At 39.3% G+C, this 144,179-nt stretch overlaps 1 pseudogene across 1 annotated transcript; it reads right to left on the bottom strand.

Moving 5' to 3' along the window:
* Positions 1–89,764: 89,764 nt before the first annotated feature.
* On the bottom strand, positions 89,765–136,498 carry LOC311618716 (peptidyl-prolyl cis-trans isomerase A-like; annotated as a pseudogene). The gene is made up of 2 exons: positions 136,405–136,498; positions 89,765–90,287 (listed from the first exon to the last, which is right to left on the bottom strand). The product of its transcript is annotated as a peptidyl-prolyl cis-trans isomerase A-like (transcript).
* Positions 136,499–144,179: the final 7,681 nt, after the last annotated feature.

The raw sequence follows: 144,179 nt of genomic DNA, 5'->3' as shown, positions 1-144,179 counted from the left end.
GGCTTTCTACAACATGTGAAGTCCTTTCTTATTTATTTTTGTCAATTTAATTTGGAGTGTAGATGTAAATAATTCTCCTTCCTGCTTGGTTGAAATTTGGGGCAATGGAGGGAGCAGGAATATGCAAGTGTAGATCCGAGCAACACAATGAGCTAGGGTCCAATGGTCGGGCATTATTTAATTTTCAAATGTCATCACAAGGGGTTGACAGATGAAATAGCAAGTCTTTTATTTGTATGAAAAAAGCCAACTTTTTAATTTAAAAACCACTGTAAAACTTGGGTATTTTTTCTTATCTTATAGATTTAAAGTGTGATCAATGTCAAGGGATTACATTGCTTAAACTTTAGAAATAAATTGTAATGTCTAGTTAACTAGGTTGGCCATTTGTTGGTTTTGTTTTCAACTTGTTGTTTCTTTTGTGTGAGTTAATTTCTTTGTGTCTTATTCTTCTTATCTTACTTTTATTTTCTCATTAATCAAGTCTAACTGTAGTTGTGGAGAGAATGTTAGACTCTTTGTACATATGTGTATTTTTACATGCAATGGACATGTGTTATTTCTGCCTGAGCAGCACTTTTTTTTTTTTTTTTTTTGGCCTTTCTTCTGAGAACAGAGCTCTCCTCTTTATTTTGGAAACTTCCCCCCCTCTATTACTGTTGGGCTGTCAATCACATGTCCCCCAAAACCTCCATCCATGTCATTGTCTTGGACCTGAGCTGTACCACAGACTCAAACCAGAACTTCTGCAGAAGACATCAAGAAAAAGGAGCTCTTTATTTGCTGAAGTTTCTGGCTGGAAGGAGTAGGGAGACTTAGAGCTTTCAGTAGCCATCTTTGCACCACATGAGGAGAGCTTGCCCAAGAATGAGGCCAACACAAGGAATCCCCAGATAGGGAGAGACAGATGAGTCCTGACATTGGAGCTTCTGATCCATCTCTAACTAATGCTAGTCACATTGCAGGATTCTCAGTCCCTCCAGCAATTAGATTTCTATTTGTGCTTAAGCTAGTGAGGGAAACCCATACGCTGTCACCGTCTTCTGTCACAGATTAACCAAGATATGAGGTAGGTTGCTGAGTGGCCTGTGATTAGTTCTAGTATTTCCAGTCATATGGGGATATCCATTTTCACAGCCACACATATAAGACCAACTCCAGAAATTTGCCTAAGCTTCAGAGATCTCTATAAGTCCATAGAAATATTTAAAAAGGATATGATGCTTCTAAAAGTGTAATTACCATCTTTTAAAAAGACCATTTTGATGCAAAATGTGTTACTTGCTGCTCCAATGTTTCTGAGTAAGGGAAAGCTATGGCAATTTATGGATTCTACCTATAAAAATGACAATTCCATAGAGTTCAACCCTATGGAATAGAAAATTCAGATAGACTCTAAAGCCCTGTCTCCACTCACTACAGTACTTTGTATTGTTGCCTTTATGAGCACCAGTTTCCTGTCATTGAAAAGAGAGGGATAACTGCACAGCTGACCTTCACACTCACAACTGTGAAAGCTGATAAAGCCCCTGTAAACCTTTGTTAACTATCGGACTCAAATGTTTTCTAGCATTCCTGATGGGAGGGTCTAACCCCCTGATGTGTTACAGTTCATTAGGACGATCCTTCCTGTGATGCTTAGGCACATTTCTGCAATTGGTGGTTTATCTGAGGCTATAAAGCCCTGAATTATGACAAATAATCTCCCTATCTAGGTGTAATTCAAAAGGTTCCTCAGTCTAGCTGGCTTCTGATGGGTTGGTAGGAACTGATCAATATAAGATTTAAATTTTTTTTCTTTTTTTCTTTTACTTTGGGATGGATTCCAATTTGTGAGAAACCCCAGGAGAGGACCCTGTTAACGTGGATATCCTTAGAAGTCAGGGAGGCACTGATGGAGTAAGAAGGAAACTAGTATTTACTGAGTACTTTCTGTTGTGTTTGCCGGGACAGTTAACCTCACAATCACCTCAGAGGGTGGGCGTTCTCACTTTAACAGCTGGATTAGCCAATGCTAAGTGGCTCCATCAACACCCAAACAGGCCACAGAGGCAGGGTCCCAACCCAAGAAGGCCAAGATGCCATGGCTCAGTTCCCCAAGTTGGTATTTGAAAAGCAGAGATCACCATCTTCAGTCACAAATTAACTAAGACACGAGGTAGATTGCTGAATGGCCTGGGATTGGTTCTAGAATTTCCAGTTATATGGGGATATCCATTTTTCATATTAGAAATCTCCATAAATCAATAGAAGCTTTTAAAGGGGTATGATGCTTCTAAACGTGAATTACCATCTTTTAAAAAAGCCATTTTGATGCAATAGCCTTACCCACTAAAATGGACACACAGTAAATCTAAGTTTCATAATTAGGACTACATAATACATAAATCAATAATTAGGATATAAAGTACCCTGGAATATAAAAATGGTGGAAACATGGAAAACAGTGCTTTAAAGAGACATAATGAGTCCCATTTGGGAGAAAGAAAAACAGACAATAAATCAGTTGAATAAATACAGACTAAAATCTGGATAGAATTATCTCAAATGAGTTAATAGGTTAATTCAAAATAATATTTTAGGCTTCCAGCCACGGGCTCACAGATTCACTAAGTCTGTCCTCAGCGTCAGTTTTCTGAATCTGTTCTGTATTTATTTTAGTGGAAACGAGTGAAGAATTAAGACATAACTAAATTACTTTTCCATGATGCATATGTTGCACTGGTGCCATAAAAACACAGTTTCCTCAAAGTTTAATTTATCAATTGGAGTGTAAGATTAAAATAAAGATACTGCCTAGACATTTACAAATATACACATATGTACACAGATATACATTTACCTCTAATGAAGCTCTCCCTGGTATGATGGGCAGAGAACAAACTATGTCACCAGGAACAGGATTTGTTTTATAAAATGATTTCTAAGATAAGTAGTTGCTGGAGGATATTCTGTTGGCATTCTATGATATTTCAAATTCAGACTTAGTGGACTTAGAATCTGTTTTTTTAATTGTATAAATCAATTTTAGCAATATTTATAAACAGTAAAAGTATGCCAAGATATGAGCATTAAAGACTGTCACATTACTTGAAAATATTCAGAAGTATATACAATATACGGTTTCAGATAAACATAAGTAGCCTTATGCTTGGCCCTGAAAAGAAGAGAAATCTTTATCCAAAGAAGAAAGATTCCTAGACATTTTTATAAGTTACCTAATATTAACATCATAACCCTATTCTAAGCACTTCTTTCTTTCTTTCTTTCTTTTTCTTTCTTTCTTTCTTTCTTTCTTTCTTTCTTTCTTTCTTTCTTTCTTTCTTTCTTTCTTTCTTTCTTTTTTTCTTTCTTTCTATCTTCCTTCCTTCCTTCCTTCCTTCCTTCCTTCCTTCCTTCCTTCCTTCCTTCCTTCCTTCCTTTCTTCCCTTCCCTTCCCTTCCCTTCCCTTCCCTTCCCTTCCTTTCCCTTCCCTTCCCTTCCCTTTCATTTTCCCTCCCTCCCTCCCTCCCTCCCTCCCTCCCTCCCTCCCTCCCTCCCTCCCTCCCTCTTTCCCTTCCTCCTTCTTCTCCCCCTTCCTCTCTCCCTCCCTTCCTTCCTTTTGTTAATCCTCATCCAAGGATATTTTTTCCATTGATTTTCAGAGAGAGTGGAAGTGGGGGAGATAGATAGATAGATAGATAGATAGATAGATAGATAGATAGATAGATAGAGAAACATTGATGTGAGAGAGTCACATCAATTGGTTGCCTCTGACAGGAGCCCTGACCAGGGCCAAGGATGGAGCCTGCAACCAAGGTACATGCCCTGGACCAGAATAGAAACAGGGAGCCTTCAGTCCGAGGGCAGATGCTTTATCCACTGAGCCAAAGAGGCTAGAGCTGCTTTTTCTTATTAATTGGATAACCAGACTGGAAAAGACACTTGCAACCTACATAGCAAAGAGTACTATCCAGAATATACAAAATATTCTTAAAAATTGGTAAGAAAAAATTAACTACATAACAGGAAAACAATGGCAATAGATATGAAAGAACCAAACAGGAAAGCTCAGCCACACCAGCATTTAGAGAGATGCAAGATAAAACAACAGTTTATATTTATTCTATTGGCTGACAGAGGTGTGGGAAAACAGGACTGTGTATACACCCCTGGTGAATTGTGAATTAGTGTCACCTCTTTAAAGAGAAACAACAATATAGGGTAAAGTGAAGGTGCTGGCAAACTCCACTTCTGGGTGTCTATTTTAGAAAAACTGTCACACAAATGTTCAAGATGGAATAATCATTGCAACACTGTATAGAGTAGTAAAAGTAGAAACAATTTACACCTTCTTTTTTAGTGCAATGGATAAAGAAACTGTGACTTGATTGCAGAATAAGATGGTATATAATATATATAGAATTAGATGTACATAAAAATGGAAAATATAATTGAGTGTAAAAGCAAGTTATAAAATGAGCTAAATAGTATGAAAACATTTATATAGTTTTTAAAATAAAGAAGTAATAATATATATATTATTATATATTAGAGAGTGCATATATTATATATATATATATATATATATATATATATATATATATATATATATATATAGTATATGCATGCTTATACAGATGAGGTACAAAAACAAGTGTGGATGGTACATACCACTTTCAGATCAGAAGTTACCTCTGGGAGGAGAGAATTGAGTGAGGGAGTAGAAGGTCATTGTTTAATTTACGATATTTAATTATTCTCATACTAAAATGTTTGAAGCAAGTATTGCAAAATGATATACTTGTTATGATGGGTCAATAGTTTGGAATATTTTATAATGAAACAATTAAAAGGTAACTTGACTTCAAGTTTAATGTGCTACAATATATTGCTTCACCTCTTCTCTTCAGCTTCCCCATTCTAGTTGCCATCCCAAAGTAAACTGTGAGCACATCTCATTTCAATACGGTTACATAGTAAGTGGGTCAAGCTGTGTTCCAGTCACTGGGGCTCCCTTAGAAAGCTGCTGACCTGTCCACATGTGTCAAATGCAAAGAGAGTTCCAGAAGGTTACTGGAAATGACATGTCTGCAGCTAGTGTGTGGGGGAGACCTCAGTCTGAGGAAGCTATCAGAGAGGGAAGCATGTGAGAACACCCACGTGAGGTGAAGGTGCTTGACCTCAGGTTTTGCACGCTTTATGGGGCCAGGAGGTTGATGTAGGCACAGTGCACCCCAGCCCAGGCTGGAGAGGTAAGTAAGTCTATCCAGTATCATATAGCACTTCACTGAGATCAGCGAGTATCGCCTTCATAAAAAATTGCACTGGAGCCAAAACCGGTTTGGCTCAGTGGATAGAGCATCAGCCTGCGGACTGTACGGTCCTGGCTTCGATTCCAGTCAAGGGCACGTACTTTCATTGCGGGCACATCCCCAATGGAGATGTGCAAGAGGCAGCTGATCAATGATTCTCTCTCATCCATCGATGTTTTTAACTCTCTATCCCTCTCTCTTCCTCTCTGTAAAAAAATCAATAAAATATATTTTAAAAAAAAATTCACTGGAGTGCAGACAGAGTCCTGGAGAACTATGTGCTAAGCTTGAAAGACGAGAGATATCTGTGGTGGGGAATAGAGCTGGAGCTGTATTTTTGTGGAAACTCTGCCCACTGCTCCCAACTTCACAGTTTCCTCCTCTGTCAGGAAGCACACAAGTGGGCTGGCATACTGGTTCTTCCCAGCAGTTGCGCTGGTGGAGGCTCGAAGAAGCATACTCAGTCCTGGTGAAGAAGGGGTGGCTAAGTTGACATTTCTTGGGTTGATAGCCAGAGGCAATGCCAGTTATTACCTCTAAATCGATGTGCATGGTGCCATCAACGTATGAGATTTCCATAAATGCTGATCCTCTCCTTGTTCTGATTTCATAAGGCCAGAAGTTGGTACCTCACAACAAGGAAGAGAGAAATAGGATGGAAATTGGCCAATGGACTGTATTCTCAAACTACATTTGACATATAAAAAAGTTAAAAACCTGCCGAAACTGGTTTGGCTCAGTGGATAGAGTGTCGGCCTGCAGACTGAAGGATCCCAGGTTCGATTCCGGTCAAGGGCATGTACCTTGGTTGGGGGCACATCCCCAGTGGGGGGTGTGCAAGAGGCAGCTGATAGATGTTTCTCTATAATAGATGTTTCTAACTCTCTATCCCTCTCTCTTCCTCTCTGTAAAAAATCAATAAAATATATGTTTTAAAAAAGTTAAAAACCTGAATTTGATTGGCTCAGGTGTTTATGAAAGAATGGAGGGAACTAAATTTGGGAAATTATTAAAGCTATGTCATTTCTTCCAACCACCCTCCAAAAAATCTAGTATTTTTTTTTTTCAGGCAAAACTTTTCATTTGCTGTCTATCCACTTCAGTCTTTAGTTCTTTGCAGAACTGGCTCCACTATTCATATCTCTTCTTTTAAGCTGAAGCATGGTGTTCCTTTTCAACTGCATATCAAAAGGTAAACAAGTATAGAAACGTCTCCTTTGAAGATTCTGCATGAGTCTGTTGCTGGTTAAATTTCCCTTTGCAGAAATCAAACACGGTTTCCTGTTGCATGTTTACCAAAACCCTTTTTCTCTGTAAAGTACAAAATGCAGTGCGGCAATTTTCCCATTTGTTAATTTTTTTCCCCATTGAACTCATTCCTTCCCTTTAAATATCTTCTTTCGTGTAGTCCACCTCATTTAGCGGTAAATACAGAGGATTACAAACATTCTTGTTAGATATAAAACATTCCAGGAAATTTAATTTCTTTAGTCATGGATTTCAGCTGTAATGATACTTTGCATTTGTATAACATCTCCGCTATGAGAAACCCAAACCCCCTATTCATTATCTGGAGACAAGCGTTATTATCATAATTCTGCATCCTGTGTAACTGAGTCACAGGAAATGAACCAGAAATAAATCATACCTGGAGTGCAACTTGCAAAAGAATGTAACCAAAAAGAGGGATGATGGCATTGTGCCTCGAAACTTTCACACTGGCAGACAATACGGTGGGGTTATCTTTTGGGGAGTAGGGGGGTCTCAGTGGATGGGTCTGGGGGCGGGGGGGGGGGAAGGGCAGTGAGGAATGCTTAGGGCTGTTGCTGGTGCTGGATAATGTTCCCCCAAAGCCTTTCCCTGACCCTTCTAAGATGCACTGAACCCCCAGTCTCTGCAGGCAGCCCTGGTCCACATTTCCTAGGCCTAGGAGCGCTCCTGGGCACCGAGCCCAGGCACAGTTGCTTCTGAGGGCCTGGCTCCCAGGTCCATGCGAACCAGGTTGAATTGCTCACGGTTTTTGGATTCTGGTTCCAACACGACTCAGGTTCCCTCAACATGCCCAGAATCCATAGCGGTCTAAGTCTTCACCCCCGGGGATGTTTCTCTGCTCGAACCTGCTTCCCCAAACAGAGCTGATGTCTTTGATTAAAAGAATCTACGAGGAAGTCATAGTAGGAAAGGTTCTCCTGTGTGGTTGAAGTGAGCCCTGAGCTTTTCAGTCTCTTTAAAAACCCCTCCCCTGCTGAGAGCTGAGAGCAGGGCTTCCATGCCACAGTCCCAGAGACACCTGTGAATTCTGGTACTAGGAAAACTGCCAGAATTTATAGGCATGGCAAAACAGAGAGGGTCAAATGATTTTCCTCCTCCCAACTTATAAGTGAGCCTTTGTATCCAGGCAGTTTTCTGTTGCTTCCATTTCTATTTCTTCTGTCATTGTGGAAATCATTCAAGGAATCCTGTTCTCCTAAGAAATGTACACTCACCAACTCCCGAAACTGAAATAATTAATCATCACAAGCAGAGAGAATGCTACGTAGCCAGTAAAATATATAATTGAGGAACTGCTGGAGAAAAACTAGTTATTTGGAACACGAAAAAAACCTTAGATACTCAAGTAAGCCTCTTCATCAAAAAGAATGTAACTTCCTTGGTGCATTCAGAGGGAGACTCGGACACAGTTCAGCAGTGGATTGGTGTACCATGAATTTAGAGGGAATTACTGGAATTTTGATTTTCTGTAATTAACAATGGTGTTGGCTAGGGAAGCTTTGGGAAAAAAAAAAAAAAAAAAAAAAAAAAAAGCAAGCAAAAAAGAACCAGAGAAAGGAACACAGTTGTATATGGAACACAGTACAAGCAACTCTCATGAGAACCTCAAGAAAGGAAACATACCATGTCTGTCTCCAAAAGGGGAAAAAATGTCATTGGCCCAGCAAGCATTGATGAGAACAATAAGAACTTCCTGGTGCCAAGACTCAGAACAAACATGTGAAAGGGTTGGAAGGGACATTACCATACTGAGCCTTTCACAGGAAAATGCTAAATAAACGGAGGGATTCATGTCAATATTTGTATAAGGAAACATGCCTCAGTCTGATTCTGAGGCATGCCATGGGGGGTAAGGGGGGTGGAGAGAAATCGTGAGGAACTTTGCATGGTATTCATATTCACAATAACAACACAAATAATAGACTGGGAGCTGGGTGTGGCCATTCTCATGGTAATGAAATGTGTCTCAATAGCATCATTGTGAGCATTGGGATAAGCGCCTTGCGGTTCTGGTCAAAGGGAGGGGTGGCCACTGGCCGCTGGCTGCTGGCTTGTGGCCCCATGCGCCTTTGTGTGCTTCAGCTGGAATGTTTTTGGGTCCTGGGGCACGGGCAGGGCACACTAAATTAGGAAAGATTGCTGCTGCTTTATTCAGCGACAGCACGATTGATTCCTAAACAGCACTGCTACTTGCTTTGCGTCTTATATTTTTAGCAAAAGCCGGGTGCGTGGACCCACATAAAGGGCAGCGGTGGCTCCAGTGAACCCAGGAGGGAGAAAATTACAAACATGATTGAAATGGAATGGGATGGATGGTGGCTTTCAAGGAGCCTCCCACCTGCTTTCTCTGAACCTCCTGCTGGGGGAAGTTGGTGGCACTCTTTTCAGCCTTGCTGGTCCTTCCCTCTTCTCTGTTTCAAACCATCCTTTAAAAAATAGGCATTTGGGTCTGGAAGGGAAAATGCAAAATGCAATCATCCACATCTTCAGTGTCAAGTTTTGAGAGGTTTCTGTTCTACTGGAAATCTAAAAAGGAAAGCAGAGAAATCCAGTGGGGTGGGGGGAGGTTTCTCCTTTCTCTTTAGCTGTAACAAAGAAAAAAAGAGAGAGAGAGAGAGAGAGAGAGAGAGAGAGAGAGAGAGAGAGAGAGAGAGAGAGAGAGATTTCTATTTTAACACTTTAGTGCATAATGGCATAAGAATAATGTCATCATTTTCTGCCATTTATTCAGATGTGAAGGAACTCAGCGAATAATAATAGCTACTGTCAAATGTATTTATATTTAAAAGGTCTTTATGTAAGGAAAAAAAAATTTTTTTTTGTCAGGACTGATTTTTCTTTGAGAGAATCCCACCATCTCCTAGCAACCAACCTGGCCATCTTTTTGAATAGATGCCGCATTTACAGTGGGTGCATAACCTTCATGGGGAGGCATTTGCAAATTTAGCAGTCGGGACTCATGTGCATTCAAAGCAAGTTGTTAAACTGATCCCAGAGCCGGACTGTGATAGAAGTCTCAGGGGGTCTCTTCTCTTGGCAAAACTGCACACATGTGATGTGCACCAGTTCCCTCCCTCTGCTGTCCAAGCCTTGGATGTTCTGCAAATGAAAAATGGCCCCTTAATAACCTGTTCACAGAACTTTTATCTATATCAAAAGGAGAAAAACAAGCTAACCTGAGGAAATACAAAGGTTTTGCTTTGCAAATTACTCTACTAATGGAAAGATTATCTCTCAAGAAAGCAAACCTCTAGCAGTTCATTTATTTAAAAATTTTTTTTTTTTGTAAAGGGAATAATGGAAACATTTGGAATTCAATCATCTCTTTTTTTTTGCTACTGCGCTTTGATTATTTGTAAAATATTAATGTCATTTTCTTTCCTCCTAAATCTTACAATAGGGACTTCCCAAATATTCTGCAAACATTGGCTAAAGCTCCTAATCTCTCTCTGAGATAAATATTGTAATAACCAGATTATAAATGAATCATCTGAGACACAAAATTCATAGACTGAGAAGAGATAGAGAAGGGAACAGAATTGGTTTCCTGTGATTTCTAGTTCCATTAGGTTAAGTTTTACAGCAGAATGTGTATTATCATTAAAATGAAAAACAATGTTTGCCTTATGTAAATATGTATTAGCTCTACTAGAGGCTCAGTGCACGACATTCATGCACTGGGGAGAGCGGGAGGGTCCCTCAGCCCTGCATGAGCCCTCTTACAGTCCAGGACTCCTAGGGGGATGTGTGACTGCCAGGTTAGGCCTGCTCCCTGCTTATAGTCGGACATCCTCTGAGGGGCCCTTAGTGCTGCCACAGAGGCAGGAGAGGCTCCTGCCACTGCCACTGCACTCACCTGCTGTGAGTCTGGCTTCTGGCTGAGCAGTGCTCCCACTGTGGGAGCGCACTGACCACCAGGGGACAGCTCTTGCGTTGAGTGTCTGCTCCCTCATGGTCTGTACGCATCATAGTGACCAGTCGTCCCGCTTTTCAGTCAATTTGCATATTAGCTTTCTATTATATAGGATAAGAATGAAGCTAGATTTGAAAGAACATTTAAGTAACTAAAAAGAATTGTTTTAAATGCACCTTTTGGAAACATTTCTGTACATGAAGTATTTGTATTGCAAAAGAAAGAAGCACAAAGATATCCATCACTCTTGGGGGCCTTGTGAAAGGAGAAGCTCCTTTGTTCTTGCTCCAGCCAAGGTCACTTTCCTTTTCATTTAACTTGCCTTCCATGTCACCATGCATATTAAATATTTCTCTGTCTTCTCCCAAAGAACCTTGTTTCCCTTACTAAGATATTTTCAGGAATCTGTAAGAACAGTCCTTGAAATTTCTCAAGTGCTTTGCCTCTTCAAATGGGGCTTTTCCTTTATCTCACTGTTCTTCAGCATGACGTTGTAGAGGTATAGATTATGTATTTTTAACACCACATTTTATACATGAGGAGACTGAGCTTTGAAGAGATGACCTGAGAGGCTCAAGTGTGTAAAATTAGTAACAGGCTGTATTCCAGTTCAAGAGCGTGGTTTCTGAAGAAATCACTTACTCTTCCCACTAGCTCAAACTATTTCACAAAGAAAAAGCTGGAAAGTTATTTCCTGAGGCAGGCATTAGGTGAACAATAGCACCAAGTGCATATTAGGACTGGATTTGTCAAGGAATCCTGAGCTAGGCCTTTCGGGGTCTCTAGAATGTCAGGGAGAAGGAACAGGTCAATTGCTCTCCCTTCCATATGCCACTCACGTGAAGAGGCTGGCGGAGGTCTGCTCCAGTTGGAGAAGTCTGGATTGCCTCATCCCAGCTTCCTGTGGATCCTAGAGGTGGTCCTATGTCAATCAGGTCTCTATCGTCTTGCCAGCTGTGTTTGCATCATCTGCAGGCTCAGAAGTGCCTGATCTCAGATCTCACCACAAACCAACTGAGCCAGAATCTCTGGGGTGTTGCCCAGAGATCTGTTCTCACCAGCCTTCTAAGCGATTATCTTATGTACTTTTAGAGTTTAGGCGCCACTGCTCCAGACTCCTGCCCATCGGATGTCTGACTAGAGGGAGCCCTCACACCCAATGTCTGAGATCTTAACCCTAAGGAGTGTCCATCCTGTCTTCGGGTCCAAGATTCCCACATCTCTATACAGCTCCTTTTCTAGAAGAATTTGTTTTTATGTTTACTTAAAACAGATTACCTCCTCTTAACTTTCTAAACTGTTTGTTTTATTCCCCCTCATCTATTTTTTTAAATCTTTGTGAAGTTTCTAAGTACCTGTTGAAAGTTAACCTGTTCTCAGGTTTCTAAAAGATATTTTAACCTTTCCAAAAAGAGGTGGAAAGAGAAAGGTGGTGGAATAACAAAGATTTACATAAAATAAATGAGAAAAGGAAATGTTTTGAAATATATGTTCGATATTGATATTGATTTGTTCTCGGAATGTCTGCTGAGTTCTTGTACAGGACACAAATGGATGGTCTATATGAAGCTATCATAACCGCAGCACAGACTTTGGCTGCCTTCCTGTAAATCGGAGGCAGTGGATCAATTCAGTTAAGAATCCAGTTAATTCAGAGAGAATAATATGGTTGGTTGTTTGTGATTGTTAGGCTAACCTTCCCACTCACCCACTTCAGTGCATGAAACATTTTCTTTTAATGAACAATTTTGATATTCTAGAGTTGTTAATATTATGTCATTCTAAAATCACTTATTCACAATCGTAGCATAGGAAAAGTGGATTTGTGGTCACTTACCAGCCTAGCTTTATGTATGCTTAAGAATGACACCAGTGATTCCAATATTTAGAAGACATTATATTTTATTCATCTGAGCCTGTGTTTAATCTTAAACACACATGTATACACAGTCATATAAACTGCCCTTTTTTTTTAGCAAATGTGTCATAACGCTTTGTTTCCAACTATAGAGGAAAATAAGACATCTATCACGTTGTTTTTCTCCCACTTAAAAGCTTTTCCATTAGACATTTGCACAGGGTGAAACCAGATGAAGAGCTGAGCCACAAGGAAGGCAGCTCCACAGAGCTGAAAATCCAGTTAAGATTTCTACAGAAGTGGCTGCTCCATAAAGTTTCTGATTCTGTCCAGAAACCCTCCACTCAGATAATAAAAACTGGGTTGAGGGACAATTGGAACACACTTTTTTTTTTTTTTTTAAAGAGTCAAAAGCATATAATTGAAGATTGAACTTGAGCTATAGCTTAACGTATTGTTTCTGCGTTGTTCTATTTTAATAGCTCCATATGGAGACAATAAAGCGACAAGACAAATAGTCTGTTGTTAGTTTCAGTGCTTCTCTCTGATCCCCATTTATTCTCTCTTGTCAGGTTACCATTCCCATCCCCAAAATTTTCTCTCAACTTGAACAAATAATTTTTCATTTATATCTAACTGGTAGTCTGATTCAAAATAGCAAAACTACCACTAAAACCTTTTTCTTAGATAGCGTTTCTTTATTAAGAGAAGAGGAAATATTGATTCTACTGGGTTAGGAAGAAATCTCATTTACTTACCTTTAAGTGATACTTTTTATTTATTCCTTCTCAGGAGTTGTTTCCATTTTATTAGTTTCCAGACAAGTATCTTTTGTTAGCTTTATGTGACGTTTGTGGGCGGTTTTCTGCACATTTTAAAGAATGTTTTATTGTGATTCTCAGGTTATTGTGAGACTCTTTAAAAAAAGAAATAATTTAAAACACATAAGAGAAACACATTCATTGTAGTAACTGATCTAGTTATGACACTCCCTTGTCATCATCAAGGCAGTTTATAATTTTTACTTTTCTTCGTTAACTTGCTATGCCAAATTGCTAAACTCTCAGTTTCTGTTCCTGAGAAGATAATGCTAGATATGAAGAAAACCATTCTGGAGTGAACAAGAATTAAAACACATTAAACATGTCAACCATCCGAAGATCATGTCAAGGGTCACTGCCGTCCCATGTAATTGTGAAGTTCTCGAGTCGAACAGTTTAGAAAGAAAGTAAAAAGTTAACTCTCCAATGCTATACACAACTCTCCTTCACCTCTGGACACGAGGTTCCCCATTTCAACTTCACTAGTAGAATTCCTGAGGCAGAGACACGGCAGTTTCTTTGGTAGCCTTTGTCCTAATTGTCTTCCTTGGTGGCTTTTACACTGTAACAAAGATATCACTGTCACTATCAGGATTTAAAGCTTTTTCTAGTGTAAAGCAGGATGGTTCCTTTGTTATTCTTTATGGTTTCCATATAATTAAAAGCCATAATTTTGGGTACTACCCTAAGAATTACACAACTTGTGCCATACCCTTTTCCTGAGCTCGATAGAACCACTTGTGAATTTTTTACTTTCTCTCCTATCTATATCTAAATCAACCCAAAATCTTCTCTACTCACACTTCTAGGTGATTTTTTAATCTTTTCACTCATCCCCATCCCTATTCTCCCTGCCTTTGGCTAAAACTATGAAACTATCACCTCTTTCTTTATCTCAGGGGACTCACCTGACTGTCTTACAGGCCCAGAACTCTTTCGTTGCCTCCCCTTTGGTCTAAGGATAAATTTCAAGCCCTGTAGCAGGTGTGAATGGCCCTCTATGTGTGGTTCAAACCTCCTCTCTACCTGCCAAGCTCAAGTTTGCTCTTCCCATGGATCACCATAGCACCCAGCTCTCCTCCATTGTAACAACTAGCTCTTTGTATTATCCCTGCTCACCTACCTATAGACCCCACCACATTCTGTAAGGAAAGAAAGAAAGCTTTATTGCTTTATTTACAGTTATATTCCCAGGGTCAAGCTTGTCACCCAGTCCATAGTAAATCTCAGAAAACTTCTAGTGATTGTTAGAAAAAAATGGTTATTGTAGGCTGAGGGTGAGGAGGGTGGCTTCAAGCATGACATTCTATCATCATTTACTAAGCTTAAATGATATTTGCCTGAACAAGCATAATATTTTTTAACCGGGTTCCCTGTCCTGATATTCCACTTTCCTATTATTATTAATTTCTTGGGACACTATGCTGTAAGGATGTAGGTTTGGCATTATTCCTTTCTCCAGAAGAAAACTCATATAGAATCATATCCACACTGAATCAAAGCATCATTGAAACATGGGGAAAACAGAGCCCCGCATATCACATGACTGAAGCTACAATCTTCCTTGAATTTACAATTTATGTGACTCAATAATGTTTCTTACTTAATAAAACTCCTCTCCCAGACCTTGAGGTAGTGGGATGTTGGGGGTGTCAGTGAAAAGATTTCTGGAGGAAGTTATGGCCAAGTTGAATGGTGAAGGAAGAGCAGAAGTTAGCCCCTCATGGTGTTTGGGGGGGTCAGAGAGTTGATGCCCCCTGCAGATGGAATATTATGTGTGACGGTATGAAGTATGATGTGCTCTAGACACCAAAGGGCATTAATGTAAGGAGGTAATGCTGAGAGATGAGGATAGAGAGAACAACAAAGAGGTTATAAAGGGCCTTGTAAGCCACTTTAAAGAGTTTTAGACTATGTTTGAATAACAAGGAGCAGCTGAGGAATTTTAAGCTTAGAGAGCAAAGTCATATTTGTGTTTTACAAAGATAATTCTAAAATTGAATGAAAATGGGCAAGAAGAGAGGTTGGGAAAGCAATTAGGACACTTAGAATTCTGGAGTAAAGAAGTAGTGAGCATAAGCAGGATAATGGGTAGAGTTGAGAGACACTTAAGGAACAGAATAGATATGACTTTGGATGTTGTTTGGATGGTGGGGGTAGAGAAAGAAATAACAAAGAATCAATGTGCTGCCATAGTAAGGGCAACTGAGTTAATATTATATTATTTACTGAGATCTAATAGGTTCCATATTGGGATTTATTGAATTGTAAGAGCTAATAGGCCATCCAAATAGAGATGTTCATTGGGAAGTTGGCTTCATAATGGTTTGAAGTTTGGGTACTCTTTGACTGGAGATTTGGATTTGATAGTCATTGGTAGAGACAGAGCTATTAAAATTCTTGGGATAATTACTGTATTTTCCGGTGTATAAGACGACCTTTGAAACGGAAAAAAAGTTAACCGAAAATCGGGGGTCATTCATTAAAAATTTAATTAAAAAAAAGAACTGGTGTTGCCTTGGAAGTGGGGGGTAGTCTTATACAGAGAATATAGGCCTAAACCTATGTTTTATCTGTAAAATTAGGGAGTCGTCTTATACACCGGAAAATACGGTAGACAAACCAGTGAGAGGATGTGGAATGAGAAAAGACTTTAGGACAGAAACTTGAAAGATTCCAATGTTCAAGAGGCTAGAAGAAGAGTTACTGCAAAGGAGACTAAGAAGGAACAGTCAAAGATAGAAGGAAAACCAGGAGTATTTTTTCTTTTGTGGGGGCGAGGGAGTGGAATGGGTATGAAAGCCTTTGGAAGAGGAAATGGCCAACTACACCAGTGATGCCAAAGGACAGAACAGAGTTTTTGTAAAAACGATTGCAGCAGAGAAATCAAGGTGAAAGGCAGAGTTCACTGGACCAAAGACTAAATAGAAGATGAGAAAGATGACTAGAAAAATATAGACAATAGCTATAGGAAGTTTGTGGAAAAAAAAAAAAAATAGGAGCTTCTGGGGAAAGGGGAGATTTTGAGGTTAGGTCTACTTCTCTTTTCTCTCTCTTTCAACGTGAAAGAGTTACATTTTTTAAAAAGTAGCTGGCATGGCCCAGATTTGGTGGTAGTGTTGATAATGGTAGATAGAGGGCAAAACTACGGTTGTATATCACACAAAAGTGCCTGGAGAGGGGGCACCTTGGGAGTAAGATTCAGCAAGGAGGAAGTGATGCCTTTTCATAATTCTCTTTTCACAAGATGCCTCAGGTGCTAGTGGAGCCATGGTGAAGGGGTATGGCCTTTAGACATTGATTGAATGAGCTCTTGAAGTCATGGAAAGAAATAAAGTCCCTCGGAAGTGGCACCCATCTTACAAAGAAACCGGACAAGAGAGGAAAGGATGGGTGCAGCTGTATGTCCATAGCCTGGCTCAGTGGTGAGAAGTTGGGACAGTTAACCTTCACTTTCATTCATTTTCTCTGTGAAAAAAAGAAGAACAGTTATCTATTGAGAGGATGGATGAGAGGAAGTTTTTGGGAAGTTGGAAAGTTGGAAACAGCCTCTGTGGTGAATTAGTGAGGGGGCCACATTCTTGCTGTGCTGTTCAATGTCAGCGATTCCTTACACAACTTTACCATGAAACATGGCATTGGCAGGAAGACTGTTGTTCCTTAAATGGAACATGTTTGAAATGTTTGCCGAACCTGTTCACCGAGTTGGTTGTATACGGTTGAATTGTCACAAATACATTGATGTTTCTATCTGCCTTCTTATCTCTGCTTTATAAGCTTAAATACCACCGGGCAGCGGCTCTAAGTCAGCTCTCTTCCTGTTTACCTCTGCGGTATACTACTGTTGTTCTGAGTTACTCTAAGGAGATACAATGAGTCTCGGGAAAATACCAGGAAACTGGGAATTTAAAAACAAGCAGATCTGGAGACATGAGCACTCTCTAAATGATGGATCCTGAGAAAGTGAGAATGCTGACTAGGGGTTTGAGAAAGGGCTGAGGGAGCCTCAAGGGATATTGTATTGAAATGGCCTGGCCCATGCCTGGTAACTAAAACTTGACAGTTTGATGTCCTCAAATACCTCCTGGCCTCAGGTTATGAGTAGTCAATTTTTTTTTTTTAAAGATGATGGCAAATGTGTGGGCAGACAATCCTCGATCAAGCTTCCAACTCCTCATTAATTTGTAATAGGGTCCATTGTTGTCACTAAATATAAAACAATCTACCTGCACTCAGAAAGGAATTGGCTCAGTACACTGTGTGACCACAGGGCATTTGTCTGTTCCACTTCCCCTGGCTGTCTCTTCCTTTAAAACCTTCTCACTGACATGCGTAAAGTCAGTGTACAGCAAGCAAAACTCCCACCTCTCCCGAGCAGTCCGTGGAAGTTCGTGGTTTAGGCTTAGTTGTTCCTTTTATTTCATGGCCCATCTTGTTCCTCCGGCTACCTCTTCACCATTTAGAATACACACACGTAGTCATGGGTTCCAAGCTGTTCCTGTATCCGGAACAATATATTCTTAAGCACTACATGTATCCAAGATTTGTCTCGATGTGGTCCATTTATTTTAATTTGGGACTGTCAGCGGGAGAAAAAAAAGAAGTAATTAAACTTGTGACTGGCACGGAAAAACATTTTAAGTCCAGACGCTGCAGCCTGATCCCCACTAGTTTCACTATATTTCTTCTACTTGTCAGATCAAAGTCTCAGCTCCTAAAACTCAGCCATGCTTTGATTAATCACTTCATACAATGAATTTGCAAATTATAGTTCTGCGTGATTTATGTCATTTTTAGATTCATTCGGGCTTTTTTTTTGGGTGGGGGTGTTATTCTATTCGCTGAGCCAATCAGCCTTCACCTTGGAAAGAGCACGTTTTAAAAATTGCATTTCAGTGCTTTGTGCTTAGCAAAGAGTTATATATAAGGGGTTTCCAGTCATGGATTGCATCTAAAGTAGAATGTGGAAAAACCTGTTATGCTATTCGGAAATCAGATTTGAAAAAAAAAAAAAAGAAAAAGATTTTCTTTCTACTATCGCCTCACCCTCTTTCCCACAAATGTCTCAATTTTTCTTCTTTACCTGAATAATTCATCTGGGCAATATAGGACATTGTTTGCAGGCTTCTCTCCCCCCGCTTCCCCTCCTTTCTTCCAATTTCCTGTTGAGATAAATAAGGTTACCTTTATTTGACATTACGACCCACTTTTCCTCTCCAAAATTAAAATTGGGCATTGATTTGGACAACTTGCAGTCCTTGTTGAAATAAAAGATATTTTAATTTTTTTCTTCTATCCACCTACCATCCTTAGTTATTTATCTATTATTTATTTATTTATTTATTTATTTATTTATTTATTTATTTATTTATTTTTACGATGATTGTTTGGAATGTCTCTCAGACAAAGTTCACCATAGCCTATGGGTATCCTTTTGAACACAAGACAGAAAAAGGCTCCTGCTGCTTCCTCAGCCCAGAGCCTTAATTGAAACTGGAAAAAAAAAAAAAAAAAAATCCTGTCTGTCACCTGAATCCTTGCCCTTGGGAATGTGGCTTCAGGTGGGGGCTGGCAGCCTCTTGGCCCCTGTGCCCTGCAAATACTAGCTTCATCGGGGCTGGGCTCATATCCCAAAGAGCCTGGGTCGTGGTTTTTAGAGAGGTGGGGGGTTTTATGGAGCGGGCAGCTGCACTGAAAACTGGTGACGAGGTAAAACTGGAATGGGAACAAAAAACCTACATCCTGAAAATAAAGATCTTTTAAGAGATTGTCAACTGTTAGGCAAGCAGGTTCAGCTCACATTTACAACCTGCAAAGGTACATAGATATAAACAGAACAAACCAAGGAGCTTGGGTCTCAAAATAAACATGTAGTCATGCATTCATTTAAGGAAATACTCATAACTGTGATATCAAGATCATAAATATTAATATTTTCCCTTTTTGCTCAAAATTATATGCATGACAGAATTGTTATCCGTGAGGCCAAAAGAGAATAATATTGCTGAGAATATTAAATAAAATATTTGTTATTATGAAAGGGATATTAACCATAATACAGCTGGTATAGAAAATAGTGGGACAATCACCTATAATTCCATCTCCCTTATAAAATTACTTCTAGTTTTTTGAGTCCCTTTCTTTCCAGGCACTTCTTAAATGCAGATGAACTTTTACCTCTGATCATAATTTAAATATGTTTTTATGTATTATTTATTTTTTTATTAGATCATAAACATTTTTATATTACTTTAATCTGCATGCTATTTCTCTAAGTAAATACACCATAATTTACCTGACCATTTCACTATTTGGAGGTATTTAATTTTTAATTTTTTTTATTTTGTTGCTAGAATGACAACTTGGGGCATGCAAGTATTTTAGGTTAATTTTTTAAGCTAGATTCTCATCAGTGCAATTCCTAGGTCAAAGTACTTGGTATAGCTACTGCCAAATTATTTCCTTGTTAGAGTTTCATTAATTTATAATGCCAAGGACAATATATCAAACACCAATCTTACCACATTTTGACTGATGTTTCATTATTGTAACTTTAAAAACTGATTTACTTATTTACTGGTGAAATACTTTTCTTTAGTCTTTATGTCTGGTTATTAGTGAGGGTATAGCTGTTTCCTATGTAACTTACTAGTTGTGGGTCTACCCTCTTGAATTATCTACTCATGATCTTTCTCATTTAGCTATCCACTTCCAGATGTCTCTCATTCAACACTTCTCTTCCCACCTCGAATGATTAATTCTCAACCCTCATCTTACTGACATATTTGATTATTCCCCTTTCTTGCAACATTTTCTTCATTTGGCTTCTCTCACACCACCCTCTCTTGTTTTCTCCTCTTATTGGCACCTTCTCTGTCTCTTTTTTGGGCGTCAATTCCTCTATTGCACCTTGAAACTTCGGGGTTTCTTTGTTCTGCACACTCTTCTCACTTGCCACCTTCTTGCCAGATGAGCTCATCCATCCCCATGGCTATAAATACAATTCATGCATAGATGACTTATATATTCAGCCAAATCTCTTCTCTGACTCATATTTCTAATTACCTACAATATGTCTCTAAACATCTCAAAGTTAATATATCTGAGGCTGAACTCCTAATTTTCCCCATCTTCGCAATGGCATTCCTACCAACTTCGTTGCTCCAAGTGAGAACTTTTGGTGTCCTCTTTTATCCCTTCTTTTCCTTTCTGCTCAGCAAGCCCTATAACCCTGCCTCTGAATTTGTCTATTTCCTTCCATCTTCACCGATACCTCCATAGTTCAGGCCATTGTCTTTTTAGCTAGTCACCTTTCTGCTCCTCATTTCATCTGTCACTATGAAGATAGAAAGCTGTTTTGAAAAAAAAATTAGGTTTCCCCTGATTATTATCATTTAAGAGCTTTCCCTTGCACTAGTCATAAAATCTAAATTTCTTGATTTGTCCCATGAGACTAGGCATAACTTAGCCCACCTAATATGGCAACTTTCTTTCTTGCTTCTTTTCCTCTTATTGTCCAGCCATATCTATCTTCTTGCCCTTCCTCAGGCATGTCAAGCATGGTCCTGAATCAGGAACTTAGTTGTTCCTGGATTATGCGTTCCCTGAGTCTTCACCTGGATCTTAGTTTTGCCTTAATGCTACTTTCCCAGAGAGAAGTTTCCACATTTCCTTATCTAAAATATTTCTTCATCTTTTTAATTTCTGTAATAACATTTGTTTCCTTGGTAACCTTATCACAGTTTGTACTATTAGTCATTTCACTGGCTTTTTAATTGTTTCCCCCTCTGAACTGTAAGCTCCATGGGGCAAGGGCCATGTCTATGTTATCTTTTTTTTTTTTTTAATAATGTATTTTTAGTGATTTTAAAAAGAAAGGAAGGGAGATGGAGAGAGAGATAGAAACATCAATGAGAAAGAAACATCGATCAGCTACCTCCTGTACACAACCTGGCCATTTGCCCAGTCCGGGAAAGGAACCAGTGATCTCTTGGTTCAGGGGTTGAGGCTCAACCACTGAGCAACACCAGATGAGCTATGTTATTTTTTGATAGTAGGGAGGCACTTAGAGGCTGGGGTGGTTGGACTAGGGTTTGGGAAGATCATTTGGCAGAGCCTGGAGAATGGATTCAAGGAGTAAAAACTTGGAAACCAAGGGACTCAATCTGATAGCTATTGAAATCTTGAGGCTAGAGATGATGGGAGTCCACACTAAGGAGATAAGATATCTAATATACTAACTACAATGTGGGTGCAAACACCAAAAGAATCCATTCAAGTGGCCTCTACAAAACCCTGCTTTGTAAAAACAGATGCAGTAGATGGATAGAGACAGAAGATGGATTACTTAAGGTTGCAGAGAGAATGTGAGAGAGCCGAGGCAAGCAGGCGTTGAAGATGCTTTCGGGTGCTTGCTATGAAAGAAAGGAGAGAGAAGGTGGTAAGAAGAGAGGAGTGTAGGACTGTAGGAAGGATTTCAAGTGTAAAGGAAGCAGCTCGAGAATATGTTCTTATTCTGTAGGGGGCACAGATGGACAGAGAGGGACAGGTTGGACACAGAGGAAAGAATAGGCCCATAACAAGCAAGCCAATTCATTTGAATGATGTCACCCAGATGCAGAAGAAGGTGTTGGTCTTGAATGGGACAATGGAAACACTTCTTTTTCTTTGCAACTGGAGCAATGAGGTGATGGCGGATGCAGAAATAGCTAAGTTGGCAGTATTGTCATTGGCATTGTCCTTATTCTTCTAGTTTTGGTGAAAGCTCCTTGCGGATGGGATGTCTTTCATTGGCATCTTCCCAGATGGCCACCTCATTTCTGAGCACAGAGAAGTCCATACATCGTAGGTGACTCTGGAATGTGGGGTTTTAATCCTGTAAAGCATATTCACACTGACTTGTTCAAACTCTACAAACCACTGACAAGCCACATGCATCACATCTTGAAGCAAAGAGCCAGCCTCCCAGATCGCGATTTGTCAGGCCATTCTGGAGCCGTTGTTCTCAGCATTCCACAGCTGGACGGCATTATGTGCTTCACTGTCTCAAAACATTTCTCCAACCCGCCGGGCCTTCTTTTCAGTAGAAATAGGCTTGCCCTCCTTTTGGCTCGTTTGTTGAAGTAGGAAGAGCAATAGCCTATGATGGAGACAGGCGGCTTCATTTTTCTTACACCGATGATGATGATGGGTGACCATGCCCACCAAGACATTGCTACATCATCTCTACACATTCCTTTCAGATCTGTGAGCACAGAGAACATGCAAGAAAGCTGGGAGGACCGTGATGCAGCAGGAAAGCTTCCCGTGTCTTCATAGTGAACTGTACAAATAAGTCCTGGTTCTAAAAAGGTAGTCAGGCCACAGTGTGTTACTGTGAGTGAATGTGACCGACTGTGGCAGCATGCTACCCTCAAAGCTCTGGGGCTCTTAATCCTGATGGTTCTTAGCTACCTCTCATTTGACACTTGTTAACGTGGAAGAAAAAAAAATAGAGTGAGGCTCCTCTGTCTCTCAGTGCTTCCTTTGCTCTAACTTCCTGTTCAAAAGGAAGATTTTGTTCCCAATGTGAAAGTCATTTTCTCTACATCCCATCCACTGAATTGTGTAGTGGCCTCTCCTTAATCCTGATGGGGTATTATTACTGGCTGAATAGGCACAGGCAAGGCATGGCAGCTTCAGGAAGAAAGGTTCTTTAAGTGATGAATTGCAGCAAAATATATGAGTGTGTGTGTGTGTGTGTGTGTGTGTGTGTGTGCACGTGCTCTCGCACTGAAGCATTCAATGTGCAGAGATCATGCACATCTGCTGATACTCCAGCTTTTTTTTTTTTTTTTTTTTGAGGGGGCAACTTGCCTCCTGAGGTCTGAAGCATCAACAAATCTCAGAATTTATAGCAAGTGGAATTAAATAAGAAGTTTGAGAATGCAGTGGTGATTCATGCATGCTAATTGGCTTACATTTATAACTTGCATAAATATATTCAAAGTTGTTTGGAAAAGTAATCCAATGACATAGATTCTGCCTCTAGACCTTTGAAAATATCTGCATTTTTTTTACTTAACTTTTGACACTAATGTGACACCAATAATTGAGTAGGAATAGATGAAAGTGGCCCATAAGCCTAAAGCACAGCAGGGAAATATTTCATCAAGAGTCTTGTCTTGGTGAATACCACCTCTGCCTATTTGTGAGTCAGGCCCCTTGATTGGGGCAGATAGCATTTCTTCATTCTCAGAATTAGACTGGATCTTTCAGCAAGTGATCCGACTGGTGTCTGAATGACTGTTGCTTTCCACACCAGTGGCCAACCGGCGAGTTGGAACATTCCCTTTAACATCTATTATACTTTATGGATATTATTTATATTAATAAAAGAATCATATGATAATTAGACTAGGAGACCTTCTGGAGACCTTCTGCATGAAGCCATGTTGGCAAGGCAGAGGCAGAGGCGATTAGGGGTGATCAGGCCAGCGGGGGAGAAGGGGAGTTTGGGGCGATCAGTTCAGCAGTGGTGGGCAGTTATGGGTGGTCAGACTGGAAAGGGGGGGCAGTTGGGGTTGATCAGGCCAGCAGGCAGAGTGATTAGGGGCGATCAGGCAGGCAGGCAGGTGAGTGGTTAGGAGCCAGTGGTCTTGGATTGTCTGACTGCTGGCCTGATCAAAGGGTTGCTGATTGGAGAGAGTACAGGCTGGGCTGAGGGACACCCCCCTTCATGCACAAATTTTGTGCACTAAGCTACTAGTAAGAATTAAAGGTAACCTAACGATAGTGATTGTTAACATTTTGCTTATTTCCCTCCACTATTTTAATGAAAAATAAACAACATGGGAAATGTATCATGTAGGGTTTTACCTTTTCTTCACATCATATTGCACCATAGGCATATCTCCTATTCATGAAGAAAACTCTAATGCCTCATGCAACTGTAGTCCACTGAACCAATGTACCAATAATGCAGCAATAATGTACCAGTAATGTATCTATTTACTCCCCTGATGTTTGCCATGATCAATGTTTTCATTTACTACTGTAAATAATATAGTTATAGATGTGCTTGTGACTGAATGTGCCCATCTCTATTCTCTTAAGATAAATTCTGAGAAGTGAAATCTAGTTTAGTGTTTTAATGCATACTCATTAAATACTTCTAGGAAGGATGTACCAAATTATAGACCTAATATGCTTCTTTTGCTAAAGAAGAATATCATCATTGTTATTATCAAAAATTTTAAAACCTTTTGTTAATTTGATAGGAACTAAATGATGCTCCATTGTTTGAAACTATAGTCTAAGCTTACAAGTGAGAGAAATCATTTATCATCATCCTCTTGAACATTTTCTGTGATTCAATGAATTTATTTATGCTCATTGTTCTTTTTTTTTTTTTTTAAAGATAAAATGATACTATATATTTCCCTTGATCTAGCTCAGTCTTTCTCAACCTTGGTTGCACATTAGAATTGCCTGTGGGGTTTTTAATAAAGATACTAATGCTAGACTCCTCCCCAATGTTTCCGATTTAATTGGCCCAAGTTGGGGTACTAAGATTGGCATTTTTTAAACTCCCCAGGTAACTCTGTAGCCAGAGTTAAAGTCCACTGATCTAGACTCTTCTAATAATAACCTGCTATCTTGTTATACTTTTTTGTTTACTTTTTTAAAATTTACAGATTTTAAGTCCAAGCATGGACTCCAGAGATCTTAATGTATATTCTCAGAAGCCAGACTTTTAGGTTAAAAAGCTGCCTCTGTCCTTTATGAGCAATGTCATCTTGAGCAAGTTATGTTATTTCTCATAGCCTCAGTTTTCTCTGCTGTAAAGTGGGTTAATTTCTGGTATATACCATCCTTTGTTAGAAATATTAAATTGGTTGGTATTTGTAAAGTACATGCAACAGTATTTATTACATTGCAAACAAAAGTATAAGCCTTTTTCATTCATCGTTTTTCATGGTTTTATTCTGTGAAAATATTTTTCTATCCTGAGATCTGATGAATACTGATGTATGTTCTCTCCTAAGCTTTTTGGTTTTATTTTTCTCTTTCTCGTTGCCTCTGAGGTCTCAATTTCACCGAGTCCTGGGATGAAGTTGATATAGAAGGAAAAAACAAATCCATCAGGCTCTGACGGGCAAATGTACAATTTCCCTTAATCCGCATTCCACCTTAGCCACTTTTTTTTTCCTGATTTTAGAGTACCAGTAAAATTTGTTTTCTGATATTATCTCTTAAATTTCAACACCCATGTAAAATGACTTTAATGTGTACTTTGCTGTATTTTGAAAGCATGTCCTCTGCTTGCCTTGGGCCTCATCAATCCATGTTCGTCTACACACCCCTCTAGATCTCAAAGAAAGACCAACTGTCAAGAGGCTGCAAATTGCTTTCCAAATACCTAATGATGACAGGTTCAACATACCTCTGCAGAAATCAAAGGGAAACAATATTATTGCAGTCACATGAGTGGATGCAAAATAACTGAGAGCCATTATTACAAAGTATTTTACTTCCATAGCATCCGGAAAAGATGCTTAATGATATGAAGATTGGAAATTTGATTAAGGGATTTTGAAATGAGCCATAATAACATTATGAAAAAGCACATCTTGGTAGCTTTTGTCCTCTCACTTATCAACACCGTCTGCACATGCATTCATTCCTTCCTTTAATTCCCCCATATGTTGAATGCCAACCTCCATTGTTTGAATTCATAAATTAGACTGTGCAATAAATTAAATGAAAGGAGTTGAATAGCTGCAGAAAACATTAACATTTTTACGAATTTCACTTTGGGGAAGAGTATAAACATCTTCTTTGTCTTTAACTTGTCAATTTTCCATTAGCTCTGTAGGAGCAGCTTGTGGAGCATAACTTGCTTTCAGGAGTGATAGCATCAGCAAACACCAGAGAAGGGGGTTGAGATGTGCTCAGCTGTAACTACGACGCCAGGATATGGGAGTTTCGGTTGATGTGTCTGAGTCAACCTCAGTTCTGTGGTCCCTGTCTTTATTTCCCAAGATGCTACAATGGTGCCTGAGGCTATTAAAATGCGTGCTATCTTAAAAGTACCAAGGACTCAATCCAGTTTAACAAGTCTGGTTAGTTGCATTGCTTCTATCTTTTAAAATAGAATCATCAAAGACTTCTATAATGGGTATGTTTGGTTTTGTTTGCTTGTTTGCTTGTTTTCGCCAGGAATCTCCAAAATCAAGAAATAATGTGCTCTTTAAAATTTTGTGGACCTTATATTTTTAGAGATGGGATTCTTAAAATCACAGTTGCTCATATGTGCAAAGCTACTGAGAGATCTAATGCTGGACTTTAAGCCTACTGCTCACGTAGTTAAAAATCTGGCATAGAGAAATGTTTGCTGAATGACTGAAAAGTTATTTGCTGTATTAAACTATGGTAAATGTATCATCTGGGTCATTGACTTATGTGCCATTGATTTATTAGTAGTAAGCCTAATAGCCCATATAAATGAAAAATATTGGACTACACTGTCCTCTATTATATGTTGAGTCAGATTTCTCCCAGTCATCATAATAGAACTACTGTAAATTGCATTAATACCTGGAGGCCGCTGGGGTACCCTTTTAAAGCAAGGAGGCTGTGTTGATTAAATTTCCGCTCCCACAGCTTTTGAAAGTCTTTAACTCCCTCCCAAGGAGTAACCCGAGCCTTAGGAAAACCTAGCTGTCCGGATTCTCTTTTTCAGGGCAACAGGCTCACGATGGGGGTAGGGTGGGAGAAGAACAGTTATTTTTCACTGACTCCAGCCCCTGCAGGAAGAGACCTGCTCCCGCGGTCACGTTTCTCTTGTTTACTGGCTGCGGTCGTTTCTGTTGCGTAGTTCTTTTGTTTTCTGTGGGTGTAATCTCTGTTGCACATGGAGTTCAGACAATGCAGATGACCCTGTCTTCGTTGCTCAGAGTTCTCTGTTAAGATATTGTCGTCCCTCACTTGGCTGGAGTCCCATTTTAGTAGGAGAGAGAAAAAACAGAAACAATGGAGACAAATTTAGACACTGATGGGAAAAGAAATCCAGTTCACTGTCCACCCAGCCCTCCGAAGCTACACCCACCAGGCAATTTCCTGTAAGTTCTCAGGGATTCCTTGCCAGGCACAAGTGCCCCTGAAACTCAAGGCAGACTCAGATGATTAACTTGTGGCTCACCCGGTCCACGTGAAGTACACATCCCAGGCATCCCTATCGTAAAAAACAAAACAAAACGAAAACTACCAGCAATACAAACACAGAAATCACGTATTCTAAACAGATGCAAGATTAATTTCTGTTAAGATCTAGATGGTTATCAACTTTTATTTTCCCAACGACTCGAGGCCAGTATTAAACCTTGCACCAGATGCTTCTTAAAGCTGTCCATATTCAATAGCCTTTGTCCTCTGATGGTGGGAAAAGTGGGTGTTTCTAGACTCATTTTCACTCCCTTTCCCATTCTGAATGAACACTTTTGTCTCATATATTTGTGAGTTCTCAGGACCCCCTAATTCTAGATAATGTAAATTTACCCAGTGATGTGAACAGATATTTATCAGCATGTAAGATAGATGACTGATCTCAAAGGTACCCGAACTGCATGCTATTTATGATGGGATATATGTGTCTACTGTGGTGGCCTAGATAATAAATGCAATAAGCAATGACTGCAATCTCCTCTTGGGTGATCTTATTAATGAACTGTGAAACTAGACACATGCAGTCATAAAGATATAATACCATTTCACATTAGAATAGTGTCTGGTTTGAAGTCATCTATCACATTGCTGGGATGTCTCATTTGGGTAGGCCATTGTGTGTCTTCTACTTTTTAATATCTTTAGTAATTTGTACATATTTCAGTGGGAAATTCAACTGGTAGATACATATCATCAGCATTAGCACAATTATCCATTTCTAAAATTTCAGGCAGAATTAAAATCTCATAGATTTTATATAGTTATACTAGAAATAGTTATTTGAGCATCTTTATACCAATATAACATATTTTACTTAATTTATATGGCTGCAACTTATTGAACACAGCATTCTAGGCCTGTAGAATTTTCTCCTCACCCTGGTTCCTAGTGGAGTCATTTCCCTACCATTACTTCTCTCCTTAGATCTCCACTTCTTAAACATAGAAGAAGGGCAGAGTGGGAGGCAGAGGGGACAGAAGTAATAGCAATCAATTGTCCATAATCAAAGGAGGAAATTAGAAGACCAAAATCTCAGACATCCTTTGTAGCAGAAATGAGCGCATTTTGCTTGAAAGGTATTGGAAATCCAGTGATGTGAAGAGACTGCATCATGAAAATTAGAAATTTTAACCTTTGTCTCTCTCTCTGTTTCTCTCTCCTTCCATTCTCTGTGCAGCATTTATTGGTTCTTGTCCAACATAATCTTGCCAGGACAGCTCAGAGCTGTCTTTGCTCAGTGATGCCTGACATCTACAATAGCCCAGCTGACCTGTATCTCTTCACCCTCACACCCCTAACAACTTGCCATCTCATTTCCAATCTCTGTGGGCTGCATTTTTGTTTGCTCCTCTTCATCTTTTTAATCTTTCTTCTTTCTGGGTTGTAATCAACCCTTTTAGTAGCAACTGTACCATTTACTGCCAAATTTTTAGGATGTAAATTCAGAATAAGATTGTGCTACCACATATGTGACAAAGTTATGCTATGGAGGTAAGTCATGAGGCAATGTAGAAAGGGGTCAAAATGAGTTAGGAATTTATACTGCATTTTTTTTGGTATTACTTAATATTGCAGCTTAAGATTTTAAAAAGGTAATAATGATTTTATATTAACACTTTATTGTATGTTCTTTTGAAATGCTGCACCTTTCTATTTATTTGGTACAGCGAATATATGGTGAGATCATTGTTCCTTTTTCCTCATGACAGGATGTATACAAGCTACACACAAAGCTTATCTCTGTCTCCTGACTAAGTTATCTCCTTAATCACAAGATTCCATAATCACAGGAAAAGACAGAACAGCCCAAAAAGGAGAATCTAGAACAGGGTTTCTCAACTGTGGGTACTATTGACATCTTTGGATAATTGTTTGTTGGGGTTGTGCATTATAGGGTATTTAGCATCATCCCTCATCTCTACCTATTAGATGCAAGTGAAACTCAACTCCCAGCAATACTTTGGATATGACAATCAAGAAGGTCTCCAGGCATTTCCAAGTGTACCTTGGGTAACAACATTGCTCCTATTTGAGACTCACCTACTAGGTTAGACCATAAAGCAATAATTGCCTCCTCGCTGCTCATGAACATTCGTTAGTTCTGCCTTAGAGCATCTGAACTATAGCTCCCTTATCCTGTACCTCTCATCCCAAGAGCTTTACACACCTCATTGTTTCAATTGTTCTGCTGAAATGTTACCCCTGTGGAGGGCTCTTTCCTTATACATTTTCTTTCTTTCTTTCTTTTTTTTTTAATATATTTTATTGATTTTTCACAGAGAGGAAGAGAGAAGGATAGAGAGTTAGAAACGTCAATGAGAGAGAATCATCGACCAGCTGCCTCTTGCACTCCCCCTACTGGGGATGTGCCCGCAACCAAGGTACATGCCCTTGACCGGAATCGAACCTGGGACCTTTCAGTCCGCAGGCCAAACAGGTGCCGGCTCCTTATACATTTTCTTAAATAATGAACCCCACCCCAGCCAGTTCTGCTATGTCTCTCTTAGCTTACTATATTTTTATTTCTAGCATTCATATACATTGAGTGGCCAGATTATTATGACCTCTGAATGCATAATAATCTGCCACTTAGTATATAATAAAAAAGCTAATATGCAAATTGTCCCCTCTACCAGGATTTCATCCAGCAGGCAGGCCGGCCAACCACCCATGTCCCCTCCCCCTGGCCAGGGCAGCAGGACCCCACCTGTGCACAAATTCATGCATCGGGGCTCTAATATATATATTAGAGCATTCAGAGATCATAATATATATATTAGAGCATTCAGAGATCATAATAATCTGGCCACTCAGTGTATTTTTATTTATTTGTTTTCTGTTGGCCTCACCCAATAGAACTCCTTGAGAACTAAAATTTTAACTTGTTCACAAATGTATTCTATGCAATACCTGAAATGTAGAATGCCAGCATACATGTATTTGTTGAATGAATGAATGAATGTGTGAATGAATGAACAAATGAATGACCAACAGAATAACTGAGCCATCCTGGCCCAGGAAAGGCAACTGCTTTTTGGAGAGAAGTACATGAGAGAATTTGTTTGCTCATGTTCAAGACTGGAGCCCTCACAAATCTTTCAGTTTCTGTTCCTTAATAATTGGTTAAACTCCTGAATTCATCTCACCATAGAAGATTTATCAGAAAATAATAGGTTCCCACATTCAAGTTGAAAAGGTATTTGGTATTTAATCTTTCTTTCCCATGGAAAAGAACATTATGAGACTATTGTTGTTCCCTTTTCCTTTTCTAAATTATTCTAAATCATTATCAAGATGGTGAAGGAAGTGATGCTAGGGATTAAACCAACAACTCCCTCCCAAGTCAAATTTTGGTTCTTTAATGAAAAGAAACAAAATATGTATACATGGAATATACATGAACTCATATATATAGCTTGTATTTGTATGCGCATATATGCACACATGTGTATATACACACGTGTGCGGAATATATGTATGTGCATATATGTATGTACATGTATACATAAAACATATATATACTGTAGGTATATGCTTTGTTTTAATTTTTTCTAACTGGGAAGAGAATGAAACAAGTTGTGGGAACAAGCTGGTACAAAATATGCTGGAACTCTCAGTGTTTACCTGCACCAAGAAGCTCCTTCTGATAAGGAGAAGAACTGTTTGGACCCTAGGGCATATGCACTTAGAATCTTGAAATGTACTGTTGCTAGGAAGGATTGTGCACTGGCTTGTGGATAAGGCTATTTCATGTCTCCTGGAAGCACTTGTCATCTCTGTGCCACCCTTCATGCTCTCTTTAAAGAAGGACTAGAGGCCCGGTGCACAAAATTCATGCACGGGTGTGTGTGTCCCTCAGCCCAGCCTGCACTCTCTCCAATCTGGGACATCCCTCTCACAATCCAGGACTGCTGGCTTCCAATTGCTCACCTGCCTTCCTTCCTTATTGCCCCTACTGCTTCTGCCTGCCAGCCTGATTACCCCCTCACCACTCTCCTTCCAGCCTGATTGAAACCTAACTGCTCCCCTGGCAGCCTGATTGTTCCTAACTGCCCTCCCCTTCAGGCTGGGTCCCCCCTAATTGCACTTCCTTGCAGTCCCAGTTGCCCCCAACTTCCCTCCTCTGCCGGCCACTCCTAACTGTCTTCCCCTGCAGGCTTGATTGCTCACAATTGCCCTCCCTTGCAAGCCTGGTCCCTCCCAACTGCCCTCCCCTGCTGGCCATCTTGTGGAGGCCATCTTGTGTCCACATGGGGGCAACCATCTTTGAGCACATGGGGTAGCATATGATGTGTTGGAGTGATGGTCAATTTTCATATTATTCTTTTTAGTAGATAGGATAGCTTTATTGTCAGGGCAAGGTCTATGGTCAGACTGCTTGGTGTCACATTCAGCCTCTGCCATCTTGGTAAACTCCACGCCTTAGTTTCTTTATCTGCAAAATGAAAATCTGTGGTTGTATTTACCTCCTAGGACTGTTGGATTATTAAAGACATCAAGTGCCCTGGAACTGTGTCTGGCATAAGGAAAGTTCCTAAAAGTGATGAACTTTATTATCATTTAATGTACTTGAATTCTGGGTTAAATAAATTCTGTAAATACTGGCTAGAAATATTTTCTGTTTCAACTGTGCTCAATGTTGGCTTATTCTAAGTGAAATGAAAAAAATGGACAGTTTTTTCCACTTAAAAGTAACAGTATAATTCTCACTTATGTAAGTACTATTTGTTCATTATAGAAAAAAAAAAAAAAATATAGAGGAAAAACATGATTTGTAAATCGTCAACATTTATGTATTTTTTCCTGTGTGTGTTCTGTTTTTTGTGTGTAGACAGAAGGAAACTAACTTATATTTCCTTTTTAACAAATAAATTCATTGTTTCTTCTCCTTATTAATTAATTATAGAGATTTTGTAAACATAAACACACACACACACACACACACACACACACACACAGGAATAAAAAATAAGTCACTGTTGTCCCATCATCCAGGAGTCACCATACAAAGTTAATATGTTACAGTTCTCTTAAAAGAACTATAACATTTTCCCCACACATAAGTTTTTATTTGTTTTGAAATCTGATTTTTATATTGGGATCTTTTTTATCTGCCAAGGAAATAAGAAAATGAAATGGATAAAACTCAGAGAACTGCTCTAAAATTACTTTTGAAAGGACCCATATATGGAGTCAACATTTAGTGATCTGGGAAGAACTCAGCCTTGGAAATGAGACTGCACTGGGGTCTGATGCTTCATTGCTCATGAGCTTTATGGTTTCCAGCATTTAGCCTCTCTGTGCTGCACTTTTCCTAATAGTCAGAGATAATAATCAATTAATTGTATGATTGCAGACAAAGTGAGACATAACATAACCTTGGCTTATATGAATTCCTTCACATCCCACTCCATCCAGGGACATTTGAGGGCACACCTGGCACCAAATTCCAATCTGCTTATATTTGTCAGCAGAGAAATTTCTAGTCTTATACCATCCTGCTTATGTATGTGTGTTTTTTTTGTTGTTGTTGAAATGGGGGTTTTAAAAGACATTTTTCAAGTGTTATAGTTAAAATTCTCAATCTGGAGGATTCCCATAAATGCATTCTGCCTATATTAGAGCTCAGGGCACTGCATTAAGGCTATAGCCCCAGGTGGGAAGGTGTAGGAGGTTGGGTAATTTCTAGTCTCCTCTATAATGACAATGGCAGACTGAGCTCACTATTATAGCTACTGATCTGAAACCAAGATGAACTTTTTGTTCACCACCATGGTTGGCCAGCTCCATGCCCTTTATCAAATTTTCTACATCAGGATCCTTCATATGAAAAACATGATTCTTTTGCTAAAACAGTTCAGAAGCAACAGCTGTAAATAATATTATTGTTCTAAAGAATTTCAAAAACTTAAAAGCATTTCTTATGGGTTCTGTTAATAATGTTCGGAGATATTGTTTTCTTCTGAGTCCTTAGATGATGTTCCAATATACTGTCTGCCTGGTATTTTTTTATATACTCCATTCGAGCTCACTTCCCTGCCTTCCTATTTTAATAATGTGTGTGTGTGTGTGTGTGTGTGTGTGTGTGTGTGTGTGATATTTCTTTTTAAAGTATGGATGCCCTTAACAATATGTGGTGTTTTCAAACATTATATGTGGTTTGTTCTTAGATTTCTCCTACTTAGGTATTGTTAAAAGGAAGTTTGGACAAAAATATGAGACACATGTTTTTAAAAAAGTTATATAGTGTGGGGAAAAGTTAATAACTTAATGCTAAGTGAAAAAAGCATGATAACATTCTATAAAATATCATCTCAATCCTTTAAAATTTAATGCCCTCACACACATATGTAAATACCCACTAAGTTTGCTAGTTGAGTGCAACGAATTAATCATGTCACTGTAGGGTGGGACTTATACAGTTTCAGGTGTTGTTCCATAAACCACTCAATGTTTTCCAAATTTTCTGTGATGGACCTTCAGAACTGTTGGGAAAGAAGATAATTTTACAGAGATTTTTTTTTACCTTCCCAAATGATTAAATCATTCCTACATTTCTCAGAAAGTGTATCTACTTTATCATCAGAACATTTTTTTCATAACACATAGGTTGTTTTTCATATGTATGCTTAATTTCTTTGCTATATTAGAAATAACCTGAAGTAGGAATTGAATCTTCTATTATTATTGAATTGCCTCTATCTACAATGCTCAAAAATGTAGTTGGGTAATCTACTCAACTATGTCAGAGTGAAGACAAAGATGTTCAAGTAATAATAGCTCTTTCTTCTCCTCATCAAACTTATTGATCTTTCACAATTACATTTTAAAAAACACGAATTCTAAAACAGACTCAGGCAAAGCTGTTATTGGATTGTTAGTGTGTAATGAATGTGCTAAAAGTTTTAAGATGCCCCAATTTTTCCATTAGGATGCCCAATTATGGACGATTCTGATGTTTCATGTGTACTTGACTCAGAGAATTTTATTTCTGTGTTGTAGTTACTTAACCAGTAATTCAACCAACTTTGATATATACCTATGGTATCATTAAGTAAATGCCAAAATTTCCATTTACCTGAAAATATGTTACTTCCCCCCTACACTTCCCCCTCAGGGTTCTGTCTTGCTGCCATAACTTTCTACCAAATTAAGCCAACATTTGTGGGGTTAAACTAATTGTCTGTAGTGTACTTCCATTAAAATACAAGTATGGTACATGAGCAAGAAACCATTAATACAATAGAGTCTACTGATACCTTAGAGTTAGCATCCATGTCAGATTAGTTCATCAACCAGCAAGAGCAGCATTCTGCAAGAATAGGACAGAGAACAGATATTTTAAGGAAAGAACTAAAGAGATCTAGGGCATAAGAAGAGTCCTATAGTACAGACTTGGAGGGAGAACACTAGCTAGTGAGGGTTAGCATAGGACTCTGGTTGGTTAGAAATTTAAAAAGGATTTGGCTACAGACCCTACAGAGAGTCTGCTAGATGAGAAGTACTGTGGATCCTATAGATGCATATAGATTGGCCCACATATTTGTCTTACTTATAGAGCATGCTGTTTTTCAATTCCATGTGGCTACAGATGCTCTCTCCATTGGAACAGTACTGGCCCAAAGTGGAAAGTATTGGGGACAAAGATATGTGGTCAGTGCTCTCCTCAAGCGTGAGAAATGCAGTGTTAATAGCAGTACCCGGAGTCTCTGAGTACTATTGTTTGCCCTGTTAGAGAGCAGAAATGCTTCTGACTCCTCCTTACACACACACACACACACACACACACACACACACACACACGGAAAAATTCTTCCTGGTAGAAGGGGAGGGAAGTCAAGTTGCTAATGAGAATCTAGCAGTAATATTAACAATACTCATCAGATAGTCAAATTAGATTACACGAACAAGCTGAAACCTCAGATGAACTCCCAAGGAAAGGCGTTCACATGGTTGAGAGAAGCCAAAAGTTCTTGTGAGAGCAACTCGTCAGGGTGAAGTTGGAGGAGGTTAGGTTAGGGGTGTCGAACTCAATCAGAGAAGGGGCCAAAATCTAAAATCCAGCCTAAATCGCGGGCCGAATGGTTTACTGAACAGTCATAAACTGACAATGTCATAAACTGACAGCGGAGTGCAGTGATGACAGCGCGGTGCGGGCCACATTGCAAGGCCTGGCGGGCTGGATTTGGCCCGCGGGCCTTGTGTTTGACACATGTGGGTTAGGTGGTTCCCCAGTTGATTGAAGCCACACAGCTAGCTTTAAACACTGAGTGACTCTGAGGAAGAGCCAGGGAAAGAAAAAGGATTTTGAGTAGAATATAATATTTTGAAACATACTAACTTAAATGTCCAGCTGAAGGGCCAATGAAAGGCATAGCTTTCATTCTCAAATGTGACCTCGTAGAAAAGATGCATCTGGGAAGACAATGATGACATGATAATTAGCCAGCTGGTGCTCCAACGTGTGCCTTTCAGGGAGCCATATACGCCCTGCCATTTTCCTCACTCTGTGTGGCTAAGTCAGATTCAGCATTTTAGCTGTTGCTAAGGGGTCGGACATGTTGTCTGGCAAAAGAACAGGTCCTCTGCCAAGTAACTAGATCTCGCTCTTGCTAAAGGAAGAACATTGTTCACTAAAATAGTTTGTCTTTTGATGCCAAAAGGAAATCAAATTGTAATCACGGGCTGAGAACGGACTGAAGTCATCAAGGCTGTCTTGCTTCAGATTTGGCAACCTCACATGTTCCCAGGCTTACTTAATATAATTTACTTTTACAACAGGGAGAGGCTTTATTGCATTGGAAATTTGTTTTAATAATGCCTAAGTGAACTACTGATGGAATGGCCAGCATCTCAATCCATGCTCCCTTGCCTCTCAAGGACATAGAGAAACAGATAAAGAGGAATTTAGGTTTTTGGTAGAGCAACTCAAAAAAGCAGGAATGCATCAGAGTGAGTTGTTAAGCATTACATAACCATATTGTAATATCTCATATGTGCTAATGTATGTTTAGTTTTCTGAGTTTTGTTGGTGGTGGGATATAAGAGCAAGGAATGAGAGGGCATAAACCTTTCTTTGTCACTCCATGAATTCCTCCTCCTGCCTTAAGGATCCAATTTGAATTAAAGCTAATTAGTGATTCTTAAATGCATCCTCTATAAGATTTTTTTTAAAAATGTGTGTTGTCTCATTTAACCAGGACACCACAGTTTTGAAGTTATATTTGCCCTGCTTTAGAAATGTAAAATCAAGGCTCAGAGTAGTTAAGTAAAAATCTACCCCGTAACAGAGCCAGTTAAGTTGTATAGAAAGCTAGAACCCAACCCTAATGCTATGTTCCCTGTGTTGTGCTTGATATAAGAGTCAAGGAAGGGGGGGAATTGAGTGAAGAAAGTTTATATTCACTGCCGAGCTTGCCGTGAGAGCTGTTGTGCCCAGAAAGGCCATGTCTGTGTTAGTAAAGGAAGTGAAGAACTGAGGAAATGTGTTCAGTTGTTCAGTGCTCCACAATGTGTTGCCCTGGGTTGCTCTCAAGGAGCACAGGGTGTTGTGCTGGCCTCCATTCTTGTCCCATTTTCTTTTGTCTTTATAGTCAAGGTCACATGTATAGCATTAAAAGCAATGATTTGAACCCAACAATACAGGGCGATGTAAGTTGGTTTACCTTGAATAAGCAAGGTTTTGGAATATGCAAATTTAGAAACCTCCCTTGAACTTTGTAATGAAATTCCCAGACCTGGTGGGAATCAGTGAATGTAAAAAGCAGGAAGGAAAGGAATTTCTTCTCACTTCCAATGTACAGAAGGGAAAGCATTTTCCAGATTTGACGGCATAATCCAGTAATATCTGATTTATTCACAGTATTTATTGTTTTAGGAGAAAAAACATTCATTTTTATCAAACTGGAAAACAATGGAGAAGATTGTTTTTGCTTACATTTTTAGCATGTAAAAGAGACCTTTACATTATTTAATCTATTGTTATGGTCATCAAAGTTTACTCACACAAGTGATAAAAAATAGAAGAAGAAAAGTGATTTAATGCCCTAATTAGCTTATATGGAAGTCAGAGGGTAAGCTGTGAGGCTCGGGCTCACCAGCTCCAGTTTTATTTGTTTTTTAATTTAATTTGATTTCATTTAGCAGTGCACCACATTTTAGCAGCACAAGCCTGCTAAGCTAAAAAAAGACAGCAACAAAAAAGCCTAATGCTTTGAGGACTAATGGACCAGGATGTTTCATTATAACATCATAACAAGCTTTATATATGGAATCCGTTGGCATGGAGTCATGAATGTTAGAAGCGGCTACTATAAAACAAAATCCCTTACATAAGCATCTGATTGCCAAGCTGTCCTCTGCTCTTCACTCAGCAGCTTTGTAGTATTTTGGTTAACGGAGCCAATGTACTTTCTTCCACATAAAGGAAATTATGATTCCACTGGAGGCTCAAAGGGGAAAATTAAACTCATCAAAAATCTGATTCAAGTAGGCATTTTCTTTGAAAATGTGAAGCATGCTTTTGATTCATCCCGATCCCTTTGCCGAGGGTGCTACGGAGGGCAAGTTTGACTCTTATTTCCAAAGGAACCATTTATATTGTTTAATCCCAGCCTGCGAAAGAGAAGGGGTACGCTCCTCTAGGCAGAGGGAGGTAAGAAGGACATGAGAAACCCTAAACAGGAATTCTTTGCAGCTGCTCTCAAGTGGAATACAAAACAGTGCCGAAAACAAGGGACCTGAGGAAGCAAAGGTCAGCCTCGGAGGAGCAGAGGGGTGTGAGTCCGAGGCCCGTTTGCGGAACTGAAGCCACTCAATTTCCGTCAGAGGGACACCTCTGACCCTTCCCGCTGGAGGAGGTTGGACCAGGCAGCTGGCCTTTGATCAGCCGACAACATCCTCTGGGTGTGCGCCCCTGAGCCAGAACTGACAGCCACTTGTGGAAATGAAGATGAGTAATGTTCCCCTGGTGACAGAGACATTCTCTTCATGTCTTCTGCGAAAGTTTATGGGCAGCGATTGTATTTTATGATAATGAGAACAAAGTGCATCATGGCTAATGTCAGGAGTATTTTTTCCCCCAAGCGAAGGAATTGTTTTCCATCTTTCCATGTGTTGCATCCTCAGGAAAGACATTTGGGCACAGATGTCCCCAAAGAAAACCTTCCTTCAGATGAATTTTAATAATAGAAGATTATACCTGAAAGAACAACAGCTATTTATAGAAGCCCTATAACAGCTTTAACGTTGGACGAAGAGCGATCCAGGAAACTCTCCCGTGACAAGCAGATAGCGGCTAGGACTTTTTCCTTGAGATTATTAAATAAGCCGGAGCCCCAGAGTTAAACTGGTGGCTGTTTCCCATAATTCGGGTGGTGGTCGTGACACCGGTTTCATTGGCTAATGCCATCAATTATGAGCTGAGATGATTGCCAGTGTTCACATAAGCATCCCGGGGCATGGCCTGCATCTTGTAACGGTCACAATTCAAATGGTCGCCCCAGCACTTCCTTGGAATCATGATCTAATGCAAGAAACAATACAGTGCAAATAAATAGATTTCCTCCTCTTCAGCAGCCTGAGTTTCCCCCATTGTGTGCGTCTTCACTGGGCATTGAAAACTGGGAAATGTCTGGACAAAGGCTTTCTCTCCTTCCCAGGACGGTCGTCTCTTTCTCACCATTCTTTCTCAGACAAGTGCATATACTTTTCCTCTCCATTCAATCAAGACTATGACTAACCCCAGGGACACTCACCACCAAAGATTATACCACCAATTGTTGGGGTGGCGACGGAAGGTCAGGCAGGACTGGTGGGGACCTCTTGGAAACGTTAGCTTGTTTTATTTATAGAACGGGCCAGTTCATTTTTGCCTCTGCAACTGATTAAAAAAAAAAAAAAAGAGGAAAGCTGAGACCAAAATGTGGACTTTGCATATTGTTACCAGACCATTAAGAATCAGGAGTGTACAATAAACTCTCTTTTCTATTTTGCACGCAGGGGGAAGCTGGCCGCCCTCCTTCCTGAACTCGGAGGAGAGATGAGCTTTAAGGAATCCCTCCGCTAGGGTGTCCCCTGCAACCTGGTCACCGTGGGAGGAGGGAAGAGTATGTATTCCACTTCCCCCAAAGGGACACCTCTCACCACCCCGCAGACTCATGTCGGCTGCCGCCCCACGGACTGCCCTTGAACAAACGCAAGGAGAACGTTAATCCATTCATGGAATCAATAGATATTTATTATGTGCAGATCTCCGTGGAAGATGCAGGCCTGCGCCCACACACCGGGGGTTACATCACTGCCTCATTTAAACTACGCCAGGTCTCAGTGACTTCATCACGGAGATGGAATTGTCTTGGCTCCCGCCAGGCTGAGCTGTTCCTTTCCTGGACATTCCTGAGCACGCTCTGCGTATCATCTCTGCCTTTGTCATTTCCTGTGAGGCCTGGATGCGTTTCACCAAGAGCGAACTGCATGTTTTCGTGGCGTTTTAAGCGTCTTTGGAAACAAAGTGTCTTTGTTTCTAGAGGGAGGAGTGCACACGACATCAGGTCGGGCTGCGGCTGTTGCTGTTTTCCTGGGTGCGTGTCCAGAGGGTGGCTGAGATGACAGGGTCCCAGTGTTTTACTCATAGAGCCACTTCCCTTCATCTGTTACATAGATTGCTAATACTGATTTTAAATCATAGAACTAGATAATATCATAGAGCCCCAGGGCTATGATATTGTATGATTCTAGCATTGATTAGAGTTCCTAGGACTGAGGGGTCCAAACTGACCTTCAATGAGGGGTCCAAACTGTCCTGCAATGGTATCCTTTTTCTTCCATCCCCATCCCCCTCCCCCCCCCCCCTTTTTAAAATTTTTTTTAATTCTCATCTGGGAGGACATGTTTTTACTGATTTTAGGGAGAGAAATAAACATTGATAGAGAAACATCAATCAGTTGTCTCCTATATGTGTCCTGCCTGGGGATTGAACCTGCAACCTTTTTGTGCACAGGTTGCCACTCCAACCAATTGAGCACCCTGCCTCCCTGCCCCCAGGCCTGCTATGATGTTCTTAAGGCACTCATCCTTCAAAGCCTTCAGGGCTGCCATCACTAGTCCCAGATGGCAAGAACTTCCATCTGGGCATTCAGGGGCTTCTGCATCTTATTTCATTCTAGCACTCCAATGTTACCTTTCCAAACTGCTCTATAGTTTAGCCAAACTAGACCATTTTCAATTTCCAAGATAACTGAGGTGTCTGCTCCATGAGGTCTTTATTGATGCTATATTCTCGTTTTGTGAGAATCACATTTATTCCTACAAGATTCATCTCAAAATCTCTAGGTTTATTTCCCATTACACTCACTGTTTTTGTTTTGTTTTAAAATATATTTTATTGATTTTTTACAGAGAGGAAGAGAGAGGGATAGAGAGTTAGAAACATCGATGAGAGAGAATCATTGATCAGTTGCCTCTTGCACAGCCCCCACTGGGGATGTGCCCGCAACCAAGGTACATGCCCCTGACCGGAATCGAACCCAGGACCCCTCAGTCTGCAGGCCAACACTCTATCCACTGAGCCAAACCAGTTTCGGCTACACTCACTGCTTTTTGTTTGTTTGTTTTGTTTTTGTTGCATTGTTGTATTCCTTTTTGTCTATTTTTTATAAGTGTATAGTTCATGAGTTTTTAGTACATTCTGTTTGATACAACCATAATTACTATCTGATTCTAGACCTTTTTTATTACCCCCCAAAAAAATCTCAGACCCAACTAATTCGCACCCTCCCTGTCTCTAGAAAACACTATTTTTAATTTCTATCTCTATTAATTTACCTATTCTGGACATTTCATATAAATGCAATCATACAATATATGATCATTTATGACTATATTCTTTCACTTGTATTGTGAATTTTGAAAATGTTTCATTCATGGCATAGCATGTCTCAATACTTTATTTCTTTTAATTGATGAATAATAGTCCATTGTATATAGCAAATTTTGTTTACACATTCATCAGAAATTTGGGTTGTTTCCACTTTTTGGTTATTCAAATAATATTGCTATGAGTATTCATGTATCTTTTTTGTGTAGACATATATTTTTTGTTGTCTGGATTAAATGCCTCAGAGTGGAATTATTGGATTGTATGATGGTGTGTTGAATGTCTTTTTCATAGTTGCTGAACAATTTTGCATTCCCACCTTTAACAGCCAAAACAATCTTGAAATGGAAGAACAAAGTTGGAATTCACTTCTGAAAATTATAAGTTACTACAAAGTTGAAATGAGCAAGACAGTGAGGTATGAGCATAAGAATAAACTTCTAGATCAACAATAGAAATACCAAAAATCTAATTTTAAAACAGTCAAAAGATATGAATAATCATAGCTTCAAAAAGGATGTGAAACTGGCCTATAAGTTTATGAAAAGATGCTCAATATCACTAGTCATTAATGAAATACAAATCAAACCACAGTGAGGTATCACTCCACAGTCACTATGCTGACTATAATTAAAAAGATGAAAAAATAAGAAGTGTTGTTGAAGATGTAGAAAATCAGAACTCTCATACATTTCTGTTAGAGTTCCTTTGCATTTTTATATAGATAGTAGGGTCATTTTTGTCAATTTTTGCCCCCCCATTCCAAGCCAATTAGAAATTTGATAAATGTGTAGATCAAATTAGGAATATTTGCTAACAATATTAAGTTTTCTGATTTATGAACATATAATATTTTCCCATTTATTTCTTTCAATAATGTTTTTTTTTTTTTTTTTTTTTAGTTTTCAGTGTTTGTGTTATACTGATTTTGTTAAATTTTCTCCCATGTATTTTAAATCTTTAGATATATTTTCATTGATTTCAGAGAGAAAGGGAGAAGAAGAGGGAGATATAACCCAGGGATGTGCCTGATTGGGAATTAAACCATGACCTAGTATATAAGTTTATGTTCAACCACTGAGCCACACCAGCCAGGCAGTATTTTGTTATTTTGATGCTATTATAAATGAAACAATTTCCTTAATTTTATTTTCAAGTTGTTCATATTGTAATTTTGTATATAGCAATACAATTTATATTTGTATATTGATCTTGCAATCTTGTTGAACTTATTTTTCTCTCTGTGTCAGTGTGTGTGCATTCTTTAGGATTTTCTATACCCCAAATCATGTCATTTGAGAATATAAATAGTTTTATTTCTTTGTTCCTGTTTTGTATGCCTTTTATTATTTTTCATGCCTAATTTTCCTGGCTAGACCTTCCAGTACAATGTTGAATACATATGGCAGGGTTGGGCATCCTTATCTTGTTTCTTATCCATGGGATAAAGCTTTCATTTGTTCACCATTATTTTTTTTAATTTGTTTACCATTTTTAGGCATAGATTTCTTTATCAAGTTGTAGAAGTGTTCTTATGTTCATATTTATTACATGTTCTTAATATGAAAGAATTTCGGATTTTTCAAATACTTTTTTTGCAGTGGAGATGCTCATGTGCTTTTTGTCCTTTATTCTTTCAGTGTGATATATTACATTGATTGATTTCCATATGTTGAACTAATCTTGCCTTCCTGAAATAAATCTCACTTGATCATGGTATATAATCCATTTAGGATGTTGGTTTGCTAGTATGCTATTGAGAATTTATTTGTCTATGTTCATAATGGGTATTGGCCTGTAGTTTTCTTTTCTTGTGACATCTTTGTCTGGTTTTATTATCAGAGTAATATTGGCCTCAGAAAGTGAGTTGGAATGTTTTCCTCCTATGTTTTTAGGAGGACCTTGTGAAGGATCAGTATTAGCTCTTCTTTAAATGTTTAGCAGAATTCACCAGTGAAGATATCTTGGCCTGGACTTTTCTTTGGGAGAAGTTAGTAATGGAGGAAAAGATGAAAAAAAAAAAAAAAAAAAAAGACATTGGATTAAAAAAAAATAGCAAAATAACAGTGTTATGGCTGAATTCTTTCCTCCCCAAAATCCCATGAGTTGAACCTCTAGAATGTGACTTGTTTTAAAAAATTGAGTAAGTTTTAACTCATTAATAAAGCCATTGGAATGTACCTCAATCCAACTTGATTTAGGTCTTTATGTAAAGACTAGTGGCTTGGTGCACAAAATTTGTGCATTGGGGTGGGGGTCCCTCAGCCCACCTTGCACCCTCTCCAATCTCGGACCTCTTGGAGAATGTCCGACTGCCAGTTTAGGCCATAAGGATAGGGCCTAAACCGGCAGTTGAACACCCCTCTTATAATCTGGGACCTCTGGCTCCTGTCTGACTGCCTGATCACCCCCAACTGTCCTCCCCTAATGGCCTGATCACCCCCAACTGTCCTCGCTAATGGCCTGATAGCCCCCAAGGCTTTTATTAGTGTAAATATGACCCTTCACAGAAAATTTCACTAACCCTGCTTTACAATAAGTGTTTGATGATTGAATAATTGGGGCCAGACACCAAGATTTCCTTTCTTTGAATAGTGGAGGGAATATGTATCTTGTCTTTAAGTTGTCCTGAACATCAAATGAGATGACTTAGAGAAGTATAAAAGCACCATATAAAGACAACTATCAATATCTTTTTCATGTATTGAAAAGACAATAAAGTGGTAAAATGAAAAACACTATTTTTATTCTCCTCCTTCCTTCCTTTACAGCCTTTATTTAAACTTTGACATTTATCAAAATTTCACTCCTATTTTCATTTCTTTACATTCAATTTTATTTTGTATTAGTTTCAGGTTTTATCTTAGTTACAGAATAGTGGTTAGACAATCATATACTTTACAAAATGTTCCCTGATATTTCCAGTACCCACCTGGCATCATACCATCATTACAACACTATTGACTATATTCCCTATTTAAGTGACAATAGGTTTACAGGTTCCTTCCAGTCTTTCTTTTGTGTTGCTCGCCCTTCCTTTTCTTTCTAACTTATTCCCTCATTTGCTTTATATGATATGTCAATTTGGCCCTCAAAGCTCAGTGAAGGCACTGGGACACGCTTAATCCATTTTACAGACCAGGAAACTGAGGCCAATCTAGTTTGCTGTGGAACTGGAGTCAGTGTGCAGGGAGCCCTCACAGCCATGCTCTCCACCCTTCCAAGGAACAGGCATGGCGCAAACAGAACAAACCTTCTGGTCAGGCTTTCGAAGCCTCATTCTCAAGCACCTCTTCATCGGGAACGCTCCACATTTTTCCCTCTCCCTGCCCCCATTCTTTACTGCCCTCCATACCCCTCTTCTAGGGAACAGGTGTTAGGCTTCACAGTCACCGTGCAGGCGCGTGCAGCATGGGGCACATCCGGGCGGGAAATGGGGGTGAGGTGGGCCTGGTCTTGCTTTTGGGCCAAGGCTGGAGCAGGAGTCACCGCCTCTCAAGTGTGTAGGCTGCTGGGACCTGGTTAGCACCAGGAACTTTGCTGAACCACTGCAGTGGGGTACCCAGCAGTGTTGTGCCCCTCCACTTAGGTGGCACCACCCCTCAACCCCTGCCTCAAGGCTGTAGGTCCACACCCCTCCACACAGGCAGATATTGCCTTCCACGCAGGCAGCCATTGCCTCTTGTTTCCCTCTGGGCCGACTTGCATCTCTTGGGGCCACTGCAGAACCTTGCTCTCCATGGACGAGGCAGATCCATACCTTCCAGCCCCCTGCCCTGGCCTGAGCCCCCTCTGGTGCACCCCACCTCGATGCCACTCTGCACTCCTTGGGCTGCCTTCCTCCTGGTCGGCTGCTTCACTGAAGCCACAGCTCTAGCCTGGAAGCCATCCCTCAGGTGGACCAAGAAGGACATAGCCCAAAAGGAGTGAGTCTTGAACCCTCATCTTCCATTCTCTGGATTTCCTCCAGCACATCCTCTCTGTTTCACGTCTTGAACTGGCACGGGATTCGCGCACCCTGCAGCCCAGCCACATGGCTTCTGGTAGACCTGGTAGAGTCAGTCTCCAAGAATTTGTGGATCTGTTTCCCCATGCCTGCTGGAGGAGGACCAGAGCCCGTCCATCATTAGCTCTCCAACTTCAGAGGAGGCAGCACAGGCTCATCTCCCCACCAGGTGCCACAGCCCACCCACCTGAGCCTGCTGCACGCACAGCCTGCTAAACTGGTCCTTACATTACAGAGTAATGGATAACTAGCATATTTCTCTATTATTATATAGGATTTAAATTTAGACACACAAGCTCACTGTTTTTTACCAAGATTCAGCTGCTTTTATTGAATAAACATTCCTTAAGTTGTACAAGTCTTTGGATAATTTCCACCATTTCAAAAAAGCTGATTTTGATTATTTTTGTCAGTGTTGTCATTGTGTATATGGATCAGCAGATTTTCATGGGTTCTTATCTACCATTCCAGAAATGATTTTCCTTTTTGTATTCTAATACGTGTATATTATCTTGTTTCTACTAATTCACTCTACAAGTTAGTCTAATACTTCTTTTTATTTTTTAAATATAGTAAGATAACTATAAAACCCAATAGATCCATCATGTTTTGAGTTCCAGATTATTGGAATTTTGAATGAAGACCCAGTAATCTTGGTCTTTTGGTAGAGTTCCTTTGGCAAAAAGTTAAAAATAAAAGCAGATTTTGGTTTTGGCTTCCAGCCCTGGGACTCACACTTTTGGTATCTGATCAATTATTAACTTTTTGGGCAGAAACACGGATGGAAACATGATAAGGAGAATATATATATATATATATATATATATATATATATATATCTTACATAATTGTGAGCTCTATTATTTTCAGGCATTCCTCTACCAAAATCCACAGAGGGTTCTAAGTAAGAATATTTGAGCTCACACATGTAGAAAATGGAGCGCATTCTCTGTTAAATAATGATTTTGCTTTTTTAATCAAATTAAAAGACAAATGAAAGCAAAAGCTACTTAGTAATGGGAGTTAAAATTGCAAAGTAATTCTTCAAAGAATACTGCTCTATTATTTCTACATTTTAGCAATAATATACAAACACATATAACGTTATGAGTGGGAGTCAATTTAATTAAAACACAAATAGCAGCTCTCCTGCTATATATTATATTAGTCATAAGTGACAGCCACCAATGCCAGGGAAGAAGTGTGAGCCTATAATGAGGAAAAACAAAGGACTGAATGGAAAAGTCTGTTTATAAATGCTTTATTAATGTATGATTTTATTGAGAGGTTGAGGAATACCATTCTATATCTTAAAGAGTAGTTGTAATGTGAGAAATTAATTTGCCATTTACTATTTAGGGGGGATATGTGGATAAAATGGTCTGTATGCTTCTAAAAACGTGCCAATTTTAATTCAAATTACTGGGTTAAAATATTCAGAACTAAATTATATTTATTACCATTTATGTTTTTGATAAAATAACTGTGTTTTTTTTTTAGAAACCGGAAAGTTTTCTAGAATAATTTAAGTGGATTTATACTTGAAGGTGAATTGTCATTATAAACAACTTATCAGCACCTTAGACACTTCTCAGGAACACTTGTACTTGTTGTTTTATACACACCTACTATGAGTTTCTGCTCTGTGTGTGTCACTCACTGTATTATGCCACCCACTGATGGTGCAATAGCAAACCAAGCTGTTTCTTTTAAAAAAAATTATATATATATAATTTATTTATGAGAGGAAGAGGGAGAGAGAGATATTGTAGAAACATCATTGATGAGAGAGAATCATCGATTGGCTGCCACCTGCACGCCCCCTACTGTGGTAAAGCCTAAAACCCAGGCATGTGCTCTGACCAGGAAATGAATCTTGACCTCCCAGTTCATAGGTTGATGCTCAACCACTAAACTACACCTGCAGGGCCAAGTGGAATTTAACAAATTGGAAGAAACTTCAGAGCAAACAACTGTATTGCAACAAGCTATTTTGGGGGAAGACCCAGAAGTCAGCAGGGTAGAAAGTACCGTAAATAAAGTACAGCTGGGTTGTCAATAGGAAAAATAACCTAAACAGTTTGCATGGTACATATGTAGTTAGACGTGTGACAAGTTTGTTGTATGAAATAACTTATTTTAGAGTCCTAGAGCTGCACTGTCTAATAAAAATATGATGCATGCTACATCTGAGTCAAAACAGCCACATTGCACTTTTTAAAACAGTGAAATAGCCGAAGCCGGTTTGGCTCAGTGGTAGAGCGTTGGTCTAAGGACTGAAAGGTCCCAGGTTCCATTCTGGTCAAGGGCATGTACATTGGTTGTGGGCACATCCCCGGTAGGGGGTGTGCAAGAGGCAGCTGGTCGATGTTTCTCTTTCGTCGATGTTTCTAGCTCTCTCTCTCCCTTCCTCTCTGCAAAAAATCAATAAAATATATTTAAAACAAACAAACAAAAAACCAGTGAAATAATTTTAAATGTTTTATTTAATCCAGTATATCTAAAATTTTACCATTCCAACATATAATCGCTATAAAAATTAGTGTTTTATTGTATTTCACACATTTATTTATTTTTTTATTTTTTTACTAATGTTGAAAATGTGTACTATTATCCCAACTTGGACACTAACTTTTCATTAGAAATAATTGAGCTGTATTGATATTTTATAAAATGAACAATGGAAAATTTAAATCATCTCCTCAATTTATTTTAAATGTAACTAAAGTTTTCTAATAACTGATTGAAGTACCAGTTTTTAATTTTTAATTAAAATTAAATAAAATTTGAAATTTAGCTTCTCAGTCTTACTAGCTACATAGCACATGTTTAATAGCCACACAACTGAGCACTTTGAGAGGGACAGCTCAGGTCTTGGGGGTAACTGGTATAGGTGCCCTCTCTGAACTGACAAAGTGCTTGCTTGATTAATAGTGAGCATTGAATTAGTGTTTGTTGAATTAGATTAAATGAAACAGCAGAGACCCAGTAGGGTTAAAAGTTATGCTCAGCATCCTCCAGATAATAAGAGGTAATAAAGATAAGTTAGAACCCAGGCCTCTTGCCAACTCATAAAATCCTAGGATACTATCCAGTGTTTGAGTTTCAGAAACTGAAAGAGAATTTGGACAGCAAGAGATTTTCTGGAAATGTTTCTAAACCTAGTTTCTTAGACGGAGAGCTTCAACAGGAAGAGTTTAGTTAACAAGTACCTGAATCTACACTATAAAAAACTGGAAAAATACAGTAATAATAAAATAAGGAGAATGCACTTTACTTAGCCTCTTTTATCTGCAAAGTATTACTGTGACCCTGAGTAAGATCTAATTCAAGAGTCTGAATTGTATCTTCCTCTTTAACAATGAAATTACACGGAAGTGTGCAAAGGTGTGTGAAAAGTATTCAGTCTCAAAGTTGGAGCAGAAACGAATACCTTCAGAGGTAGGGGGGGGGGTATTGGCTTGTGCAAAGGTCTTCAGGAGGAGTGGTTAGAGTTCAGTTTGTTGGCTTCTTGAAGGAAGAAGTAGAACTAATCTCTTACCCATCCTTAACTATAAACTTTAAGAGCTGGAGGAAGCCACTTTAAGAGCTGGAAAAAGCCACTGTCTTAGTCTGCTCTAACAGAATTACCTTAGACTGGGTAGCTTATAAACAACAGAAATCTATTTCTCATAGTTCTGGAGGCTGGGAAGCCCCAGATCAAAACACTGGCAGATTACATGTGTGGTGAAGACACTTCCTAGAGGGCTTTGTTTTCACCATATCCTCATGTGGTGAAAGAGGCTAGGGAGCTCTTTGGAGTCTCTTGTATAAGGGCACTAATCACATTCATGAGGGCTCCATCCTCATGACTCCATTACCTCCTAAAGAACTCACATCCTAATGGCATCTCTTTGGGAGATAGAAATTATATATGTAAATTTTGGAGGAGTATAAACATTCAGTCCATTGCAGCCACATTTGGATTGATTATTTTTCATGAGGGAAAGATAATATTAGATGAATGTAAGAACTGATTAGGAGGCTTACTTTATTTGTCTTTTCTACATTGAGAAAGTTGATTATATTTAATTTATTGAGAACTTCTTCCTTTAATATTTTTAGCAGGGGAAGAACAATTTATACTAATAAAAACCTAGCTATTGTTCACACACAACATTGTCACAAGATGGCTACCACAAAGATGGGCATCACAAGATGGCTGCACGCACAGTGGAGGTGGGGCCCTGGAAGCTGCTCCATGGGGGGAGGCCTGGGAGTTCCATGGAGAAGGCCTGTCCAGTTGCCTCTGCCACCTTCTGCAAAGGAAGTGGGTCCCGGAGGAGGAGGCGGGTTACAGCAGGGGAGGCAGTTGTGGGCAATTGGGCCAAAGGGGAGCAGTTAGGGGGAAATCAGGCTGGCAGGCAGAAGCAGTTAGGGGCAATCAGGTAGGTAGTCAGGCAGGTGAGCAATTATGATCCAGCAGTCCAGGATATGAGAGGGACATCTGATTAATCAACACTTGGACATCCCCCCAGGGGTCCCAGATTAGAGAGGGTGCAGGCCTGGCTGAGAGACACCTCCCCACATGCACAAATTTTGTGCACCAGGCCACCAGTCTATAATAATAAAAGGTTAATATGTAATGGTCATCATGCCCTCACACCATAACGACTGATCAGTAGTAGGCTGCATCTCAGTCCAACACCAGCCTGGGACATGACTGACACTGAGTCCCCACCTAGCACCAGTTGGTGATGTGTCATGCTGGTGGGGCTTGATGGGGGTGGGGACAGCCAGATCTGGGTCTCACTCAATTTTGAGGTGTGTACAAGTGGGCAGGGACTTGATTCTGGGTCCTGTGGTGTGCCCCAGACTCTGACAGGAGGGAGGAAGGAGCTGAATAACCACACACAGAACACACACAGCAGGACAGCGATGGTTAGAGGTGATCAAGTCAACAGGGGAGAGTAGTTAGGGGCATCAGGCCAGCAGGCAGAGGTGGTTAGGGGCAATCAGGCAGGCAGACAGGCGAATTGTTAGGAGCCAGTGGTCCCAGGTTGCGAGAGGGATATGCCACTGCCGATGTAGGCCCCACAGGGATTGGGCCTAAACTGTCAGTCGGACATCCTCCGAGGGGTCCTGGATTGGAGAGGGTGAAGGCTAGGATGAAGGACTGACTGCCCCCGCCTCCCCCATGCACAAATTTCATGCACCTGGCCTCTATTTGAATAATATAGTATTATTGTTTGGGAATTTTGTGGTTTGGTTTGATTAGAATATTAGTTTTTACCACATTTGGGATGAAAACAGCCAATGGCAAGACATTGCACTTTAAACAAATATGGCCTTTTGAAACAAATTGCCTTATAGAACACCTGTCAAAAAAATTTTTTTTTAAAAACTGCAAGCTCTTTTGTCATGTATATTTATTTAGCTTTTGGACTGGTGTAATCAGAAAGAAAATGTTTCATACATGAATACATACATCTCCTACAAGCAAACTGAAGACAAATGACAACAACTACTACTTGGGATCATTTAGTCTCTTCCTCCTCTCCTAGGCACCCATGATTCTAGATGAAGTGTCCTCTATGGTTATCTTTGTTGATCCCATTGAGAGGGACCCCTTACAATATTAAATCACATTCTTTCCCAACTTTACTTACTTCACTACAATGTCACATGTAAGTTCAGCTTCCTAATATATTATTTTGACAAGGCAGATGACAATGAATTTTTAAAAGACTCTAAGGAGGTGAAACTATGGTAATGTTATTTTCAGCATTATGATGGCTCCGGCTACTTGAAATGCAGTATTTTATTAGGGAGCAGAATGGCAAACCCCCAAAATGTCTAAATCTTATTGACCACTGCAGTGTAAGAGTCCACTGTACTGGTCATTAAATGGCCATCTATGAGAACAGGAGGCATGTCGAATGGGAATTTGAAGCATATCTGGATGCTGATATGAGTAACTTTTGCTAGTAGCCAAATTGTAAAAGCTTCCTGAGCATTCTCGTGTGTCTTCCCCCAATTAAACAAGCACAAGTTTCTTCAACTTTTTATTTTTAATTATCTTTTTAAACTCTTTATTGTTGAAAGTATTATATAGGTCCTCCTTTTACTTCAACTTTTAAAATGAATATTTCGATATCTATCGTGAGCTAAAACTAATTCTGACTGTCATTTACTTAAATGGTTATCTCTTAAGTATAATTAGATAGATCAATGACATCTAAAATTCTCATTTATTTCATGGAAACCTACACAAAAATCACCTACTTAAGTAAGGTATATTCTATAAATTAGATTTATTTTCTAATATGGATTTAGAGTGATAAAAATTCTGAAATTTAAAATTAACATGGAAATCAGTCTCAATAATCCTTACTGAAATACAATTATTTTACAGAGGAACCTTTAAAGTTAGGAATGCTTGGCTGAAACTGGTTTGACTTCCAAGGTTCCAAGGTTCGATTCCAGTCAAGGACATGTACCTCTGTTGTGGGCACATCCCCAGTGGAGGGTGTGCAGGAGGCAGCTGATCGATGATTCTCTCTCATCGATGTTTCTGACTCTCTGTCCCTCTCTCTTCCTCTCTGTAAAAAATTCAATCATATATACATATATATATATATATATATATATATATATATATATATATATATATATATAAAATAAAGTTATGAAAGCTTGGATTTTGAGAAGAAATTTGCTCTTATTGTAATTATGTTACGTGTGCTGAGATCAGTCTGTATTTTACACTGTAGAATTTCCTTCCCTTGTATCTGAATTGTATGTGGAATGAGCTTGATGAATTTTTTTTTTTAATATGTTTTATTGATTTTTTACAGAGAGAAAGGGAGAGAGATAGAGAGCTAGAAACATCGATGAGAGAGAAACATCCACCAGCTGCCTCTTGCACACCCCCAACGGGGATGTGCCCGCAACCAATGTACATGCCCTTGACCCGAATCGAACCTGGGACCTTTCAGTCTGCAGACCGACGCTCTACCACTGAGCCAAACCGGTTACGGCGAGCTTGATGAATTTTCCATCCTGACCTAGCATGACTCCCCACATGATGCCAGGAACCACAGTAGAAGAACAACCATTGGACTCACATTAAGCCCGAGTGGACATGGCCCAGAGAGCCAGCCATGGAGCTGGTCAGAGAAACATCAGGGTTTGTGAGAAGGAATGCAACTTAAAAACATCTTGCTATTACTTTTATTACAGTGAATGTTCTTAATGCTAATTTAAAAAAAATTGTATTTATAAGGGACAGGCAGTAAATAAGAAGGACTGCAAAGGAAAAAAAAATCTAAATTGAGACACTTTATTTCTTATTATTTGTTCTTTTCATTTAGAAGCAAGCAGGTTTATTTGATTACAGATAGACATACTTTCTTCATGATTTAGAAGATCTGGACACTTTCAACTCTTTATTGAAAATAACATTTTTGCGAAACAATGGGTAAAATTATATCTTATGTACAAAATAGACATCAATACGATAACACATTCTTTAACATCTTCAAGGAATGATGTGTTCCACATAAATAATTTTTACTGATAACAAAAAGTATTTAGAAATAAAGTTTTGATTTATTTCTTTAATTTTGTTAGACATCATTTTATAAGGGTATATGTACTTCCTATCACATTCCTAAGAATCATTACTCAACATTTTTTCTTGTTGACTTTGACACATTTATATATAATTCAAGTATAAGTATACTTTTAGCGCATTGCATCTTAAAGTTTCGTGCACATAAAGGCAATCTTGAACTGGTAAAAGACAATATATTTTCAGGACCCATTCCAGAAACTCTTGTTCAGTAGAGTTGAATCTGTATCGGATTCTGGTCCAAGCAGGCAGAAGAATCACACTTGGAGGAACCTTGCCTTCCAGAGCTTCATTTAGCAAACGAAGTAAAAATCTGAACAACCACAACTGTCATTGGTATCCAGTGTTCTAAATCCTTCATGAACTAGCTCATTCAACACCCACTACAACCCTAAGGAGTAGGTACTAGTTCATTCCCATTTTTCTGATTTGAAACTGAGCATCCAAATGATTTAAAAATCACATAGCCACCAAGTAATGTAATGGGTTCAAAATCAGCCTGCCTGCCTTCATATCCAATTTATTATTATTATTTTAAAATATATTTTATTGATATTTTACAGAGAGGAAGGGAGAGCGATAGAGAGCTAGAAACGTCGATGAGAGAGAAACATCGACCAGCTGCCTCCTGCACACCCCCCACTGGGGATGTGCCCGCAACCAATGTACATGCCCTTGACTGGAATTGAACCTGGGACCCTTCAGTCTGCAGACCGACGCTCTACCACTGAGCCAAACCGGTTTCGGCCTTCATACCCAATTTAAACATTCAGATATAAACCTTTCTAAATATTTCATACACTTACTGCTTCATTCTCCATGTCTGTTAAGGATCACACTTAGTAATGTGAGTATCTGGCATCAGTCAGGTGTGATAGAGTCCACTCAGGGTGGGGGCTTGGTGGGAAGCATTGCTGCTAGCAAACTCACCCTCCCTTCTCATCTTCATCCAGGAAAATTTCAGTTATGCATCAAATTTTGCAGACTGACATCTGCAAAGGAAGTGGGTCTATAACGTAAGCAATCATGCTCCGAGTGGCATTTAAAACTAGTTGTATTTAATGAGTGATTTTCCTATAATATATAATGCTGCTTTTATATAATAACTAGAGGCCCAGCACGTGATTCAAGTCACGTGAGGAGGTGTCCTGCCTCCCGCCGTGTGAAGAGGCACTCCATGGGGGGCCGGGACCCATGCCTGACTTGCAGTGTTCCTCAGCCCCCCTGCCTGTGTCTACTCCTGGGCTGCCCCAGAGCCACCACGCTGGTTGGGGCAGGCTCCCCTGCCTCTGTCTCCATCTCCGCTCCAGACCTCACCTGCACGCGCAACCTCCTCCTGTCTGGTCATGACCCATTACAGAGTCCCAGCCTAATCTGCATATTACCTCTTTCTATATATAGATAATATAAGTTCACTATGAGAAATTTGGAAAAATAGGAACTATCATAGAAAATGTAACATGCAGACCAGTCCCTTTAAGGTAATTTCTATATATTTAAACATAAACACTCAAATAAGGTAAATTAAGTTTTTAATTTTCTCTTTTATTTTCAACTTCTATTGTGCCAAAACCAACACCTCTCTCTATGTATGATGTAGAATATTAAGCTCAGAGAGAATCAGTGACTTGACCAGTCTATCATCAATTTTCTTATTCTTACAAATAATACCACATATTAGATGCTTTAGAATTTTCTGACAATTTAAATATATGTTTTAATAGTGTGACTCAACCTTTTACAGAAACATTTCACAGATTTACTTTTTTAGAATCTGTAGAAGAAATAAATATTGCCAGGCTGAAAGTTATAGTGGAATAAGTAGTAACAGAGGTTGGTTCAGACTGACTTTCAGAGTTAAAATTATACACAATGAAACCCTACACTCAAACCTGTAATTAAAATTGCATTTCTCGCCGGCACCGGTTTGGCTCGGTGGTAGAGCGTCGGTCTGCGGACTGAAAGGTCCCAGGTTCGATTCCGGTCAGGGGCATGTACCTTGGTTGCGGGCACATCCCCGGTGGGGGGTGTGCAGGAGGCAGCTGGTCGATGATTCTCTCTCATCGACGTTTCTAGCTCTCTATCCCTCTCTCTTCCTCTCTGTGAAAAATCAATAAAAATATATTAAAAAAAAATTGCATTTCTTTATTCAGAAAAAAATGATTATTTTATTTCAAAGGGAGGAGAAGCAGCAGCTAACTGACTAAATTCCAAAGAATCCAGTAAAATTCTCACTGGTTCCAATTTTATATATCTATCTCAAAATCTTATATGACTAGTTTGTCTTCTTTAAAATAATTAAAACAAACTAAAGGCAACTTTTTTTTAAAATATGTTTTTTTAATTGATTTTTTACAGAGAGGAAGAGAGAGGGAAAGAGAGCCAGAAACATCGATGAGAGAGAGAGATCAACCAGCTGCCTCCTGCACGCCCTGACCTGGGGATGTGCCCGCAACCAAGGTACATGCCCTTGACCAGAATGGTACTTAGGACCTTTCAGTCTGCAGGCTGATGCTCTATCCACTGAGCCAAACCAGTTTCGACAAGGCAACTTGTTTTTTAAAACATGAAATAATAAGTGTTCTTAATAGTGTTCTTAGTAGCTTAAAAAGTCCCTCAATTAGAGATAGAAAAAAAAAAAATAGGAACCTAAGGCAACTTTTTCTTTTTAAGAGAATAAAATCTTGATTTAAAAATCCACATAGGCCTGGCTGGTGTGGCTTAGTAGTTGAGCATCAACCTAGGAGCCAGGAGGTCATGAGTTCGGTTCCCAGTCAGGCCATATGCCTGGGTTGTGGGCTCTATCCCCAGTGTGGAGTATGCAGGAGGCAGCTGATCAATGATTCTCTGTTATCATTGATGTTTCTATTTCTCTCTTCATCTCCCTTCCTCTCTGAAATCAATAAAAATAAAAAAATAAAAATAGCCCTAACTGGTTGGCTCAGTGGATATAGCTTTAATTAGATTCATAAAAGGTCCCCGGTTTGATTCTGGTCAAGGGCATGTACCTTGGTTGTGGGCACATCCTCAATAGAGGTGTGCAGGAGGCAGCTGATCAATGTTTCTCTCTCATCAGTGTTTCTAACTCTTTATCCCTCTCTCTTCCAATCTGTAAAAAATCAATAAAATATATTTAAAAAAATACAAATTCATATACAACAGAATGGGTTGAATGCAGAATTTTAATGAATCTAATTAAGGCGAACACCACTTTATGCTCATAAACCTAGTAGCCAAAGTAACAACAGGCTGCAGGGTGTGGGTTTACTCTGATGGCCAGAGTGTCCATTTATCTCGGTAACATATGACTGGCTATCCTCTCCATCATGCCACCAACAGACTCCTTTATTCGAGCCTCTCCTTGTAGCAGCTCCCAATTATGCTGCAAATCTTTGCTTTTCCTCACAAATTTATGACCCTTGCTTGACAGGATTCTGTGGGTGGCTGGGAGCATCTGAGCTGTCAGCCTCCCCTCTCCCAAACAATGGCGCACAGAGGGAGAGCAGCGCGGCAGAGTCCAAACCAAAACCGGCCACAGCGATGGAGCTGCTCCGCTGTCTATCCATTATTCACACTCAATTAGGGCCGGGAAAGGTGGGGAGGCCCGCCCTTATCTTGTCAATCTCAGAGAAAAAGTCTCCTGACTCATCATGTTTCATTAGGCTGATTCAGTCTTGTTGGCCCATTTCTCCTTCCCTTTCCCAGGGCATCAGGCCCATCACCACCAGCTGCCTCTTTTCCAAGGAAGAGGCTTCTACACCCCCCCCCCCCCCCCCCCCCCCCCCGGGGTGGGAGTGGGGAGAGAAGAGGGAGTGTAGAAAGATCAGAATTAAAATCATTGTTCCGTTGCTGATCTAAAAGTTTCCTTTCTCTCACAAGTGCTATGTGCAAACCCGGCACAGATTTATTTAATAAAATGCTAAGTTATTTCCTAATATATCACAGACTTGTTGGTTTTAGCACAACATGGCACATATTTGCAGGGAGGCCTTCCACTCTGGGTCTGTGGAGTGTGTAGCAAACCATTTGACTCATGTACCTACATCTCTTTGCTTAAAAGAGGGATAACAGCCCTAGCTGGCTCGGCTCAATGGATAGAGGGTCAGCTTCTGGACTGAAGGGTCCCAGATTCAATTCCAGCCAAGGGCACATGCCTGGGTTGTGGGCTTGATCCCCAGTAGGGGGCGGGCAGGAGACAGCCAATCAATGATTCTCTCTCATCATTGATGTTTCTATCTTCCTCTCCTTCTCCCTTACTCTCTAAAATCAATAAAAAATAATAAAATAAAATAAAAGAGGGATAGCAGCAAAGTTGAGTGAATGAGTATTTGACGGGATTCCAAGGCTGCCAGAAAGGAAGAGCATTTGTGTGTGTGTGTGTGCGTGTGTGTGTGTGTGTGTGTGTCCCTTGCCCTCTGACATTCCAGGGCCTATTGCACGTGGTTGTGCTCCCTGCACCCTGCTTTCATTGGCTGGAACAGCCAGTGGGAGGGGAGTCTGCATTAACAGCAGCACTCAGCGCTGTGCACTGGGCAAGAAAACAAGTGTATAAGAAGGAGGGCCAGAGAGGAGGGACTCTGCAGCAGGCAGAAGACAAAAGAGAAGGAAGAAAGAGAGAAAGGGGAAAGGCCAGAAAAAAACATGCTTTTCATTTGGGGATGTAAGTGGGGGTTGGGGTGCATACAAAGTAGATTTCAGGGTGGGGCTGCTTACCTGGAAGTCTGGGGGAAAAGGGATACCTCCAAATGCTCCTCTTCTTCCTGACACCTTCATTCTCCCCTGTTTCTGCCTTGTTTGTTTCTTTGGTGGCTGTCAACTCCACTCCCCCGCCCCCCACCTTTGGCCTACCTACTGTTGACTAGACAAATCAATCAATTTATGACTTTTTGCTTCCTGCTTCGGTACTGTGGTTCCTGGCCTGGTCCTGCACAGTAATAACTCTCAATCACAGAGAATGCGTCACCCTCTCCCCACCTCCTGAGGAGATATCAGAAGGGGGTTATTGGGCATGGAGAGTATAGATTAATATCAAAGCAGTATTTAGTCTTACTGCCTTGATTGTTTTAGCCATGATATCTAATTTATTTTGATATGTTAAACAACATTAAAATGCATGAGATTTTTCCATTCATAAAAAGAGGACAGGGGTTTAAAATAAATTAGTAACACTAATGCATGGGTTCTGGACAAATTAGTCAACAAATTCAGGGAAGGAAAACCTGGAGCAATTCTGGTGAAATGGAAGCTTTAAACACCTCATAATGGAGAAAACTCTATAATCCACATGGTTTTAGGTACAGCTTTGCCCAAGCATCAAGATGAATTATTAAACCTTATGTAAATAACATTCCATTTGCCACTATGTTTAACATATACTAAAGATGGAAAGAAAATCTTTGTGGCATAATTGCATTATTCTATGAAAAGGCTTCATGGACATTTTTGCATGCTCTCCTTATGGTAGTTAATCTTTACAGGATTTTTGAATAGTATGAGATTGTCTCCTTACCTAGAAAGTCAAAATGTTTACTATTGAGGGAAGATAATAGTGAAAAAGCACATATAAGATGCAAAATATTTTTAAAGAACGCTTCTCAATAACTCAATGGTTTTGGAAGACAGCGTTGACTGTGTTGGAGTTTTAGGTTTTGCAAGCTAAAGGTGAGATTTGTTCATCTTCCCCTGGAAATGAAGCATACGTTACGTCATCAGGTCCTAGTCTGCTCCATGCAAGGCAATAAACCCCTAGCCCTTCTATCTGGATTGCCCAGCACATGCAGGGACTTTGATAAATGTAATTTTAGAGAGAGGGGTACATGCTTGATCAGAGGGAAGAATGAGACAGCAAGCTGGACAGCCAGAGTAGGAGCAGCTACAGGCCAGTGTGACCAAGGCCAGCTAATGTGCACTTGGAATAAACAAAATTGCCTATAGTCAGAGGGACAGACTACAGCACAGCTGCAGGTGGGGAATATACACACACAGCTCGATCTCCACCTCCTGGCATCCCGGGCAGGTGAACAAGGCCGGCATGGGTGAGCGTGGGGTGGTTGGGTACACAGAGCTGGCACCCACCTGCACTCTGATGCTGTGGTTGGCTTCCCCCGTGAAGACAGCCTGTTTTATTTGTATACAAGGAACCACAAAGGGCAATGGAGCCCCTTACTATATGGGTTTGTGTTATTTAATCGTTCGTTATAATGTCATAGGTCAGATCACATTTTCCAAAAATCCAATGAGATTCAAATGAAAATTAAATCAATCCAGATCTATTGAGTCCCTGCAAGTACTGGGCTGCTGTGAGTGATGAAGAGATGTCCAGGTACCGATTCTGCTTTCAAAAGCTCAGACTCCACTGGCAGAAGTGAGACCCAAATGCATGAAAAATTATTATAAAAATAACACTCAATAGGGGGGAAGGTGGGTTGAATAGGCAGAGCACAGAGGATTTTTAGGGCAGCGAAAGATATGAGGATAGATATGAGTTACTATACATTTGTCTAAGCCCATAGAAGGTACCACACCAAGAGTGAACCCTAATGTAAATTAGGGTTTGGGGTGATGATGATGTGTCAATGGAATTTCATCAATTGTAATAAATGTACCACTCGGGGATGTTCATGGTGGGAGGAACTGTGTGTGTGCGGGAGTAGGGTGGCTGTGGGAAATCCGGTACCTTTTGCTCAGTTTTTCTGCGAACTTAAAGTGTCCTTAAAAAGATAGATAGATAGATAGATAGATAGATAGATAGATAGATAGATAGATAGACAGACAAATACCTAGTTTAAGTGACATTTTGAGCATATAATGTAAACAGTCCCTGTTTGAGGAAGGTCTGACAGATTGCTTGTGTGCATAAACCTCTTATTCTAGAAACCACTTTCTGCCTCCAAAACACCGGGAAAGCCTCAGGCCCCCCACAGAGGGCCCTCGGACCTCCTGGATGGAACCCTGGGGTCCTAGGGGAAGCCTTTGGGTCACTAAGGGAAGGTGCTTCCTTCCTCTGTCAGGGACAGCATGTTCCAGTGAGCCCACATTAAAAACCCGGAGGACATGTTCCCACCGAAGCAACGTAAAAATACCTGGACAGATTAATGATAAGGCTGATACAGTGTGGATGTAGGGTTAGATTATAATTTGTGCTAAATAGATATTTGGAGAATTGGCTGAGCGTAACCTTCATGTATGATGCTAATGTTTTTGGAAAATATGTTCCCAGTACCATGCAGGTGGGATTCTTTACAAATGCACTTTTTAGAAGTCGGTCAGTGTGTCAGCCAGGGCTGACTATGAAAGGGATGTCACAAGCAGTCCTGGGTCAGCTGCCAAATTAACCGGCCCAAGTTGTCTTTTCTGCTCAGAGGCAGAAATATCTCCTTCACACCTAGGATGGTCCGGAAGGATCAGGTGCAGAGATTTGGGAGCTCAGAGGATCTGGAGATACTTCCAGCTCTGTGTTGACAAAAGCAGGTGAAGTGTGTTATGGCAACCCAGACTCCAGGGAAAAAGGATTTGCAAAAACCAGTAGCCAGTGAGCTTAAGAGAGAAAAACCTCTCATCCAGGCCAGGACCCTTTTAATGCTGCCACATTTTCCCCTTTAAAAACACAGCTAGTCAAGAAAAGGTGAAACTCCAGCAGTGCCTATTAACTGGACCAATAACAATTAAGCCTCTCATTTTGGAGGCGTGGGACCTGGAGTCAAAATTTTATATTGAAAATTAAGATATTATTGGTTTCCCCCAGGTGAACCCATAAACATATTCCCTACCATTGATTATATCAAGTATTTAATAAGTAGCATAATTAACTAGCATAACTAAAGCCTTAGGGCCAGAGTCTCCCTAGTGGACACATTACCAGCTGGTGATGCAATAGAGCAGCGTTTTTCAACCGCTGTTCCGCGGCACACTAGTGTGCCGCGAGATGTTGCCTGGTGTGCCGTAGGTGCAGACAAGACAAGAATTTTATAATTTTTCACTATTTTGTTTACTTAATATTTCATAATAAAGTAATTATAAAATACTTTCTTTGTGTTTATTTGATTCCTATTCAAGAGAATTACTTTATATATAGTCAATATAGGCACAGAGTTAAATTTTTTAACATTTTCTAATGGTGGTGTGCCTCGTGATTTTTTTCATGAAACAAGTGTGCCTTTGCCCAAAAAAAGTTGAAAAACACTGCATTAGAGGTTCTGGCCAATCATCACTTCTTCCTTCCACTGTCTTTCCGGGACTCCTAGTGGCTTCACAGAGTGAACAGGCAACTTGCCTGCCTCTGGTTCATAACAGCATTCCCCACCGGTCGGCTCCCTCCAAGGAGAACAGACACCCTCTGTGTCTTATCTGGCGGGGCTCTCCCCACCCCTCTGCAAGTTTACTCATCTTATCTATTAAGGGGGGGGGGCGGGGGGAGGCGCTCCGGTGAAGATACCAGGGGACTTGCACTTCATTCTTTCACATCACAGGACTCCATCCGAAGGATCCTGTTGGAAGAGGTGCCTCTTATCTTGTTTTACTTTGAAACCCCTTCAAAGGCGAGTTCTGACCCAGGCAGCCGCAGTGGAGATGTTAAGTCCTGCTGCAGGAACGGAGTTCTGAGTTAGGAGAGGAGAGCACCGAGGCAGCTGGCTGGCTTGCTGGTTTCCATGCTAATGACTTGGCTGGCACATCTGTTCTTTAAAGACCGACAGCCAGATCCCTTTGACCATTATGAGACTCTTCTAGATTTTTGAGGTGGGACTCCTAGATAGAAGCTTTTGAGGACTTTTCTTCTTTAAATAGGGCTTTCCTCCCTCCCCCTAAGATGTGTGTCCTTAAAAACAAACAAACAAACAACAAACTGCCAAAACCGGTTTGGCTCAGTGGTAGAGCGTCTGGGAGGTCCCAGTTCGATTCTTGTCAAAGGGCATGTACTTTGGTTGCGGGCACATCCCCGGTAGGGGGTGTGCAAGAGGCAGCTGGTCAATGTTTCTCTCTCATCGATGTTTCTAGCTCTCTCTCTCCCTTCCTCCTCTCTGTAAAATATCAATAAAACATTAAAAAAAAAAACTATTTTAAAGCTGTGTACCTAGACTGCTCCTGCACAAAATTTTATAAATCAAGGTATTTTATAATTACATGACAGTGCTAAGTAAGTAGGGTATTATCTTGGGAATGATACCTCCATGTGGTTCCCTAAAGATTAAGAGTATGTATATGTGGGATAAATTTTGAAGTGAATAGGTATATTTAAATGATAAGTCCCAAAAATATTTCAACATTGCCATACTTAGCTATATTATAGAATGGTGAATGGACAGCGAGATTAAGTTGTTTACCAGCAATCTGTAATATGTAGTGTTTTCAGGATGTGTATTCCAAGTTATCACAGCTCTGCTACATCTTGGAAATGCAGTTTGTCTTATGCATAGTTAAAGAATGCTATTTTAAGGTCAATTCTATTAGGTTTTTTTCTCCCCCCCCCCCCCCCAAACAATAATTAGGGATTTTCTTTTGAGCTCTTGGCACAGAAAATTTCAGGAAACGTATTTCTAGAAAATGGCCAACTCACTTGATTCCTATTGGCAGCTATAGGTAAAAAAAGAAATGCAACTGTGACTAAATCTTGTTCCTTGATAATTGGAAGTAGACACATTTGAGCAGGAAGGAGAGGAAGAGGTTCCTTTTGGTGCTGTCCGTGCCCTGGATTGACCGGCGGAACCCGATAGTGTGCTGGATTCAGTCTCTGAGCCTAAGATGCGTGCAGAGCCCTAGAAGGCACTGGGGACAGTGCATCCTCAGGGCGTTGACAGAGGAAGATTGCACGTGCAATGCAACAGCTCCAACGAGCTCAGCTCTCTCTGGTGTCACAGCCAGGAGTCCAGCCAGGACGCAGACAGGCCTGTTGACACTTCTTTCTCATGAACAACGAAAGCAAGTCTGCCAGCCTCTTCTGGACATTCAGAGGGGGAAAGCAACAAAGTCTAACTCTCACTGTGCTTTTACATTGTTTTTGCATGGCTTAGCAATTTTGGCAGCCTGCTCATAAATGGGACTAAACGGAGGAGAGGCAATCCTAAATCGGTCTTCGCAGAACGTCGCTGCAATCTTACTCTGGACATCCCTTGCTGAAGGAGCATGTGGAGGCACTGTTTTGCTGTCTTTGCAATACTGAAACGATGCAAGCCAAGCAGGCTGGAGGAATCTTGGAGTTCTGGGTCAGGTGTGCCGCAGTTGTACATGCGGCTTAAAAGCCATTGCAGTACAAATGCGATTGAAATGGAATTAATTCATAAAGGAATTAGAAAGCCTGACATGTTTTTACAAGGTGTTTCAAATTGATTGGTTAATCCTCGTAACATCTGGAGTGAGGCATCACGGAGAGGAGCCTATGGAGGCTGCGGCTGAATTGGGATTAGAGCTCAGCCAGAGTAATTAAGTCCATTAAATCCAGGAATGCAGTCCGGGAATTTCTCACTTTGCACTTGGTTGATAAATTGCAAGTGAAGCTTTGTTTGGAGGAGAATGAAACTTTAAGTATGTTAAACACAATTAGGATAAATCTTTGAGCCTTTGCACTCTGAGCAAGATATGGCTTCCTAGACTTCGTTTCATGATGCTATTCAAATGGGAACATTCTCCAGTTCTTTCCAATCAGTCAACTTCTATCATTCTTTAAGGATGAAATCAGACTCTATCTCCTCCATGAAGCCTGCTCAACTTATAAAAAAAAAAGATATAATTTTTTAAAAAATACTTTATTTCTCATCTTCACAACAACTTTGTGAACATTAAAAAAATATATATTATTGATTTTTTTACAGAGAGGAAGGGAGAGGAATAGAAAGTTAGAAACATCGATGAGAGAGAAACACCTATCAGCTGCCTCCTGCACACCCCCCACTGGGGATGTGCCAGCAACCAAGGTACATGCCCTTGACTGGAATCGAACCCAGGACCCTTCAGTCCGCAGGCAGGCCGATGCTCTATCCACTGAGCCAAACCGGTTTTGGCAACTTTGCGAACATTTTAAAGGTAAAAACAGCTGGGGTTTAGAGCACGTTTTTACTAATGAAAGTCAGAATAAAAATTGCAACTCATGAAGGCTCTGAGCTAATGCATATGTCTTCTGTGAAAAATTAAGTTTTCCCCCTAAATTATAAGTTAATCTATCATTTGATTTTCTTTGTTTATTATTACTTAAATATTTTTATTCTTCCAATTTATTAATTGTAAGCAAATATGGTTATATTTCTAACAAAAACTTTCCAGTTGTTGGTACAGTTTGCAAAATACTGGATACAACTTTACTCTTTAAAAAATGTTTTTATCGGTTTCAGAGAGAGGAAGAGAGAGCTAGAAACATCAACAATGCGAGAGAATCATTGATCAACTGCCTCTGATACTGTCCCTACTGGGGATGGAGCCCATAAGCTGGACATGTAATCTGACTGGGAATCGAATGGTGACCTCCTGGTTGCTGGATCAATGCTAAACCACTAAGCTGCACCTGCTGGGCTGACTTTACAACTTTTTAAAAATTGTAGGAAAAGGGGCTGTATGCTGGACCAACTCCTTTCTTATCATAACTGATATGGTCCATGTGTGGCATGAAATGGATAAACTGTCTCAGTGCTTGGTCCTTTTCTGATATGTAACTGGTAATAATCTGTGAAGAACTACAATACATTACCTTGTATGGAGTCTGCTATTGGGGAAAAATGTTTATTCAGTAAATAAATGATTAAATGCAAAGATAATTCTTACACAGGAAGACTGTAATCATTGATTATAGAGGTTTTTTTTTTTTTTTTTTTTTTTCCCTGTTTGTAATCAGTCAGCTTACATTGTGAGAATACTACCTCATCTCCTTCTAGAGAATGTCTGGATAAATAAGCTTTCATAGGGGTTAGTGTATGGCATTGCTATTCCAAGATTTCTATTTTGCTCATGCATATGTTGATGGTCATCTTCTTTATCTTTTAACCAAATTTACTATGTTTATCTCAAGTGAATTTCCTTTCTTTGTAGAGATGCTATTTTGGTAGCTATCATCTTTTCCTGTATAAATGTCAAAATCTGTTTAGTAAGGAAACATCAGTGAAGCACTTCATCTTGAAACTGTAGATAATCTTAAAGAGAACAGTTAATAATACAACCAAAGTCAACACAAGATTGGCTCTCACCAAGCAAGCCCAAGGTAAGTCTGTTGCGAATCATTTGGCATTCAGAGTGTTGAGGTAGGAGGGAGGAGATAAGCAGAGAAGGATTGCTACATCACGATGTTTGCTGTATGAGGTAGAGAGGCAAGAGCTCTGGATATACAACAGCTGTGCAGGATGAAGAACTCATGCGCTTGCTTCACTCACACCTTTGAAAAAGAGTGAAGAGAAAATTATGCTCAACTAATGCCATAGCTCCATCACCCTTCGTGTATCCTGTATAACACATGAGCAGAGACAGGAAATGGCTCATCATTTACATGAAATCATAGTAAGTTGGAGCGAGAAAATATTTTAGAAATCCTTTAGGTAAGCTCATGTTTATTTGGGATTATCTATTCTTCCTGCATAAAAGCCCCATAAGATCTTATACTTGTGATATGATTCGATACAAGGCGAACCCAATAGCTTTGATTCAGAGTAATGGATTCATTCACTCATCCACCCATTCACTCAAACACAGATGTTGAATGATAGTTTCTGTATTAATAGCTTCTAGGGACAGAAGCATGAATAAGTCAAGGGCTTTGTACATGGGAAACTTAAAATCTACCATTGTTATTCCATATGTAAACATTTAATTCTGATACCATGTAATACTTGTTAAAAGATGAGTGTTCATAATATGCTGTGGAAATGCAGAGGAGGGCATCATTTCTTTTGCTTGATGTAGTTGGGGAAAATATTTTTGAAAAGGTGGCATTGGAATTAGAGCTTAAAAGATGAATGCACGTTCATCATTTGGAAAAAGGACCAAGGAAATAAGGTATTTAGAAATAGGAAGAGGTAAAAATGCATGATGAGTTATGAGTAATCTGATACTGTTTGCTAAGTGAGAAGATAGAACTGTCATTTCTCATTACTTTAAGGCTTTATTGGTCATACCTGTTGCAAGTATTTTAGTATGTAAGCAAAATACATTTCCCATTTCTTCTCTTCAATCTCGAGCAGGAAGCACTACTCATTTTCTGAATCATGAGGTACATTATTTAAGGAGCTATGGGTAGCCTTTGCAATAACCTTATTTTCCTTGAATTAGGTAAACAGGAACCAAACCCTGACACATTATCAAAAACAAAGACATCTGGCAATAATCACACTCTATAAACATAGTATTTTTGTTATTTATTTATTTTTAAAAAGAATAAAGAATAAAAAAAAACGACACATTTCCAAAATAGGTACTCTGGACACTGGAGTGTATTCCATTTCCCATCTTTTCTTTATAACCCATTAGAAACCACATCTTTAATTCAGGTTTGTACTTCGATTTTCACAAATCCTACTGAGTTCTACAGTGCCATTTGACGTTAAACTTCAGAGTTTTAAGTTGATGGTGAAGTCACAAAAATTTTAAAAATGCACTTAGCCAAATGTAGACAGCTCAGCATAAAGCTGAAAAAGTTTCAAGTGCTCAACCATAGGAGAGTTGTGAAAAATAGGATGGCTTTTAAGACAAGTAGCACATTTTAAAACAGAAGAATAAAATCCCATAACATTTCTGTAAGACATACTAGGACACATGGGAGTCATTTGCATCTTATTTTTGTGTTACCATCTTCTCTTTGAAAATATACTTGGCAAAATACCTGCAAAATAGTAACTAGGAAGAATAAGACTTTTTTTTTTTTTTTTTTTTTTTTTTTTTTCCTGTCAGCCTTTCCTTAATTTAACTGAGCCATCCATTCTGATTAGACTCAATTCTCTTGCCATAGGACTTTTGCAAAGGTCACAGTTCTGCCTGACAATACATTTTATTTCAATAAAGGCCCATGTTTATTTCTATATCTTTCCTTCCAACTCTCTGAGAATTCCCAACTTCTTTTAACATTTTGTCTTTTGGTTTCCCTGTTGGCATAAATCTTCATGTTGTAAGACAATAATAGTCCTTCACCAAAAACCGCCATGTGCCCACTTTGTTATTCCTCTTTTTCAATGTGTTTTTTGAAGAGCACTGTAAAAGTAGGGAGATAATAGGTAGATTTCCAACTGAAATTTTTGAAAAATTAAGAGACATGTGGGCATTATACTACCCACAAAGACCCATGACTGAAATACTTCCCATCCAAACAATTTTTGCATTTGAAGGATCTATAAAATCACTTTTCCAGTTTGCTTTCTTCAAATAGGGCTTTGCCATCAGAGTATGTTTTCTTTTTTCTTCCTGCCTTCTGGTGGTTGTTTCCTTTTCTCTAATCCCTCTTTTTATCTTCTTGTGAAAACAATTGTATGTAATTCACACCTGTCTCTCAGATATGTCCATCACTCCTCCCCAGACCCACTGTTGGCCAATCTTATGATATGCAGGTGGAATGGACTCAGCCTTCTTCAGTGCTGTGCTAATAAATACATATTCACTTAATAAAGAAAGAAAAGATAGCCTCTGATGTTTGAATTAATCCCCACTCTCCCAGTTTTCTAATAAAAATGAAGACTTTCTCTATGTTCATTTGTTTATATCATATGGACCTTATGGGCTGATGATGTCTTTTTGGTTAATTTTACATGGCAACCAGCAAATACTAGGCACTGCCAGGATATAAAGTATTTTATTTTAATGTTACTGGTGAACAAGACTCACTTTGCTTAATACAAGTGTAATGTTTTCCTTAAGTCCATATATAATTTAACTTCAAGACAAACATTTATTAGCTGCTTGCAATAAACTGGATAACATTCTTTGCTCTCTGGATTTTCACAGAAATAGAGCCATTTTCCAGTCCAGTGGTAGTGCTTTTCCATCCAAGCCTGACTTCTTTTAAAAACAGTGAATTATACAGGAGGATTTGCCAAACCGGAGTTGTCAGTACCTCCCCTTGAAAATCTCATTTAGGAGAAGCTTAATGTTTAAAATACATTTCTTCTGTCATAAGATTTGACACCAAAGTATGCATTTAAACAACAAGGTTAGAAAGTCTGAGAAACAGGCATAAGCAGTATCATACTGGGAGGAATATTGCAAATCAGACCAGCAAGGAGCTTTTATTGACATGTCTTTGATATTCAGTCACCATCCCTGAGAGGAGGAACTCTCACCTGCTTGTGGTGTGTGATGGGATGGTTACATAGCCAGTCCTCTCCTCATTACCATTTTGTCACCAAGTTGTTTTCTAAACAATTGTTATTCACTATCACCTCTTTTTTTTTTTTTTTTTTTTTTTTTTTTTTTTTTTTTTTGTCAATACAGCTGTCTGTGTTTATTTTCCTTACTGACTTCAAGGTATTAGTCTTTTCCAAATGTAAGTGATTTGTGTTGCATTATTTTCGTACGCATCCTTTCTCCACATTTTTCTAGGATTATGTTTTCTGGCTTTCTGTCCCTGGGGTCCATTGGTCTAGCTGACCAATGGATGAGCAAGTCCACTTCTCTTCCAGTGCAAGCTTTGCCTAGAACTCTTACTTCAAGTCTCCAATGTCACCTACTAATGACATTATGATGCGAGAATCACATTAATGAAACTTGAGCAGTTGAGAAAGAGAATAGTTCATTAAATTAGCTCAACTTGCCTGAAACACAAGAAACACAAATCCTCCTCAGGGAAACTTCAGAGCAGAAAAATATCAGCAGCACGCGCCTTCATTACAGGGAGGTAAGAAACGAAAGAGATGCTTATCTAGGGCAGTTTTTCTGAAGTTTTCTCAGGCACTGGAGCTGACCTTGATCAGCAGACCTTGAAAACCCACTTTTACTTTATTTCAATTCACCATGAACCTACACAGAGAGGACAGATGTGGTTAGTCACTGGTGTTCCAGTGTGTTGGATGGAAGGGCTATTTTAACCTCTGACATCACAGCGACCATTTCTTCCATATCCTTTAGAATAGATAACTGAGTATAAAGTATAACTACATTTGAAAACAAAAGTGCCATTTTTGGGGGGAAAAGGCACATGACCTAAAATAAAAGCTGTAAATTCAGGTAACACATAAGAGACTATATCTCATTCTGTAGTAAATTCACTGGTCTGGTAACCTACCTGTATTCATTGTGGCCCACTAGCATCAGAAAAAGGAATGGATATAGAGTACTGCTGAAACTCAGCTCTCAGCTCTCAGACTAGGATTAGTGTAGTGTAGTTGTTTTGGGTGCTTTTTTTTTTTTTTTTTTTTTTTTTAAGTTGAACAGTTTTGATCAATGAAGTCATTATTGCTTCTTAAGTATTCCCAATGGGAATAAAAATTGCTTTAGTTAATCTTTCTGGTGTTTAATAAACAAGTGGACTATAAGTATTTCACTAGGTTTTCAAACATTTATGACCAAGATACAGGTATGTGCTATATAAAGTAACAGGAAGCCTGGTGCACAAAATTCGTACACTCGGGGGTCCCTCAGCCCAGCCTGTGCTCTCTCACAGGCCGGGTGCCCTTGGGGGATGTTCAACTGACAGCTTAGGCCTACTCCCCACCTAAGCCAGCAGTCAGACATTCTTAGCACTCCCGCCACTCCCGTTGTGCTGGCAGCCATGAGCCTGGCTTTTGGCTGAGTGGCACTCTCCCTATGGAGCTCACTGACCACCAGGGGGCAGCTCCAGTGTTGAGCATCTGCCCCCTGGTGGTCAGTGCATGTTATAGTGACTGGTCATTCCACTGTTCGTTCGATTTGCATATTAGCCTCTTATTATATAGGATAGCACACAAAGACCATTTGAATAAGTTATCAATGGGACCAGTATATTATTGTGACCAGTTCATGTTTCAAAATAGTCCCACATACACCCAATGAAGTAATAGAATTAGAGGGACTGCTATCTGCTTTATGATACAAAGAAAATTGGTTGGAAGAGAAACAATTTGTTTAATTAAAATGTTTCCATGATAATTTTGTGTAAATAATTAAATCCTACCTGTGTCTGAACCATTCACTACACAGCATCTTTCATGCTCAGCTAGATTAATAAGAACACATGTCAACTCATTAACAAAAGCATAATTTTAACAAGGAGAATGAAAATGTAAAGCATTAGACAGGATGCAACTATCCAAATTTTATTAACTTATTCTAAAATTGTAAACTTTTATAGACATATCTTTATTTCTTTTAATTAAAAAGTTCACTTGTACTTTTATATATTTGGATATTAAGTTTTTAAATAGAGTAACCACTAAGTAGAGCAAATTCATCTGTTAATGCTCCTTTGAAATTTCCTAAAAAGTCCAAAGGAATTTTCAGCTCATAATTGAGGTTCTATAAGGGTGTGGTAAAAAAAAAAAATTAAAATTCAGCAACAAATCAGGTGACAAAATTAAGCTAGTTATCAAACATTTTTTTATTTATACTTATCAATATATCAAAACATTTGAGGAATATCTAATGTTAAAGCATATCTAAAATAGAGCAATTAAAATACAAAGATACAAAATGAAGTTAAAAAAATAAATAGATCATCTATATATATAAAAGGCTAATATGTAAAGTGTCCCCTCAGGAGTTTGACTGGGAGACCGGGAGTTCCATCACTTGCTAAGATGTGTGCTGACCACTAGGGGATGCCATGTAATGAAGGAAGGCCCTGACCAGCAGCTGGAAGACCCTGATTAGCCCTGATTGCCAGCCAGGGCTAGTGACTCTACCTGTGCATAAATTTCATGCACCAGGCCTCTAGTATTTTAATAATGGTGAGCAATAAATTTAGCTGTAAGTTCCTAGAAAATTTTTAAAAAGGATTAGATGAAATTAGATTTGGTCCTTGTCAGATGAAAAAAAAAATAGACCCACCACAATCTATAATGTAACATATTTTAAATTGACTTAATTCTATAAAGATTGCTCCATACATGGATTGTAACAAAAATAGATAGTTGTTTATATTCTGCAGGATTATTTTTGGTCATGGTTTTGCAGGAGAATTTCCTTATCAGGTCAAACTCCATTATGATTCACCCTCAGAGCATCATATTTCTCTCCTTCAAAGTACTTAGCAGAGTTGTAATTAGTATGAGATTATTATCTGTAACTTGCACTAAATAAATCTAAGTTCAATGAGAGTAGACGCCAAATCTACTTTTATTCCACATTGTATTGCAGACACAGGGCTAGCATAAGAAAGCACTCAGTAAAGATTTGAATGAGTACATTCTTCTAATGAATACCTTTTATACCATCTCTTCAAACCCCAGGAGATTACATTAAATTTCAACCTGCATAATGAATTTCCACTTAGAGAGTGAAGATAATATAATCTACCCAGCTGTCTGGATTTTGATGGTATCATTGTTCAGGAATATGGTTAGAACTCTAGAGGAATGGGTACATCCAAAGCCCTTTAGATTGGTCCTTCATATATTGAGTTCTTCGGTAAATTTTGGCAAATGTAGCCAATAGGATTTCAGTTAAATTTTGTGAAAACAAAATACTACTTTAACTGTAACTCATTAAATGTTAAATACCAACATTGATAAGGAATGGAACCCTTCCTTCTGTAAGAATTCAGGTCTGTATTCTTGCCTAAATGGAGAACCACGTCCCTTTCCCTGGAAGTCAATGTGGTACGGTGAATGGGGAGGGGCTTGGGGGCCAGTCAGACCTGAGTTTCAGTCCCAGCTCTGCCTCTTTATCTGTGAGTCATGGGACAGAATCTCTTGCCTAAGACACAGGTTTGTTCATTGTATAAAGTGGAGCAATGATCTGCAACTTCTAAGAATTGTTGTTGAACTAAGTGACAATAAATGAAAAGTATCCAGTACATAATAGTATAATACATAGAATTTTTTTTTTAATGAATGGTTTCTTGGAAGCTATCTAGTTAATGAAGCTGAATAATGCCATTTAGCTTACCAAAGGTACACTTAATGCTCTGGGTGGAATTCTGGAACCAAGATGACTTTTGGAATCAATAATATGTTAATGACAGTTTTCCAGAAGTTTCTATAATACCATCACATACTAGGGCTACATCAATAGTTGCTGAATTAGGAGTGAATAAATAAATCAATAAATTTGGATCTGAAATCTAGTGATTCTGCTTTACTCTGGCTGGAATAAAAATTCTAGGGCAAGTAAAAGGAATTTGTTTTAGTTTTTACATGATTTTTTTCCATCTATGGATTTACTCTTTTGAAATCTGGGCTTTTCAATGCCCTTGAAGATTAGTACATTTGTGAGTGTTTTAAAAGTCAAAAATGCATCCCTTCTCTTTGCCATCATATAGCACATCTTAAAACAGTCTCCCTATATGTCTGGGCGACAGCAACACACCATAAGGCTTATTTGACTACAAATTATTTAATGGAAAGAAGAAGTGTTATTTATTTTTACAGCCTATTTCCTGGCAAATCTGAAAGCGAGCAGGCATGCAATGAACTTGGTAAATAAACGAATGAGTTCCTCCTATTTAACTCCATTTAAAAGAAACCTTAATTTTACTATAGTTTAGGTGTCCCTAACCTCAGTTACTACTGCTTCAGTTACTACAACTGGAATATCAAAGATTTCCTTTATGAGAAATCTATATCTAATTGAGAGGTAAACAATTCTCTTTTTCTGAGGGGGACAGATTTAGATTTTAATAAACTACACTCTACCATCTGCAACCGCTATGAAATGTACATTCAATTTATCATCATGACAGGATGATGCCAGGTTAGAATCACTGGGCAGGAACAGCGTCTGGGCTGGACTCTCTTCTGAAAAACTAGCCCTGCTCTTTGTCACTCAGCGCGGTTCATTCTGTTAGTCTGGAGAGCCAAGTGTGATACAGAGAAGAGGGCAGATACTTCCAACAGACCTTAGAAACAGTGTGCTAATTTAAGAAAGATTTTTAAAAAAAATGCAATTATACCATTATATCAATTCTACAAGCTATTCAAGCAAATGAAATAATTCAGGTTTAGAAATTAAAGATTTTGCATAAAGAGACAGTAAAAACACACACACATGCATGTCTGTGCCATTATTTCCAAACCTTTGGAAAGAAACATCTATAATAATAAAAGTGTAATATGTTAATTAGACCAGATGTCCTTCTGGATGACCTTCCGGATGAAGCCCAGGCTGTGAGGGAAGCCTGGGTCCCAGGTGCCAGAGCGAAGCTGGTGACAGCAGCTGGGGAATGGAAAGCAAATTTTGTGCATCAGGCCTCTAGTGGATTGATAAAAATAGGAAACTTGGGCTGAAACTGGTTTAGCTCAGTGGATAGAGCATTGGCCTGTGGACTGAAAGGTCCCAGGTTTGATTCCAGTCAGGGGCAGGTACCTTGGTTGCAGGCACATCCCAGGAGGGGGTGTGCAAGAGGCAGCTGAATCGGTGTCTCTCTCATCGATGTTTCTAACTCTCTACCCCTCTCTCTTCCTCTCTAAAAATTCAATAAAATATATATTTTTAAAAATAGAAAACTTGGATTCTACCTTCCATGAAAAAAATAGTAAATGACAAGTAGGTCTTTCTTTTTTTCTTATTTTTTTATCTATCATTTTTATTTTTAATGTTGATTTTTTTTTCCATAAAAGATTGCTTGGAAAATGAAGAAAAGCAGAAAAAAGAAAAAAAAGAAAAAAAGTTACCCCCAGTCTTACCACCCAAACAGAAGTACTAAAATGTTGGTCTATTTTTGTCTAGCCTTTTCTCCTATTTTTTTTTATTATGGTAAAATACACATAACATAAAACTTACCACCCTAACCATTTTAAGTGTATAGTTCAATAGTTTTAAATACATTCATCATGTTGTGCAACCATCACCATCATCCATCTCTATAGCTCTTTTCATCTTGTAAAATTGAAACTCTATATCCATTAAACAATAACTCCCCATTCCCTCCCCTCCCAGCCTCTGGCAGCCAACATCCTACTGTCTGTCTCTATGATTTCGATGGCTCTAAGTACCTCATATAAATGAAATAAGCCAGTCACAAAAGAAAAAAGAAAAAAGAAAAGAAAAGAAAAGAAAAAAAAAATACTGTATGATTCCAGAAGTAGGCTTTTAAAAATTTTTAATAAAAAACTCAATGACTTTGTACCTTTAAGGAAAACAGGCCAGAGTCAGCCCTGCCAGGGAAACATCAGGTGTTTTGAGATTCTCCTGGGGACTTTGGAGTAATCTATCCTGCTGTGCTTTACACCTGCAGTTGTTACCATTTGCTTACTGATGGTGATAAAATACGAGGTGCATTAAGTTACTATACTTTTTAATCTACTGAAGATTGTGAGTGCCACTGCAGAAACAAGAAAATCTGAATGGCTCTTTCATAGATGACTACAGGGGCCCTCAGGTTTATGGAACAATTTCCCTGATGTTCTTGCAAATAGGAGCCCGCTGCTGTAAGTGTAGTTACCGCTGCACAGGCTACTTACTTTTATTTTTAAATCCAGTTTCTGAAGCTTAAAGCTGTAGGATAAAAATGGTAGAATCTGGTCCTTCAACCCTTCTGTTGCCCTTGAATACTCTACCTGTTCCCAGCAACTTCCCAATATGATGACAAGCCCAAACCCAGAAGTTGACTACATGAAGGTGAGACCAATGTGTGCATGACTGCAGAGTGGGTCTCTCTGTTTTGTTGACATGCCTTATGGACATTTCTTGCCAAAAAATTCTTTCCTTGATCTCTTTCAAATGAGAGCCAGTGCCCCATGATGACAGTATGGTGCAGTGGTCAGCAGCTCAGGTCCTGCCCTTGGGCTGGGGTCTGAGTTTCAATCAGAGCTCTGCCTCTCTGGGTTTCAATTTCCTCATCCCACCATACCTGCCTTTTGTGGTTTTGGGGGATTTATTGAGTGAGCTCAGGAAAAGCATTTGGAAGCTGCTAGGTGTGTAGCTAGGTGTGGGGTCTGGCATGGGCCTTATTCACCCTAGAAGAGGTTCACAGAGCGGGAAACTGAGGCCCAAAGAAGTAAAGTGGTTAGCTGAAGTCATGCTGACCTAGCCAGAATGGGGACCCAGGGCTCCCAGTTATTTTAAATATTTTTTTAAAAATATTTTTATTGATTTCAGAGATAAAAGGAGAGGGAGAGATAGAAACATCAATGATGAGAGAGAATCATTGATTGGCTGCCTCCTGCACACCCCCCTGCACATGCTCAGGGTTTCAGATTGAGCCTGAAACCCTGAGCATGTGCCCCTGAACAAAATCAAACCCGGACTCTTCAGTCTGCAGGCCAATGCTTTATCCACTGAGCCAAGTCAGGCAGGGCCCCCGTTACTGTTTTGAGTTTTCTCTACCCTCAGAACTCTTATAAAAAATTATTTTTAAGCCTTTGAACTCCCTTAATTATTATTACAGAGGACACAAACTATTTTCAAGGGGGATTTTTTTTTAAAAAAAACTTCCAGGACATATTTGCATTAATAAAATTTTTATTTATTTTAAAGATAAAGGTTAGCAGATAAATCACCTTGCATCTTTTATTTTCCAGTTACAGATTTATATTGCCATTAAAGTCATTATCAAATTTTTTTATACTCAGATATGGAATCTGTGTAAATTATTAAATGCTACATGATACCATAAGTACTATATCTGAGCTGTCTTAGTAGAAAATGTATTTATGCCCATAGATCTCAGTGATGACATCTCCTCATGAGCTTTGAAGAAATATTAACCACGCCGTATGATTTAAAAAGATGGGACAACAGGTATATTAAAAGAATAGTAACTTTTAAAAATATTTAAATAGATTTTTAGAGAGAGAAAGGGAGAGGGAGAAAGTAAAATAACGATTGGTTGCCTCCTGCACTTCCCTAGGGATCAGGCCCTCAACCTGGACATGCACCCTGACCTGAACTCGAACCTGCAACCTTTCAGTACACAGGAAGGGAGAGGGAGAGAAAGATAGAACCATCAATGATGAGAGAGAATCATTGATCGGCCGCCTCCTGCATGTTCCCTACTGGAGATTGAGCCTGCAGCCTGGGCATGTGCCCTGACCTGACCAGGAATTAAACCATGACCTTCTGGTTCACAGGTCAACACTCAACCACCTGGGCATGTGCCCTGACCTGACCAGGAATTAAACCATGACCTTCTGGTTCACAGGTCAACACTCAACCACTGAGCCTCACCAGGTGGGCTATATTTTAATTTTTGTCACAAAAGTAAGAAAATGATTTTAACCAAATAGGTACAATATGTACTACTTGTGACATGTAATATGTCTCAGTGAGGTGAATTTGAGTAAAGGATTCATACTGAATGTGATTTTTTTAGTGGTAGCAAACTCTTTAAGGGTTATCAACTACAGGTTTACTATATTCATTCCAATATGTGTATGATCATATTTTATATTTCCCTATTGTATCAAAATGTACTAAATATTCTCTGGTTATCCCTTATGAATGGTTATCTCATAGTATCATTCTTTGTTTTAGAATTTAGATGCTTTTACTGTGTTTTTATACCGAATGGTAAGAATGTAAACTTAACCTGGTCTTTCCCTGGCTACTGCCAGTTAGCATGGACAAATATCCATGCCATTCACCATGGATAAGTATATCTCCCCTCTCACACCCAGGCAGGATTTAAAAACAAAGAATAATAAATCTACTCATTTCGAATAACCCCCTTATGCAGTTCCTTTGCTGAATTACATGATTTCCTTCCATCCAGAAGAAAATCCAGCTGAGTAAGTCGAGGCAGGTCTTATGAACATGAATGATCATTTCCCACCAGGGAGAGTGTGTGAAGAGTTTGTAAGTAGAGCCGGACTGGTGGGAAATCGGAAATTAGATTTATGAGAAACCAATGCTGATTCTTAACTTTTCTCAATTTACAGCCTATTGTTTTCAGGGGAGTATCCATTTCTCACAAGCAAAGAAGAGAATACAGAGTAAGAGGCTCCAGGGAAGTGTGAAGTCCTAGGCTGGCAGGGTTTCAACATGTATGCTCAAGTAGAGGATTTACAAGCATATGGCCAAGTTTGAACTGCTTCAACGGCAGCACAGAGACACACTGTCAGAGCTGTAAAAAGCTCAGGGGGTAGCAAGTGGGCAAATGTTTCAGGACACTGGAGCTGCAAGCAGACTAACAGCTGGGTCAAAGTAAAACAGTCCCCCCACCCTGTTTGGGTGGTTTCTGGGGTACCAGTGGGAAGGCCCATAACAGAGTTATTGTGTTCCTCTGACCCGGGGGAGGAAATCCAACACCCCACTGCACTCCTCCTCCCCACAGCTTCATTTTATTCCGGGGGAAACGCACTGAAATTTCAGCGCAGGCGAGACGGCTGTATCTGATGCAGGAACACCGAGCATATCCCTAACAGAGTGTAACTCTTAATCAGGCTTGTTTATCCGCACGGAGGGCCACCGCAGGTCACGCTGCTGGGCTGGTGCCATTTGGTCTGCTCTGACGCCTTTCTGGACAGGAAGTCCTTCAAGATGAAAGATTTTTTTACGGGCTCAGGCCTGCCTACTCCAAGCTATTAATTGAAGAGAAATGTAACTAGAAGCCAATTTCGAGAAAGGATATTCACAAGCATTTGTGTGTGCGTGTCAGGATGAAAAATAGGAAGAAATCAAGGTGGCATAATTGAAGGAAGAGACACTCCGTAGAAAGCAGCCACGCAATTGGAATATTGGAAATGAAGTTATTTCTGGGTTGAAGTGGAATTCTCTTGTTTGAGATCAGTATTTCAAATACCGTAATTAAAACAAACTTGCTAAAGAACTTAGAATATTGGGATATTAACAGATAGTCCAAATAAAAGATTTCATCTGACTTGCCGCAGCTGCTTTTAGCAAAGGGTTTTTTTTTTTTTTCATCCAAAACATTATCTTGGCAAATGGAAACAAGTACATATTTGAAGGAAGTAAAACTGCATGTGAGTGAGAAAGGGGCCAGTTGCTCTTCGTCAGCCCGCCCTGATGGTGTGGCTCCTTCTATAGCTGTTTAAATGGAACACATCTTGAAAGTCTAGTTTCTTCATTCAAACCTGGTAGTTCTGTGTTTCATGTCCAGGCCACGTGGGCTTAGATTTTTACACATGGCTTTTGCTGAGGCAAGGTAACAAGCTGCCACAGATGATTCAATTATACTTGAAGAAAAAAATGTTTTCGCTTTCCAGAATGCATAATTGTTCATATGATAGGACATTCATATTTATTTCCCATACATGTTGCATTTATGATGGCTTTAAAACTCATAACTTTGACTATAAATTTTTAGAGATGACTTCAATTTTTGGAATTTTGGCTGCATGTGTATGTATACATGTTGGGGTGTTCACTACAGCGTAAAAATGAAACAGTATGAACACTGTACATGAAGAAAGTTTTAAAACATTTCTTTCTGGTTTCCTGTTCAACTTCAATGAAAACCAAAACACACCTAATAAATTGTCTTCAGATCGAGTCACAAAAATATTACAATAATCCGTAATATGGAAAATAAGTTAATTAAAATTTTATTATCCATAAGCGACTGCTTATTAATATATAACAATAATTATGTACATTAATTTAATGTGATTTGAAAACTGGAAGAGTAGAAATTTGTCATTAATAAAAGTAATCTTTGCCAAAACCTGTTTGGCTCAGTGGATAGATCATCGGCCTATGGATTGAAAGGTCCCGGGTTCGATTCCAGTCAAAACATGTACCTTGGTTGCGGGCACAGCCCCAGTGGGGGGTGTGCAAGAGGCTGCTGATAGATGTTTCTCTCTCGTTGATGTTTCTAATTCTCTATCCCTCTCTCTTCCTCTCTGTAAAAAATCAATAAAATATATTAAAAAAATAAAAGTAAATTTTTTTTTTTTTTTAAAGAATAGCAATAACAGCAGCTTTATGTTTTTGGGAGTACAAATACACTAGAAATTTTAAAGATAGTACTTGGTGTGTAGTCAATTTAGAAAATTAAAAGTAAGGAAAAAATTCAAAGAATCAAATAACAGTCATCTGTAATCTCCTTATCCATTGATAACTGCTCTTAACATTTTTGTTTGCCTAATTTTAGCTCCTTTTCTTTGCATATGCACATGTGTAACTAGCTCCATATTGACCTATCAATGCCAGTATTTCTAGAAATGGGATTCTGTTTTATAATTTGATTTTACCTACTACAACAAGAATGTTTTCTGACTTCATTACTTTTTTTCACAACTCACATTGTGATTTATTTATTTAATCCATCTCCTAGTGTTGGCCTTTTAGTTTAGTTACAATTTTCTAGTGGCCGTTCATTTAAATGGGAAGTTGGCCTCAGCTGTGTGTGAGGGGTGGGTAGGTTTTGAGGGCAATGCATTTATAACCTTTCCTGGAGTAAGCTTCTTCATGCTCTCCTTCCAGCATTGCTACCTGGGTGTATTTATTGAGTTCCCCAGCGGAGAACTTCTCATTGTGCTTTTCTATTAGCTAACATCAGACTGCTACATTTATTTTGGACTTTAACTGTAGCTAAAAAAAATTCTAAACAGTTGTCTCGGAGGTTCCCACTCAGGTCGTGTGGGTTTTCCAGGCCCTGGATGTTATTGCACCTATTTTAGGGGCAAGGCCTCCATACGTCAACACGAAAATAGATCGTCCTTGTGCAGACTTCCTCAGACACCCTGCATGCCGCTTCCTTCCAGGTGGCAATAGCCAATTTTGCACTTATCTGACAGGGCTGAGGATGCTTGCTTTCCTGTTATTTTCCTCCTTTTTGTCTTTATATAGATAATATTTTATAAACAGAAGGTGGACATTTCACACTGGGGGCTGAGATGTCCGATTGCTTAGGAACGGGGTCTGTCTTCATGTGAAAGTGTGATGGACGCTGCACCAGCTCCCTGGGAATGAGTTCTGCAGGTGGACTTTCTCTCTGGTGCTCAGGTAGACCCCCTGCTAGATGCACCTCCATCCCAATACTTTCACGGAAAGGAAAGTTTCTCATAGTTCATGCACGAAGCCAATGGAATGGAATTGTGAGGAGCACCGATGCCTTCAGACGTGATTGGTTATGCCTATAGGTTGGATGCATGACTGTGATCACACTAGGACAGTGGTCGGCAAACTGAGGCTCTGTGGACTAATGAGTTTGCCGACCACTGACCTAGACTCTCCATTTCGATAATTACAGACTATTGCTGTTCCTTGTGATTAAGCCCCTATCCCAGTGGTTGGCAATCACATTAGTCAACAGAGTGGCAAGCCATGGCTTGCGAGCTACATGTGGCTGATGAGCTGCTGTTTGCCAACCACTGCACTAGGAAATGCACAGACATAGGAGCCCAAGGTGACCTAAAACTCCGGGAGTTCTGCCTGGCCAGTGTGGCTCAGTAGTTGAGCGTCAACCTATGAACCAAGAGGTCATAGTTTGACTCCTGGTCAGGGCACATGCCCTGGCTGCGAGCTCAATTCCCAGTGTGGGATGTGCAGGAGGCAGCCGATCAGTGATTCTCTCACACCATTGATGTTTCTATCTCTCTCTCCCTTTCCCTGCCTCTCTGAAATCAATAATATCTACACTAATAAAAGAGAAAAATGCTAATTGACCATACCTTTGCTACGCCCACAGCCAATCAGAGTAAGTATACAAATTAACCCAACAAAGATGGTGGTTAATTTGCATATACAGACACTGAGCTGCCTGGGTCCCAGGAACATCCATGAGACCCAGGCTGCTCCTAGCCGTAGGCCCTGAGTGGTGGGGGGTCCCAGAAAGCCCCCTGGCCACTCTGAGCCTAAGGGTGCAGGCGACAAGTGGCTGGGGGAGGGATGGGGCAGGAACATCCCCACATTGCCATAGCCTCGTGGGGATGTTCCCACCCCAATTGCAGCTGCTTGCGAATGCTCCAGCACCAAGGGGTGGTTTGGGTCCACACCCCCAGCCCAGCACCCAAGACAGGGGGCTGGCTGCTGGCCTCTGGGGTGTGCGGATACCACAGTGGCCACCGCTGTGTGTGGCCCAGTGGTCCCTGCATGCCCCCCAGCCTGGTGCCAATGGCAGGGCTGGCTGCTGGCCTCAGAGCATTGGGAGATGGGGATGTTCCTGCCCCGCCCCCAGTGGCTTGCAGGAGCTCAGGCACCAAATGGCGGTTTGAATCCACACCCCCAGCCCAGAGCCCTCTACTTACTGGGGGGATGGTGACCACCATTGGGTGGCAGGGACACACCCTTAGCCCAATGGACACAATGCAGGGGCTGCAGAGGAAACACCTTTTTTAAAAAATATATTTTTTTGATTTTTTTTTTTTTTACAGAGAAGAGAGGAGAGGGATGGACAGTTGGAAATAGGAAATATCAAGGAGAAACATTGATTAGCTGCCTCCTGCATGCTCCCCAAAGGGGATGTGCCTCCCACCAAGATGCATGCCCTTAACAGGAATCAAACCTGGGACCCTTCAGTCTGCAGGCCCATGGTCTATCCACCGAGCCAAACCAGTTTGAGAGTAAATACCTTTTCTGACAGCTCATTGGCTAAGCTCCCTGAAGACTGTCACTTTCAGTGTTCTTGGTAACTTGGGTTATAAGAATCCAAGAAGGTGATCTAAAGTTTTTCTACCACACTCCTTGAGGAAAAAATGAAGGTCTGCTGCTGGAGGGCTAAGAAATGTCATATCCTGCCCTAGCTGGTTTGGCTCAGTGGATAGAGCCTTGGCCTACTGACTTCAGGGTCTGGGTTTGATTCTGATCAAGGATATGTACCAAGGTTACAGGCTCCTCCCCGGCCGGGGCACAGGTCAGGGCTCATGCAGGAGGCAACCAATCAAAGTGTCCCTTTCACATTGATGTTTCTCTCTGTCTCTCCCTCTCTCTTCCACACTCTCTAAAAATCAATGGAAACATATCCTCAGGTGAATTAAAAAATAAATAAGTAAAGAAAGAAAGAAAGAAATGCATATCCTATGAAAGACACATCTTGAAAATGCCTAAAGAAAGTTGTCATTTTTTCATAGTGAAGGGACTAGAGTCTGGGTTGATGAAAACACCTTGGAGGCTGCAGTGGCTGGCAGTGGCTGCAGCAGCGGGGTAATGGGGCTGGTGCCTTCCCTTAAGGGGTCCCAGATTGGAGAGGGTGCAGGCTGTGCTGAGGGACACCCCCTCCCTCCCCTGTGCACAAATTTCGTGCACTGGACCTTTAGTGTATATATATATATATATATATATATATATATATATATATATATATATATATATATATATCTCCTATCTAATAAAAGAGTAATGTGCAAATTGACCATCACTCCAACATACAAGATGGCTGCCCCCATGTGGACACAAGATGGCCACCACAAGATGGCCATCAGGGGAGGGAAGTTGTGGGCAGTTGTGAGGGACCAGGCCAGCAGGGGAAGGCAGTTGTGGGTGATCAGGCCAGCAGGGGAGGACAGTTTGGGATGACCAGGCCTGCAGGGGAGGGCAATTAGGGGCAATCAAGCTGGCAGGGGAGCAGTTAGGCATCAATCAGGCTGACAGGGGAGTAATTAGGGGGTGATCAGGCTGGCAGGCAGAAGCAGTTTGGGGCAATCAGGAAGGTAGGCAGGCAAGCAGACTGGTAGGATTGGGCCTAAATGTGCAGTTGGACATCCCTCGAGGGGTCCCAGATTGGAGAGGGTGCAGGCTGGGCTGAGGGACACCCCACCCCCCTCGTGCTCGAATTTTGTGCATCACGCCTCTAATAATATAAATAATATAAATATAAATATAAATAGTATAAATTATAAATATAAATATAAATATAAATATAAATATAAATATAAATATAAATGAGTTTTTTAGAGTTCCTTCCATAAAAGTTCTTCCCATGTTCTCTGCATCAACTAAGAAGAACACAGAAGCAATCCTGAAGGAATTATTCTTCTTACGTGTATACTTTCTACCCATTTTTTGGATCACTTGATTTTTGTTTTGTTTTGTTTTCTTACTGACAGAAAATGAAGAATCACTTATTACTTTTGGTTACTTACCCACGATTGTTTTTCTTCAAAACCGAGCTCATTAGTGAACTGGTCCCAGAGCACAGGAAGAAAGCACAGTGCCCAGCTGGCTGAGGGTCTGATGACTATTCCTCATGTGCAATCTGTGAGCTCAGTAAATGCGTTCTCACAGGTATCAATACATGCATGAGCCAGTGCCAGGAAACTGGGAATCTACACCCAAGATCTGAGATTATTGCCAGGGACACTAAAATATAGAATAAAAAGGCCCAGTGATAAAAGGTCTGGGGGGTTTTGTTCACCTAAATATAGTAAATTTACCAAAAAACACTAGAGTGATAACAGAGTGAAAAAAAAAAACAAACAAAAACCCCAAAAAACAAAACCACACTAACTAATTAAAATTTTAACACTCCCCCCAACAGCTTTGATTGACACTTAATAGTTAAGCTAGTCCATTTGTTTTTAAGGCCGGAGTTCCCACCACATAAAAACCCCACAATAGGCCTTGCTTGGCAGCTTGTGGACAAGTGCAAGGGTCACGGAGAAGCCCGAGGAGTCTATTGAAAAAGCAGCTGTTTATGCCTCACTTCTGACCCGCGGGGACCGAGGGCTGGCTCTTCTCAAAGCCCTGTCCCTCTCCACTCCAAGCCACTTGCTATTCACGGAATAGAAGCCAGGCGTGTACTGGTTTCAATGACTTCGAGAAACAGATGCTGCAATTGCCTTCAGAAGCAGGAGCGAGATGGCCTTTGAGTGGTGGCCAGCTTTCAGGATGGTGCTCCATCCAAGGGTGACTTTTATTGCTGCTAATCCTTTAGGGTCTTCGGCATCAATTGATCACTTTTACTTCCAGTCATTGTCAACACAGATGGCACTGGGCTTGAAGTCCTGCTTGTATTTACAGCTTAGATGTTCGTATTGAGATCTAACTATGAATGCCAGCAAAGAACAGAGGAGAGTTGTCATATTTTACTTGCAGGAGACCTACACAGACTCAGAGGGAGGCTATGTTAAATGATTTTATATACATACATACATATGTAGAGAGATAGGTACATAGGTATTTTCATAAATGTGTATGTATAGTGTATCCATACATACCTGTATTGCTACATGAAAGAGAAGTTTTAAAAATTGGATTGTTTTTGTAATAAATTGCTCACCACTTTATATAGTAGTTGCATTTAAAAGAAATGAAAAGTATGCATGGTTGCATTATTCTTACAGAATATTAGAGCGGCAGTTATAAAACTTTGTGCATTTGACATTCACAGGACAGGGTTGTGAGGGGCACTGATGCCCTCAGACGTGATTGGCCGTGCCTGTGGGTTGGATGCAGGGCTGTGATCACACCAGGAGATGCACAGACACAGGGGCCCCAGGAAGTTCTCAGCTGGTTCCTTCCTACCTGAGCCTTTGACGTTCACAGCCAGTCCTGCCCACACCCACCACCTTCCCAGACGTTCACTCTGTTCAGCGAGCTCTTTTTAGGCATTCAGTCAAAGTCACTCTTTCCTCCCACAGAACCTCAGGCTGCATTCCTTCCTTTGGTTGCGGGATGCTGCTTTGTATACATCTCCACCAAAGCCCTTAGACCCTTTCAACACTTCCTATTTGTCTATCATTCTTTGAGCTACTTGAGGGCAATGACTGCTTCAGTCATCACTGCCATGCCCACAGCCTGACATGGTCCAGGACAATAGTCCATAACAGTGTGTTGCATGAAAGATAGATACTAATGGGGGACAGAGAACAGAACCTCCATTATAAAGGAGATGCACTGAAGAAAACTTGTGTTTGTGGTGTGGTGGATGCTGAGATATACCTCTCAACCCTCTCCTCACCCGCCCTTTCAAAAGCAAGGCGTTTGCTGCCGGGCTGCTGGCTGTGTGGCCTGCTGAGAGCTCACCCTCAGTGCTTCTCAGTGTATTTGTTTCCCAGGATGGCCGACATTTGTTACGACAACAAACATTTGTAACCGAAAATAAACAACAGAAATGTATCCTCTCACGCTTTTGGAGGGCAGGAGTCCAAAATCAAAGTGTTGGCAAGGCTGTGCTCCCTTTGGAGGCTCTAAGGGAGAATCCTTCCATGCCTCTAGCTGCATCTGGGAGCTCCTGCCATTTGCTCGTTTGTGGCTATATCACTCTGGCCTCAGTTTCCATCTCCACATGGCCTTCACCTCCTCTTTCTGTGTCTTCCATATATTTTCTATCTTTTATTTCCATCCTTGAGGGCTAATTGCATGTTACCATTGAACTATGTAACATACATTATTTATTACAATTAATTATAATTAAAAAAAACACACACACAACTCTATGAGGTAGTCAAGAGAAGGGGAAAATAAGGCTCATGAGTATTTAATTATTTGCCTCAGTTCATAAGAAGTGGTGACTTGGAATTTGGACATGGGCTCATTGATCATAGAGACCAATTATTTCCTGAGTCCATTTGATGAATGACCTGTCTTGTTTCTCATGGCACTGTACCTCTCTTGGACCTGGACATCTTACCATCTGAACTCAAACATCACAGCCTCAGCATATCTGTGAATGTGTCTTCTAAGTTTGCATGTCTACACACACAAAAGTTTCACAGGTGTATGCCTTGCCCCTCAAATTATTTTTTTCAAATGAAACATTTCTCCACACAAAGTTATTTGTGTGTATTGAAGGTGAGGACCAGCCTCCGATTATTCCTCAATTATATCAAAGCAAATTAGAAATAATAGGAAGCTAAATCTGCACAAGTATCCATTTATATACAATTCCCATTTTAACTAAAGCTTCTAAACTTATGTTGACCACTTACTGAGACTCAATTACCCAACTTGCTGAGTGTTAATTACTCCTGTGGCTCTGATTGACATGGTGAAGATACCGATTTAAAAGAGAGTATGCTAGGGTCAGAGCAATAAACACAGCTCCAGCTGCTTCTTTCAGTCTTTTCTAATCAGTTTAATATTTATTACTTTTTTATTCACACACATCTACCTACAGATCCATCCCCTCTACCACACTCACAAATAGTTGGTGACCTTTAAGATGAACACCTGAACTGCTATTGACTGAATGTTTGTGTCCACATGTTGAAGTTCTTGCTTCAAAGATGATGATGCTATTAGCAGGTTAGAACTTTGGAAGGTGCTTAAGTTATGAGGGTGGATTCCTCTTGAAGGGTAATTATCCATACATATAATTACCCCTCAGGGGCCATCATGACTGAAACAACCAGACAGATGACCAAGCTGGCTGCATGGAGCAACAAGGCCATCAGGGGGGTTAGTGAGGGATGACCAAAGGACTAAACAGCAGACTGCGTGGGGTGACCAGGCCGGCAGGGGGTGCAGTTGGGGAAGACCAGGCCAGTGTCGGGTGACAGTTGGGGCAATCAAGCAAGTCGGGTGGGAAATATGGGGTGACCAGTTCAACGGAGGGGGGGCAGTTAGGGGCGGCCCTGCCAGCTAAGGTGGGGCAGTTGGGAATGACCAAGCTGGTAGGGGGGCAGTTAGGGGTGACCAGATTGGTGGAGGGGGCAGTTAGGAGCAACCAGGCTGGAAGGGGAGGCCAGTAAGAGGCAAGCAGGCTGGCAGGGGAGGGCAAGTAGGGGTGACCAGACCAGCAGGTGTGTGTGTGTGGGGGGGGGGGGGGGCAGTTAGGGGTGATCAGGCCAGCCTCTATTTTCTTATAAAAATGAAATGTACATTTTTTTTGTTTTTAATTCTCTTAGTCACTTTTGGGTGACTATGACAGGACAAGAGTCAAATACTGTCTTGTCATTTGTATTGCAAATTGGAAGTCATACTAGGCCTTAAATCAATTAATTAACAAGGCAATGCTACATATTAAGAGATAAGTAAGAATAAATTAGACATTCTTTCTCATCTTAATAAATTCCCATTTTATTAATGTGCCCAAGGAATACAAATATGAATACAAAACTAACTCAATAATAGGCAACCAATGATTGCTACCCAAAGTGAGCATAAATTATGGGGATTTGGACAAGGGGAAAACCACAGGGGCTGCCTTGGTCGTGCCTGGAAGTGACTCTCCATTTCCTGCTTGTTTCTCCTTGAGAAGGCTGCCAGAAGTCAGAATGAGCCAAGCTCTCCCCTCCCTCTGCTCCCTGCTCTTCCAACCAAGGCATCCACTGCAGATGGTGAAAGAGAATCCCCCTTTGAGAAAAAGGGATAAAGCATCCAATTGTCATGAAGTGTTTCCCAAACAATGCCTGGTCCTACGGATCACCTGGGAAGGTTATTGCAACTGACTCGGAGTCTCCGGAAAAGACCTGGGCTGTGTATTTTTCACAAGGGCCCACAGTAATTTGGGTAATCAGGCAATTTTGGAAATCCCTGGTGGAGGGGATGGAGCATGAGGCTGGATGGTGAAAGGTCTGTGTTTTATTTCAGCCTTTGCCACTAACTAGGTGTAGGATTTGGATAAGTTTCAATGTATCTGGGTCTGAGCTTTCCTGTCTATAAAAGGAAGGAACTGACTTGATGTCTAAAATCTCTTCCAACTTCAATATCCCATGGTTCTCTAAAATATACAAAGTGTTTATAAAACTCTCTAAATCCTGTATAAAATGGAAAGGGAAAGCAAGGGATTGGTGGCAGGGGGCCAAGGAAGGAAAGTTTTAGTTTTAGATGACCAAATTGGCCCAGAAGATGATGCACCTGAGTTAGACACGATTTGTATTTATTATTTTGTGTTGAGCTATGCATTTATAGAATATTAATTCTTTTCAAATAAAATCCTAAAGCACCACGAAGGTGTTTTCCCTTTCCTTGAGCATGTAAATATATTGATTTCTACCTTAGTGAAACTCCCAAGTTTTCCCTCAGATGCTTTTTTAGCAAAAATGGTTATTTTCTTACTTTAGGAGTTTGATTGACAGGTCCCTGCTAAGGAGAGAAAATGCATTTCAAAGACAGACCTAAGAAAAACTGTTTTATTCCTGCTCTCTCTGGACTTTTGTTGCTCCAGGTGTTACAGGGAAAACAAATTTCTCCACTAGACTGGTCCTTAATAACAGTATTATTAAGATCCCCGAGCACATCTGATATTGTGCTTCTTGAGTGTGGGGGAGGGCCGTTCCTTTATTGATGCAGCAGCCACAAAGGGATCACGTTTTGCTTTGTTTGAAGGACCTGAGTGCCCTTATTATTTTTGTTTGTAGAGACGCCGGCATACACTTGAAAGCAGGGGAGGGCAGGGAGTCGCGCAGAAGAAAACAGCCCAGAGTCTGCCTACGGGTTGCCTTTTCTATTCGCTTGAAAAGACTCTGGGTTGATTGATTTGTGATGCGGATGCTAATTCTCTCTCATCTTCACTCAGGCCTCTGAAGTCTGGTCCGCGTGCACTACTGACATTCAGCGGTACACTCTGAAGGTACATGATCATGATGTGGATACCGGTTAGTTTGTTCAGCCACAAATTCCTTGGAGGAGCAGCCAACTTGCAATTTTCCGTGGCCACAGGGGACCGGAACTGAGTGTATAAGTTATGCCACTTTCCTGAATTGTTTCAAGGTTTTCCTGGATCAAGAGCAGACTCATCCTGAAAGGTGGGCGAGATTGGCCATGGGTACAGGTGAGGAGCAGGATGCCAACATGTTGTCCTAGGAGCTGAAGGTGAGAGGCTGGAGAAGACCTGGTTGCTCAGCCTCCACGGTATAATTATAGATGTTTAAACCACTCAGGTCAGGGCAGACTTGGAAAGGCCATACTTTTGAGGAAATTACACTTCTGGAAAACTCAACCTTAGGCAAATGCAATGACCTTACCTAAATGAGCCCTGGGGAGCATAAGCAACCACTGTCGTTAAGTCAATTGCACTTTATTGCAAAGAAAAATGCCATGCAATTCTGGATCTCTCTCTCTCTCTTTCTCTCTCTCTCTCTCTCTTTTTCTCTCTCTCTTCTTTCTCTCTCTCTCTCTCTCTCTCTCTCTCTCTCTCTCTCTCTCTCTCTCTCTCTCTTTCTCTTCCCTCTCACAGCAATGAATAGCAAGCTGTGAAGGCACACTCATAGCAAGGAGAACACCATTCAGAGACTGGCATTGGCTAGAGTAGGAGAAATCATCATGAGTTATAAAATGACACAAAGGAGAACTCTACTGTAGCAGAGGGAGATGATTGGGGTTACCTAGGATAAGAGGAACTACATTTAGTATTGTTCAAATTGACTTGGTCACCTTCATGATTCCCTTTTACAGTGCTCTGGTAAGAATGAAGCCCCATTCAGGAGAACTGATTCTGGGAGCAGAGCCCTCAGCATTCATTCTTGATGTCAGCCCTTGTTGGCCCCAATGCCCAAGGCTTGCTGGCTTCCCCACCGCAGTTCCCCTTATTCATTGTCCATGGCTGCACAGCCCCCTTGATTGATTCTTTGTGATTCTTTGTTTAGACTGTTTCCATGGCTCCCAACTCTTCCTCCTGGATGATTCCTTCTGTACTTCCTTTGTTCCTAACTCACCACCATGGGCAACCCTAACCCTGGCACCTTGGGGCCTCTGATTGCCAGGAAGTTTGAACAAGCAGACTCTATACAAGTAAGCTGCAAAATGTAGAAGGATGTATTGGTGGCACTGCTTTCCACAAATGTTGCAAGCTCAGAGCTTCAATGAATAGTGCAAAACCACCATAGATTTTACTTCTCCCACTGTCACCACTATTATGCATAGTCTTCATCAGAGCTCCATGGGTTTTGCTTTGTTTTCATTTCATAGTCATAAACTAAACTCTGCAATCCAGCTATCCAGATTGGGAAGGGGTAAGGAAAATATGGAACCCAGTGAACTGAGGCAAGAACACCAAGAATATAGAACATTCCAAGCAGATGGGGGTAAAGTGTGCTCTCCTGAGTAACAGAGGAATGGTCTGGTACCAGTTAAGATGAAATACAAGTGAAATTTATTAGAGTTGTCCACAGTCAGCAATGGTGATCTTCTTGCAGGTCTTGCCATTCCTGGACCCAAAGAGCTCCATGGCTGTCACACTATCCATGCCTTCTTTCACCTGGCCGAAGACCACATGCTTGCCATCCATGACTTGGCAGTGCAGATGAAAACTGGGCACCATTGTGTTGGGTCCAGCACTTGCCATGGACAAGATGACAGGACCTGTATGATTCAGGATGAAATTCTTATCAACACATTTTCCCCCATAGACGGACTTCCCTCCTGTGCCATCATGGCCTATGAAGTCACCACTTGGCACATAAATCCTAGAATGATTCTGTGAAAACAGGAACCTTTATAACCATATCCTTTCTCTCCAGTGTTCAGGGCATGACCGTTTTCTGCTGTCTTTGGAACTTTATCTGCAAACGGTTAGAAGGAGATGGAGCCCAAGGGTTCGCCTCCAATGGCAATGTCAAAGAACACGATGGGGCTCACCGTTGTTGGGCATGGGCAGCTCCCGGGCGGCAAGGCCAGACCTCCATAGGTTTATCAGAAGTTTAAGAGAGCGGAAAAGGTTCAGGGTCAGGTGGACCTGGGTTCGAATCCCAGCACTACCCCTTACTATCTGGCAAATCATAAAACATCTCTGGGCCCAGTGTTTCATCATTTGATGGTAAGGGTTGGGTGTAGCATGCTAATAATAACACGATTGGAGCAGTTTGTTAGGATCCTTATGCTTGGTACATTGTAGGCTCTCAAAAATGTAATTTTTTCATTAATTAACTCCTCAAATATTTGCATAACTACTCTGTGACAGGAACTGCTGTTCTATTCACCAAAGTTACAAGAGTGAAGAAAAAGATTTCCTCTCTGAAAGCTTCTATTTTCCCAGGCACCTAGCCCCTTCTGCTTCAATGACATGGAAGCAGTCATTGCAACTCCGCTGTATCTCTAAGAATCTCTCTGCTTTTTAGTTTTGGCCAATCCTGCTATAGTAAGCTGCGCGCTGAAGAAAGCTCTCCCTCCACGTCCTTCAGCAGCTCCTAATCCAGTATTGCAGAACACTGTTGGAAAGACTCTGTCTCAGTTTCTGTCTCTCTCTGTGTATCTCTCTTTCTCTAGTTTTTTTATTTCTCTCTCTCTCTCTCTCTCTCTCTCTCTCTCTCTCTCTCTCTCTCTCTCTCTCTCTCTCTCTCTCCTCTTTCTCATACACACACAGATACACACACACTCACATTCACACTCACACGTACACACCACCTCCCTCCTGACTGGGTCAAATTCATGTTCCTCAGTGGAGCTTAAACCCTCTCGTGGCCTCCCATGAGATTCCTCCATGCATTCCCCGCAACAGCTGTTGAACAGATTTTTCACAGCCAAGCCCCAGTCTTACATCCTTACACTCAGCCGAGGACTTGACTCTTTGGGTTTCTGGTAAAATTTCTCACCAAATCCTCCAGGGTTTCAGTTTAATCAGGATTCTATACAGACTCCTGTGTTTCTAAAATGTATGATTACACACATTCCATCTGTTTAAAGTTTTAAAACTCCTTTTTTTGGCTTATACCTTTACCCCAAGATTTCCAAGTATCTCTTTCCATTCCCTTCTCCTTGGTGCCCTGGAGAGCAGCAAGGCTCCATCTTGCTTATTCAGTGAACCCTTCTCCTAGGGGTCTTGATGCCAACCTCCCTGCTGACTCAGGGCTGGTGTGTCACTCATGATCTTTCCCATCCCTCCAGTTTGTTCAATTTCTCTCCTTTCCATCTTTGTCTACATTTTCATCTTTCCCCCCCTTATTCAAAAGGGGAAATCACCTTTTTTCTCCCTTAATCAATATCATAAGACTCTTTATTTTTACCTTGCAATACTACTATACTCCTACCCTACATTTTCCTTTAACTGTGTACATGAATTTCTCAAAATATACTTTCAAGCAAATATATTTTACCAATTAATATGTAATTAATATATACATGCATATATATATATATATATTTACATAGGATAATTAATATATTTTATTAGGCAAGTAGCACAATACTTTACTAATTCATTTTGTTAGCAACTTCTTTGTAATACTTGTTTTCTACAATCAACATTTTATTTTTAATATATTTTATTGATTCTGTACAGAGAGGAAGAGAGAGAGACAGAGAGCTAGAAACATCGATGAGAGAGAGTCATCGACCAGCTGCCTCCTGCACACCCCCCACCGGGGATATGCCTGGAACCAAGGCACATGCCCTTGACCGAAATCAAACCCGGGACCCCTCAGTCCCCAAGCCAATGTTCTATCCATTGAGCCAAACCGGTCTCGGCTACATTCAACATTTTAATAAAATATTTTTACCCTAAACTATCAAGATCTCACTGTAAAATCCAATGGCATTTTGTAGGTTTTTCTCCTACTGACCCTATTCAAATATGACCATTGATCAATTGTGAATGTAAACCTTGTCATCTTCCTGGAATGATTCCATCCCATTCTTGGTCAAATCGAGGGATTGGCAAACTTTTTCTGTAACAGACGAGGTAGTAAATGTTTCAGTCTTGAGGACCATATGGTTATTGTCGCAACTACTCCACTCTGCCCTTTGTATTAGGAAAGCAGCAAAAAATGACATGGAAAGACATTGGCATGGCTGTGTTCGCATAAAACTTTGTTTGTGAACAACAGGCACTGGCCTGCAGGATGTTTCTGTAGACCCCTGGTCTCACCTAATTCTAGCTCTTTCCTAGGAACACTGCTGCTACATGTACCTCACCATCTGCGGTGGGCCAAACAAAAACACCCTCAAAGATCAAAGCCCAAAGGTCCGTGTGTGTGTGTGTGTGTGTGTGTGTGTGTGTGTGTGTGTGTGAGAGAGAGAGAGAGAGAGAGAGAGAGAGAGAGAGAGAGAGAGAGAGAGAGAGAAAAGAGACAGAGTTTTTTGCAAGTGTGGTTAAATAAGATCTTGAGATGGGTATATTATTCTGTTATCCAGGTAGATTCCAAATGCAGTTACATTTATCCTTATAAGAACTTGTAAGAGTGAGGCAGAGGGCAGTGTGATGGCACGTGTAGAGAGAAGAGAAGGCAATATGACCAGCAGGTAGAGATTGGAGTTATGAGGCTGTAGAACAAGGAATGCCAGAAACAAGGAGACAACAGTAGATTCTGCTCCAGAGCCTCTAAGAGGGAGGGTACCTCTACTTGCCCCTGATATTATCTCCAAAGACTCATTTTGAACCTCTAGACTCCAGAACTGTTGCAAAATAAATGTATATTGTTAGAAGCCGCCAAATTTATGGTAATTTGTTATAACATCCCTAGGAAACAAACATACTGTTTGTTTGACCATTATCTCACTTTAAAAACATATTTTTCCTTAGAGGTTCCTGCCTTTAGCTTAAACCCTCATGTACCTTTTCTTTATATTTTTAATGATCAAACTCTTTTTTATATATTTATTTGTTGATTTCAGAGAAGAAGAGAGAGCGAGAGGGTGAGAGAGAATCATTGATTAACTTCCTTCTGCATGACCCCCACTGAGGAATGAGCCCACAATCCAGGTATGTGCCCTGACTGAGAATCAAACTGTGATCTCCTGGTTCATAGGTTGATACTCAATCACTGATCCATGCAGGCTGAGCTTAATAATCACACTCTTGAGCATACCCTCAAATCATTGTGGACTTTAGCTCCTGACTCATATTTCTTCAACTTGAATCCAATAATTGTCCTGTCACTTTAGAACCAAGGAAGATATCCAGCCCAATACCTAACATTCAAGTTTCTTAGCCAACCTGATTCCAACACTTTTTTTTCTTTTCAGTCTGCCTCACCAATACCATAATCCTTGTCTGTTATGGAGTGAAAGTCTGTGTCCTCTCAAAATTCATATGTTGAAATTATTTCCCCTTAATGTATTGGTGAAATCCTAACCTCCATGGAATTTGAAGGTGGGGCCTTTGGCAAATGATAAGCCATGAGAATGGAGCCTTACAAAATGGACTCCAGAAAGTTCTCTCATCCTTTTTGCCATGTAAGGACACAGCCAGAAGACAACTATCTATGAACCAGAAAATGGGATCTTACCAGCTACTGAATGTACCAGCACCTTGATCTTGGATGTATGAGAAATAAATTTGTATTTTTTATAAGCCTCCAAGTTTATAGTATTTCTGTTATAGCAGCCCAAATTAATTAAGACAGACAAAAATGTTTGTACTTGTGGAACTCAAACTTAGAAATCTCCAACTTTTCCTGCCAAACCTTCTTCCTCCCGTGCCCTACCTCCCCTGACTTTGAGTCTTTGGCCTCATTCAGGGATAATTGCCTCAGTTCTTCCTCTCTCCTCCTGGGCTCAGTCCCTTCCATATAAACAACAAGGAGGCACTCTGGCCATTCTTCTGTGATTCCCTTGATTCTCTTGCCCACTTATCATTCCAAAGCACTTGTAATAAAAGCTTACAACCTTAGATCAGTTTCATACCTTCCCAAACTCATAGTCCCTAGCTGCAGTTGGCTACTTAGCAATTGTCTTTCTCTCTAAGGACATCTCCACCAGTCATCCTGCCATTCTTCTCTGCATGAGTTCCAGCTTATAGAAGTCCGAGAAAGAGTTTTATGCTTCCCCTGCCCAGCTCTGTATCTAGATCTTCTTTTGTTCTTGTGTTTCTGTTTCTGTTTTTGTTGGTTTTATTATTTTTGTTGTTCTTTGTAGCCACAACACACAGCAGATTCCACTGATTCAGTTCACAGTCATGAAAACTTTCCTCCTTTTATGTATGTGTTTAGCTGTAAAGCTGCATTTCTTTCCTTTTTATGTTTTACACTATTTTATTTTGGATCCAAATATAGAACTTCGCATTGAACTCTATTAAGAGTCTAAAGAATAAAGTACACTGCTGTGTTCATGGTTTTTAATCTGTCTTTTTTTTTTTTTTAAAAAAAGTATCTTTATTGTTGAAAGTATTACAGATGTTCCCTTTGTTCACCATTCACCCCCTCCATCTGCTCTCTCCTCATCCCCAGGCCTTCACTGCACTATAGCCTATGTCCATGGATAATGCAGACATATAAGGTCTTTGGTTAATCCCTTCCCCTGCCTCCGCCTTTCCTCTGAGATTCATCAGTCTATTGTATGCATCCATGTCTCTGGATCTATTTTGTTCATCAGTTTATTTGGTTCCTTAGCTTCCATTAATCTGTCATTTTATTTGCTCCCCTCCCTTCTTTTGTCAACCACACCCTCCTTTCTTGTTCACAGTCATTCCATGTGGTTTGGCTGTTGTTTCTTAATTTCTTTCTTACTTTCTTCATCTTCAACTGCAGAGGTGGTCCCCAGCTCTCTGGCTGGGAAACTGAGTGTCCAATTATCCCATCCTCATTGATGAAATGGACTGTGGCCCAAATCAGGCCAATAAATGCCTTTCCTCAGGATTTTTTGCTGAAACTATCAAGAGAACCACTTCATTCTCTGGAACTGTGGATAGTGAAACCCAAATTAACTAAGGTAATGCTAGTCTAGGACTGCGAAAAAGCAAACATGGCTGACTGATAGAGATAGAAATGAAATCCCAATAATATATTTCAAGTCCCATGGGTCACTCTGGAACTTTCAATTTACATAAGTCAATAAGTTTTCTTCCTTAAGTGTTTTCCTCTTTAGATTGAATTTCTATAATAGATTGATATCTAAATAAACATAATCTAAGTTTGCTTTTTAAACATTTCATCACCCAGAGTTCACCAGGCAAAGAGGAGGAAGGGATACTAAAAAAAGAAAAATGATCACAAGGGCACACAGGTCATTCTATGTGACTAAGCCTCCATTACGTATATTGGTCAGTACAAGAGTTGAGTTAGGAGGTAAGGCGTGTGAGTGACTTTTGTCCTAATGAGGAGTTTGCATTTATGTCTACAAGGAAGGCATTGGCATGTGAATAAATATAATTTCTGGGAAAGTGTTAATTCAGCAAAAATTTTCAACAGAAAGAACAAATATGCTCAAAATAGGGATTGCTACAATCATTAACATGCAAGAACATCCAAATACTAATCTAAGTGGTTAGCCACAATGAAAATGTTTAAGTCAGACATGTTTAATTCAAATTAGAATTTTTCAAAGTGTTTGCTAAAAGGTACATAAGGTTTATCAAATTCCATTTATGTGTTCTAGTAAGAATATGAAGAAAATTATCTGAATGATAAGTTAATTTTCTAAATGCTTATGTATAATTATTTTAATAATACATTTTGAGATTTGATATTTAGTTCTCTTGTCTATAGTTAATGGGTTCCCCTTCTCTGCTTCCTCCAGTATTCATAATTCCGTAAGAATTATAGCAATAATGCAGAAATTTATTTTTAGTTAATTTAGTCAGAATTATGTAATATATATATTCAGAATTTAGTATATATTTATATATGGATATCCATAATGTATACAGTAATTATTTATATAATCATAATTGTAACACATATACTTATATATTATATAAGTTATAATATATGATTATATGTATTTATGTTAGTCTATATATAACTTTATATAAATGTGTATATATATTCATTTGGAGTACCTGGATGCTACCTTACAATGTCTTCATCTGCCTGAGGGTTTGATTTCCTCTCATGAATATTAGTTCTGCCTTTTACATTGTGAAAACTAGTCTCATTGAGAATCACACAGGATTTGAGATGCTTGTTTTTCTCAGCTCTTATTACTGATGCATTCTCCAAGCCCAAGATCTTATTTTCTGTTTTTCCAAATATAGTCAGTCAAGTTTACCACATAGATAGTCTTAAAATTGCTTGCTGTGGCATTCTTTTATTTATTCAATTTCATACAGCAGTGTTTCCCAAAGAATAAAACGCTCGATCTGCAAGCAGTTATGAAGGTACCATGTGACAAGATGTTTCCTGCATTAGGGCTTTTGCAACATTATTATACTTTTTGACTCAAATTAAAATGAAATGTTTCCAAACATAGCTTACTATTCCCATCTCACTCATCACTTTCCCTTACATTATATTAGTTTTCTTTAAATATAGTTAAGTCATAAACTATATGAATTATATTATTTCTCATTATGACAGAAACACCTTTCTATATGCTCGAAACGTACATACAGATGGTTCATATTTCACATCCTTTTACATTGTTACATAAACAATTTTCTGGAAAGTACAATAATTTTAAATGAGGTAGCAAAATATAAGTGCCAGTGGGTTACAAAATTAAATAATCTTATCTTTATTCAATTGCGCATTTTCAAAAGACATCTAGTGATACGTTCTAATGAACTTGCTGGTTTCAGTGCAGAGAGCATTGGCAGATGTTAGAAGTCAGAGGAATCCAGAACTGAAATTCACCTTTGATGCCGCTCCTCGGCATGGGGGTGTCAAGTCAGGAGGCAGCATGTCAGAGCCATTCGTGGACACTGATGTCGGTTTATTTGTTTTCTCCCAGTTAGGTTTGCTTCAATAGAACAGGAAGTAATGTCTCCCAAGTAAATGAAATTATTGTATAAATTAAAACCCCTTGCACAAGTAGATCAAGAAACTTTATTTTATAATTGGGCACGTGGAGGGGACATTTAACTCTTAGCAAATTGGAATGCAGAAAACAAACAAACAAACAAACCCTGAAATAGTTTGTTATTTATCTGCAAAGGACTCAAACTTCCTTGTGAATTCCTACTGGACAGTGAAGGGAAAATATCTGAATCACCAATGAAAGTGATCATTTTTTAAAATTTTGAATTAGCTTCATTTTTGTTAACTCAGGTGCTTCTGTTTAAATGCTCAGGTTTGACCTTTTAGTTTTTTAAAAATTATTTTTCTTTTAGCGTTTGTACGTGATCTTTCTCCTAAGACAGGGTTTGGATAGAGAGACCAACTAACTGTGTGTCCTTACGGGACTGAAAAGAGCTTCAGGGCCTGATGTGGCTTTTCTATTCCTCCCTGCATCCTTGGATACTCTGTGCCACCCTGGACCATCTCCTGCCCTGCTGGGTCATTCACAAGCCTGCTGCCCCACACTGCTCAATAGGTTCCATAATCAATGTTTTCAATTCCCCTTCGCCTCAATTCATCTTTCTCTTACTGGTACTTACTAGTACTATCTGTGATCTCCGCTAGCCCTGCCACTGGCCTCCAGCTTGGTCACTCCACTCATAGGTGTCTGAGGGCAATTTCACCCCCTGATGTTGGAAACATTTTTACAGCCCTTCTGGCTCTTGACTCAGTTATTTTCCATGTTCCTCATTGAAGATGTTCACTAACTTCCAGGTCTCAGTAGATGCTACCCTCTTGTTCCTACATTGGTGCAAGGACACGCTCCTTGTAGGTGCAGTGGCATTTGGTCAAGCTGTTGCCTCTCAGAGTCCAAAATGGGAATCAGGACAAGAGATCTTCTTTATTCAGCATCCTTCTCAACGTACCTGGGGTGTTTCTATCTCCTTCCCTCCAGATTGGACCTATGTGGGACCCATGTATGACGCTTCTTGTTTTCTTTTTCTATTTCCCCCATTCTTTCTCCCTTCTGCCTCCCCACCTCATGCCCCCCTTCTTTACCCTGTGTACCATCTTGACTTTAGAAGGTGCCCTTTGTTTTCTAGGGCACTGGGCTTCAGAGCTTAGTCTTGATGACATAGGAAATTGAAATATAAGGAGAATTAAAGCACACTGTTTTCATATTCTCAAAATATAATAACCTGGGTTGCACTGTGAATCAGCATGCTTTAGTGGTCTGTCTGTGCTCATCACATGGGAGTGTAAGTGCCTGGAGCCAATCTTTGACTTCATTGTTCCAGAGTGTCTGTGCCATCCATTCATAAGGTGACTTTTTTTCCCCCACACACCCTTCTGGAGATCATCCCACTTCTCTACCTTATTATTCCCTTTTCCAGGCAAGACCTTGCCCATTTTGGACTCACATCTGTCATGTGATGATGAGAGGCATAATAAAATCCTGGGCTCTGAAAGAAGGTATTCCGGTATCAACCTCTTACTAATCGTGTGAACTAAGGTGAATTATTTAATGTCTCTGTGCTTCAGTTTTCTTCTCTTTAATCACAGGTGTAATAATAGTTGTTGTGACAATGAAATTATATAATACATGTAAAATGCTTAGGACAGGATGTGGCATACGATGAATGCTCTACAGTTTAGCTATTACTCTGATAGAATCCAAGAACCTTGGGTGTGAAAGGTGCTAGATCCAACCTTACAGTGTTTGAAATCTCCTGTAAGTTTCCTATTAAATGTCTATACAAGTTCTTGAATGCCTCACATGAACAGAGACTCAGTACCTTCACAGGGAATTCATGCTATTATCTCAAAGTTCCAGGTATTGTAATGCTCATCTTCACCTTAAGTAAATCTTCTTCCTTCTGAAGTATTTATTCATTATTTCTAGAAAGGTATTTTGGGACCAGTTAGGATAAACCTAATTCATCTTCTATCAGAGAACCTTTTTAATATTTGAAGATGTCCAGGATGCCTGTTTTTCTTTCATGTAACATTCTCTCATGAGCTAAATAGCCACCTCTCCCTGGTTGGTCCCTCTATGTTATGGTTTAAGTCTCCTGACCATCTGGCCATGGGAGGTCATATATTTGACATTACTCTAGCCAGATCCCATTATCCCAACAACAAATGGATCAGGAGCATCTATTTATGTTTTTTAAGATCAGAGAATAGGACACTTCTCTTTTAGCTCTTTGGAAATCATGGTCCACAACCAAGAATGGTAATTCTCTCTTTATCTAATGCTGTGCAGGAATAAGAAGCTCTACACTTAAGAATTTTTCAAACAATTTAATGTTAACGCTTTAAGAGTCAACATTTTTTGAGGGGGGGAATGACCATTCATTTTGCAAGTGTAATCTGAATACTTCCCAAATTCTTCAATGTTATGGTAGGTGCTGCTAGTGCATACAGACCCCTTACTGCCTGATAATATAAGTATATAAAACTCAGAGGTAACAGTGCATGCATACAAGTCATCATGAAGCTTGGCAGTAGTGACAAAGGTCAGTTGGAACAACATACTTTTAGAGGAGAGGAAAGCCATCTTGAACAGAAGTGATCAGGGGAGACTTCGTAGTCAAGGGGGATGAGAGATTGGTGCTTCAAAATGGCTAGAGTTTTAACAGGTGGATATGTAAATATGCCGTTACAGAAGAAATGGCATTGAAGTGGTAGGTAGTGGGAGGCATACAAGAAATGAGGGAACCTAAAGTCAAGTCAGGGACCAGTAGAATAGCAAGCTAGCATTGATTAATAAAAAGGAAAGTGCACTTGTTAAGATTCTGGTACTGTGTATGCTGTGGCTATAGTTCTGAAGAGTAACATGGTTTCAGGCTTGTTGGTGCTTAGAGACTTTTGAGACAGAGAGAATAACAACAAATGTTGCACAAAGAAATAAATTAGTTATAAATCTGATAGTAGAATAGAGGAAAAATACAAGCTGCTGTGAGAATGTATAACAGAAAGTCTTGCGGAATTGAGGAAGGCCTCCTGGGGTTGCCATTTTATCTGGGAAGTCATGGAGGTGAGCTGAGTGATATAGAAAGATAGAAATGAGGATAATTTGCAAACACCAGGAATGCTAGAGATAATGGCCTTGAGGCAGAATGAAGTGTGTCTTATGGGAGGAACTTGGAGTGGTTACATTCAGAGAGTGAAGAGGGGACAAGCAGGACTTGGGGTGATGGGGATCAGAGTTTGGATATTAATCCTAGCAGCAACAGAATTGATAGCCTATGGGCAGGTGCTGTCAGAATCAGATTTACATGTTTTAAAATGTCGTATTGGCAATAAATTGAAGGGACATGATACATGTACCATCTGAAAAGAGCTTGCCTAGGAAATGAGTGTTGCATCAAGAAGATAGCCCAGCACTGAACTCCTGAAACACTAATGTTTAAAAGTCAGAGAGTGAAAGGAGAGCCAACTAAACAAGTCCTGAAAGACTGGGGACCATGGAGGACCATGAAGGTAGTTAACAAGGTCAAGATACCATTTTGATATATTCTTCCAACCCAAATACAACCTTCCTAACAAGGACTTTAGATCCACCAAAACTGAAAGTCATCTCTTCGTCTCCTAAACTTCTCACAATATTTCCTTTTCTCTTAAGGTTTTTTTTTTTTTTTTTTTTTTTTTTTTTTTTTTTTTTTTTTTTTTTTTATCACTTTCTACCTTTGGATTATTGTTTGTTTCTTTTTCTTTTTCTTTTTACAAACCTGTTCTTTCTACACTATAAACTCCTAATATCAGAATCTATTTCTTATTCATCTTTGAGTCACCAAAGCACCTAACTGGGACATTTGCACATAATGAGTACTCAGTTTTTATTGGATAAAAGAATGATCTAATTTGTGTAACAGGATGATAAATTGTATAGTTAAGAACAAGAAAGACTGCTGAGGAGAGAGAGACCTCACACCAGGTATGGAAGCACTGCAGTGGGCTTCTGAGAAACAAAGATTAATGGCAGCAGAAATAAGAGCAAGAGATAAATTTGAGGGGCTTTCTAAGAGAAATTAATAGAATTAGATGATCTCATCTCATAATGTGGTTTAAATACTTTTATATATTGATGACTCCCTTATTTACATGATGAGCCTTTGCCTCTCCTTCAGCTTCAAATTCATTTGTTCAGCTGTCGACTTGATATCTCCACAGGTTACTCCATTTCTCAATTCCACCCTTCCTCTCATCTTCCCCATATCCTTTAATGACATCACAACCATGAATTGCTCAGAAATAACTTTTGATTCATGTCTTCCTCTAATCTCATCTCCCCTCACCTGGCCCATAAGCAAGTCTGGCTCTGCATTAAAATGATATTCTAAAATTGACATTTCTCATCATCTCCCACTCCAGCCGTTCTCCTCTTGTCATCTTTCATCTAGAATAACACAGAAGCCTCCTGACTGAGTGCCTTTTCTCTTGGCTTTCTGTAGTCCATTTTCAAAGCAGCAGCCCGGGATGTTTTACAATAAGTCAAACATAGCATTCCACTGCTTGAAAGCTTCCAGTGCTTGCCATTGCACATCGAATGAAACCCCAAATCCTTTCTTGGCTGCTGCCTACCACCCTGACTTCATCTAGTCTCTCTCCAACATCCCACCCTGCAGCTAGTCCTTCTCAATTGGTGTTCAGAAAGAGAATTAGCCATCATTCCTTAGGCAGGCACACCCGTGACTTTTCTCCTGGGCAGCTGGAATGGTACCAAACTTGAGAGAACTGAGAAAGTTGTCACTCACATCATTTCTGGTAGGGCTAATTCTCTTGGCAATTCTGGTTGAGAAATCTTTCTAGAAAGAAGCGTAGTTGTAGAGATATCCTTCTAGTCACATGCACACTAACCTGCCTGCAGGCCTTTGCACATACTCTTTCCTTTGCCAGGATTTCAGCTTCCCTGGAACCTCAAAAAGCTTCCTATCATCAGGACTCAGCTCAAAAGTTAAAAAATAGTGAAAGTGTTAATTCCCAAAGAGGCCTTCCAGAACCACCCTGTATAAGGTAGCTCCATCTCCCCAGCATTCTCTGTCCATTGTCCTAGTACTTTCTCCTCGTTATCTTTTATACTATGTTTCCTTAACTAGAAGATGTTTAAAATTATAGCACAAACCATATATGCACACATGCAGATTTCTACATTTCTCATGAGTTTTAATTTGCATCTATAGTAGACAAGTCTAATTCAAGGAAATATCGTCCACCATAGTTTAATAGCATCAGTTATGATTTTGATAGAAATGCTCAGCCTTTCCTGTTGCTACCTCTCCCTTTATGAATTCCTTCTTTTGAGATGTCACTTGGAACTCACATCCCTATTGCACCCATGGAAAGGCCTCTTGCTGATACCTTTTGCAGAGGGGTTCTGCTGTCTTTAGTCTTTGAGTTTTGCATTTGCATTAGCTGCAGTTACCAGTTGTCTCCGTTGCAATCTATAGTCATTAACACCACAAATTAAAAAAAACAAAACAACTTTTTTTTAATTCATAATTTGCCTCTTCCAGGTTATCTCTCCTCTTTGTTTTTCCCTTGTCCTTGAGATGCTCTAACGTTATGTTGGTGATGAAACTCAGCCTGAGATGTATGTAGGATCATCAACCACAGTGGTGGGATGGTCTGGACAGTGTGCACAGTTGGTCCTTGGCCCCCTTGTGACAGTCAGGATTGGCTAGATTATGCTGTGGTAACAAGCAGTTCCCAAAGATCAGTGGCTTAAGTAAGTAATGGTTTATTTCTTGCTCATGTAACATATCCTTCGAGAATCCATTGGACCTGTGCTCCATATCCTCCCCCAGACCCAGCAGATGTCCTCTTGAACATGAAACATGGCATTTCCTCTCACATTCTATTGGCCAAAACAAATCAGATAGCCACACCTAACTTTTAGGATAAGGCAAATGTAATCCCACTGCAGGCCCAGGAAGGGAACAGGAAGTATTTGGGGAAGAGTGCTCATTATTAAAGACTTTCATGTTGCTTGACATAGTTACTCCACTGCAGTGGGTCTTGAGCCACAGCATGGATCAGAGCCACCAGGGGGCCTTGCTAAACAGATTGCTGAGTCTTGGCCCAAAGTTTCTGACTCAGTGGGCCTGGGGTGGGGCCCTAAACCTGCATTTCTCAGATGAAGGTGATGATGTTGGTGGGGGTGCCACCCTTGGAGAAAGTGGCTATTATAGAGTTCAGAGCCTCTGCTGGTCACGAGGCTTTTCCAAAAAGCCAGAGCCTCCTCAGACTACATTCTGGGAAATGAAGCATACACCCTGCATTCCCTTAAGGAAATCTGGGGTTCCCCTTAGTGATCCTGTTATCATCATGCTTTCTACCAAAGGTCGATGCTCCAGGCATAATGTACTGATCCCTTTTCTAAGTCCAGTCACAAGACCTTCGTCACATCCAATCTTCTTTACAATATATTAAAAAAAATAAATGTCAACAATTAGTTTCTGTTATGTAAAGTATACACACAAGGTTTGATTCTCTTTACTCTTGATCTTTAAAGAGGTTTAGATAGCAACTAATGTCTCTTTCAACCCTTTATATGGTCATGCTATGATTCTAATGTGAAAGTTTTATGTAAATTAACCAGTTAAAAAACTATGCTATATTTGAATGGAAAACCACAATTTATTACTGCAAAGTACTTATAATTCAAGTTAGGTCAAGCAGTATTCCATAAGGAACTTGCTTTAATAAATAAAAAAGTGATGTTTGAAATATATTTCATGAAATTTAAACATTAGCCCTGTAATTCATGTGCAATGTGAAGAAAGGTTTTGCTAAGACAATAATTTGGCTCTTTCCAAATGTTTAAAAGGGTCACATTATTGGAGTACACATCAGGGAAGTTCAGCACATTGAATACATTTGAGTTGGGTTATAGAGGCATAATTTTTATGATGGTAGGTCTAATTCAACAGAATAAGTTCCCACCCAAATGATTCATCAGACACTGAAATGCCAGGCTATTTCTGCAACATTCAGTTAAGCCAGCTGATATTTTTAAATAGATGTAATCATCTCTCTTCTCAGTCCACAGAATATACTTGCCTCCACCCAAGAGAGGAGAGGGCTAGCGGATAAAAGGGTGCAAATAAGATTCACCGTGATAGTATTTTCTGCTCCAAGATAGCATTTTTTTTTTTTTGTCTAGAATGTTCACCAATTCTTCATCATTAAGACACAATATCCTTTATTGCTATAATAGGTTTTTGCTCCCCATTATAAATATAATATTTATTCATCACAGATTTAAAAACATAAGAAATAGAGAGAAAAGCCACTTTTATTTTATCCACGAGCAATACTAATAATATGTCTATCTTATTTTTCACAAGCTTATACATGTGTTTTTACTTAAAAATGATTATTTACATAGATAGGTAATTTACTTTCTTTAAGACCAATATATCACAAACTTTTCACAAACCTATTAAATATTATTCTACACAATATTATTCACTGCATTGTATCCTATTTTAATTAACATTTAATCTTAAAAGAAAGAATGAACTAGGAGCTTTCTTATTTAAGTCACTCATTGGGAAAGCATTTTCAGGAAAATTTGTGATTTATAGCACAGGACATTTAATAAATTAATGGTCATATTGGACTTTTTAAATGCTTTATCTATTGCTAGTTTCTATGATATCCACCTAATTGTTTTATAGTAGTGACCTCCTATGTGGAAAGTAGCTATAAAAAGTGTCCTCAATAATTGGATTTGGAGTCCAGTTCCTAAGATTTTCAAAAACTTTGAGATAAGTCCAAGTGCCATATGACTTTCTCAATATTTGCATCATTAAATTCTTTGCAGTACTATGGGGTAAAAGGAATATCAAAAACCACCTAGTCCCCTCAGTTCACCCTAATTTGTTCACTTTCATCCATATATATTAATTTGAAACATCAATGTGCATGCATCTCCATAGATTTTGTCCCTGATTTTTTTAATATCTTTAAAGAAGATCCTACAGTTGCCTTTGCTAGTACCTGACTTTTTAATCATTTCTACTATCCACGATGAGTTCATCCTATCTCCTATATAATTTACATCCCTTCTGCTGCATTTCAACTACATTTCCTTTCTCATCTTAATGTACCGGAGGAACAGCTGGTCACTAATTCTCTCTTTCAAAAACGCTCTCCCCTGCCCCCGCCAAAAAAAAAAAAGCTTCCCAACATGTTGATGAGTATAACTTGCAGAGGGAGAGTAGACATCCAGTTGGGCTTCCATGCATTCCAGCTGAGATGACTGTCAACACATCCAACACATGATACTTGAGGTATCAGTATCATTTCCATTTAATATTTATTTTCTCCCACTGGGTGTATGGCCCTCCAAACAAAGTGTTTACTGTGAAAGTGATCTTTAGATTCGGTGAGACCAGTGTCACTTAACATGCTACTTAAGCCTTAATCATAATGTATTTGACACCACGGAAAGCGATAAAATGAAAAACCATTTAGAAGGGACTACTTCCCCATCTGTGTTTACTCAGCCAGGGAGGACTAATTGTTGTTTTGACAACCCAGGGCTTCCACTTCATTGGTGAATGCTGTGGTCACTTGAAAAGTTAATTGTAGTTGTTGCCATGATGCCATGGCTTCTCTTTACATATGTTAGGTTAAAATGGATACCTTAACTTTATCTTTTGGGGATGGCTTACCCTTACTGAAAAGAATTTTGTGGCTTATTTGCTTGTGAGATTTTATACTTCCTGGAGAGGAGTCCTCTGTCAAGGACACATGCAATGGTATCCCCTCAACTCTCACAATGCCGTTAGCTACCATACTGAAGCAACCAGAGCATAATTCACATTTTCGTCCTTGACATCTCACTACAGTTCTTCATCTCTGCCATCTTGTTATTGAATTTAGAATGACTTTAGAAAAGTTTACAAAATAACTATTTGTTCTTAATTTGCAAATTGAGGTTTTCATCTATTAGTTTGCTTCTCCCTTCCCAATCAGGTATAATTAATTAATTATATTAACTGACATTACAAAGTTATAAGTGTTTGCATAGAAATCTCAGTTAATCTGACTCCCCTCCTTTAAAAAATGTCTGTTAGGTTTAACCTGTTTTTATCCCCTCATTACAGACAAGGACATTTTTAAATTAGAGTTAATAACGCAGCTAAAATTCAAAACTAGGCTGTCCATGTTATATTCATTAGCTTAAAATAAGGTTATATTTGAGGGGAAAAAACAAAAACAAAAACAAAACCAATACAACTTCATGGGGATGTAGAAGAGATAATGCTTAGCCAAAATGACTGGGAGAAAGACCAAGACAAAGAATGGGATAGAGCTCCCCTCTCTCCCTGTCTCTTAGAGCTATGTAGAATGGCTGAAAAGAAGGAGATGAGGTGAGAGCAGGATGTTCTACAACTTCATTTCCCTGGAATTTTGGGAGGTGGCAAAGCCCAAGGAAGATGAGAACAAAGGAATGGCCTCAAAGATGCCAGGGTTCTCACCTGAGTAGAAATTGCAAGAAGATTCCTAGGGAACTCAGAGTACAGGAGTCAATTGCAAGAGCTGAGCAGTTTCATAGCCAGAGGTGGATTAATAACCCACAATCAGACAGGCCCATGCACATCTCAGCAGATACTTGCAGAGACAGACGACCTGAGAAGAACTTGGAAACTCTGCCTGGATTTCCAACCACAGAGATCCTCAGACTTAGACCCAACCTTCAGGAAACATAAATCTACTGAGATTAAGATTCTACTGCTCTGCGTATTGACTCAAAATTAAAAATTAGCTGAGGCATTGAGACATAGAGATAGGTACATTTCTTATACACCTGATACTAAAAATGGTGGTTAGCAGACCTGAATGCATGCGATTCATTTGTTTAAAAAGTTCCCACTGCTGTAGAATCACTGTTTATAAACAAACTTGCCTTGTTTTCTTCTGTAGGAGAGGAAAACATTTTTCTAGTTTTCTTAGATCCCCTGACTGGGTCTAAAATTAAGTTGAGAAAGACAGATTAATAGGAGTAAAGCTCACAAATTTATTTACCATGCATTTTATGTGTCATAGGAGACTTGATACAACAATAAAACCACAAAGAAATGGTTAAAATGAGTGTCTTTATGCTAAGTTTTTGAAAAAGTGGGCAGTTGTGGAAAGATATGATAGGTTGAGAATTATGCGGGAAGTGTGGTAGACTCGGAGAACCTTAACAAGACCTGTTCATTTAGCTTCTTCTGGTCATCTTTCCCTCTTGGAGAAAAGGTGTTCCTTTCCTCTGGGTGCAGGGAGGGCACCTCTAACAAGGGGGTCTTATGATCTATTTCAGAGAAGGGTAAGGTAAAGTCAATTTCTCAAACTCCTTCAGCTTAAGATATTCAGTATGCCAAGGGGCCTTATTTTGGTGGTAGCATGTTCTGAATCCTCCCCTCTCTTTTATATTAATTGCTAATAAATTTGTGATAGGTTAACTGATTCTTAAAACTACATGATTATATAACTGATTGTTGGTAAGTAATATCAACATTGGGGTCAGTTCAAACACACTGAAAAAAAACACCATTATTAACATTTGGAAGCCACTTTGAAAAATCATAGCATAGGCCAAAGGGTTGATATGTATCTTAACTAATAATAGAGAAACATGTAAATTGACCGTATCTCTACTATGCCCACAGCCAATCAGAGTGAGTATGAAAATTAACCCAACAAAAATGGCAGTTAATTTGCATGCATATCTGAGTCCTAGGCACCCAGGTTACTCCCAGTTGGCCATGGGAGGTGGGGGCAGGGGGTTGTAGGACTTGATCAATGAGAACCAATCTGGGTGTTGTGGGGACCCAATGGCTGCCTACGAGGTGGAGCTTTTGATGCTGATTGGCATGGGAACTGACCCATCAGAACCAAAGGTGGGTCCTGTGGGTACCCAATGGCTGTCTAGGAGGCAGAGCTTTTATCATTGAATGGCATAGGCCCTGACCAATCAGAACCAAATCTGGGTGCTGTGGAGAACCAATGGCTGCCTAGAAGGTGGGGCTTCTGACACTGACTGGCATAGGAACGGATCAATCAGAACCAAATTGGCCAGCAGAGGAGGGCAGTTGGGGGTGACATCAGGCCTGCAGGAGCGGGCAGTTAGGGGTGATCAGGCTGGCAGAAAGAGGCAGCTAGGGGCAATCAGGCAGGCAGGCAGGTGAGCAGTTAAGAGCCAGTGGTCCCAGATTGCCTAAATGGCAGTCAGACAGCCTGCAAAGGGTCCCCAATTGGAGAGGGTGCAGGCTGAGTTGAGGGAACCCCTCCTCTGTGCACAAATTTCATGCACTGGGCCTCTAGTGTTTTAATAAAGCCCCAAAACAAATTTATTTTGTCAGAAGTTGGGATAGCAGCTGTCCTTGGAGTGGAGGTGTGTGACTGGAAGGGAGGATGTGAGGGTGTCTGGAACACTGATTGTTATGGGTTGAATTGTGAACCCCAAAAAATATGTTTAAATGCTAATTCCCAGTACCTGTGAATGGGACCTATTTAAAAATAGGCTCTTAGTAGATGTCATCAGATTAAGGTCTATCATTAGAATGAACACTTCACCCCACATTGCTGGTATTTTTATAAGAAGGAGGACACACGGGGGAGAAGGCTGTAAGAAGATGGGGCAGAGATTGGAATAACAATATCTGCAAGCCAAGCAACACCAAGTATTGCTGGCTATCACCAGAACCTAGGAGAGAGTCATGGAAACGATTCTCCCTCAGAGATTCTAGAAAGAACCAACTCTGCTGACACCTTGATTTCAGACTTTTGGCTCCCAGAATACATTTCTGTTGCTTTGAGCCACCTCGTTTGGGAGACTTTGTTTGGAAAGCCCTGGAAACCGATATGCTGGTCAGGTCCTGCTCTCAGTCTGAGTGCTGATCATATGGGAGGTTTCGGTTTGTGAAAATTCAGAGAGCCATGCCTTTATGAGTTCAGCACTTTCCTCTTGTATACGATACTCCAACAAAAAGGTAAAAATCAGTATCACAAAGCATATGCTTGGATGAAGTCAAGGAAAAGGTCCTTTGTTGAGCTCAGCTGACAGAAGGAATTTCACTTCTCTGTGACCACTTCCTTTATATGTGTTTTGGAAGAGAACATATGGGAAAATGATATATAAGAAAATGGTCAAAAGAGAAGCGGGCAGAGAAAGGGTGTGTGAAGGAGAGGACTCACATCCCAGCAAAGACCTCTTTTTAGAGGATAAACAAAAGAAAATAATAGTTTGCAAATTTAAAGGACACTTGATTTCTCTCTTCAAGAGCTTATCGATTCACGTGGCCATCACTTTAAAGTCCGTTGTCCTTAGAACTATACTTCTTTGTCAGATCCTCCGTTAATGAGGCTCTGGCCCTTCTATTCGCTGCTGGTTTTGTTTCCTAATAGATGCCCTTGTTTGTCATGGAAGCTCCCACAGATAAGAAGAGAGTGGAAGGAAAGGCAGAGAAGTCAGAGCCACAGGGGGCCTCTCCAGGCACTGGAAACACTTGGTAACTTTTCTTAGAACTGTCACTGGTATTCACTTCTAACCCATTAAACTCACTTACAGGACAGCTTTAGTCAATGAAGCAGGATATGGCCTTTGCTCGGCCTCTCCATTTCCAATTCCAGCAAAATGAATGAAACACAAAAAGTTCACAGGGGAAAGGGCTGAGGAGGCCCTGTTGGGAACCGGTGTTGGACAGAGCTTTTAACTTGTCTTAACATTACCGTCCTTTCCCATTTCAACTTTTATCTGCCCATTAACTCCCGAAAGTTTGCTCATCCGCCTATCAAGAGGGAAAAAACTGAATGATGTGTGAAAAGATCTTCTAGGTGTTGCTAGGTCCAGAATGTCATCTTCTAAATTTGTCTAAACATGATTGTCAGGACATAGGGGTTCCTTTTTTATGAACAGTTAATAGTCGTTCACAATTTTTCAAAGCACTTATCTTTGAAATTCCATTAGAAGTATGCCAAATCATTTCTGTTTCTGACCAAAGGAAGTGGTCACTCACTATCCCCAAATGTTGCAGGATTAGGGTTTTACAAATGATGACGCTTGTTTAAGATGAGTCTTGGTGATTGTACAGAAGAAAGATGTCACAAATCATGAAAATCTGCCCACCCAACCCCACATACCTTTTCTTTGCAGTAAGTCATGTTAATGATTCTGTTTATGACTTCAGTACAAAATATTTAATAAAGGATCTGGATCTTTGGTTATAAAATAATACAAGCTTATTGGTCATAGGAATATGTATCTATTTCCAAAATTTATATGTTAGGACCCTTCTCAGATCTTTGCAAACTCAATCCTGGTAACTTCTAAAAGGAAACCTCACTCTTTAGAGGCAGATAGTTCATACTGATAAGGCAGATATCATTCAATTTGACTAAGGATCAAATTCGGGGGTGGATAGTAGGGGAGTTAGTGCTAGAAGATTCAAATAGAACTAGTACTTAATCCAGATCCCAGGTATTATGTATTCCACCATTAAGGTAACAGTTAATGAGGATATTAACATAGTATATTACAGATTAAGACCCCTCCCAAAAATCTTCAGTCCTAGAAGAGAGATGAACATACGCTTAAGCCAACTTAAATACACTTCAAAACAGAATATAAAACTATTGTAATCTGTAAAGACGAATTTCTCAGATGGAATATAAATAAAATCTCCATAAACCAGAGACAGATGATTTTACTTGATTATTATATAGAGACTGTGTCATCCTCCCTGTTTGTCATCATTAGCCCATCTGATCACCTATCTGGGCTCAGCGTGATCAGCCATAAAATAATAAAGTAACTAGATAATCTCTTTCCATCTTTCATCTACTTTAATGACTAATGTTGTGATTGTTCTTTAGATATTGCGAATGTATTCTAGTATTGAAATTAAAGAAGCACTGTTTGCTCACATATCTTTAGGACAGATCACTTTTAGAACAATGCTCATTTTTTTTTATACAGAACATCTATTTTCAATATTGGTAAACTGACAATAAGGTAGGCCAAGGCCACATATTATATGAGTAGCAGGAAGTAGACAAGAGTCCAAATCTAAATTCAACTTTAGATACAACCACCCTGTTTATTTAATTCTGTTTAGCAACCATAGTTCTCAATCTGTGTCAAGTGCTGCACTAAGTCTTGGGTTTATAGGAACAAAGAGTCCAGTTGCTTGACCTACCAATGAAATCTAGTATCTTCCATATATATTTCTACATCCCCAGGATGGCTAATAATTGCTGCATACATCTCTGTTACTTAACTCTGATCTCCCTTAGAGCAGAGAAAATGGCATTGCTTGAATGAATGGGCGAACAGAGGAAGGAGGCCTGGCCCCTGCTTTGGAGCAGTCCACAGTCTGACAGAGGAGACAAGCCCATACACAAACTAAGTGCATTCACAAACATGCAAATGTGTCACTTGGGACCAGAGATGGATTAATTAACTCTGACTCCCGCAGCAGGAAGGAGAAGATGAATATTAGATTAAGTGTGTGTGTGTGGGGGGGGGATCTTTCATGTAGAGAATTATGATAAACAGATGCCCCCTGCCAAAATAATTACCTTAGAAACTCCTAAAAGTATGTAGTAAACCCCTCATCCCAGTTCCATACACGTTCATAGCTGCCCTTTTAAACAAGCAAGGTAATCTTTGCATTTCTATAACACTTGTTCCTGAGTTATAGAGGCATGATTTGTTCAGTTGCCTCAAATCGTCTCTTCTGTTGGTTTGCTGTAACAGCATCCTCTCCTAGGAACAGGTGTGACATTCCCTCTATGAAGGTTCCATTTCTTTTACCGCCAATCTGCACATGGTTATCTGTTAAGCTCACCTTGAGTGCTCAGAGAGCCTGGGTTTGAGAGGAAAAGTGGTGGGAATTCTCAGGATCAGTCAAGTACATGAACTTGAGGATGCTATGGGAGAAAGGTGGTCCTTGGGGATAACCACATTCCTCCCCTCCCCTCCTCTTTCCTCCCCTCCCTTTCCCTCCCCTCCTCTCCCCTCCCATCCTCTCCTCTTCCCTCCTGTCCTCTGGAATCCAGGATTCCAGCAGGTAGCTATCACTTGGGAGATTTTGCCTGAGAAATTTCTGTAGAACTACAAAGTGGAGGCTTGAAGCTGAGCCTTCCTTTCACAGGAGAGGAATTGCATGCAGAAGATTATATCTGATGGGCTCCCTGAGCCCAGTGTCCTGGTAGAAAGGAGCTGATTTAGTGTTCACAGGGGGAAGAGGTCTTGGGTCCCTCCTCACAAAGGAACCTGAAGGAGCTTGGCTGTGAAGAAGCCACAGAGCCTCTGGGCATGCAAGGAGCCTGTGAGGAGGGTCTCTGCAGGCCCTGGGGACATGAGATGACACAGTAGTAGGTGAGGTTGCATCTTCTATAACCTTGGAACCAGGGGGTAGGGAAACCAGAGCAACCAATCTACAGAAAGTAAAGTAACACAGCCCACATACTTCATTTTGTTGGGTAAAGGCATTTCTTCTGCAATAATGATACTATATTTACTGTTTTATATAAAACACACCGAATTCAATTGATAAATTCCAAATTTACCAATTTAATAAAATAAACATGCATATACTGATTTTAGTTGAGGTCTTGTTATTGTGGAAAGTTGAAATATATATAGGCACCAATAAATGTCTATCTCTCCCCTTATTATTTAATTTATTTAACAATGTTAATTTATATTTTATAATAGAAAGGGAAAAACAAAACATGTTTTAATGCAGAATGTTATAGTTTTAAAAAAGGAAGAATTTCACTCAAGAATAGTTTTTTAAGTTAAAAATGTAAGAATTTCTTTTTAAAATTCTCTTGTAACCTATCTGATTTTGATAATAGAAACTTTTACAACACTAACTGGGATATAAAAGGTTTTCTATAAATATTTTTGTTGAATGTCTGATCTAATTAATGAAGGGGCCTTCCATACACACTCGCAGTTAGTTTACTGGAGTATACAAACTTCAGAGGGTGATCTGGCAACTTTTATTTGTGTCTTAAAATTATTCATAGCTTTTGACTCAGACATTCATTCCTAGGTATTTATGCTAAGGAAATAATTCCAGACATATGCAACAATTAATTGAAAGAATGCCCGAATGAATGCCCGAATGAATGGAATTGTAAAAAATAACATTAAAAATAACATTGTAAAGAATGTTAATGTCCCCAAATAATGCACTGCCCAAATAAAAGTGGTCCATCATATACTAAAATACTATGCAGCTGTTGTAAGTTATGTGTGTATAAATTATGTAATCTTTGTATATTTTCAAGATAAATTCAGGGGTTCAGACTTGTAAAATAACCTTTCACTACTAGATCTATCTCACTTGTACGAGCTTATGTGATTTTAATGTTCTTCTTTTTACCTGTATCCTCTTTATTCTTTAAAAAGAACAATCATTACTCCTAGATTTAGAAAAAAATCAAATGAATTATTTAAGACCATTACCTTAAAAGAGTGTGACTATAGGTTGTTGCATTTTTTATTCAATAAAAAGAAAAACATTTTAAAAGAATGATTATCATATATCAACCAAATTGTTTATCTTGCTTAAGATTTAGTAACAGACTTTAATCTCAATTATATAGGTTTTTCAGTTTTAAATATACTTTAGTTTTTAGAACAGTTTGCAAGTACCAAAACATTAAGAAGAGACCACAGAGAGTTCCCATATATCCTTTATTAGTTCTCCTGTTATTAACATCTTAGATAGTTTGATACATTTATTACAATTAATGAACTAATATTGGTAGATTATTTTCATTGAAAGTCCATAGTGAATTTAGAGAATTTAGAGTTTACTAGTTTTCACACAAAGTCCCTTTTCTGTTTAAGCATCCCATCCAGACACCTCACTGCATTTAGTTGTCACATTTCCTAGACCCCTAGGCCCCTCCTGGCTGTGACAGGTTCTCAAAACTCTCCTTGTTTTGACATCCTTGACAAGGATGACTTGTCAGGGGTTCTGAAGGATGTCCCTTAATTGGAATTTGTCTGATGTTTTTCTCATGATTTAATGGGGTTTCAATACACATTTAAAAAAATCTTTCCTCCAGCTCCCCCTTCAAAACCAGAATTTATACCCTCAAACAGCACAAAATCCCCAAGTCTAAACCCTGGACAATGTTTCCTGCTTTCTAATTTATTGACAAATATGCAAAACGACACTAAATACCCAGGCTACAGGCCTCCCCATTAGTAACCTAACCCCTAGGTGTGAATAAACATCATTTAATGGAAGTCACATCAAGGGAAGAGCCTGGTCTCTGGCCATCTGGGTTATAGGACACTCTTGTTAGTTCCCTTCCCAGCGACCCACCAGCCGAGGTTTAATGAGGCTGTGAAACTTGTGGGTTAGAATTGCATTGTTGTTGTTTCCTGTTTCTGTTTCAATTAGCCTCCCTGCTTTCTGATTTGACAGGTGTTCCAAGCCGGAATGTAATGTAAACAACTGAAGATAAACACCCAATTATTTTCTTCTTCCTAAATATTGTAACTTGCACAAGAAGGTACAACTTTGAAAGTAGAAAAGATGGTCATCTGATAAGGAAGAAAAATTTGTATGAAACTTATCAAAATGTGCTAAGAGGCTAAATCATGTGATGCTGGTTTTTCGGTAAGCACTCAGTTGGTAGGCTCAGGTCAGGGGTCTCTAGGCTTACCCTTTACCAGATGAGCATACACTTTTTCTGATCCACAGGTGTCTTAGGTCCCTTGGAAAACTCCAGATCTCTCTTTTATTTTTAAAATTTATTGTTAGCATTATTACAGATGTCTCCTATTTCCCCCCATCCTTTACCCCTCTCTGCCCAGCTCCTACCCTCCACCCCCAGTTCTTCACCACACTATTGTTTATGTCCTTTGGCTATGGATATCTATATATATAAAAGCCTAAGCAACTGAACAACCGGTTGCTATGACGCACACTGACCACCAAAGGGAAGATGTTCAACTCAGGAGCTGTCTCCTGGTGGTCAGTGCTCTGCCCCAGTGGAAGCACTGCTCAACTGAGACCCATCCAGGAAGCCCACCAGCCTGGCAGCAGCCACTCACTCCCTCAGTAGTCCTGCAGGTCCAATCTACAGAGAATGGGCCAAGCACCAAAGGATTGTGCACTGCTGGCACATTCCGGACAGCACCACAGGCACCATGGCTCCTTCCCTTCTCAATGGGAAAGGCTTCCGAAGCAAAGTGGTGTGAGTGCCCATGGGTCCCATGTGTCTGCCCCCTGAAGCTGCCCGGTCCTGTCCCAGCTTGCCTTGGGTGGCTGTGCTGGGGGGATCTCACATTTCTACCATTCATCCCTCTAACAACATGTGTCTGTCACCTATAGTTGTCTTCTCTTCTGCAAATAAACGGTTTCATATTTGGGGGACAGGTTCTAATAGTGACTAAGAGCCAGATAACTTTCCCACACACCACCTGTGACGTGGATTCCCTAAGCTTCAGTTTCCTCATCTGCAAAATGGGGGCAATACTAGATAAGATTTGTTTACCACCTACTATGTGCTCCTCCTATTCTGTGCCTTTGCAGTAAATTAGTTAGTACTCCTAACAGCTCTATGAGGTCTGCACATTTTTTTATCCTCATTTTACAATCAGGAAATGGAGGCATACAGAGGTAACTGACTTGCCTAAGTCTCAACAGCTAATAACGGCAGAGTTGGGATTAAAACCCGGACTTTGATGGCTCCAAAGTCCAAAATCTTTTTTTTTTTTTTTTTTTTTACATTTAAAAGTTGGATTATTTTATTTGTATACATAGTATGAGTACTAGTTTTAAGAGTTCTTAGTATACTCTGACTACAAGTCTTTTAGCAGATGCATATATTTGGAATATTTTCTCTCAGCTTGCCTTTCTTTTTGATGCTTAAACTTGAAAAACAAGTGTTTTTTTTTCCCCCTCTTTTATTTTATTGATTATAGTATCACATAATTGTCCTCATCTCCCCCCCCCCCCCCCATTCCCACCAAAGTCCAAAATCTTAATCACAGTGCTGCTCTGTCTCTTTGGCACGACAAACAGCTGCCACCTTAGAGAACTGATGTGAAGATCAAAGGAGATGCTACATGCCAAATACTGTACTCCCTGAGCATTCAATAAACCTTAGCTTCCTAACAGGAAAGCTAAGTGTGGTGAAAGGTGAGAATCTAGGTATATTTCCCCTTTTCATAGTCCCTTTGCTCATGGATCCTCTTTCCATAGGGAATACAGATTCGCAGAGTCACTCCCTACAGGGCACATGTGACAGGAGATAAAGAGGTACAGGAGGCTGGGACCATGTAACAGGCTCTCCAGTCAGATCTGGGGGTTAGCAAAGGCTTCCCTGAGGATAGGGGGACTTGATTTGTATTTGCTATTATTAGAGGAAATGAAGCCAACATTAAAAGGCCAGTTGTTGAAGGTCTTATTTATATTCTAAGCAAGTTATGCTAAGTATTCTGACTAAGGATTCAGTTTTATATTTTAATCTATTTTGTTTTGTTTAACATTGTTGTTACCTAGAATCTTGAGAAACTTGTGTGTATGACATTACAAATTATCTTTAAAAAGAGAGTTAAACAATTACAGCTCAGAATTAAACAAAACGTATGCACCAGAAATGCACTGCTTTATAAATTGTGTTCATTTCAACCTAATTGATGTAAAGATGATACCCTAGACTCTAGGGCCTAGAGAATGAAAACAATTTAAATAAAATCAAATATGACCTCACTAATGGAATTCAAAGAAATCTTTTACAAACATATTTACTTTTCTAATGCACTTATCAATGCATAAAAAATGATGCTCCTTTGAAGAAAATGGTGTCCTATTTGCTTTCAAACTCATTTTATTAAGCAATACAAATTTTAAAAAATGGTAAATACATTTTCAAATAGCATTTACACTTTATCATAATTTTTATATTATCTCTTTAGGTGGAGATATCATTTTTAAAATTCTATGTAAGTTTAGTACTCTTTTGTAAGAAGGTAGTTTCATATTCCATAATATGTTCCCATATTAACATTTCAAATTTGGAAAGGGGAATGAAAATTGCCATTAAGATAAATCGTTCTCTTAGGAATAGAAGTGATAACATGAAAATACTTTGTTGGGTTTAGGACAATCCTGAGTTAACATTCTGACAGTAACACTCCTCCCTTCACTTCCTGCCCATTCTCTGAAAGGCTGTGATGTTCCCTTTCTTGGGGTCTTCTTTACTTTGTTTTCAGATTTTCCCATTCATTCAAATGTGAAGCATAGTGTAATTGCTGACCGTTTATACAGTGGAGTCTCAGATTTAGTCTGTAGGGATTTACATGTAAACTTAATGATGTGTTTTAAAACACGCTATTGAATTGAAAGAATATAGTTAGTTTCAAAAATATTAATTTGATTTCAATATCCCCCTCCCCCAGGTTATGGTGGGTCTCTTACCTTGGGAATAGCCTACGTGAATTTAATTCACTCATATCTTGAAAAGTTTGCACATTCAGCTTTGTGAGGCAAAATTTTTGCAATTAAATGCAAAGAGAATCATACCCTTAAATTAAACCCTTTGGACACAAGCTCATGTATCTGACTTGGTATGTCAGATAAAATAATGCAGATTATGCAATTTTTAAATAAATGATTGTTTAAAAGCACTTTATTTAAGCAATCAATCAAGGCTGCTTTATCTTTTAACCTTTGGAACAGTAAATTGAAATGGCATTTCTTCTCTGTCTTGCAAAATAATATGATTGTAGCATCTGTTGAATATACCGTTTGGCTCTCAGAGACGTTTTGGTCTTGGGTCAAAAATCTGTGTCTTCTTAAACAGGTGTATTGTTCCACTTCTTTTATTTTGTTGTTGGAGAAGAAAAAAGAAGATCTTAACATCATTTATTCTGGAAACAAGTGTCCAAGGGTGTTTAACAAGAAAAATCAAGGATGTAGCTTCTGCCCCACTAGTTTGAAAAATCCAATAGCTTCTTTGCAAATAGAGTCATTCATTGGGCACAACTGGATCAAAAAGTAACAAGTTTTGTCTCAGTCTTTAGCCTAAAGCCTCCCTTAGGCTCTTCCAGATTAGCTCTGTTGTGCCTGGATTAACCTCTCGGAGTCCTGGTATTGTTTCTCTTCATTACATTTATCCCCATGTCTGCTATTGTCTTTGCTTTTCATTAGAAGGAATAAACAGAGCAGGGTTTAAGCCATGATAAACTCCTCCAGCTCGGAGTACCTCTTTGAGCTTTGTATTTGACACTTGTTTCCCCTTTCAATGTAAACATTCATTTTGAATCCAATAACCTTGCCATAGAAATCGTTAACGTGAAGTGCTGAGCAGAATGTGCGAGCAAATACCAGCGAAGTCTCATTAGTTTTTACAGAACCTAAAGCCAGGGATGACAGTTTTGCAACCGAATTAATGGTCCGTTGACCCATTTTGTTGTAAACAAATTGGAACGAGTATTAGCATATGAGAACCATATCCGTTTTAATAGGATGAATTTAAAAGAAGTACAGTATGTCCCTGGAGCCTGTCAACAGGCAGTTATTCATAATACACCCTCTTTCTTTATTTTATACCAAATCCTTTAAACAGATTGGAATATTACATGCATTTAACATAAATTTGTTGGCAGGGCACTGGATTGAAAGAAACAAAGTAAGCATAACTTTTTTGCTTGGCTGTGGATAGAAATAAATTTATTCTGATCTCCAGTTATTGTTTCAGTTAAGACAGCTATTCCTGACCTGGTCCCAAAGGAAAACTGACATTGATTATAAAGGCCAGGAGCATATGCTTCTGAACTAAATCCCGGGGAGAGACGAGAGCGATGTTATTATTTTACAAATGGCATTACAAAGGATTAATACTGGGATCATTCAATGATGTCATAATTTGATTTACTAGCTGACCAGCCCACCAATCAATGACTGGTTAAGATCCAAGAGAGCCTCATTGGGCTCATCATGTAAGTTTTGCTCTTACATAACTTTAGAACACCACTCCCCAAGATTAGTCACCCTGTCATGTTTAAGTAAAAATATTTACAAAATTGGAATCTTGAGATCATGGATTAGCTCTGGTTTTCCATTATTTATAAGTTTTCTATTCCATTCTTCTGATAACAATGCAGAGAACCCAGGGTTCTTACCTCACCCCTGAAAACAACTCTCAAATGCAAATCTATAGTTACGTGCCAAAGGTAAATAGTCAAGGGGCTTTGTGAGAAAGGAAGACAGTTCTTACTATTATTTATATTAATAGACAATCCAAAAGGAAAGATACACTCTGTGTTCTTTTCCCCAATATGCAGAATAAATCTATATGTGATTTTTACTTTGCTACTTTTTTCCTTTTTTTTTTCTTCTTCCAGAAAAGACATTCAGTGGTTGGGGCGACATGATTTGGGGGAGTGGAGGAGTAGTGCCTTCAGTTCAATAATTATTAAAAATTTTAGAACGCAACAGCAGAACAGTGACCAAGCTCAGGGCCATTCTAGGTGTAGGGCTCCTGATGCCAGTCCGAGTTGGGACAAAATCTTCAAGTTTTTCAATGGCATTTGCATTAGGGACTGAGGAATGCCTGAATCCTACCTCAAATCCCAGAGACCCCCTACTTAAGAGGCTCCAGAGGGAGTTTCAGGCAGAAGAGACTGGGAGAAAAATAAAAATCGACATACTATCCTATTATTGGTTGGGCTTGTGCACAAAGTCTGCAGAGCACTTTGGTAAACAGGACTGGTGAATGTTGCCTAATTCTAAGTCATAATCTCCTCTTTATTGCACTAAACCCAAACCCAGTTTTGGAATCTCAGCATTCTCCCTCCAAGGCTAATTTATTTAGAGAGCAGAGGCAATGAAAGAATCCAAGCCCAAGCAATCGAACAGGGGGACAGACAAAGCATGGCTTTCAGCATAGGAGGGGGCCTTAGTTCAGTAAATCATTTTAGCCAAAAAGAAGAAGGAGAAATTAAAAAGAAAGTGGAAACCACATTTATGAGCATGATGTTTGGGTGTATAGCAATCCCACTCATGATGCAGTTGGTTATGGAGCATGACCAAATGGATTGGCTAACCCTTCTCTACGGGCCTGGATGGGGTAGGACAAGACAGAGAATAGAAAAGGAGATGGTCCCTCCTTCTCTGTTGAATGTAGTAAGAAAAAAATGGAGGGAAAAGAGTAATTTCTATTAAGCATTTTTCCAATTAAACACAACTACTATGAAAATTGCAGATATTCTCTGAAGAAAATATAAAAAAATAATTAAAAGCAAAAGGCAATGATAGTACAAAAGAAAAACCAAATTAAATCTCCCATTGAGTTATAAGTCCAATAAGTAATGCTAACATTTTGAGGTGTATCTATTCTTACATTTTCCCATGTATTTCTGCTAATAAATGTACATTAATAAAAATTGGCATTATGCTATATGTAGTCTGCTCCTTTTGCTTAGCAATTTATCATGTCTTTCTATGCCAACAATTATTTCTCTACATTTGTATTTAAAATAACTGCCTAGCGTTCTTTCATAGGTATTTCCTTATATTATTTCTCTTCTGAATATTTATGCTGTTGATAAACTTTAGCTTTTACAAAGGACTTGATATGAATGTTCTTGTCTGTACAGCTTTCTAACATTTTTGGTTATTGACACAAATTAGGTTGCTAAAAACAAAATTACTTCATCAAAGACTTTCCTTCGTAGTGAATGGCATGGTAATTTGTAATCCCACCAGCAGAGTTAGCAAACTCTGCTCTGGCAAGTGCTGGACATGGTCACTCTTTTTCAATTTTTTCCAGTCTATTAGTTGACAATCTTATCTTTTCATTATAATCACATTTTTAAAAATTCTTAGTGAGATTGTTCTCCTTCCCTAGTTCTTAATTAGATAGTATGCACAAAATACAAATTACTTTTCTATTGAAAAAATTAACTTGATTATCATGATGTCTACATTTTAAAGAAAAATTTAATTTATTGAGTTTCTAAAATAAGTTAACAAAATATTTTTATTTCAGGAAGTTCAGCTGTGTATGTCAACTTCATTTTTTAAAGAATACTTCAGAACTTTGATTATAAAAACATATATTTTAAAAACTATAAAAGATAAATAAGGGTAAGGTAGCAGACTGAAATGAAATTGAAAGTTTATTTTGGGTGAAAGTATAACATGAAAATATGGAAAGTAAGTCAAGCCTAATTAATGTCAAAAATATATATTGAGTACATATGCAAGTAAGTAGGTTAGGCTAGATAAAAAAAGTTAATCAAATTAGGAATCTCTGCATATCTACAATAAGTCAATTAAATCTAAATTACAGATAATAAAGTGAATCTATAGTCTACAAATAATTAATGCAAATTTATCTGTCACAACATTATTTAAGCTCAAGGACAGAGCGATTCAATAGCCATGCAGTAGAACTACGGCATGACTCTTCTCATTAGTCATATTCTATCATGACCTTGAAGAGGAATTCTTCCTTTCCTCTTGAAGTGGTATTGCATTACTATATGTCACTAATTTAAATTAATCATCTAATTTTTAGAAGACTGATGCCTGGAAATTATTGGTGCATGTTCAAGTTAAGACCCTTCCTTTTATGAAGCAAAGTGCTGTGAGGAGGTGGAATCAGATGGCAGAGGTGTGGATGACTGTGTCTTTGCATCTCATGGAGTGTCACTGAGATACTGCTTTTAGCACACACGATCTTTTAAACAAGGTCTAGTAATAAATTTTTCCTCTGAGCATGAGCTTTTACAGTCTGGAAGATGTAAGGGCTCAAGATTTTCTGCTCTCGTTGTTATGATCTGATGTTTACAAAGACGCTGTCATGTGAACCCTGAATCCAAAACAGAAGAAACAAAGTAAGGGAGGATGTCCCTAGGTAAGTCATGTAGACAAATATTCATGGGAAGTCAGGATCTACCTCTGAATAAAGGTAGCTATCATTATTTATATTTATTATCGAACATGTGCACCATTTGCTAACATTATTTATATTTATTATCGAACATGTGCACTATTCAATAAATGTTGCCTTCATTAGTATAGTAATTGACTAACAAAGATCCAAATAGGAGGGGAATTATTCTTTGGTACTATGGGATAAAAAATATTTTAAGCCAAAACCGGTTTGGCTCAGTGGATAAGAGAGTCGGAATGTGGACTGAAAGGTTCCAGGTTCGAATCCGGTCAAGGGCATGTACATTGGTTGCAGGCACATTCCTGGTAGGGGTTGTGCAGGAGGCAGCTGGTCCATGTTTCTCTCTCATCAATGTTTCTAGCTCTCTATCCCTCTCCCTTCCTCTCTGTAAAAAATCAATAAAATATTTAAAAAATATATTTTAAGCCATATGTTCTGGGGAAAAAAAATCCTCACCTGAGGATATTTTTCCATTGATTTTTAGAGAACAGAAGAGAGAGAGAAAGACAGAGAGAAGTATCAATTGAGAGAAGCATATGTATTGGTTGCCTCATGCATGAGCCTAACCAGGGCCTGGACCAGGGAAGAGCCTGCAACCAAGGTATGTGCCATTGACTGGAATTGAACCCTGAATCATTTGGTCCATAGGCCTACAATCTATCTGCTGATCTAAACTGGCTAGGGCATGGAAGTACACCACACACATTATTACTATTTGGGGCATTATGTTGGTAGACAAAATATGTTGAATGATTGAAAAATTAGGAGGACATGCTTTTCTCAGTGCGATACTTGGAGAAGCGGCAAGGATGCAGGTGTGCAAAGAAGAGTCTGAAAAGTTTGGTTTCCTTGTGATCCACAGAAGGATCTAGAGTAAAACTCTGTGGTTTGTGCATAAAACAAGGACTGAAGTCATGTTGCAAAGAGTGTGGGTTGTGAGAAGAAAACACACTGAAAAAGCATTCCTGAGATGCTTTGCCATTGGCTACCCTGCCATTTCTTTCTTTAGTATGATATTCAGACAACATAATCTATGTGTAATTTTAGGTTGATTATCCCTAGTCTTACAAACCCTGGAACATTTTCCATTTCTCTTTGGAAATGTTAATATCTCTACCTGGCATGTCAAAAAGTGGTAGAAAGAGCAGTTTGACCTAATCAGTTTCATTTTGCACAATAAAGAAATCTCAAAGGAGAATGTTTAATTTATTACCTTTGTGAAGAACAAAGTTCTGCATTATATCAATAGATTATAATTATTTTTATGTGATTTCTTTCTGAAGGTTTTAAAGGTCAATTTGATTGGTGACTCTTTATCCAGAAAAAATGTGAAAGTAAATCTAAGGCATTTCTATTAAATTACTTAATATAGAGCATTATAGCTTAGACAGTTATACAGATAATGTTACAGTATAGAGTTTTAAAATAGATATTATTTTTTTGCATATAGATACATGGATAAATAGCACATATGCTTCTGAGTTGGGATTATGAGGAATTGCAGCACAGTTTTCATAATGCAAGGGTGATGCTCAGAAAGACTCTTGAGTGGTAAGTCTAAAGGTCAAGGGTTGAAATTGGGCTACAACGCTCTGGCTGCCCAAAGTAATCACATAGCTTGTGACCAACGAAGATATATATCCAGTCCCCCAAGTTTGAAATTACCTAAGCTAAATAAGTAATGAACACATTTCTACATTAGTAATGACTAAAATAAAAATAATTTAATCTGGAAGTGAGCATTAAACTTCCCTTAAAAATATATGTAGCTCTGTCATTATCTCTTTCCTTCTCCCTCTCTCTCTCTCTCTCTCTCTTTCCTAAGATCTATCACCTAAAATATATATGTGTAGAAAGGAATTAACATACATCTCTATCTGTCATTTTATGCATGTGTACAACATAAGATATCTACATACATAGGCACATACCTATGCATATGTTTATGTAAATTCACATATAGAAAGGAGATTTTAATTGTTGTCAAGGATGACATGACCACTGTATACATTGTTCCAGCTCAAAAATCTGTTGCTTTTGGATATCTACAACTAAGGACAATCTCTCTACAACAACCTTCCATATAGGAAAAGAGAAAATCTATGAATGGGAATTTGCAGACATAAATATGGATACATATACTTCTGTCTCCCATTTCATCCTGCAACCTGAAGAAAGGAGGCAAATGATTACATTAGAAAAACATATCTGGGAGTGAAACAGTCTTTCCTAAGAGATTTAAGAATAAAAAATTAAGTCAGGATTTGTTAGCAGGTATATTGACCTAAGTGTTACCTCAGAAATAGATTGTATCTGGGTGTGAACTCAGTTCCACCAACTTACTGACCTTGGGCAATTCCCCTGTTCTGTCTATGTCTCAGTTTCCTCCCCTATAAAATCTGAAATAGTACATAAAATGGGCTAAAACAGTGTCTGGTATATTCAATGAAAGTTAGCTTCTATTTATATGGAGGAGAGAGAACTGGACGATGCTTGGTGAGAACATTGCTCCTTTCCCGAGTTCTGTATTGAATGGGGGGCAGTTTGCCTGAGAAAGTTTAGTTCACATTTTTTGAAATTCTCCAAATTCCTTTTCTCTCAGTTTTTCTCATGACAACATGAGATCTGAAATTCTTTGACTCTAGTCTAGATCACTTATTTTAGAAAGCATAAAAATACCTGAAAAATTATATTCAGTCTTTATTTAACCCAACCCTGATCTTCAGTCTTGTTTCTGTGGCTAGTACTGCTGTTCTGGCCTAGCAAAAAGGCTGGCTATGGGCGGGTTCACCTAATGGACCATGAAATCATTCACTCACCAATTCTGAGCTCTCTCCCTTATTAGTCAGATAGATTTGGGCAAATAACTCCTACATCTCAATTTTATCAGTACCACAGGGGAAAATAGTATCTACTTCATAAAATTATTAAGAGAATTCTACTGCTAGTAGAAAACTATTTAACAGAGTTTCTAAAAAGTGTTCCATAAATGTTAGTCATTATTGAATGTGAGATTAGAAAATATTTATTTTCATTTCTCTACATTCAATATTAAACCGTGATACTGATATTATTGACCTAAGCGCAGTGTTTCCCAAACTTTTGACATATGTGTACCCCTTCTATAATTTTTGTAATGCTGAGTACCCCATGAGAATGTAGAATTAGGCACAGCTAAGCACAGTGCAGTGCATATCCGGTGCAACGTGTAACCCCACCAAACTCTTCCAGTACCCCTGGGGATACGCGTACCACACTTTGGGAAACACTGGCCTACGGGCTATTCATTAACAACCAGAAATCATAGTTGTCACTTACACTGGACATCCTAAAGGATAGGTACTTTAGAATTTGTTATCTTTAAGTGTTTTCTATTTTCTTGTGATACTCTATCCGGCTTATTTTTTCATTGTATCTTTGCAGTGTCCTTTAGCAAAGCAAACCATTCCTTTTGAGTGGACTTTCCTTTTCATTTCATGCTGCAATGGTAACTGTCTTTGAAAGAAACACCCTTCAAGGTCAAGGACTATATCTATATCTTCTGTAACTTCCCAGACAGTATATCTGGGGCCTGACACTGCAGACGATTGCTTTATTTTATTTACTAAAGGAATTAGATAATTAGGTTGTATATTTGAATGGACCGTACCCAATGGTTTACTACCCCAGCTGTGCAGAGGTAATGTTAAATTCCAAAGAAACATATATTTTTAGTGTTTAGTTAACTGCAATGTATAACGACCTTCACCAGAAAAGCTTTGATTATCTAGAGAACTCTTAGGAGATATATAACATTTTATAGGTAGATTATTCCTATGTTCTATATTTCTGTTGCTTTTACCTGCAGATCATTAAGCAGAAATAGCTCTTGTTTCAGACCTATGTAAATCTTTCAGTGGGAAGCTAAGGCAGTCTGGTGTAAAATGTTATACTACTATATTTAATGCTATTACCTTCTAGGGTATAAGTGAGAAATAAATTATTTGGGGAAAACTAATCAATGATTCTATAAAAATTAATTGCAAAAGACTGGGCTCATTTAACTTTTGTTCCATAAAAATGGTCAATGAAGAAAAATATCGTTAGTCTACTGCAGGATAAATCTGTCAATAATTGTCAGGCAGTATATAATACTGCTTCAAAGAACAAAAGGAAACTTGCTTCAGTTTACTAATATAAGAACATACAAGTGTGAAATCATTCTGCATAATGATAACTTGAATTAATATTTTTGCTGTACATCTTTTGTACATTTCCCCAAATAATTTATTGTGAAAATATTCATATACTTCCATATACTCACCACCTGGATTCTAGCATTAACATTTAACTAAAGTTTCTTTATCACATGTCTATCCATTTTTCCATTCATCTGTTCACAAATTAATAATACCAGAGTTTGATACATTTCAAGTAAATTATGGATATTACAATTAAACATACATGCCTGAATTAGAATTTAATACTTACTTATATTATTTTGATGTAAAATTCACATAAGATAGAATGCACAAATTATAAGTGTACATTCTCTGAATTTTGGCAAATACTTTACACCTGTTTCACTCAATGTCTTATAAAAGTATAGAACATCACCATCATCCCAAAACTTTCCCTCATGCCTCTTCCTGGTCAATCCTCATCCTACTTTCCTGAGGCCAGCACTCTTATTATTTTCTTTCACCACAGATAATATTTTCCTCATTTAGAATTTCATATAAATACAGTATATACTATTTTTTCATAAGTTATATAATGCATTTGGAATACATTCATGTTGTTGCTATGTCAGTAGTTATTTTTCCTTTTCATTGTTCAGTAGTATCCCATTGTGTGGATATACCACAGGTTGTTCCTCTGCTCTCCTGCTGATGGCTAATCTACCTGGGCTCTTTCCAGCTGGTGCTCTCATGAATAAAGCTGTTATAAACATTTGGTACCAGTCTGTTAGTGAACATATATATTTTGGTAAATCCCTAGGAATAAGCTTGCAGAATCACACTGTAGGTGAGTATCTAGTTTTTGTGTTTTTGTTTTTCCCCCCATAAGCACTTTATACACAATAAAATACTTATTTCTCAAAATACAGTTTATGAGGTGCGTACTATTATTACCATCCTACAAAGTAATCGACACACAGATAATATGTGATAAAACCAAAGTTTGAACTCAGTAATTTAGTTCCAAAATTCATGCTTACAACATGAATGGGAGATAAGTCTGGAGATATGTCCAGGAGGCAGATCATTAAAAGCCTTGTAGTTGGGGGGTGGGGATGGGGGCCAAGAATGAAAATGGGGAAGGGATTAAGAGATACAAATTATAACTATAAAAACAGTCATGGGGATGTAAAGTACAGCATAAGCAGTATACCAATAATATTGTAATAACTACCTTCGGTGTTAGATGGGTACTAGACTAATTGTTGTGATCACTTCTTAAGTTATATAAGTGTCTAACCACTATGTTGTACACATGAAACTGAAATAATATTGCATATCAACTGTAATGGAAAAGTAAAAAAAATTAATAAATAAGTAAATAAGTAAGTAAATAAATAAATAAATATAAAAGCCTTGTAAACCAGTTTTAGTAATTTAGGTTTTATCTTACGTGAGGTTTTATCATAAGACATTGCCATTTTTGCATTGATATATTCAATTTTGCAATAATATGGTCAAATTACTTCATTCTCCACCCCCTCAACTCCTTCTCTACATTCTGCCTTTTCTATTGAGGTAAACATTAGACATTATTTCTCTTTTCTGAACTGCTTTCACAATCTAATAAAATATAAAACGACTCTGTAGCTGATCTCCATAGCCAAGGCATGCAAGATACCTTCTAAGGTTTGGTTTACCAATGTAATTATGAAAGATATTTTTAAAAATATATTTTTATTGATTTTCTAGAGAGGAAGGGAGAGGGATAGAGAGCCAGAAACATCGATGAGAGAGAAACATCGATCAGCTGCCTCTTGCACACCCCCCACTGGAGATGTGCCCACAACCAAGGTACATGCCCTTCACCGGAATCGAACCCGGGACCCGTCAGTTCACAGGCCAATGCTCTATCCACTGAGCCAAACCAGTTTTGGCCAAACTTATTTTTAATAAGTCACGTATCTTTCACTGTGTCACCCAGAAGTAGAAAGACCTTTCTGGGAGAAATTCTATAGTCCAGATTTGGTAGCAGAATTTCACTTGTCTCTGGTTTGATGAAGATGACCCTAATATCTAGTGGCTTTTAAAAGGGACACACTTCAGAGAGCAAACAGTGCTATTTTTCTCCTTTTGGACTGAACATACTTGCAACACATCTTCTGTAACAACTGTTTTCTCCAATTAGCGGATCTACAGAAAATTTCCAGCGTCAACCTGTTTTCACTGGTATTTTATTTTGAGTTTTCCCTGGGCTCTCTCCCTCACTTAGTCTCACATCCACCTTTCCACTGGAAGCGATCGCTTGAAACGCCACCGTCTGTTTTTGTCAGTGAGAGAACTCATGTGAGGCGTGCAGAAGCAAAGTCCAGGAAGCTCAGATGCTAGCAGCTCCCTCTTTGGAAGCCTGGACACATTCCAGAATGTAGGACACTGGAGAGAGAGACTGAAGTGACAGGTTACAGGTGGGGCAGAGACAGAGCTCAGTGGCTGGTAGGTGTTTTTCTTCCTCTCTCTCCTAGAAAGCAGTGGATCACCCCCAAGGGAATTAGCCAAATGCCTTGCAAAAGATAGTCTAAAAAGGCTGATGCAATCCCCAAAGAGACAGCTCTATCAAAGGTAAGGAACGGGTCCCCCAGATGGATAAGAGGAAGCAGCCAGAGGCTCCTACAGCACAGGTGTGTCTCCTTTGTTCTTTTAGGAAATCCTCTCTAGGAGGAAGAAAGATCCTATATTTTTAAAGGCTCCTGTTGTTCCACTAATCAACAGAGAGTGGAAGCCAGAAAAAAAAAAAAATGTGTGCTTTAATATTCCTTCATGCTCTTGGCCTATTTTTCCCCCCTGTTTGTCAGCTCATTTGTCAGCAGACACAACTTCCCTGCCATATAGCTCTTAACTCACACTTATGTGCCAGAGCACAAAAATGCAGACTTATGAAGTGGCAAAGGGATTGATTAAAAAATCTAAATTTTTATCTTTCTGGAGGCGTAATAGTTTAAATGTAACCCATGGTAATATCTATTCTAAAAACTCTTACTTTTGATACCAACGTAGCTGACTAGAACTTGCTGTAGTGACTGCAGAGAGGATTTTTTTTATTACATTTTAAACACCACAAGAACAATATGTATATAAATCTAATTAAAAAACGAATGGCAATGCTTAAAAATAAGGATGATTTATTATTATGATTTCCCTGTTTTATTTCTAGATTTTACATTTTATTCCCAATCTACATTCGGACCAGTGTGTATTAAAACAGTAATTAAAAAAATAAATGAATAATGCTCCAATTTCACATCTTTTTAGTAATCAATAGAGGCTATGGCATAGCCTATGTTTGGCTACATTCTTTAAACTTGTCTTTTTTCCTATCTTTCCCCCCCTCTTTTTTCTTTCTCTAAGGTGATAGCCTGCTTTCCAGACTGATCTGCTCCTGCCCCCTTCATTCATCTGCTCATTTGAGCTGCATTGCCTCTCACCTTGGAGCCCTTCATATCTCCTCCCACACCCCAGCCATTAATCATTCAGCAACAAATACCTTGGGAACACTGGTTGAAAAATGAGTTAGAATTTCCTAATTCATGTTTTAATTGAACTTCAGTAAAACTACTTATGTACAACTTTCTTATCATTTTGCTTTTTTTTTTTAGGGGAAAAAAGTAAACCCTAACCTACCTAATAAAGAGGGAATATGCTAATTGACCATCACACCCTCACAAAGATGGCAGCACCCACAGCCAATAAGGAGGGAATATGCTAATTGTTGCCAAGCCTTCAAAGATGGTGGCACCCACAGCCACAAGATGGCAGTGCCTAATCCCCTCCACCTTGCCAGGGTGGAAGGTGTGCAGGAGAGCCCAGCTGCTCCACACACCTGCCTCCAGAGTTCCCCAGTCCCCTCAGCCCCCCAGCCGACCAGGACTGCCTGAGGTGCAGGTAACCAGGGTGATCGAGGCTTGTGCTGCCAGCAGTGGTAGCAGCAGAGGTGTGATGGGAACATCTTTGCCTGATCGCCGGGTCGCCTCCTATCCCTGAAGGCTTCTGGACTGTGAGAGGTGGCAGGCTAGGCTGAGGGACCCTCCTCCCAGTGCATGAGTTTTCATGCACTGGGCCTCTAGTCATAAAAATAAATACAAAAGGGTAGCGTTCAAAAGAGGAGGCTATTTGCCTACCTTTTCTGGGATGTCAGAATCTGAGACAGCTGCAAGGAGGATGGCCCAGGTCTTTGCTCTACCCCACACTGGGTGTGAGAGGTCTGGCCCTTCTGGAAGGCTGGAAGAACCAGCACAACACAGGTCCTGATTCTGGAGAAAAACGAGGATCAAAGGAGAAAATGAGTGAAACTTGTTTTTATTTTTCTGACCTGTTTTTTGTTGTTGTTAGTACTCCCCCCAGGATATTTTTTCATTGATTAAAAAAATTATATATTTTATTGATTTTTTACAGAGAGAAAGAGAGAGGGATAGAGAGTTAGAAACATCGATGAGAGAGAATCATCGATCAGCTGCCTCTTGCACACTCCCTACTGGGTATATGCCCACAACCAAGCTACATGCCTTTGACCAGAGTCATACCTGAGACCTTTCAGTCCACAAGCCAACGCTCTATCCACTGAGCCAAACTGGTCTCAACTGATTTTTTTTTTAAGAGATAGTGGAAGGGACATGGGGAGACAGACAGAAAGAAACATCCATATGAGAGAGTCACATTGATTGGTAGCCTCCCGAGGAACTAGCCTGCAACCCAACTGAAGTATGTGCCTTGACCAGAATATAACCTGTGACCCTTCAGCCCATGGGCTGACATTCTATATATGGAGCCAAATCAACTAGGGCTTTTCTGTCATATTTTTGTTTCATAGGGTATGTTAACCGTCTGTCAATCTTTTGGAAGGGCAATGACTCTAAATTCTCTTGTTTTGGAATGTGAAGCCATGATTACTTTCTCTTTTACTTTCTATGTGTGGATTTAAAGAATGAGCCATGATTCTTTGTCATTGCTATAATTTAATGGGAGGATTTAAATAGTGTTCATACTTGCATTTCCAAATATTTTTCTTCATTTTGTTTTAATCAAATCTGTTCTACCCTTTGCTTGTATTTTATTTTCAGATATTAATATACTAACTTCTCACAGCTAGTCTGGGAGATATTAATTTGCTTTTAAGATCAATAAATGTTCACATATATTAAAATGGAGGGAGGGGGGAACAGTTAATAATGGTTAATGAAACACAGACCTGATTGTATGATTTCTGTCCTCAAAAATCTGCCACTGTTGTCCTTTGCCTTCAACAGAGCCCAGGATGGTTAGTCAAGAGTTCACCCAAATCTAGTCTCAACCTAAGTCAGACCTCATCCTCTCTCCCTGCACCATCCATTTTACATTCTGGTCCCATGAGCCCTTAGGCTCTTCTGAAACACACCTTGTGCTTGATGCTACATCCAATGCTTTTGCTCAATTGTTTCCTCCACCAAGATTGTCTTTCTTCTTGAAGGAACATTTTATTTATCACCTAAGATTGAGGTTTCTGAGAAATGTTCTGATGCTATTGGTTAAAATAAATATTTTCCCACTTCAGTCTTTCATAGCACTTTATTAGTTTCTCTGTTTTGAATATGATGATAATTAGCTTTGTATTACAGACAGCTGCACATACTTGTGCTTTCTCCATGATATTTTAAACTCCTTGAAGACCACACTCAAAGTTTACATAATTAAAATAGCTATTACTTGTCAAATGTGTTTGCATATTGCCCTATGAGTAGATGTTTTCCAATATTCGTATTTATTGTAAATTTTATATAAAATATTTATGAGCTCCAACTTCTTTCTTTCTTGCTCATACAAGAAATACCCACCAAATTACCCAGTAATCCACCCTAACTGTATCAAAAAGAAATACTGCATATTAAGAATATATATGAAGGCGTATTGCAAATTAATCATGATAGTTAAACTAATTGGTTTTGCACAGAGAACTTAAGTATTAACCCCCAAAACATATCTACATCTCCCTCTTCTCCAACAAAAGCAATAATTTTATTTCATGAGCTTCAGGGGTCAGAATTCTTTCTTAGTGTCTCTGAGAACAGGTCTCCTGAGAGGTAAAAAAATGCTCTTGACTCTTTCTGGACAAGACATATGCATTGATCAATCAGCTGCAAAGCTAAGAGATAAAACCAGGTCCCATGTTCAAATTTGCAAACTGACTTTATAAACCCTGACTCTACTTACTTGTCTTCTAGATTAACTTGGAACTGAAATAAATATGTCTAATGCCTTGATTTAAGGATACTGTTCTTGTTCATTCTAAAAATGTTGGAAGATTTCTGGGGAGTTCTGGAGGTATCTCCAGGAATCCTGGTTTACTTGGAGTTTCAGAGACATATTGTGGTTCTTTATGTCCACAAAATCTTTGTAAATTCTCCTTCAAAAGGTGTAGACTAACTCTTCTCACCTTTAATATGGGCCTGAGTTAGTGATTTGATTCTAACAAATGCAATATACTTGAAGTGACAGTGAATAACTTCCAAATCTAGGTCATAAAAGGTGATACCACTTCTGCCCTAATCTGTCTTAGATCACTAGCCAGCCCATAAAGTTGATCTCCTAGCTGTTGGAGAGGCTATTACAGAATGAAATAGAGATTTTTGCCAACAATCAGCACCAAGTTCCAAGCCATGTAAAGTGATCCAACTTGAAGAGGACACTCCAGCCCCAGTTAAATTCTCAGATGATTGTAGTCTTGGTTAACATCTTAATTATGACCACATGAGAGACCCTGACTAAACTGAGCTAGAACCTACCCATCTATAGAGTCTCAGGTTTCTGATCCACTAAATAAACAATAAAAGGATAAAACAATAGAAGAAAATAAAAGAGAGTCTCAGAATCCAAGATAGAGAAGGCTTATCTTAAAGACATTGTGGCTGTGGCTTTTGTCTAATGGAGTGAATGCCAACAAGAACCATAAAAGACCCACAAAGGTTTTAAGAAAATTTTATTAGTAAAAACATTATTTGCTTAAACTATAAGGGACAGAGTAGAAATGAAGAAGGTCTTTGGAACAAAAATTTCTACAAGTAAGAATTAGGCTGAGGAAAGTATTTAGCTGAAAAGACAATCTGCTATATATGGAAAGAAAGAATGACTCAGGGGAAAATTCTCATTGCTTAGAGGGCAAAACATGTGCTATGGAGAATAATTCCCAGGACTTGACCCTTAATCAAGAAAGTATCAATATATGCTCTGCTAGACTTCAGAATTGCCATGGACCAGTGCCTCCTGTGTGTTCTCTGTTTTACCATTTTTAAAAGGGAGTGTTTACTGGATACTTCATCTTGTCTCAGCATGATAAGTAGGTGTGTAACACGGATAACTGTCTTTTCAGTTGACAGGTCTTCAGATAAGGGGCAGCTGTACTCAAGGTACCATAACATTTGAGGAGCTTCATTTTTAGCAGGATTCGATTTAGGTGCCAAGATTTTCCAACTTGAGTCTAAGTTGCTGCTGTAATAATTGAGATTTGTGGCCAATTTTGGTGTGTGTGTGTGTGTGTGTGTGTGTGTGTGTGTGTGCATATTTTGCATGTTGGAAGAAGGGGCAGACTCTGATGGGTTTATAATGCATCCAAAAAGTCTGTGACATTTTTTATTTTGAAAGGTAGAGCTTGAAACCACTACCTTAGAATATGGCTCAGACTTGGCAACTTAATTCTAACAAATAGAATGTCACAGAAGTGACAGTATGCATCATTTGATGCTAGATCATAAAGGCATGATTACTTCCTCCTGGGCGTCTTTCTCAGACAACTTGCCCTGGGTAAAATGATGCTTATATTAAGAGGACACTCGGGCAGGCTGTAGAGAAGTCATTAGAATGAGAAACTGAGGCTTCCTGTCAAAAGCCAGCACCAGCTTACCAGCCATGTGAGTGAGCCACCTCCAAAACATATCCTTCAGACTTAGTCCGGCCTTTGAATAACTGCAACACTGGCCAACATTTTGATTGTAACCTTGAAGGAACCTCCTGAACCAATACCCCTCAGATAAGCCACTCCCAAGTTCCTCACACATAGTAGTAGTTATTTATTGACGCATAACTAATTATTCCCAAATTTGGTGACTTTAAAAATCAAAAGTTTATATTCTCAGTTTCTGTGAAGCAAGAATTTATGGTTGGATTACTGGGTGTTTCTGACTCATGGTCTCTTATGCCGTTGTAGTCAAGGTACTGTCTGGGGCTGTATCATACTGGAGGCTTGACTGGGTTGAAGGACCCACTTCTAGGACGGCTATCCCATGAAGCAGGTCCCTGTTCCTCACTGGCCGTTGGCAAGATGCCTCAGCTCCTCCTCCTGCAGACCTCTCCACAGTCTGCTTGAGTGTCCTCACAACATGGTGGTGGGCTTCCCTCATAGAGTGATTCAAGAGATGAGGTGACATGAAAACACCACAGTGTCCTTGATGACCTGGCCTTGGAGGTCACGTATTGTCTTTTCCACAAAATCCTCTTAGTTACACAGGTTGGTCTTATTCAGTGAGGCGGGGATTACACAAGGACATGGAAATCAGGCAGTGGTGATCTCTGTGGGTCATTTTGGAAGCTGGCTACCACATACCACAGTGAAGTAACAAGTGGTGATTATTAATGTCACTAATTTCTGGGGTAATTTGTTATATAACAATAGATAACTAGTATACAAAGAGTCTGAAGTGGGATATTTCAGTTATTCCTCATGGTTCCAAGTGAAGATGTTAGTGCTGCCTGCCTCCTCAGATCCTGAAGCACAGGGGCTGTCATGGCCCAGAAAGGCACCAACTTGCTCCTGGTTTAATACAACCTCTTAGCTGGAGAGGTGTCCTAGCATCTGGGAATCTTTGGAATCCGCCTGATATCCTCACAGCTGGTGCCAGAGCATACTTCTTGGCAATTCATTAGCCAGATTCATTTATCCATTTTCTAATTTTAAGTCAGATTTTACAGTTTTACTTAAGTTTCTACCTTAGATTCTAAAACCTTTGTATTCCTTCCACATATGCCTTTAGAACAAGCTTTTTACACTATGCCTTTCCAGATATAAAAGATATTGGGTTTGTTTCTTATCCAGGCTTTTCTTTTTCTTTTTCTTTTTTTCAGAACAAAATAATGTAAGTCATTCTCCCCAGACAGAAGCATAGAAATAGAGATCAGGGAAGTACAGCATGCTGTTTCCATCCAGGTGAAAAATTCATCTAAAATGACAGAAATCCTGGGTAATGATGAATCTCTAAGGACTCAAGTGTCACAGCAAACTAGCTGATTGGTGTGTGCAATTGAGCTATAGCTTAATATCAATACTTACACTCCCCTTTGAATTGAAAATGAGGCAATTAAAAATTACTATATTCTTGTTTTGAATTGCTTCTTGTCCCTTTGGGTGTGCCATAGCCTAGTTTTGTGGCTCTTAAGTTGAGAAGCCCTGTCTTGCAAATTTGAAAGTTCGTGGACTCTATTTTGAAGTGGCCTTCATTCTACAAATAGGCTTTACTTTATTATTTTCTACTCCCACTGGGGATGTCTTGACGAAAATAGCAAGACCCAAAGACTTCCTGAAGGCTAATCTTTTTCTGGGTCATATGATTTTCAGTTTTCATCGGGAGAGGGTTTTCTGATAACAACAGGTTTGGCTGGCAGTGAACTGGAGAAAATCCCGTTGCTTTAGCATTAACAATGAGTGGAATTTCAGTGCAGCATGGTTATTTGCTTAGCACAATAGAAATTGGTACAGACTGGACTTGCAAGTGTCAAATAGATTGTGTGGGAAAATCTATATTTGTGCAACTGAGTCAACAAACACTTCTGAATGCAGAAGTGCTGATAAAACTGTAGCAAATAATTTGGCCAACTTCAATTCATATCCACAGATTATATTGGATTAAAAATACACCTATGAAGAAACAGTTAAATATTGAAAACAGCAAGGATCTGCAAATTCTGGGGCGGAGGAAAGAAGAGTCAGTGAAATGAAACATTAGGAATACAAAACAGTATGCAATTAATACCTGTTTCAGAGGCAGCTTGATAGAGGCGGAAATCACAAACGAACAAATTATCTAAGAAAATGCTGAAGTCGTCAAGCCCACTACTCACTCGCATCACGAAGTATAAAACAAACAGCGATTATATTACATGGAGATACTCTATCTTCTGATATATTTTGGCTCTTACTGGGTAAACAGTCTCCAAGTAGATAGGAATTTACTTGAACTTGGTGTGTCCAAGTTTATGGGCCAGACACAGCTTTTTAGATATGACCTGAATAAATCACTGCCTTACATCATGCAGGTTTCTGGTTCAGAAAGTCTTACAAGGTTACTGGGTCAAGAGCAAGTCCTGGACTAGGAGTTCTGAGCTGTAGGAACAATTTGAAACAGGTCAGTTTAATACCACAAGTCTTGAGTTCCTTATTGACAAAACCCAAGTTTCAGTTCTTCAGCTGTCTGCTCCACGACATTGTTGAGAAAGTATCAAATGTAATTATAAACTCGCACACTCACACATATGTGTGCACCCTCACAGGCTCACATACACTTACATGTGCAAGTGCATACACAAAAACACTTTAGAGTCATCTTCTTTTTACTACTCCAGTCAATGAAGGGAAAATTTGATGGGGGCCCCAGGGCCATGGGGCTTGGGCTGGTGGCCACCCTGCACAGAAAGGAGTCGATGAGGGGACAGCACACTGTAGTTGATCAAAACAAAAACAAACATAATAAATTTGAATACTTAAAATAAATTTAATAGGTTAAGTACTATTATTGTCCTCATTATTCAAAAGACCTTACTGATCTCATTATGTTCAATGATGTAACTTTCCCTCAGGCAAGCAGAAAGAAAGCAGTAGATCCTAGGTTTTGGGATTCCAAATCACAGGCTAAATTCTAAAACATAGGGAAAGGAGAAAGAGAGGGGTGGTAGACTCCACAATCTGAGGTGTGATGATCTTGTTAACTCCTAGGCATATAGATAATTTTTCTTAGTAGAATTCTTAGGAGACACTTAGCAATGCAAAGACAACTCTACAATGCACACTAAATGTTCTCATTATTTAAAATTATAATCAACATGCGTTCTGTGTACTTCAGTTCTTGTCTTGAATAAAAACCAGTCACAGCGAAAATGAAGCCTGAGTTTTAGGGCAGTAATTTGCGGGAAATTCATATTTTGTTCCATTGCCAGAGATTTCAAAAATAGACATCACTGGTCATAAAAGGAATAAAAAGAAAGTTGAAACAACACCAATTCTTCAGTACAGCTCTGAAAAAGCGTTTCTCAGACTTGGAACTATTGACATTTTGGGCAGGACAGTTCTTTGTGGGAGGCTGGCCAGTGCATTGCAGGATGTTTAGAGCATCCTGGTCTCTACTCATCAGATGGCAGCAATGAACAACTTTCTTCCCTGAGTTGTGACAACCAAGAAGTGTTTTCAGACATTGCTGGTTGTCCCCTGGCATACTAAATTGCTTCCATTTGAAAATCATTGCCCCAAAAACTTCTCACAAAACAAAACATGGATTTCTAGGAACTATTTTGGCAGAGCCCAAATTGTGTATGCAGTCTATATTAGTAGATAGTCACTAGGATGTTAAATTATTTTTAAAACACTTTTCAGAATTTTATATGCTTCAAATAGTAATGTGTTTTTGAAATTGATAAGACTGTTGCTTTCTTACAAATACACTATTTTGTTTTAACCAATAAACAAAGCCATTTTCTAATTCTGTTACTCTCTTTTTAATTCTACCTGCTTTATTCCAAATAAGGTTCTGAATATAGTGTAATCAAAACAAAGTTATACTATGATAAAGACAAATACTATATTAATACTATATTAAAATGCAATCACTACTTTTCTTCAAACTTCATGCATTTGAATTTTTTTAATCACCATGCTACCAAGATGTTTAAAAAATATATTTTGAGTCTCCATACACCTTCAATAACAGAAATATACCTACTGCATGCATACATATGTGATGGTTAATTTTATATGTCAATTTGACTAGACCAATGGAGTTCCAGATAGCTGTTTAAACATTATTTCTGGGTTTGTCTGTGAGGTTTTCCAGAAAAGATTAGTATTTAAATGAGTGGACTGAGTCCAGCAGAATGACTTCTTCAATGTGGGTGGGCACATCCAATCCACTGAGGGACAGGATAGAACTCAAAGGTGGAGAAAGATTAGATTCATTCTCTGCCTGACTGTCTATCCAGGCATCAGTCTTCTCCTGTCCTTAGCATTACTGGTTCTCAGACCTTCAGACCTAGACTAGAATCATAATTATAATTTGCTCCCAGAGCATCTCAAGGCTCCCAGATCTTGAAACTATGCAGCAATGGTTTCCTGGGTCTCCAGATTGCAGATGGCAGATGGTGGACTTCTCAGCAACCATAATTGCACAAGCCAATACCATATAATAAATATCTTCATGTGTAAATTTTGTGAGCCTATATCTATATCTATCTATACCTATACCTATATCTATCTATACCTATACCTATACCTATACCTATACCTATACCTATACCTATACCTATACCTATACCTATATCTATCTATATCTATATCTATATCTATATCTATATCTATATCTATATCTATATCTATATCTATATCTATATCTATCTATATCTAATCTATATCTATATCTAATCTATATATCTATTTCTATGTAAAGATATATACACTGAGTGGTCAGCTTATTATGATTTCTGAACACATAATAATCTGGCCACTCAGTGTATATCTTATATAATAAAAGGCTAATATGCAAATTGTTCCCTCCATCAGGAGTTCTACCAGCTGGCAGGTTGTCCAGCCGCCCATATCCCCTTCCCTTGGCCAGGCTGGTTGGACCCCATCCATGCACAAACTCATGCACTAGGCATTCAGAGATCATAATAATATGGCCACTCATTGTATATATGTAAAGGTATGTGTGAGGTATATGAATATATGTAAATTTTCTCTTTTTCTATATTTATCTATATTGATCTTTCTTATCAGTTCTGCTTCTGGGAGAATACAGTGTTACTAATACAGTTGAATATTATTCCCCCCAAATTTATGTCCACTTTGAACTTCAAAATGTGACATTATTTGAAAATAGGTTTGTGTAGATGTAATTAAATTAATGATCTGAAGATTAGATTGTCCTGGATTAAGGGTGGATCCTAAAGCTACTAACTGGTGTCCTTATAAGAAGAAAAACTGTCCAGTCAGAATGGGTCAGTTATTGAGTGTCAACCTATGAACCAGGAAGTCATGGTTTGATTCCTGGTCAGGGCATATGCCTGGTCAGGACATATGCAACTTGGTTATTTGCTTAACACAATAGAAATTGGTACAGACTGGACTTGCAAGTGTCAAATAGATTGTGTGGGAAAATCTATATTCGTGCAACTGAGTCAACAAACAGGCTCCATCACCAGTGGAGTGTGCAGGAGGCAGCCAATCAATGATTCTCTCTCATCATTGATGTTTCTGTCTCTCTTTATCTTTCCATTATTCTATGAAATCAATAAAAAAATATATTTTTTTGTGAAGAAGAAGAAGAAGAAGAAGAAGAAGAAGAAGAAGAAGAAGAAGAAGAAGAAGAAGAAGAAGAAGAAGAAGAAGGAGAAGAAGAAATACAGACATGGGGACAGAGTCATGTGAGGCTGGAAACAAAGATTGGAGTGATGTATCTATAGCCAAGGAAGGCAAAGAATTGCCTTCAACCACTAGATGCTAGAGAGAGACATGGGCTAAATTCTCAATCAGAGCCTCCAGATAGAACCATCCCTGTGGAAACCTGATTTCAAATTTCTGTCTTCCTGAACTATGAAGGAATACATTTCTTTCCTTTTAAGCCACCCACTTTGTGGTAATTTGCTACAGCAGCTCTAGGAAACAAATTTAGTATGTACACATTGGTATGGGTCATTGTCTTAGGGCTGTCATAACAGAATACCATAGACTGGTGGCTTATAAACAATGTTGATTTACTTCCCACAGTTCTCGAGGCTTGTGTTGTTGAAGACGTGCAGTTGAAACCCTATAATTGTGGGATAGATGGAAGACTCGCCAAACAAAAGTAGCCAGTGCCTAATAAAGAAGACCTGAAAATAAAGAAGGAAGGACTATAAACAGGACTCAGAGCAGATGGACTCAGAGTCGATGATGAGACAACAGAGTCTAGCACAAAACTCAGGGTCCTTAGGGTTCAGTAGAGCTGAATTCAGATCCTCTTTCTGCATCTTCTTTTGCTTTAGGCAGGTGATGTTTCAGGTTTCACATCTATTGAAAAGTATACTCTGGGTTTCTTGTTGAAGTGGCACATAATGGGTACTCACATTGGAAGGGGCAAAAACATTTGGGATAGCTCCTGCTGGATTATCCCTCTATTTTGTGAGGAAATAAATCAGAAAAACAATTGTCATGAAGTATGTTTAACCCCCTTTAAGTTAATCTTTTAAAAGGCCCAGATGCCTGAGGTGTGATAAGCCTTCCTCTAGTAATGCCAAGCTGACTTTGCATGAGAAAGAATGTTTCTGAGCCCTGACCAGTTTGCACAGTGAGGGGAGCATTGGCCTGCAGATTGTAGAATCACAGGTTCAATTCCCAGTCAAGGAAGAGAATGTACCTCAGTTGCAGGTTTCCCAACCCAGGTAGTACATGTGCAAAAGCCAACCAATTGATCTATCTCTCACCTCTTTCTCTCTCTCTCTCTCTCTCTCTCTCTCTCTCTCTCTCTCTCTCTCTCTCTCTCTCTCTCTCTCTCTCCCCCCTTCCTCCCTTCCACTTTCTCTAGAAATCAATGAGAAAAGAAAATGCTCGGGTGAGGATTAAAAATTTTTTTTAAAAGAATAAAAAAAAGAATGTCATGAAAAAACTCATCTAACTGTCTCTCTTATGAGGAAATCAGTTTTGATTAAGAGAATTGAGGGGAAGACATCACAAAATTTTAATTTATAAAGTAATACTTTTCCTTTTAATTTATTTGTGATCTTTAGAAAATTTAATGTGCTTATTCTTTTGACAACTGCCAGTAAGAACTAGTTAAAGTAGTATAATTTAAAATGATAATGTATGGCTGTATTCTGCTCTCCAGAAATTGAAAGTAACTTCCAAAAGAAAAAATAAAATAAAATAAGTAAAAGGTCCTTTATTGCCCTATTCCCTTTTGATATGGAAGAGAGCTTAGCTGCAAAGCAGAATCAGCTTAACTTTCTGAGGTGTGTATGTATTGATTTTTAAAGCTTAGACTACAATGGATCTACAGAAAACCAAGCAACTTGTATAACATGACAGCTATAGCGCAAACATCAAAGTAGGTTGGGTTATATTAGATTAAGTTGTATTTCCCAACTCTTTTGTCAATAAAAGTATACCCCCCAAACCTGTGTTATCTAGTAAAAAAAAAAAATAAGATCAAGCAATTTCAATGTTGTAGAGATGAAAATGTTTTCAAACAAGAGGCTCTGTGTATCTCTGAAAAGAGATTTTTAAAAAAGCACAACCCAATTGCTTATTTTCGGTACAAAGTTTATTTTTGAATAGCAAACTTGTCTTGAATATTAAGGAGAGTCTGTCAGGAATGCTGCTGAAATTCACAAGGGGGAACCTAAGTTCAGTCCTGTCCTCTTTCTATTGGAAAAAAAAATAACATGTTCTTAATTAGCTTATTTTTGGCACACAAAGAACACTCTTCGTTTCTTTTCTTTTTCATTCCATTAGTTGACAGGACCTCCAGGTAAAAGAAATGATTTTAATAAAAATATATTCCCTCACACCGTGTGAAGTGGAAGGTAGCTGAGCAGGAATAAAGAGCACGGAATAAAGATGTTAGTGCTGGCTCCTCTGAGACATATATGATGTTCGCACTAATGTATTTGATCGTTCCTGAATTGCTGAATACGGCTCTTTTCTCTCCAAGGCACAAAAGGGAAGCTTAATATATTTATATATCTACATACGCAGAATATACAGCCTGTTATTTGCTTTCTCTTTTTACCACTCTCTGTTTCTGCCTTTCTTCTCACTGTGAGCTGAAAAATGGAAGCAATTTGCTGGAGCCATTCCTGAAGTTCTCCTACCCTGCATCCTGAGCTTTATAATTGCTGTGATATTTCACCCATGCCAGCTGAGATGACTGAAAACTGTTAGTGGGCTATAGTAGGGGTGCCAGTATGCTGATATGTCATGGGCAGTAACCTACAAATCTCTGTGTCTCATTTCTCCTCTCACACAGAGAAGCTACTCCTGAGGCCATGTAGGGGTTCCTGGGTTTGGTTACACGGTTCCCTATTTCCTCTGAGACATGAAACATTAGTGGTCATTGTTGAAATCACTCTTGAGACAAGGGGAGCATCTTGGGTAATAACACTTTATCTCCTCTGCTGCTCCATAAAGATACCTGACCCTTGTTATAAAAATTAAGGGCCCGAATATCCATCAACTTTTAGGACAACAGGTTGATTTATGGTTTTAAAAAATGTTGTAGTTAAAACCTCATCTTTGTGTGAGCAATGTCTGACTTGGGTGTTCGATTTTAATTTCACAGTCTTTCTCATGCTAGCCTGGACCCATAGTCCTTCAACAGCCTCCCCTACATGCCTTTGCCCAAGACAGATTTATCTTCTAACTTCCAGATGAATGATTTCTTTCACTGCATTTTTCTTTATAGATAACTCATTGACCCATTGTTACCCTATTATATGTCAATATATTTTACCACAAAAGATTGATCATAATTTATAGTGATTATCACGTTAATGCTGGAGTCAAGGACAACAGAGCAAGGTCATGTACGTTTATCAGCCCCTAACCTCAATCATTTCCCAAATTTCCATTTTCTGGCTCCTGGGATTTAGTTATACTTTGTGTCTCTAACACCTGTGGATGTAATCATCCATGATTGCATGTGGCATAGTCTTTGTTCAAATGACGATGAACTGATAGTAACTATAAGAACATGAAGCCCCAGATTCACCTGCACTTTCAAGTCGTTGGCACTAATTCAATGACAGATAGTTTCATTCCGTCATCCTGTCCATGACAAGAACCATATTGGCATAAAAAAGAAAAGGCAGGGATGAATAAACTTCTGCTTCAAGGAGCTCAGAATCTGAGAGAGGACAAGTAAGTGCAATCCCTGTGCGCCTAGCTTGTTGGATGGCAAGTTCCTCTGTTCTGCTAGCAGCTCTGCAGGTCTCGCTGGCTTCAGGGCACACAGTGCTTCCCTGCCGTGTGTGTTGTGTACCCCCAGCATCACCCCTTTCTGGTCTCTGATCTGCAGGCTCCATGCTCAGGGCTCAGGTGTTAGTGGACATCCTGCCAGAGCAGACCTTAATGAAATGGAGACATTTCTTTCTGCTTCTATGTGTGGGAGCCTCCGTCTGAGGCAATGAAGTGAGGTCATCCATATAACAACCCAAAAGACCAAGAGGACAGGTTACACAGGCAGGAGCCCTATAAGAAAAACCTATGCATTATTGCTTTTCAAATTATGCTTGGATGTGTAATAAGTGTATTATAACACTAATAAGATTTAACAAACCATATATATTTATTTGATCTTTTTGATATTAAAATATCAGTTCTTTGGTATTTCATTAATTTGATTGGGATTAAAAAGATATGCTCATATTCATAAACAAAGACATGTATAATATATATCACACATCATTTCATTTGCTAAAGTTTTCTCATTAGATAGATATAAAGTAGGTTTCAATCACATTGGGTTTTTACAATAATATGTTCTATGTGTTTGTTTTTAATTTAGTTTTG

Source organism: Pipistrellus hanaki (genome assembly GCF_964339955.1).
Source record: "Pipistrellus hanaki genome assembly, chromosome: 3".
Lineage (NCBI taxonomy): Eukaryota > Metazoa > Chordata > Mammalia > Chiroptera > Vespertilionidae > Pipistrellus > Pipistrellus hanaki.
This window is presented reverse-complemented; position numbering and strand designations above follow the sequence as displayed.